Source organism: Podarcis gaigeae, assembly GCF_964106915.1.
Source record: "Podarcis gaigeae genome assembly, chromosome: 1".
Taxonomy (NCBI): domain Eukaryota; kingdom Metazoa; phylum Chordata; class Lepidosauria; order Squamata; family Lacertidae; genus Podarcis; species Podarcis gaigeae.
The window spans coordinates 117,731,086-117,861,049 of record NC_139678.1 but is presented as its reverse complement, the minus strand read 5'-3'; the positions used below and the strand labels follow the sequence as shown (position 1 = coordinate 117,861,049).

The following is a 129,964-nucleotide window of genomic DNA, read 5'->3' as shown; positions in this document are numbered from 1 at the left end:
ATGACCGAATGTTCTTTTTTTGGTACAAACTTAGACTCTAGGATAGGGGAGGTTCTAAAATGCTGTGAAAGTTAAGGAAAAGGAAGAGGACTGTGTTTTGATGGGTTGGTGTGCAAAATATAGGAGAAAACGGGACGTGACGTGAAGTCGGCGTGTCAGAACACGAAAGAAGGCTTTGCAGATAACAGAGGTGAAATGAAGGAATTCTGGTCTGGTAACATTTGTTATCTGGGTTCCAGTACATGCAAGCCAAACACTAGACAGGGCTATAAACAATGGGGATTTCCCTCAGGTCTCAGATTTGAATATCAGCCACATAACTGTATGTAGGCTGCACATATTCTTTAAAGCACATTCAAAGCACATTCCTACCCTCAAAGATTTCTGGGGACTGTAGTTTCCTCCTCACAGTTACAATGAACAAACTGTGCTTCGAATGTGCTTCAAAGGTATAGTTGCAGCCAATAATAATAATAATAATTAATAATACAGTGGTACCTCGGTTCTCAAATACAATCCATTCCGGAAGTTCGTTCAAGTTCCAAAATGTTCAAAAACCGAAAACTGAAAGCGAAAGCCTCAAAACCAAAGCCTCAATATGGAAAACTCAAAACAGAAGCCGCATTTCCTTTTCGACTTCCGAAGCACGTTCGAAATCCGAGCCATTTACTTCTGGATTTTCAGCGTTCGAGTTCCGAAACGTTTGCCTATGGAGGCATTTGAGAACCGGGGTACTACTGTAATTATTATTATTGAAAAGAGCATCCCTTTTTCATAGCAGAAACGTTGGAGGGTATGTTCCATTGTCTGTGCAGAACTCCATTCTTTCTTACAAGAGGTGATAATTATACTTTGCTAGTAACACAAGATTAGTACGCCGATCATTACAGCCCAACCCATTGCTGCCACTGCTGCAGCCGCAGAAGCAATCAGAGGCAGAGGCAGGGGTTCCAGGAACTTTCACGAGCTCTCACAGAGCTCTGTGTGAGATCTTGTTGCCGCTTTTCCTCACAACACCCTCATGTGTGCCTCCTTCCCACCTCACCACCAGAAAAGGTGTTGCATCATTGGCTTCCACATTCCGGCAAGATGTCACTGGTACTCAGAAGGCACTACAGTGGTACCTCGGGTTAAGAACGTAATTCGTTCTGGAGGTCTGTTCTTAACCTGAAACTGTTCTTAACCTGAAGCACCACTTTAGCTAATGGGGCCTCCTTCTGCCGCCACACAATTTCTGTTCTCATCCTGAAGCGAAGTTCTTAACCCGAGGTACTGTTTCTGGGTTAGCGGAGTCTGTAACCTGAAGCGTATGTAACCTGAAGTGTCTGTAACCTGAGGTACCACTGTACTGCTTCTCCCATGGTAGTGGGGGCACAGTCGGAACCTGGAAGCAAAGGTGGCAGCAGCCGGATGAGGCAGCACCTTTCCCTTCCGCCTCAGGCGGCAAAAGAGACCAGGCCACGCCTGCTTTTTAAATTTGGGAGTCCTTTATCTGGCAGTGAGGGTCAGACCATAGCTGTCTACCTTCCCTTTTTTTGCAGGAAATTCCCTTATTCCAGCGCTGCTTCCCGCTGCTACCCTGGATTCTTAGATATCCTGTAGACTGTCCCTGGGACATGTGAGGCTGCGGATCCCTTATTTTCAAATCTGAAAGTTGACAGCTATGGGTCAGACTCACACTTCTTGACTCGATGTTAGAAATTTTGTCATCTGTGATGAGAAAGGCAAGCCCACCTTGACATTTCAAAGCTGGTGCATGGCAGAAAATCCATCTCTCATCTTTCTGTCCATCCTTGACTATTAAAAAAGAAAGAAAGAAGCTCCTGCTCTTTTTGAGCAAGTAATATATATATATATATAATTATGATGGAGAACATATGTCATGAGCATGGATATCCCCGAGCTATTTGTAGACACAGAAGTTTTAATACAGTTGATGGGATCTGCGGAAGTGCAGAAAGTGCTTGGAAAGAGCTGGCGGCTTTTGGAACCAACGAAGGTATTTGTGGTGGACATCAGCACAGACATTGCGTGAAATATCTGCTGCTGCAAGGTGGATTCCATTTTTTACAAAAACTAGCTGGAGCCTTTTCTGTGCCTACAAGAGACTCCAGTTCTGTCCAAATGCTGTAAGTCCTTCCAGACAGTATCACGAATGGGCCACTCAGATCCAGTGAGCGACTGGCACATGACCTACCACAGGTTCATTTTCGACCATTAATATCTGTTGCTATTCCACCAATTGCCATCCAAACTAGTGGGCAGAGCTGGACAGAACCGGTCTCTTTTATGTACACAAAAGACTGTAGTAAGTAAAAATGTGGACCCCAAATGTGGATTTCCCTCATCCAGGAATACTGTAATCTGATTAAGTGGACACTATGCATCAGTTTTTTTGGGAGGTGGGGGTGGTGGAATGGATTAATAGAACACCATATCTTTTCCCCTCCCCACTCTCCCCAAGTCCCACTGTCATTCCTTTCGGCAAAATGCTTAATATTGTTGAAATCGCCAACTTGGGGGGTGGGGCCTGCTAAATGTTATTCTTTTTTTCCTTTATTGCTTTGTGCTAACTTCTGCCTACATGCTTCCACATCCAAGCCTTCATATATTCGCACTCTATTAGACACTAGGAGAAATGATAAAGTAGCAAAACAATTAACAGGATCACAATGAAAATAAATAATTATTAAATCATTCTGCCATTTCCCCTTGCTAGGGTGTTTTTGGTGTTTTTTTTAATGTGCGCACATGCTGGTAAAACTCGTGTCTTTGTGCATGCTCAGTTTGTACTCAAATGGTGGGAGTTAAAATATTTTCACCCAGGCTGCCATTTCACTTCTGTTTCCAATGCTCTTTACATTTTGCTGCTGTCCTTTGTCTTTGTTGTGTCCTCTGATGGTGGATTCATAGACAGTTCATTTGATGGTTTGCGGAACTGTAATGTGTATATATTTTGTTAATGTTTTAATTATTTGATCCCATTGTACTTCGTTGTATGTAATGCTTCAGGAGGCATTACCCCTGGGAAGCAGTTTAATAAAAAAATGAAATTAATAAAGAAACCTTCGCAACCCAGCAGGAATCTGACTGGACTGGTGTGGAAATGGGTGTTGGGAAGGTCGCTTTATACGATTTTTATGATGACACTTAAGCAGAGAGGAGCGAGGTTTGACAATTTCAAGGACTCTGTTTAATGAAATGATTGTATTGTTTAATTGTTGATATATCTATTAACGTATTCACAGTTGCTGGGAAGCGGAGTGCTAACGTCATAAACACGCTTGTCAATAGGGGGGCATTTTCAATTTCTCTAGGACTGCTCTTTTCAGCTAAATTTAAAGTGCTTTTCAACAAATACCAACAGCTAAAACATTGACTCTTTATTCTACAGCAATTCTCAAATTTAGGGGAAATCTCCACTGAACTGAGGTAGCCCTAGTCTCAGCTAACGATGTTGATCATACTAAAGAGCATTTTTGGTGGGCTCCAGTTTCTTCTTACAGCAATGACTCGATACAGACCTTTGGATCGGAGCAGGATGGTTTTGTAGTGATGTGTGTGTCAGAATTGGAGAGATTCATAGGAGCCAACTCCTAGGGGTAAAGGGGTCTCTGTTCTCCCAATAAAATATTTGAGGGGCCCGCCCCCCGTTAATGGGCATTGCCATTCAAATGGTATGTGTGTGCTGCAGCATGTGAACAATTATACGGGGTGGGCTTACCTGCCCCCCCAATATTTTATTCAAGTTGGCACTCCTGGGAACATTTGTCTCTCCAGATCATGCTAAACCACAACTCCCATCAGTCTTAGCAAGCATGACCAATGGTCAGGGATGATAGTTCAGCCAGATCTGGAGGGTCAAAGCTTCCCTACCTCGGGTTAAGAACTTAATTCGTTCTGGAGGTCTGTTCTTAACCTGAAGCACCACTTTAGCTAATGGGGCCTCCTGCTGCCGCTGTGCTGCCGCTGCACAATTTCTGTTCTCATTCTGAAGGAAAGTTCTTAACCCGAGGTACTATTTCTGGGTTAGCAAAGTCTGTAACCTGAAGCATATGTAACCTGAAGCATATGTAACCTGAAGCGTATGTAACCTGAAGCGTATGTAACCCGAGGTACCACTGTACCTGGGTTTAAGAACTCAAACTGCAGGTCTGCTCAGAGAATTGGGACCTGTATTGATGTTGTAGAGGAGGCAGTGCCCCTTGTCAACTTCATAGAGAATCAAGGGTCAAAAGAGAACTATTCATACAATATTTCATCTGATTAGTGAAGGGGTTCATTTACCTGTTCATTTTTTTCTTCTCACGTTGTCCTTGCCAGAACTTGGCTGTTTCCACTCGCAACTTGTACAACGCACATCAGGTCAGCTTACTCTGGCATTTTGCAAAAATGACGCAATTGGCTTCCATTCTCCAGGCTGGGCTGGGCGAACTCCATGTGTGATGGCGTTCACTGTATGCGGTCCTGCTACTGTTTTTGATAGTTGTCCACCACCACCAAGCGTCCATTTACATGTCCCCAATTTGCAATTTGTTTGTATTGTGATGTCTTTGTTCTCGGCTTAGTGCCATTCCAACAGAGCAATCCCATGCCCTTCAAATCACAAATATATATTTTTCTTACTATGGTCTCCAAACAAGCAATAAAATAGTAAAGAGGGAAGAGGTGGCTGAGTTTTTCTGTGATACTTACTTAGCAGTTGGTTTTTAAAAATGCAATCATGGTGGAATCCTAACTCGACTTACCTGAGAGTGAACACCATTAAATGGGACTTACTGCTGGTTAGAAATGGATTTCTGGCTAACCTGGTAATGTACAAAAATAGTATTATTTTTATTATCAGCTGTTAGAGAAAGCCATGGCAAAGGCATTTTGTACTGCATGGTGATCTATCTTTGTCTCTCTGCATGACTTTTATAAGAAAAGAAAAAAATGAACTACCCAATTAGTACCATTAAGCCTGACTACCTCTTCCACAAATTCAGGGTAGGAGATGGGATTAGAAACAAAAAATGACTATAATAATATTATAATAATTTATTCTTTATACCACGCCCATCTGGCTGGGTTTCCTCAGCCACTCTGGGCAGCTTCCAACAAAGATTAAAAATACATTAAAATGTCACACATTAAAAACTTCTCTGAACAGGGCTGCTTTCAGATGTCTTCTAAATGTCAGGTAGTTGTTTATCTCTTTGACATCTGGTGGGAGGACGTTCCACAGGGCGGGCGCCACTACTGACAAGGCTCTCTGCCTGGTTCCCTGTAGCTTTGCTTCTCACAATGAGGGAACCGCCAGAAGGCCCTTGGCACTGGACCTCAGCATCCGGGCAGAATGATGGGGGTGGAGACACTCCTTCAGGTATACTGGGCCGAGACAATGTTAATGTTAATGGCGATAGTCATCACCTCAATTAAAGAGAATACAGTGATACCTCGGGTTAAGTACTTAATTCGTTCTGGAGGTCCGTTCTTAACCAGAAACTGTTCTTAACCTGAATCACCACTTTAGCTAATGGGGCCTCCTGCTGCCACTGCGCCGCCAGAGCACGATTTCTGTTCTCATCCTGAAGCAAAGTTCTTAACCTGAGGTACTATTTCTGGGTTAGCAGAGTCTGTAACCTGAAGCATATGTAACCTGAAGTGTATGTAACCTGAGGTACCACTGTACACATTTCAGTAGCTCAACAGATCTGACTTTGAAACGGGTTGCACAGTTATAAAGGCCTGCTTCGATAACGCTTGCTGTTCAGTTCCTTATTTTGTTATGACGGAAGAAATTTGTGCTGCAGAATACCAACCGATTCTCACATGAAATTTGAGCGGCTGGCAACCAGCTCAGCTCCAGTGCAGTCTCAATTATTGCAAAAGTCATCACTATCTCTAATCTTGGTACCCAGCCAGTGGCTCTGCTGTAGGGAGGTCCATCCACTATGGGTGAAACCTGGAGTATTCAAGTGAAGCAGAGCAAACCACCAACTTAAGTCACAAAGCACCGAGGCGAGTCTGAAGCTTCAGACTGTCTTCAGAGTTTTGTAGTTATTGAGACGAACAGCCTGAGCTTCTGGAGCAGTCCCTGCTCTGGGGCCATGTCTGGGAGTAGCTGTCAAAGCCCTGATGCGCTGCCTCGGAGCAGCCCCTACATGACGTTGACACCAGCAGTCATCGCATAGCCATTCAATGGGGAGACATGCGAAGCTTTGAAAATCTGGCGCAAGGCTCCACCTCTAGCTGGAAGTGAAGCAGGTCTTGCCTGAAGCCGACTTGTGAAGCAGCCCAACCCAAAGCACTAAGTGATTTCCAAAAGAAATAAAAATGGTGACCACACCCTACAGTACTCTCCTGTCTCCATGTCTCAGTGCAAACACAGGCTTAATTCTCAATGAGGTGATGAAATTAATGCCTGGACTGTTACACCTTCACATGGCAGGTGAGGAATCCCACATCTGAATACAGTGGTACCTCGGGTTACAGACGCTTCAGGTTACAGACTCCGCTAACCCAGAACTTGGGTTAAGAACTTTGCTTCAGGATGAGAACAAAAATTGCATGGTGGCAGCATGGCGGCAGCGGGAGGCCCCATTAGCTAAAGTGGTACCTCAGGTTAAGAACAGTTTCAGGTTAAGAACGGACCTCCAGAATGAATTAAGTTCTTAACCCAAGGTACCACTGTATTTGTTCACAAATTAAAAGAGTCCTGCACAGAGAAAATTAAGGTACAAGGTAAAGGTAAAGGACCCCTGGACAGTTCAGTCCAGTCAAAGGCGACTATGGGATTGTGGCGCTCATCTTGCTTTCAGGCCGAGGGATCCAGCATTTGTCCACAGACAGCTTTCTGGGTCATGTGGCAGCATGACTAAACTGCTTCTGGCGCAACGGGGGGACATTATGACAGAAACCAGAGCACACGGAAATGTCATTTACCTTCCTGCCGCAGCGGTACCTATTTATCTACTTGCACTGGTGTGCTTTCGAACTGCTAGCTCGGCGAGAGCTGGGACAGAGCAACAGGAGCTCACTCCGTTGCGGGGATTTGAACCACCAACCTTCTGATTGGCAAGCTCAAGAGGCTCAGTGGTTTAGACCACAGTGCCACCCGCGTCCCCGACAAAGTATGAGCCCTTCTGTCCCTAGTCCAGTGTTTTCCAAACTTGGGTCTCCAACTGTTTTTGAACTACAGTTCCCGTCATTCCTGACAACTGGTCCTGCTAGCGAGGGATCATGGGAGTTGTAGTCCCAAAACAGTTGGAGACCCAATTTGGGAAACAAATAGAAGATAAAGTCCCTACCAGAGAAGAATGGAAGATCAAGTTGATGGATTATGCTGAAATGGCTAAAATGACCGGAAGAATCAGAAATAAGGAAGAGCAAAATTTTAGTAAGAAATGGGGGAAATTTACAATTTATCTTAAAAACCATTGTAAACAGTTACAATCGTTAGTAGGATTGGAATAACACTAGTTGTTCAATGGTGAATTTTGGACACAACGGAGAGGTAAAAGATTTGGATTATTATAAAGATGCAGGTGGAAATGATTAACAATAGGACCCACAAAGGGGAGGAGAGAAGTCAGGAGATTCTTTGGAATCTTGTTTCCATGTTGTATGTTACCTTCTCAATGAGGTGATGAAATTAATGCCTGGACTGTTACACCTTCACATGGCAGGTGAGGAATCCCACATCTGAATACAGTGGTACCTCGGGTTACAGACGCTTCAGGTTACAGACTCCACTAACCCAGAAATAGTACCTTGGGTTAAGAACTTTGCTTCAGGATGAGAACAAAAATTGCATGGTGGCGGTGTGGCGGCAGTGGGAGGCCCCATTAGCTAAAGTGGTACCTCAGGTTAAGAACAGTTTCAGGTTAAGAACGGACCTCCAGAATGAATTAAGTTCTTAACCCAAGGTACCACTGTATTTGTTCACAAATTAAAAGAGCCCTGCACAGAGAAAATTAAGGTAAAAGGTAAAGGACCCCTGGACAGTTAAGTCCAGGCAAGGTGCCTATAGGATTGTGGCGCTCATCTCGCTTTCAGGCCGAGGGATCCAGCATTTGTCCACAGACAGCTTTCTGGGTCATGTGGCCAGCATGACTAAACTGCTTCTGGCGCAACGGGACACCGTGACAGAAACCAGAGCACACGGAAATGCCGTTTACCTTCCTGCTGCTGCGGTACCTATTTATCTACTTGCACTTTGACGTGCTTTAGAACTGCTAGGTAGGCAGGAGCAGGGACTGAGCAACAGGAGCTCACCCCATTGCAGGGATTCGAACCGCCGACCTTCCGCTTGGCGTGCATATAGTACTGTGGGCCTAATTCCATCAAACTCCCTCCAAGCTGTGATCAATCAGGTCTTCTCCCTGTTGAACTGCAGGTGCTTGACAAAGACCCTTCTATTTTCAGTAGACATTGCAATGAAGTTTACTCTTTCAGCGATTAATTTTAATTGATTTTAGTCACTGTATGCTTTTTGAAATCTTGTCGCACACCACTTAGAAACTTTAGTGCTTAAACAGTATATATAGAGTTGAAATAATAAATACCTTGACACAAGGTTATGTTTCTGCATAGCTTTTGATTTCTTAAAATTCTAAGCAGTACTCTTCCAACTAAGTTTCCCCGAATCCTTCCTCTTTAATCAGTTCTTTGTCTTCCAGTCTTCCTTTCTAAATCATCATTATTTTCTACCTCTTGGTATCTAGAATTCATCACCTTTGGTAATATACTGAACTTAGGTGAAGCACTTTTTTTTATGTATATAGAGAATGGTTCAGTTTTGTAACTGCCATTCCCTACAGCAGGCATCCCCAAACTCGGCCCTTCAGATGTTTTGAGACTACAATTCCCATCATCCCTGACTACTGGTCCTGTTAGCTAGGGATGATGGGAGTTGTAGTCCCGAAACACCTGGAGGGCTGAGTTTGGGGATACATGCTCTGCAGTTTGACGTGGTAAAACTCAGGACTTCTCCATACTTACCTTTGCTCCCCATTGACCACGGGTCCTCATTTTAAAGCTCTGTGTCTGAGCTCTGTTTTTTGAGGTCAGTTTGGGTTTTCTGCAGATTGCCACTTGCTCCGATTCAGCTTTAAAGAGCGGGTTTTTCACGGGGAAAGCTCCAGAGCAGCAGCAGCAACAACAAAGAGTGCTCAGACATAGAATCACAGAATTGTAGAGTTGGAAGGGAACCTGAGGATCATCTAGTCCGACTTTTGGGAGTCAGGAGCAGGTCATCATTAAACACCCAGTGTGCTGGTTCCGGGGGAGAGGTTACCGTGGGGCGAGGTCCAGGACCTGAGTCGAGGGTCGGCAGACAGTCCTCCACGGGCGAAGCGGGGTCCAAAGCGAGGAGCCGGGCAAGGACAGGAACTCTGGGGGAACTCTGAGGCCAGGGGCGGTCCCAGCCCCCAGAAGACCCGCCTCTCCTGGCCTTAAGGCGAGCACTCCTCCTGGGAGAAACGAGTTCCCTCTGCCTCTCTGCCCTGAGCCTCTGCAGCTCAGGAGAGGCTGGAGGGTTACTGGACCCAGGGGGAGACTCACCTTCCCCTGACAGGGCTGCGAGAGGCGCACCTGTAGGCACTGTGTCCTCAACCCCCTCCGGAGCCAGAGTGGATTCACCTGGTGCAGTTCAGCGGCCCTGGAGGCAGGGACTCCTGTGCAGGCTGGGATTCCTCCGGTTCAGCCTCTGAATCAGATTCCCAGGCCATCACACCCAGTGCCAGTGAAGTTAACTCTTTATTCAAACAAACCACAACAGCTCAGGCCTAGTGACCACAGCAACTCTTCCCAGTAGGTCATGCCCAACAAGGTCTTCCCCATGGTCCTTCTCCATCAACCTGAGGCTCCTTTGTCTTCTTTCTCTCTGCTCCACCCTCTTCATTCCTCTTTGTGCTCTGGGAGACCAGGGGGGAGGGGAGCTGGTTGCAGCAGGCAGGGAACACCCCATAGATTCTTCAGCAGCCTGCTGACACTCTGTCTCTTGGCCCCACTCCTCCCCAGCCCCTGCTTCTGTCACAGCTTCTTCCTGCTCACTAAGCCCCGCTACCTCTGCAGCTCCCTCTTCTCCCTCTGACCACTCATCGTTGTCCCACTACCAACTTCTGGGCTCAAAGCCTTCTTCCGCTGGGGGTTCACTTCCTCTGCATCCAACCAGTCCATTGCAGTACAGTGGTACCTTGGGTTACATACGCTTCAGGTTACATACGCTTCAGGTTACAGACTCCGCTAACCCAGAAATAGTACTTCGGGTTAAGAACTTTGCTTCAGGATGAGAACAGAAATTGTGCTCCAGTGGCGCGGCGGCAGCAGGAGGCCCCATTAGCTAAAGTGGTGCTTCAGGTTAAGAACAGTTTCAGGTTAAGTACGGACCTCTGGAACGAATTAAGTACTTAACAGTGGTATCTTGTGTTACACACTTAATCCGTTCTGGAGGTCCGTTTGTAACAGGAAACCACTTGTAACATGAGGCATGCTTTCTCTAATGGTGCCTCTTGTTGCTGCCGTGCCGCCGGAGCGTGACTTCCGCTCGCATCCCAGGGCAAAGGTCGCAACGAGGGGCATCTACTTCCGCGTTAGCGGAGGGCGTAAGCTGCAGCATTCATAAGGGGGACAGTACGTAACACGAGGTACCATTGTAGTACTGAGCTAGATGGATCAATAGTCTGGCTCAGTATTAGGCAGCCTCTTATGGGAGTGGGAGGGGGGTCTGGGGTCCGTTTAAGGAAGCAACATGTCTTGCTCCAACACTGGACACCTCTCTAAATTCAGCACAAGATTGCCCTTCAAAGGTGAAGAATTGTAGATAGCAAGAGATGAACAAACGATGGCTACATAGGAAAGAAAAACCGGAACGGGGAAAATATATAATTTACCTTAAAAACCATTGCAAACAATTAAATTTATTAGTAGGATTGGAATAACACTTGTAGTTTAATGTTGGATATTAGTTATAACGGAGATTTAATAGATTTTGGATTAATAGACAAGATACAGGAGGAAAAGGTTAATATAAGGACCCACAAAGGGAGGAGGGAAGTCCAGGAGAGTCTCCAGAAATCTCTTTCTATGTTGGTTGTTTGATAATTGTAAATTTCAAAATCTGAAAAAACTAAACAATTTTTTAAAAAAGGAAAGAAGAACTGGAGGGCAGAGAGCTAGTTCAAAGTGGTGGATTCAGAAAATGGGGATTAGATACTGTTGTAAACAAAAATTGCCCTTTTCCCTTATGGGGTATCCAAGAGCCCATATAGCGTCCTTACATAGGTTCCCTATTGGTAGGAGAAAATAACAGAGGCCAACCAGAGAATATTGAGAAGCAAAGCAGCTAGTAAGCTTGATCTTTATTGATCTGTTGCAACAGGGTGCTCCCCTCACACGCAGGAAAGGAGGACCCAGAAAAATGGTGTGCAAGACCTTATAAAGACTTTTGAAATTGCCACCCTGTAGATCAAGACCACCCCCAGAATCATCATACATACATCACAGAAGGGGTGTAACCTAAGACCACCCCCAGATACATCATACCTACATCACAGAAAAGGCGGTCTAAACAGAAATTTAAATGTTGCTTTTCTCTTGTCCTTGTTTATCACCTGTCTGGCAGGTTACTTGATTGGATTGCCTGGGAGCCTGGCCATTCTTTTGTAGTGATAAATACTTAGTTCCTGGGCCAGGTCACAGGCTCACACCCTATTGAAACACAGACATACCCTTAAGACAGGATTTGTGAAGGAAAAGACAATGGTGAGGCTTTTCCACTTTGACCTTGCAGAGAAAACATTTGCTCAGTTTAGGAATCAAAATGGCTTCAGGTCGGTCTTCCTGTGCTGATCTATGTATGTGCGGTTATGAACATTACCATATATCTAAGACCTCAAAATTCCTATCACAGTACCACTGCTTAAATGTTTAAGGTTGTTTTCTTATATTGCCAGTGGTGCATACCTTAACACATCCATAGGTAAATGAATACTGGCGGCACTTCCCACCTGTTTCTTGTTGATCACATCCCTACTTGTAGTTATTTTCTGCATCCATGGGTGGCGATTAATACTTCAGTTCCCGTTGTGCGCAGAGATGCTCCCCGAAGGGAATAGCTAATAACTGGATTGATAATAAGTGTTCTGGCCCTTGTTCGCATAAACACACCTGTCAAGAGTTAATAACACCTGAGGTGTAATAACAGTGCTACGATGAAAGAATCACAAAAGCCCAAGAAGAAAAAACTGTCTTGCGGGTAAAATCATGTGAAGAGTTCAAAAATAAAACATTACTTCTACCATGTTCAGGGCCTTGTCACACAATGTGGTGCCCAACACAGACTTGCTACTTGGTGTCCACTCAACATAAGACCACAACCAATTCTATAGTAATTGTGCTTGTAGGATACACACATTAGGTATGCAAGGATATACACTTTACATAAACTATTTAAGTCTACCTTAGCTTTTTATCCAGGGCTTTTTTCTGCCAGAACTCACCAGAACTCAGCTCCGGCACCTCTCAGATGGGCACCATTGCCATTATAAAAGAACAAGAGAGGCGTTCCTCTTTTTCTAGAAAAATAGTCCTGTATTTATCTCTTTGTAAAATTTAAATATTTTACTTATACTAGTTAAAACATCTACATATCTGAAGAAGTAATGTACAAAGAAGTCCTTGGGGAAAATAATATTTATTATTTTGCTCTCATGATGCCAATTACATGCTATTCCATTGGCAAAAATCTCTGAAGACAAAGCATTTATTTATTTTTTGCCACTGAAAATGGTTATTCTTACTCTCCAGCAAACCTTTGAAACCTGTAATGCAAAACCTAAATGTAAACAGTTGCATCACATTTTATCTAAAGTTTTGATTACAGTCGTCAGCTTTCTGTGCCTTTGTTATTGCTCCAGCTATATCCACTCTGTGGGTGAATTTCTGGAGACATGCCAGGTTTTAAGCCTTTCTGGAAAGATGATAACATCAAAGGAGGATAAAGCTGTTATATATGGGGTGGGAATTTTCCATTTCAGACAGTGCCACTGTACCTGCCAAAATTCCCTCTTCTACACACTTCAATAAGTGTACAGAGCCAGTATGGTGTAATGGTTAAGAGCGGTAGACTCGTAATCTGGTGAACTGGGTTCGCGTCTCCGCTCCTCCACATGCAGCTGCTGGGTGACCTTGGGCTAGTCACACTTCTCTGAAGTCTCTCAGCCCCACTCACCTCACAGAGTGTTTGTTGTGGGGGAGGAAGGGAAAGGAGAATGTTAGCCGCTTTGAGATGCCTTCGGGTAGTGATAAAGCGGGATATCAAATCCAAACTCTTCTTCTTGTTGTTGTTTCTAAAGACAAAAGCCCTATGCAGACAATTCTAATGTACACATAGGATAGGGAGAAGAGAAATGTTGGCCAGCAACATAATGCCCATGATAAGCATCACATTTACACACTACTCCAGTTGTACAATCTCTGTCCTGCACAAATGGAATAAACATACCATTGAACATACCAGTGAGCAAGTGTCGGTACTTTAAAGCCTTAAATGGCCTCGGTCCAGTATACCTGAAGGAGTGTCTCCACCCCCATCATTCAGCCAGAACATTGAGGTCCAGCTCCGAGGGCCTTCTGGCTGTTCCCTCACTGCGAGAAGTGAGGTTACAGGGAACCAGGCAGAGGGCCTTCTTGGTAGTGGCACCCGCCCTGTGGAACACCCTCCCATCTGATGTCAAGGAAATAAACAACTATCTGACTTTTAGAAGACATCTGAAGGCAGCCCTGTATTGAGAGGTTTTTAAGGTTTGACATTCTGCTGGAAGCCATCCAGGGTGGCTGGGGAGACCCAGCCAGATGGGCGTAGTATTCTTAATCATCACCATCACCATCATATTACCACATAGTTCTAGCCTATGGGAGGGCTTCAATGTTGTGCTCTTCCATCTGTGCAAGAATTTCAGCTTACCAGAGGCAACGATCTGCCTGCTTCTCTCCCTGCACTTTGTTCTGGGGGTTCTCTTGACCCGCCAGAGCCAATTCTGAGGGTCCAGAGAGAGGGGCAAGCCCCACTGCACAAGCAGGTCAGTTGAATCCTGCCTTGTGTGCTTAGGCCTCTATGTGCAAATGTCATGTCCAAAATATGGATGGCATGCATATATTAAAACAGGGGTCAGCAAACTTTTTCAGCAGGGGGCTGGTCCACTGTTCCTCAGACCTTATGGGGGGCTGGACTATATTTTGAAAAATAGAATAAAAAATGAATGAATTCCTATGCCCCACAAATAACCCAGAGATGCATTTTAAATAAAAGCACACATTCTACTCATGTAAAAACACCAGGCAGGCCCCAGAGATGCATTTTAAATAAAAGGACACATTCTACTCATGCAAAAACATGCTGATTCCTGGACTGTCTGTGGGCCGAATTTAGAAGGCGATTTGGCCGGATCCAGCCCCCGGGCCTTAGTCTGCCTACCCATGTATTAAAAACTAGACTACACTAGGATAAAAGCACATGGATTAAAAAAGTGTGCATAGCATAGACTTGGCAACAAATGCCAAACTTGACAATCATGGGTTGTATCCAAAGTTAATCCTTCTCAGAGAATTTCAGGAGACCCACTGAAATGAATGCACCTCCATCACCCCTGTCTATTTCAATGGGTTTACTCTGAGTAGGACTTGCTGTGGCTCCCACCCAATGCTATCGCTAAACCACACAGAGATAACACAGATCTACCCAGTATAAATTATGGCCCAGAGCTGGTGTGGTGTAGTGTAGTATTAGTGAGAATGATGAAATCCATATTTCTTCTCATCCATAAACATTACTAGATGGCTCTAGACAAAGCATTATTTCTCTCAGTCCAAATCTGCAATATATGGGGATAACAGTATTCTCAGAACAAAGGACTGCAGTGCCAGAAAAGCTGGAAGGAAATAAGGAGGTAGACTGGAAAAAACAAACACAAAGCACCATGAAATCATTTTGTCTGAGAGAAGTGTATACATATTGACTCAACATTCTTCCTCTGGGCAAGTAGAGGGGAAAAGCTAATTGTACAACTTTATAATAGAACAATATGTCACATAACAAAGGCATCGTTTTAAAAATAGATCAGCCTCGATCCGAAATAGGAACGTGACAAAAGCATTAGCGCATGATCAACTGTTTATATGTGTATGTATGCATGCAAATGCTGTCTAATTTATCTGTCCTTCTACCCCCTTACAAAGGATGAATCATTTCTAAGATCAAGTGTTAAACTTCCTATTAGGTTTCTACTTGTTAAGCAGAAAAGATAGCCAAAATCGTTAGGTCAGTAAAAACGGGGGGGATGGCAGTAGTAGGAATCAAGGACTAAGCAGATAAACATCTGAGGTGTGGAGAGTTAGCTCTCAGTTTTTGTTGTGGGCCAAATAGCCCCAGAGGCAGTTTGTTGCGGACCATAAATTGGGTCCACAAATGGTTGCTGGTGCGAAATGGTTGTTCATTATAACCACAAATTTTCCCTGCCATTTTGCGAGACCCAAAATCATCAGCCTGAGGTGACCGCCTTACTCTGCCTAACATTATGGCGGATAGTTCTCCTAGGCTTGGCTTCCCAGGCTGAGTCTGAGCAAACCATATATGAGAGGAAGTGCTAAACTTTCTTGCCCCTCCCACCACTGGCATACACACAACTAGTTTTTGTTATTTTTTAAAAAAAAATTATTTACACATTTGAATCCTCTGTTCTGTTCCTAGGACCTCAGGTGCTCTTTCCATCTTAACTTTATTTCCCACTTTTATCTGCGAAACAACCCAATCCCTGGACAGCAGGTGAAGTTTGTGATCCAAATAGTGAGTGACTCAAGGGTTAAGCAGAGGTTTAACCCTTGTCTCCCTGTCCGAATAAAACACGGAAGCCTATACACTCGTATCCCATGAACCTGTTCTCCGCACCTAACTAATGCAGGCAGATTTATGCATCTTTACCACCGTGTCACATGAGACGTGGGTGGCACTGTGGGTTGAACCACAGAGCCTAGGACTTGCCGATCAGAAGGTCGGCGGTTCAAATCCCCGCAATGGGGTGAGCTCCTGTTGCTCGGTCCCTGCTCCTGCCCACCTAGCAGTTCGAAAGTTCAAGTAGATAAATAGGTACCGCTCCAGCGGGAAGGTAAACGGCGTTTCCGTGAGCTGCTGTGGTTCACCAGAAGCGGCTTAGTCATGCTGGCCACATGACCCGGAAGCTGTATACCAGCTCCCTTGGCCAATAAAGCGAGATGAGTGCCGCAACCCCAGAGTTGGTCACGACTGAACCTAATGGTCAGGGGTCCCTTTACCTTTACCGCCGTGTCACACACTTGTCAGCACACCAGTCTGGTATTATGGGGTGTGGCTTCCAACCAGGCTCCAGTTGTTGTCTAGAAATTGAGTACAGCGGAACCTTGGTTGTCAAAGACCATCCAACTTCCGGAATGTTCAACAACCGAGGCGCAATGGGTGGTTGGCAATTTCAATGGAGAAAATTGAGAAACGTGTCTCAGAAGCCGTTTGACTTCCAAGGCGCGTTCGAAAACAGAAGCAACTATTTCCGGGTTTTTGGGGTTCGAAAACCAAAACATCTGGCTTCCGAGACACTCGAAAACTGAAGTTCCACTGTACTGTTTCTAGGCTTTCCCATAACATGCTGAAACAGGCAAAGGCAAGCACTTCATATGTGAAGGGAATTATGGAATTCTTCCCCAAATTTGCTATCTTTATTTATTTCCCTTCCATTAAATTTTTTAAGGGCCGTTTACAGCAGGGTGTAAAACACACACAATTAAAGAGCAGCTGACAGCCTTAAAAGGTAACGCCAGAAACAATCGCAGCCGAAGCTGAAAGTCTGGAAATGCAAAAAAAACAAACAAACCCACACACCTTCATCTGGCCTGGTGCCTAAAAGCATTAGCAAAGGCACCAGACAAGCCTTAACTGGCCTTCCAGATGTTGTTGGACAACTCCCATTGTCCCAACCAGCGTGGTCCAACAGCATCTAGAAGCCGCAGGTTGAAGATTTTCTGGAAGGCCTCAAGCCATGTAGGCTCTACACTTTTGCATACCCTCCAACATTTCTCTGATGAAAATAGGGACGTCTTTTTCTATCATCATCATCAACCCCACCCATCTGACTGGGTTGTCCCATCCACTTTGGGTGGGTGGCTTCCAACATATATAAGAGCTGGACCATAAAGAAGGCTGATCGCCAAAGAATTGATGCTTTCGAATTATGGTGCTAGAGGAAACTCTTGAGAGTCCCATGGACTGCAAGAAGATCTCCATTCTTCTCCATTCAAACCTATCCATTCTTAAGGAAATCAGCCCTGAGTGCTCAATGGAAGGACAGATCCTGAAGCTGAGGCTCCAATACTTTGGCCACCTCATGAGAAGAGAAGACTCCCTGGAAAAGACCCTGATGTTGGGAAGGGGACAACAGAGGACGAGATGGTTGGACAGTGTTCTCGAAGCTACCAGCATGAGTTTGACCAAACTGTGGGAGGCAGTGGAAGACAGGAGTGCCTGGCGTGCTCTGGTCCATGGCGTCACAAAGAGTCGGACACGACTAAACCACTAAACAACAACAACAGTACGACATTAAACATTTTAAAGCTTCCCTATACAGGGCTGCCTTCAGATGTCTTCTAAAGGTTGTATGGTTACTTATCTCCTTGGCTAGGTATGTGTGTGTACCATTTTTCCCTCACAGATTGAGAGGGGGAGAAAACAGTAGCAGGTTTTAAAGAAACGTGTAGTTACAGCTCTGGACTGCACCAAGACGAAGACAGTCTCCGTTGCTTTTCACATTTCGGAGAAAGGAATTAAAAAAGAGCTCCTTTTTTTTTGCCACAGTCTGAATTTGCATCCGAGTGGGTCAGAGGGTGAGGCCAATTTTTCTGGCCCTTTACTCAGTCCTCGATTCTAAAGATGGTCCCAGTTAAAAATTAATTGCTGAGCAAGTGCCTTAATTACTTTATGAACACAAGATGAATGATGCTTCCCCTCACTTCTACAACTTCATTTCGCTGCGGAATTTGTAACGGCTCTTGTATTTTAAATGCCAAACAAACAAAGCCAGACCTCCTTCTCTTATCGTGACTGGAAATATATTAATATCTCAACAGAATTTCAAAAGCTGCCTGGTATATCCCAGGCAGGCTAGGCAGTCGTTTCAGCCGCTAGTGAATGACTAAGAAAATGTGTAGCATTCAGTTCAGAGTCCTGCACGACTATCCTATTATACGAAACAGAAATGTATTACATGCCAACTAGTTTCCAAGGGTTACTCTTTCATTGGGGGGGGGCGAGTACTGTGGATGCTCAATCCATGCAGCAGTCACAAGCATCTAAAATGGATTCAGCAAACCCAATTAAACAGAAAGGACCAGTCTCTCTAAATGCTAATTATTCAGGCACCGTTTGAGTTCCTATCAAATTAGTTTTTAGGCTTTCTCTCTTTTTTCTTTTTGCGCTCTAATCAATAGGACTATAGAAAAAGTACTGTTTTGGGGGGACTACTTTTTTATACCGTTCTCCTGTTGCTATATTATTCCTGACATTTATTAGCTGCAGTTTTGCAAGCGGTGAAGTGCTTTTCTTCAGGGATGTCTCATAATCAGAGACAGGATTTGGGGGGGGGGAGGGGAAAGGGAGAGGGAGAGGGAGAGAGAGAGAGAGAAGGCAGTCTGAAATGAAAGGCCAGTACAGTGGTACCTCGGGTTAAGTACTAAATTCATTCTGGAGGTCCGTTCTTAACCTGAAACTGTTCTTAAGCTGAAGCACCACGTTAGCTAATGGGGCCTCCTGCTGCTGCCGCGACAGCGGAGCACGTTTTCTGTTCTCATCCTGAAGCAAAGTTCTTAACCCGAGGTACTATTTCTGGGTTAGCAGAGTCTGTAACCTGAAGCGACTGTAACCTGAAGTGTATGTAACCCGAGGTACCACTGTACATCACCAATTACTATTTATTTATTTTACTTTCTAGTGGTTCTTGGAGCACTCTGCCACTACAGAGCTTGAGTCAGATTCTACAGGCCCCCACCTGCTTATAAGGCACTGAGGGCCAGATCTGCACTGATGACATGATCGGTGTGGACTTAACAACCTAAAGCTGCAATTAAGTCAAACTCCGTTTTTTCTTTTCTTTTCTTTTGTTTTTTTAGGCGACTGGTGTCATCTGGAAAATGAATCTTAAATTAAAATTAATTACAGATGAAAACTGGCAGTTTTTGCTTATCTCTAGAGGTTGCTATAAAATGCCATGTTTGTTACAGGCGATTTATATCAATCCATAAAGCCATGTACACGGTGCTTCATAAAAATAAATAAATGAGAGGATGGGTCCTTGCCTCCTAGACATTACAAGAAATAGAAAGAGAAGTGGACACTTCAGAGGCAGGATAGGGGTAGATGGGGGAAGATCATATAAATATCTTAGTTACATGTTCAGTTAGAGGATACACAAAAAGAATTCTGGGAGCTATAATTTCCCATTCACGCAGCTATAATCCCCAGCACCCTTAACAAACTGCAGTTCCCAGGATTATTAATAATAATTTTATTATTTATCTCCTACTCATCTGGCTAGGTTTCCCCAGCCACTCTCGGCGACTTGCAGCATATATAAAACATAGTAAAATATCAAACATTAAAAACTCCCTAAACAGTGCAGCCTTCAAATGTCCTCTAATAGTCAGTTGTTTATCTCCTTGACATCTGATGGGAGGGTGTTCCACAGGGCAGGCGCCACCACCGAGAAGGCCCTCTGCCTGGTTCCCTGTAACCTCACTTCTCGCAGGGAGGGAACCGCCAGAAGGCCCTCGGAGCTGGACCTCAGGCTGAACAATGGGGGTGAAGACGCTCCTTCAAGTATACTAGGCTGAAGCCGTTTATGGCTTTAAAGCTCAGCACCAACACTTTTTGGATTGTGCTTGGAGACATACTGGGAGCCAGTGAAGATCCTTTAGAACCGGTGTTATATGGTCTTTTGTGAAGGAAGTGCTTTAAACAAATGGTGCATACGCAGCCTCAGTTAAGGAAAGCAGAGAGATGCTTCCGGCAGCACCATGACGAGAGCAAAGATGGAGGCAGTAACTGGAGTGAAAATAATTTGTAAATATTAACCCTGGCACTGGGAGTCGGTTGGGGTGGCATTGGGCTTTTCTTCAAGTAGGATGCTGTCTTGGGCCAGCACTAGTTATGGAGATTTGGAAGTGGTGTCAGAGGTATCACAAAAAAGTTGGGTTTTGCAGAGGGTTTAGGAGGAAATGAATAATATTATAGTGTGCACATTAACCAGTTGTTCCCTCTTAAATGAAATCTCTAAAGAATCCTGCTGCACATGGAATATGATATGAGAGACCGTTTTTAATTAACGGTAAAATCAAGCTTCCATATAGTGTATCTGGCATGCTTACACACTTACATGGGAGTAAATCTCACTGATCTGAATGTTTGGACAACTCCAAAATATATGAACTCTTATCTATTTGCAAATATGTTTTAGTGTATGTTATACTATAATACCACATGTTTTATAATTTCCCTAATTCATTCACTGTTGAATACCTAATACATTAAGCCATCTACATTTGGAGTACTGAAAAATATACAATATAATATATATTAAACATGTATGCAGCCAGATATAGTTGGCATGTTTTGGAATTGTTCAGATATTATAAACTTGTAGTACTTGCCTTTCAATTTTGAAACATCTTGAAGATTTTATAGGTTTACCAGGAGAATGTCATGTTTGGATACCTGCATGAACTACCAGAAGATACCGAAATAATTAACTCCCCTTTTAATATAGCCAGAATGATTTACACTCAAGTACAAAATACGGATGTTTATTCAAAATATTGAACATTACCTCAGTGGTCAACTCAAGCAATTATGTATACATGCATAATGGAAGACAAATAGATGTTTGGAAATAGTGCTGTTTTTTATGTTTTGGGAGTTATAAAGCTCACCATCAAAGCAGCTTCATTTGCTATGTCCCAGTTGCTATAATGATGAGATTTTAGACTGTAGACTCATCAGGAATGCAGACCTCTTGCCCTTTCTAATGTGTCGTGTGCACTGATACCACCAATGACCGCTTGTCCTACACAATGAGCAGCTAAACATTCATGCATGTAGCTAAAGATGAAAGTTATCATATTACATAACTCCACTTGTCCCCACACAGTTCATTAATGACAATGACAAGCTGTGCACAATGAATGCAGATCAGCTTCTAAGCAGAAAATATGAATTCAAGCTACACCACGCACCCAGGGGTATTCCATGCAACTATAAGCGGGGAAGATTACTACATAGATTGTAACAGAGTTGCTATTGCCGATTTAATTTTACCACCGTAGTAAGAAAATGCTGTGTTTTTGTTTTGAAGCAAGCAGGACAGAGAATTTCCCTCTGGGAGCGTCAGTCCTAACTGAATAAACTGCCTCATTCTTATATAACCACCATTCATTAACTGCACTGCTTAACTGGCTGATGAAGTACATCATCAAAGGAGAGTAATTTGTGATTTATCGCCAACGAAGACGGAAAATAAGAGATTTATTGCCCACTTTGTAGGCTGTTTACACGCTTCTGTTTACTCTGCAACCCACTGCTGGTTTGTGAAGCAGCACACACACAACTCAGCCACAATCCATGCTATTCCTTAATCCATCCTGTTCTTTGATGCATTTTATGTGGATTAAACCACATAGCCTAGGACTTGCCAATCAGAAGGTCAGCACTTCGTATCCCCATGACGGGGTGAGCTCCCGTTGCTCGGTCCCTGCTCCTGCCAACCTAACAGTTCGAAAGCACGTCAAAGTGCAAGTAGATAAATAGGTACCATTTCAGCAGGAAGGTAAACGGCTTTTCCGTGCGCTGCTCTGGTTTGCCAGAAGGGCTTAGTCATGCTGGCCACATGACCCGGAAGCTGTACGCCAGCTCCCTTGGCCAATAAAGCGAGATGAACGCTGCAACCCCAGAATCGGTCATGACTGGACCTAATGGTCAGGGGTCCCTTTACCTTTTTACCCAGTGATTTTTAACATACTGCAACGGGGGGGGGGGGAGAGTGTGTGACTGTGGCTGCAAACTTGTACCTGCTTCCATGGGAGTAAGGCTCATTGAACTCAAGGGGACTTACTTCTGAGTAGGCATGCACAGGATTGGTCCCCTGACTGCCTATAGGAACAGAGAACTCTTTCGTCTGACACCGGCATACAACAACTATATTTCGCAAAGGCACATGTTAAGATCTTTTGTATCCTTCGTCTGATACCTGCATACAGCAGCTGTATACAACAACCATACTTTGCAAAGGCAGATGTGGAACATTACAAAGAAAAGTTCATCTTTTGCAAGTACTGCTCCTTAAAGTTGTTACATTTGACACTTGTATTCGCTAAGACATACGTGGAACACCAAAGCTTCTATTTCGACATTGTGCCGTATTTTTCGCTCTATAAGACGCACCAGACCATAAGACGCACCTAGTTTTTGGAGGAGGAAAACAAGAAAAAAAATATTCTGAATCTCAGAAGCCAGAACAGCAAGAGGGATCGCTGCGCAGTGAAAGCAGCAATCCCTCTTGCTGTTCTGGCTTCTGGGATAGCTGGGCAGCCTGCATTTGCTCCATAAGACGCACACACATTTCCCTTTACTTTTTAGGAGAGAAAACATGAGTCTTATAGAGCAAAAAATACGGTATATAAGAACTGATCTATTTGTATTTCCTGTTCTAAAGGTTGGTCCTTAATTGCTTCTACTCAGTTAGATAATGTGAAAAGAGTTGTGTTTATATGATGTATAAAGAATTTATATACAGTGGTACCTTGGGTTACAGACGCTTCAGGTTACAGACACTTCAGGTTACAGACTCTGCTAACCCAGAAATAGTACCTCAGGTTAAGAACTTTACCTCAGGATGAGAACAGGAATTGTGCGGCGGCAGCGGGAGGCCCCATTAGCTAAAGTGGTACCTCAGGTTAAAAACAGTTTCAGGTTAAAAACGGACCCTCAGAACAAATTAAGTTCTTAACCTGAGGTATCACTGTAGTTAAACATTTGCCATCATTACTCTAGCAACTCTGCAATGACACGTAATGTTAGGAAACAAGAAGCAAATAGCTGTCCACCCCAGGCCCTGGGTTCATGTGATAGAAAAGGCAGTAAATATAAATAAATAAAGGCAGGAAGGAAATGTGTAACTCCTCATGTGAAAAAATCTATTCTCTTTCCAGGAATCTGTCAATCTTGATGCACTATGGTTTGCACTATTGCAACATTTAAAGAAAAGGAAATACCGTATTTTTCGCACCATAGGACGCACTTTTTCCCCTCCAAAAATGAAGGGGAAATGTGTGTGCGTCCTATGGTGTGAATGCAGGCTTTCGCTGAAGCCTGGAGAGTGAGAGAGGTCGGTGCGCACCGACCCCTCACGCTCTCCAGGCTTCGCACACCTCTCCGCAAGCAGCGGGAGCCCAGCGCTGGGCTCCCACTGCTTGCAGAGAGTTGCCTGCATGCTGAAGCCTGCGCGTGCTGAGCTCAGCGCGTCCAGGCTTCGCGGACCTCTCAGCAAGCAGTGGGAGCGCTCCCATGGCTTGTGGAGACTTGCCTGTTTGGGGGCTGGGGTCGGGGTAAGCTCGAGCTTCCCCCGCCCCAGCCCCGCGCCTGGGGGAAAAATAATTCCCCCCCCAAAAAAATTGGGTGCGCCCTATGGTCCGGTGCGCCCTATGGTGCGAAAAATACGGTAGAAAGACTTTGTGAATAGCTTCTTCCCTTTAGATATCACCCACCCAATGCACACACAAAAAGCAGCAACAGACATACTTCAGGCTTGTGGGATCTACGTTGTTGTTGTTGTTGTTGTTACATGCATACATAATTTTATTTGTGTGCCACCTTTCCATAGTTCAAAGCATGCTCAAGGCATCTTGCAACATGAAAAAACACATTAACTACAACATAACAAAAGTTGTCATAAACAGTAAGTCATATACATTAAAAATTACACAACCAAGTTGGACAATCTCCACAAAAACCACAAGAAGATCTAAACTAAAGATACAGAAAACCAACAGCAACAAACAACGTCCCTGCCAACAGCACTCCGGCCCAAGAGTCTGTTCAGCAACCTCAGTTTTTATAGGCCAGATGAGATTCACAAACTGGAGCCAGGATTGGTGTTATATGCTCAAACCGCCTTGCCCCAGTGAGCAACTGGGCAGCCCAATTCCACACTAGCTGAAGTTTCAGGGGCAGCCCCATGTATGTGTTGCTGCACTAATCTAACCCAGAAGTTTCCAGAACCCAGAAAGCAGAAATTAGGCTATCCCTGTCCAGATAGGGGTGCAGCAGCTGGGCCACCAGCCAAAGTTGATGGGAGGCACTCTGAACCTCAAGCGACAAAAATGGATCTAGAAGTACAGTGGTACCTCGGTTTAAGAACAGTCCGGTTTAAGAATGGTTTGGTTTACAAACTCCGCAAGAACGGAATCCGAACGGTGGAAGGGCACCACCTCATTAGGGAAAGCGCACCTTGGTTTAAGAACAATTTTGGTTTAAGAACGGACTTCTGGAATGGATTAAGTTCGTAAACCAAGGTACCACTATACTCCCAAGCTACGTGTTATGTACTGAAGTTCTCACCCTAGGCCAGCAGGGAGATACTGTAGATAGTTTTTACTCAGGTCTACATATACAAATAAGGGATTGAAAGTGATGTTCAGTGATTGGATAGTTACAGAATGTTGTTACAGTTACGTTGTACTGGAGCTCTATATAAGCAGGCTGGCTGAACCCTTCAGTTCAGTTCTGTTCTGGCCTGTGAATAAACAAGAGCTGTTTGAAGAATTGCTGTGTCGTTTGATATGTTCACCCACAACTTAACACTACGTATCCACTGCTTCAGAGGGTGTGGAACCCCCTCAAATATACATGTTGGTCCACCTTGAACTGATCAGCCACTATAAATCCCTACATCTGTTTGATGCCCCACAAGTACTTAAGTTGCTGGCAAGCTTCCTTCCCTGGTTTTGCTGCATGGAGAGCGATTGTGCAAGTGTCTCTGGCGCCAACTGGCTGGTGTCCATTACTTCATTAACTAGGTCCATGGCTCCACATCTTAATTACATGCTTCCTGAAAACATAAGTGTTATCTGTGCTCTGGTAACTTCTGGGTTAGATTAGTGCAACACATACATGGGGCTGCCTCTGAAACCTATTATTTCCCTCAATGGTTAACAAGAACCATTTTCATCTCACTTCATCCTGTCAAATTTATAAACAAGGTCCCCAGCACCTCTCTCCTAGGCTCGATTAAGATGTGGCAAATTTGCACAGGAAAGGTATTGATTTAAAAATGTAACTTTCCATCAGTGACAGAACTCCACTTTCCTCCTTTAGCAACATATTAAGATAGGGGGTGTTTTAAAATAAAAGACACAGTGCTTGCCATTTCGATCTAAGGAATACTAGTGTTTTGCCCCTGCTTTTCACTGCACTGTAGGTTTCAAATGGCCCAAATTAGATCAGAATCTGTTCTAAAGCCTTTGGACCAATTCCTTTTCACAAGAGGCTGCCTTACATTTCATTGTTTCAAAGCAAAACAAATATTCACAGCATCCAATAGTCTTTCTCTAGGTAAGTCAACTAGCTGTTTGTTTTTTTAGTCTTTAAAACATGCTGCAATGCTGTTCATCATGGCTGCCTTTTTTGTTTTGGAACTGCTCCTATTTCCCCTTAAAGCTAGCAGAGGTAGAATAAAAACCAAAGTTTTAAGAAGGGGCTCCTGCCAAAAACACCTATTGATTTCTGTCAAACTCTTATAAATTCAATGTTGCTTGTGCGACTTGCTTTCCTTCCTCTATGTGTGTGTGAGAGAAAGAGAGCACTCTAGTTTAAAAATAAACACAATTTCACACTTTGAAAGCGGTAGCATGGTGTCCTTTTCAATCTACTAATTTGTGTTCACACATTATTAACAAGTATGGCTTGTTTATCTGGGATACAAAACTACCACTGGTTTATTTCTATGTAAAGTCAAGCCTGGATTATACCCAGCCATGGCTTCAGTTCTTCAGTTTTGACTGACCCAAAGTCCCTTTGCTGATTAAAAGTTAAGCTACAGAAAGGAAAGGAAATAAATTACAAGGGAAACCTGTTTTTTTTTCCAGTTGTTCTTCACTTTAGACCATCAACAAACCTGGCTGTAACCCCAGGAATCTTGCAGTGCTGCAAACTAGACCTCTGTACGATTACATAAGACAATGGTAGTTTTGTATAATAACTTGTATAGAATTGCAGAACAGAATCTTCAATAGTCCAAGTCCTCTTGTGCACCCCCTACAACAACACTCCCTTTTATTTGAGCGTCTGAATTTCCCCCCAAGATACAGCTGGAAAAAATGGGGTGCTGACTGTATCCAAAATTCTCCGTTATTTTAGTTTTATCGTTTAAGACACAAGGGACTCAATGTTCAGATAGGGTCCCCTCCCATCTTTAAAAATCCAGTGTTAATATTGATATTAATAGAAACATTTTACACAAAACATTCCGTTTCAGGGGTTAAAAGCATATGTTCATGCCAATCATTTTTTCTTGGCAAGAATGACAGCACTGAAAGATTTTGTGGATACGCAGAGTACAAATCGGTGTTTTAAGAAATATCTGTAGGTCCCTCCTAAAAGTCAAGAAGCAATGTCTCACGTTTAAGTATTTTGCATTCAGTGAGCACACTGAACTGGTGGAAGTCCATGTTTGTCCAGATATTAGCTTCAAGATCTATGAAGGAAGCCGTTTCCTTCAATCATGGCTGGAGTTAAACCCCATTTCCTCCAAAAAGAATGCCTGCTTCAGTGTGTTACACTAACCACATATTTACTGGGTACGCAGTCTACAATTCCCATCACGCCCAATCCTCTGGTGAGGAGCTGGAAGTCCAAACAGCATCTTCAGGTTCCACATTCCTGCTTTAAACTATTAATACGACTGTAAACTTGCTTTCTCTGAATGTGTATAGAACACACAACATTGCCGTGTTCCTTAGTTCATGCTGTCAGTTTCCATGAAACGAGACAATACATAGCCGATCAAATGCGAGAAAACCACACAGGATGTATGTCTTCACTTATGATTCAGCGGTTAAGACGACAGCTACATAATACAACTAGCATTTTGGGTCTACTCCTCAAAAACGCTCAAGACAATTTCTATTACCTATGGGCATTAAGCGGAACAGTACAGCAGAAAACTCCCGGCAGTAATAAAAACAGTTGAATATGAAGAAATATGAGTGTAATCCAGCACTCCAAGGCTGCACGCCTAACGTCACTTACCTGAGAGTAAACCCCACTGAATTCAACAGGATTTAACGTCTGAGTAGACGAGGATAGTGCTGCAAGATTTCAAACATGGGTGTCTAACGTTAAAAAATTAGCCTGAACCATGGACTCATTCAACTGGATCCAATCTTGCTCTTAGGGAAAGGAGCAGAGAGGTGATCTTTGCCAATTCCTCCTGCAGATCATTGTGCTCTTTCCACCCCCCTCCCCGCAAAAAAAGCTGTTATGGAGGACCAGGGTACCATCTGGGACAACACAAGAGGTAGTGCTGGGATCTGGAGGTAGGATGAACTGGCAAAAATCCCCCCTCTTCCTCAAGTGAGGAACTTCTCCAAGATCCTGCCATGAACTGAAGGAACCCTTCAGTTTGAGACGTGTGACATTTCCTAGGTCTCATATCTTTCATCCTCCGTTCACCAGTGGAATGGCTAGGGGCGAGTAAAAAGCTCAACATTATACAGCAGTCGGCAACTTTTCTGCAGGGCTCTAAAATGCTGAATGCTTAGTACAGGCTGATGACTAATTTTCCAAGTGCAGCCAAATAATGAAAGCTCACCAAGACACAGTTACATAACCACGTAACACTTCCATGGCGTTTGTAAAAGCAGAGATAGAGGGTATAGATGAGATCTCTCATAGCTCTGTCCAAGGGCACGTATGGTAATCGAGTAAATGATCCCCACTTCCGCCTTTTCTTCTCCCCTTAGAGCAGAGACCTATTTTTTGTTACTGTCAAAGTACCATGCGAATGGCGCTGCATAAACAGTAATTAACACACTACAACATTTTTGTTTTTTATTAATTCCAAAGGATTGCATACCAGATACATTGTTCCATATGCATGTACAGTTCATACTATTATATCCATTCACCTTATGCTTCATATAGCTCACCAAACAAGTGTAAAAAAAATATATGCTTTGATTAAAACAGGTGTTCCAAAAGCTCACAAACCAATTCCAGTTTGCTAAAGAAAACCCCAACAACCTCAAACGTCCTTTCCTTTCTTTCAGGATGTTTAACCACATGTGTCAACCTTGCAAACGGCCCAACTGCACTGGCTGCCAATTAGTTTCTGGGCTCAATTCAAAGGGCTGGTTTTCCCCATAGGAACCTATCCAGGCCCTGAGTTCATCTTCTGAGGCTCCTCTTTGTGTGCCTTTGTGTCCAGAGGGTGGCAACATGAGAACGGGGCCTTCTCTGCAGTGGCTTCCCATTTGTCGAATGCTCTCCCTGGGAAGGATTGCCAGACGCCTTCATTATACACCTTTAAGGCACCAGGCAAAACGTTCGTCTTCAACCTGGCCTTCGGCTGATTAACTTCCTTTATCTGTTTAAATGTATTTGTGGGAATGGGTGGGGTTAGGGTTTTGCTTTCTTCTTCCCCCCACAATAATGCTCTTACTTACCTCCTACCAACCTGTTGGCCAATCCAAAGGGCAGGAGAGCTGAGCTCAACTTTCTCTTTCCCGTAATTGTTTTGGTCTCCTCCACTTCCTCCTTCCCTTCTTTTAGTTTCATTTTCCCTTTGGTCTCTTTTTCTCCACTTTTAGTCTTCAGCTTTCCCCACCCCACCTTCACTGTCAAAATCCTGACCCAAACCTTTGGCCCTCCAGCGATCTTTTGAATCTCCTGGTCGGGACAGTAATTAAAAAGCAATTGCTTTCCACCAATGAACGGAACACAAAAGTAGCCGAAACAGTTTCATTCATAGAATCACAGAATTGTAGAGTTGGAAGGGACTATAAGGCTTAACTAGCCCCTGCAATGTAGAAATTCCTTCCCAATGTGTGTGCAAAAGGCAAGTCACAAACACACACACACTTCTGGGTTGTGTCCAATTCACATCGACATATGCGGAAATGGTAAATAAAGTGTTTCTGCTCAAATGCGTTCCTGGTTTATCAGGACGTTTGAGGGGAAATGTCTTCTCAGGCTAAGAGTTGTGTTTAACTGCAGCATTTTCTTGCCTACTCTTGAGTCAGCTCCCCTTGTTTTTGGAACTTGCCTTGAATCCAGACCCTATGGATCTTCACCTTCTTCTTCCTGTTTACTTGCAGACGTCGATCGAGCAGGTTCTGCACTTCGGTTAAGCCCGCCGAAGAGAAAATGCTGTGTATTTCATCTGTGTTTTGTAAAATAAATAGCCAAGTTACACTCATTTAAAACAGTGCAATAATAATAATAATAATAATAATAATAATAATAATAATAATAATAAAAGATCTATGTAGGATGCTGCTAACAAAGTCACGGATTACAGCAGGAGTAAAATTGCACCCTCAGGATCTCCTGGCACTGCAGGATTTCCTTACGTTCCATGTCTTGTGCTGCAGTGGATCAACTTTGCGTTAATAATAATAACAATTTATTACTTATACCCCACCCATCTGGCGGAGTTTTCTCAGCCACTCTGGGTGGCTCCCTACAGAATAATAATAATAATAATAATAATAATAATAATGTGATAAAACATCAAGCATTAAAAGCTTCCCTAAACAGGGCTGCTTTCAGATGTCTTCTAAAAGTCAGATACAGTGGTGCCTCACAAGATGAAATTAATTCGTTCCGCAAGTTTTTTCTTCTTGCGAGTTTTTCGTCTTGCAAAGCACGGTTTCCCATAGGAATGCATTGAAAATCAATCAATGCGTTCCTATGGAGACCGTCCGGGGACAGAGGGGAAGCGCCGCGCGCCTTCCCCTCTGTCCCCGGACCTGTTTTAAAGCAAGGGGCAGCGGGGAGAAGATTGCTTCTCCCCATTGCCTGCCCCACGATCTCCGGGGACAGAGGGGAAGGCGCGCTTTCCGGACCTGTTTAAAGCAAGGGAAGGGGCAGCGGGGAGAATTGCTTCTCCCCGTTGCCGCCCCTTGGTTCAAAAGGGGTCCGGGGACAGAGGGGAAGGCGCGCAGGGCTGGCAACGGGGAGAAGCGATCTTCTCCCCGCCACCCCTTGCTTCAAAAGAGGTCCGGGGACAGCGGGGAAGACGCGCTGCGCTTCCCCGCTATCCCCGGAGCTTGCGGGGCAAGCTTCATTTTGCGAAGCAAGCCCATAGGGAAATGCGTCTTGCGAAGCGGCTAAGAAAACGAAAAACTCCTTCGTCTAGCGAGTTTTTCGTCTTCCGAGGCGTTCGTCTTGCGGGGTACCACTGTAGTTGTTTATTTCCTTGACATCCAGTGGGAGGGTGTTCTACAGCGCGGGAGCCACTACCGAGAAGGCCATCGGCCTGGTTCCTTGTTTCATTATCATTTCACACACCCAGCAGCCAAAGGAAGAGCAGGAGACACTCTTCAGTCCTTGACAATTCTGGCATGGAAAACGCCAGGTCCACACCAAATGTGCGTCTACAGGCCCAGAGTCATGTTGCAGCATTTGAGTGAGCACCTGCCAAAGTTCCTTTACTTTCAGAAGCTTGGGGTCTAGGTTTCCAGAGTATACAGAGGTTACAGGAAAGCAGGCAGAGGGCCTTCTCGATAGTGGCGCCCGCCCTGTGGAACGCCCTCCCATTAGATGTCAAGGAAATAAGCAACTATCTGATTTTTAGATGACAACTGAAGGCAGCCGTGTTTAGGGAAGTTTTTAATGTTTGATGTTTTATCATGTTTTAAATATTCTGTTAGGAGCCGCCCAGAGTGCCTGGGGAAGCCCAGCCAGGTGGGTGGGGTATAAGTAAAAAGTAGTAATAATAATCATCATCCTTTATCCATTATCATCATCCTTCTTGAGCTTTCCAAGTTTCTGGAAACAACTAGGGCTGGGTGTGGCAATCACACAGGCTCCCTGGACGTTTCACTGTCTATTGATCCCTGTGTCACCACTTTATTTCTCGCTGCCACCACCCAGGCCCTACCTGGTACAATACCGAGTCCAGTCAGGGTTAAATTGGAACATAAACTTATGTTTATTTATTGCAGTTTAACAACCGTGTGGTTTCATAAATGGTCTCTGTCAATTACAATCATGGGGTGCCTATCCAGTCCTATAACCTCCGCTCCCTGCTCTCACTCACTAAACCACCTCTCAGATTTTTACTTGTCTTCCTAGCTCCTAACTGTTCCTGACTCAGCTTATTTCACTACACTAACTCAACCTACCCACAGACTCAATCTCAATTCACTCCCACTCCAACCAACCACCCAACTCCCAACAAACTCCCTCTTCGCCCCTCCCAGAGCTGGTTTTATAGTTCCTCTGACTCCACCCCCCGGGTTCTGATTGGGTAACCTGTTTAACTATTTCACCTCCAGCACTCTCATATGTTAACGTCGCACTAGGTGATACCAACTTTTCAACATCGTGATGTATCACCAGCTAAACATCACGATATAGCGATACATTGTGATGTTGAAAATGAGCATCATTTGGCACTGGGGGGAAGCCAAACCGCCTCAGAGGCAGCTTCCTCCTCCACCAGTGGCTGGCACAGGGAGGAATTAGGCAGCCAGAGAAGGTAAGGCAAGCTCCACCTGTGATATATCTCTGGGGGAAGGCGCCATCTTGCTCTGGCCCTCAAACTGGTCTAGGACAATGTATTGATCTATGGCCCAGGCGTAGAAATTACACTGTTCCCCTGGCTCCTTGTACAGCATGCCTGCTCCTGATCCAAGTACTCCCTTGTTGCTGTGTTGTACCTTGCCTGAACCCTCTGTCGCCTGACCTCGTCTCTGGATCGTGTTTCGGACCTGGACTTGTTATCTGTGCTTGACCTTGCACTGCACTGCACTGCACCTCCAACCCTGCTCCCCTTAAGTGAGCATTTTGCTAAGAGGCTTATACTTCCTGGGACTGCGACCCAAGCATCTGAGGGCACCCCCTGGAGGGCAATGGGCTGGGAGGGAGGGCAATGCCGTCACCTGCCTTATCTGCGGCAGCCACAGCTTCAACTGCGCACAAACGCCAGTGAAAGGGTTTGCAGGCAAATGTTTGCATTAGAGCATGGCCTTGTCAGGTATGCAAGCAACAAGGTAATCAAAGATGTCTAGTTCTGCCTAGAAGAGCATGCCACTTCCTGGATTTGATCTCTCACAAAGCAGGAAGCGATACCTACTCAGGCTACCTGGCAAGCTCTGAAATTCCTAATTCAAGAGGAGTAGGTTGAAGCAGCCATTTCTATCCTCCCAGCTATATGATAGTTATTCAGTTTAAGTGAAGAGTAGACCTGGTTGGGCACAAAAATGGAAGCAAGATGAATTACCGACGAAAGAAGAATGGCGGACGAAATTAATGGACTATGCAGAATTAGATAAATTAAGAGGAAGGATTCAAAACCTGCAGGACCAGAGATTCTTAGAAGACTGGAGTAAATATATGAACTATTTGAAAAGCCACTGTAATGAACAGATTATGCTAGTAGGACTGCAAGAGGGTCTGAAAGGAGGATTATATGAAATATTGCCAGAAAGACTATGAGGAGAATTATTAGTTAATGATAATTAAGAGTAATAGAGGAATTAAGAAATGCAGAATAAGTGATAAAGAATGGAAAATTATCAGAGGTTGTTGACGGAAGTCTAAAATGTTGTGTAAGATAAGAAGTTATGTTAAATGACTGTTGGAAATGATATGTTAAAAAAAGAGTAGACCTGGTTGATATTACAATTAACTGTCTGGAACCGGTATGAGATTCAAACCGCGATACCCGTTTCAGACATTTTGAGCTGGCGATATATATTTCTTTTTTTAATTTTTATTTATGATTTTCAGTGTTAGACATTTCAATAATTTTACAGTCATTTTAACATTTCAAAACTCAACTTCCCCTTTTCCTGTGATTCCTTAAATTTATTTTTTATATTTTCCGTATACAGTCGTACCATGGAAGTCGAACGGAATCCATTCTGGAAGTCCATTTGACTTCCGAAACGTTTGGAAACCAAAGCACGGCTTCTGATTTGCTGCAGGTAGCTCCTGCAGCCAATCTGAAGCCGCGGAAGCCCCATCAGAAGCAAAAATCGTTTGTAAATCAGAACAGTCACTCTGGCATTTGGGAACCAAAACGTTTGAGAACTGAGTTGTTCCAAAACCAAGGTACGACTGTATACCAAATTAACTTAATCATTAATTCATCTACTTTAAATGTATACTCATATAAAACTGCAGGTTATTACAATAATCCTGCCAATGTTCTTTACTGTTTACAGATTGTCTGTAAATATTCAGTAGATCATTTCCATTTTTTAAATAAAAATTTTGTTAACTTGATTTCTTTTTTTTTCTGGTGAGTTTCACCATTTCTGGTAAGTTTCACCCAAAAGGAAGCTGGGATATATCATGGCTCAGTGGCTTTCACCAGCATCATAATAGTAATAGTAATAATAATAATAATAATAATAATGATGATGATGATGATGATGATGAAGAATTTATACCCCACCCATCTGGCTAGGTTTCCCCAACCACTCTGGGTGGCTCCCAACAGAATATTTAAAGCACGAAAAAACATCAAACCTTAAAAACTTCCCTAAACAGGGCTGCCTTTAGATGTCTTCTAAAAGTCAGATAGTTGTTTATTTTCTTGACATCTGATGGGAGAGCATTTCACAGGGCAGGCACCACTCCCGAGAAGGCCCTTTGCCTGGTTCCCTGTAACCTCACTTCTCACAGTGAGGGAACCGCCAGAAGGCTCTCAGCGCTGGACCTCAGTGTCTGTGCTGAACATTGGGGGTGGAGATGCTCCTTCGGGGATACTGGGCCTTCAGGTATACACACCTCACTCGTGTCTGCCTGCCTGCACTGCCACTGGCAACTGGGAAGCCGTGACGTATCGCCAGCTCCTCAGCTGATATATCACGATCTTGAAAGCCAGATATCGCCCAGCCCTAGTTAAGAGTATGTCAGGGATGGAATATCTCTTTCTTGCTGTTCTGAAAGCCAAGCAGTGGACGCTAACCCTACAAGGCGGGGGAAGGAGACGCATTTCATGGCGCCACATGAATTTCATTACAGAATCTCATGCCCGGTGGTGTACGAAAACTCATCAGTCACACCAAAGTTGAAAGCCCTCTTTGCAGGCGCCCGTTCTCCTCTCCCCTCCCCAAGCTTTCACAGTTAATAGAAAATATTATGGGAAGCAAATGTGACTTTGGTCACATCTCATAATCCAGAAGAGAAAGACCTCTGTGGGACTGATTTAAAAGCACACACACGCCAAAACGCCAGCTAATTCAGAGTTAATTAAGCATGACAGACAGGGGCCTAGGACAGGACTCCACAGAAAGAAAAGGGATCTCGTGCCAAGTTGAAGCCTCTTCCCCTGTCGATGCAGACATCTGTGTGTGCCCCACAGTGTGTGCCCCACACTGCTGTAAGACCCCCCCCCCAGCACAACCAGACAAACCACCACATGGAATTAAAATACTGCTCTCAACAATGTGCTGTGCTGCAACTTCTACTCTCCTCCCAAACTGTTATTTTGAATGCAATAGTTGTATCCTACTGGAAGAATCCCATTATTATATATAGTGTTTCTCTCAAAATGGTTCATGCAATAATACAACATTTTAAGTGCAAATTATCAACTGGCTTTCAGGATCACACCTGAGCTGTTGTGAGGAAAAGGTTTCCACAAACAGCCCACATTTGGCTGAGCCTTCTCCTCATGTTCAACCGAAATCCACCCACCTGTAATTGATTATTTTATTTTATTGAGCCTAATTTAACTGAGTCTGCATACACGCCATACATTTAAGCACGTGGCTTCCCCTAAAAAAAATTCTGGGACTTGTGATTGACACCCTCACAGAGCTATAATTCCCAAATGAGAGTTCCCAGGATTCTTTGGAATGATGTGTGTGTTTTAAATGTATGGCATGAACACAGCCCTGATACCATTGGAGAATAAGGTTTTGCCCTTTGTCCTGAAGCAGCAAATGTTCCTAAACCAAAGTGGGGCTGGGAATAAATCCATGAGGAGAGGTTATCCCTTTGAGGTAAACTGACACTGCTCAACCCTGGTGCTGGCGCAAATACCTTTTGTGAAGAAATAAGCTCTGGTGCCGTCGCCTCTTACGTAGAAGTTCTCCGACAAGCAGCGGCCTAATAGGAGAAAAGGAAGGCTAGATTACTGTATCCCTACTGAGGACTCACAACAAGTAGACAAACAAAGCAACTGTCTCTTTGAGAAGCACCTTTTTTGAAACGAAGCTGAGAAGCGTCGTATCTTCCGTAGTCCCGAAAGAGAATCATTCCTCCAGGTTTCAATAATCTGGCCAGCCTGTTTATAACTCCTTGGATCCTGTGAAAATATAATAGCCAGACACACACACACACACACACACACACACACACACACACACACCATCAGGGTGTAATTCAAAAACACAAAACACTAGCCTGGCCCTGACAAGACATACCTCTAAGTGGCAAGGCTGCCTTATTAATATATAGCTTTTCCTTCCAAAAGGTGCCTTTATATAATTTTATTTTGATATATCTACAAAACCTACTTCTGCTTATTTTATTCTAATTCCAATAACGTGACCCACAAAGTTTTTGTTCTTTTTTGTTTGTTTGTCTTGTTTGCATGTTGTATACCCTCAACATTTCTTCGGTGAAAATAAGGACATCTTATCCCATAGTACTAGTAGTAATAATATTAATATTAATAATAATCTGCTAATAATAATAAGAATACTCCGCCCATCTGACTGAGTTGCCCCAGCCACTCTGGGCAGCTTCCAACATATATAAAAACGTAACAAAACATTAAACATTTAAAAACTTCCCTATACAGGGCTGCCTTCAAATGTCTTCTAAAGATTGTATAGTTACTTATCTCCTTGGCTCGGCAGTTGCATAACCCCATACCCTCTTAACATTTCTCCAATGAAACCTAGGGACATCCTAAGGAAAAATGGGGCATTCCAGGATCAAATCAGAAAATTGTACGGCTTCTCTAAATCCAGGGCTGTCCCTGGAAAATAGGGACACTGAGGGTCTAATGATTTGGTTTTTGAAAACTCAATAAAAAAAGCATTCATCTTGATTCGTTTGCACAAAGTTTGTAGGGAGATTACAGGGCATTGTGTCCAGCAATTGTCACCCCATACTTCAGAATGCCATTTCCTGACACTTTCCTTATCACAGAAAGTTCAATGTGGGGTGAACTCAAGAGAACCAAAGCATTTTGAATTCCACAACCTGAATTTGCCAGGGCGTGACTGAACCCCACCCATAAAATAATGACAGGCTGTAAGTGCCCTAAAAACTAATCAGGTGATAATTTAAATGCTGAATGAAGGTTCGTACATGATAAGAACCCTCGTGGCCTTTTGCACGTTGCCCGCTAAAACAATTATTTGTCTCTTCCTCAGCCCCACCCCAAACCAAGATCAGTATTTTTTATTAACAGGCGCTTGTTCAGGGAATTTCTTTAAATATTTAGGAAGATTAGAACAAACAGCTATCTTTTAGTGCTTTAACCTTTGTAATTAGGATAATACTATGATAAGGTGAGTGGCGAGAGAAAGAACAACAGTGATTTTAGGATACAAACTGCAGCTCGGACCTAATTTTGGCATACTTATTCGGCAACCAGTTTCACTGATTTCAGTGGAACATCCATGTTTATTTAAAACACTTAAATACAGCCTTTTGCAGTATTAGAATTGAGGGATATTAATCACAGCAACCTTTGTCAGATTACCTGATGGTGGGGGAACAAAACAGGAAGATCTACACAGGCTAATGGTGGAAATTTGCACAGAAAACCTGAAGCTTTGCGGCTTAAGAGTTAGCAAAAGGTGCAGGGAAGAGATATTTCTTCCCTTTCCCCACCCGGGCTTGGCAAAGTATTCTTTTGCCTATGACTCATCACCCGCTTGCCTCCCAAACAAACAGGAAGAAATGAGGGAAATGCGATTTTCTCTGAAAGCAAATCAGAAAGCTCAGCTGTTTGGAGAACAAAGCTGGGAATATCTTTGGTGCATAAAGGTGGCCATTTGGATTTCGCTGGTTTCATTTCATTTTTTTTTTCCAAGGGGAAAAGAAGAAGTCATCTGTAATATTTTGGAAAGAGCCGCCATCTTTAATAGGCATTCATTTTGCCAAAGAAGCCTCTTCTGAGGGAGACAAGAAGCCTCATTAGCGAGGCGCTCTTTCGACCGGCTCTCGCTCTGAACGGGAGAGGATTGGGATTTTCAATGCCCAGCGTGCAAGTGAACCGGAGGACTCTTCAGTAATAAATTCACCCTCTCTCTAAAGATAGCCCTGAAAGCCACTCCAGATGAAGAGAGACATTTACTGCGTTTGGCTCTGTCCCCCACCTTTCCCAGCCCTCATTTACCTGTCAGGGTGAACGGAAGATAGCACAAAGATGAGGAGAATGACATCCAGGCTGTCATCTGGGAAAGGGTAGGGCGAGGCATCATCACACACGTCGTGAACAAAGGCAAAACACCGGGAGGAATCGATGAGTGGATGCGACTGTTAACAAGCCCCCCCCCAATCCGAAAGAACAAACAGAGAGACTCTCAAACTACTTAGAATCTGTTTCCTGTAACGCAGAAACGCTCCCCTCAAAATCCCTCCTCCTCAACAATTCAGATTTTGGAAAAGGGAAAAAAAAACAACCCACCCCATTTCTAAGGACCAGTTTATACAAAAACCAGATATAAAGCTCTCACCAAATTACCACACTGTTCCGTGTACAGTCATACCTAGGGTTACAGATGTTGCAGGTTGTGTTTTTTCAGGTTACGGATGTGCGGAAAACCGGAAGTACTGGAATGGGTTACTTCCGGGTTCCGGCGGTCGCGCATGTGCAGAAGCGCTAAATCGCAACCTGCGTGTGCGCAGATGCGCTGCAGCAGGTTGCGAATGCTGCAGGTTGCAAACGTGCATCCTGTACGGATCATGTTTGCAACCCGAGCACCCACTGTATAACACTCTCCCATGTATAAGACACCCCCTATTTTGGGGGACTAAAAATTTAGAAAATGGGGGAAGACTGCCCTGAGCTTTTTTAATATCACTCTCCTGCGTGGCCGACGCTAACACTCGTGTTATAATCTCGTGGTATAATCTTAATATTTACAACCAGATGAAGGATTCATTTTTGGAATAATAAATTTTCAGAGTAGTTTTTACAATTATATCAAAAATTACTGATTTGGTTATACTATTAGAAATACATTATGAAATGTATTTCATAATTATGAAATTATTGTGCGGTTTAATAAGTTAACTGTTTATATTTGGACAACTTTTCCGCTGTACTTTATCGGAAAGAGTAAAATAATCCTTTCCTTAACAATTTAAACAATTTGTTCAACTAAAACAATAACATTATAGCATGCTTGTTAACTGATGTGGTTAAACATTTTTATTTTTATAAAAAACTTAGACTGAGTTTTAGCACACATGAAAAACTTAAAACAAACCTTTATTTCCTGACGAATAGCCTTTGCATTATAATGTAACTTAAACAGAAAACTATCTTTAGAAAGATTTTTCCTCTAAAAGCAGTTTATTTTAAAAATCCAGTTTAAATTTAAAAAATCTGTTTTTTAAATTTTCGTTATGTGAATGGTGCTGCCATACGCTCCAACAGGTACCAGCCCAAAACCCGGACGTGCATCTTCCGGGCCGCACTAGTCACAAAAATGGGATGTCCCAGACAGTTGGCAGGTATGTGCCATGTAACCACCTCTAGAGCAGGGGTCAGCAACCTTTTTCAGCCGTGAGCCGGTCCACGGTCCCTCAGACCATGTGGTGGGCCGGACTATTTGGGGGGGGGGAGTGAACGAATTCCTATGCCCCACAAATAACCCAGAGATGCATTTTAAATAGAAGAACACATTCTACTCATGTAAAAACACCAGGCAGACCCCACAAATAACCCAGAGATGCATTTTAAATAAAAGGGCACATTTTACTCAAGATAAAAACATGCTAATTCCCGGACCATCCGCAAGCTGGATTGAGAAGGCGATTGGGCCGCATCCGGCCCCCGGGCCTTAGGTTGCCTGCCCCTGATCTAGAGGTTAGCACCACACCTGAGAAGACCCTGCTCCACACTACCACACCAGTCAGGAGAAGCAGATGGGGAAAGCCCTCTGATTTTGAATGATGCAAGTATGGAATAATATCTGGGAGGAAGCACACCTCTAGGAACCAAGCTCTCAAATCCTCTCTAGGCATCATCTGGAAGCACCCACTAGCCAGGAAAGCATATGAACCAGTTCCACATGCACTACTTCATTGGAAAAGGAACTATAATTCCAAGCTGTTGCAGTCTTTGAGCTCTATACTGATGCCTATTTCACTGGCTGGCGAACCCAAGGATTGAAGGATGCTCTCGCAAACGAATTGCCACGTTTTAAATACCTTGATGAGCTCCACCGCTTCTGAAGCAAAATCGCAGCAATACAGAAAGACTGCGGGATGGTGGCTGGAGAAAGAAACAAGGGAAATATCAGCCCCCCTAATTGCTTTTGTGAAGCGATTTCCGCCGGGGATCCATCTACAGGCATAATCAGATCACCTAAACCCAGTTCTTGGGAGATGTGGAAAGGGCAAAGGCAGAGGGAAGCGAACGGGAAAGTTGAGGGTGGAGGTGGTTAAACGTCTTGTTGGGAAATGAGCGAAACGCTTACTTCTCCAGGACTCCATCCCTACTAGGCCATTGCTTTGTCTGTGGCGAAGCTGCATTTGGTAGCCGTTGCACAATATTATAAAAGGTAAAGGGACCCCTGACCATTAGGTCCAGTTGTGACCGACTCAAGGGTTGCGGCGCTCATCTCGCTTTATTGGCCAAGGGAGCCGGCGTACAGCTTCCGGGTCATGTGGCCAGCATGACTAAGCCGCTTCTGGTGAACCACAGCAGCGCACGGAAACGCCGTTTACCTTCCCACTGGAGTGGTACCTATTTATCTACTTGCACTTTGACGTGCTTTCGAACTGCTAGGTTGGCAGGAGCAGGGACCGAGCAATGGGAGCTCACCCCGTCGCGGGGATTCGAACCGCCATCCTTCTGATCGGCAAGTCCTAGGCTCTGTGGTTTAACCCACAGCGCCACCTGCGTCCCTGCGCAATATTATAGAACTGAGCAAAAAGGAAAGGGATGCAGCTACAAGAGACCTTTCGATCCCACTTGCTAGTATCACAAGGGAATGTGGTCCTCCAACAGCAGTCCCAGCGCAAACTGTCTCTATTCAGTTTCTGACTGAATGAAAAACGCAGGCTGGCTCCGATACAGGGGTAGCTTCTTCCCCCGCCTCCATCCGCTACAGAGCCAGCTCCAAACTCCCTTGTGTATTTAAGATTATCAGACACCAAGGACATAAGGCAGCATTCCCCAGTACAGTTGTACCTTGGATCTCAAACGCCTTGGCTCCTGAACAATCAAAAGCCAGAAGTGAGTGGTCCAGTTTTCTAACATTCTTTTGGAAGCCGAATGTCCAATGGGGCTTCTGCAGCTTCCGATTGGTTGCAGGAGCTTCCTGCAGCCAATCAGAAGCCGCGCTTTGGTTTCCAAACGTTTTGTAAGTCAAACATACAAGGTACGACTGTACCAAGAACAATTGCCAGTACAGTGCAGTGTTTCACTTTTGCTCTTAAGAACCAGCAGCAATGTCAATCACAACTTTTTAATTTTCACTGATTACTCTGAAGCGTAACTACAATGGAACAACCACAAATAGCTGGAAATACTGCTGACCAAGAGATTTTCCGCACATGCAGATTTTACAAATTATGAACACATTACACTGGTTGTTTCTTGCCTGTGCCGGCATCTGATTCATTTGGAGTCCAATTCATGATACAGTGGTACCTCGGGTTAAGAACCTAATTCGTTCTGGAGGTCAGTTCTTAACCTGAAACTGTTCTTAACCTGAAGCACCACTTTAGCTAATGGGGCTTCCTGCTGCCGCTGCGCGATTTCTGTTCTCATCCTGAAGCAAAGTTCTTAACCAGAGGTACTATTTCTGGGTTAGAGGAGTCTGTAACCTGAAGCGTCTGTAACCCGAGGTACCAATGTACAGCTTTGGACCTATGAAGGCCAACGAAACTTCGTACCCAATGGAACATCTCATGCTACAAGTGACCTGTGGCCCTCCAGATGTTGTGGGAAGCCACGAGAGGTCCGGAGGGTGGCAACACGAGGACGGGCCTTTTCTGCGGTGGCGCCCCATTTGTGGAATGCTCTCCTGGAGGAGGCCCGCCTGACACCTTCATTGCATATCTTTAAGCGCCAGGTGTAAATGTTTCTCTATAACCAGCCTTGGAATGATTAAATATTATATGGCCTTTTAAACGTGGTTTGTTTGTTTTTTGGAGGGGGGTTTGTGACATTAACATATGAGAGTGCTGGAGATGAGATAGTTAAACAGGTTACCCAATCAGAACCCAGGGGGTGGAGTCAGAGGGACTATAAAACCAGCTCTGGGAGGGGCGAAGGAAGGAGTTCGTTGGGAGTTGGGTGGTTGGAGTAGGATAGAGTCTGTGGGTAGGTTGAGTCAGTGTAGCGAAATAAGCTGAGTCAGGAACAGTTAGGAGCTAGGAAGACAAGTAAATATCTGAGAGGTGGTTTAGTGAGCGAGAGCAGGTAGCGGAAGTTATAGGTCAGGATAGGCACCCCGTGATTGTAATGGACCGATACTGTTTATGAAACCACACGCTTGTTAAACTGCAATAAATAAACAGAAGTTTATGTTCCAATTTAACCCTGACTGGACTCAGTATTGTACCAGGTAGGGCCTGGGTGGTGGCAGCGAGAAATAAAGTGGTGGCACAGGGATCAATAGACGGTGAAATTTTGGGGGCCCCTGTGTGATCGCCACAGGGTTATTGGGGTTTTTTTGGTTTCTTTTTATGTACTTTGTGTTCTCCTATTGTATTTTTATGTTGTGAAGTGGGTTGTGATCCTCGGATGAAGGCCAGTATGCAAATTTAATAAATTATAATAAAAACAACACCCATCAGAGCTGGCCAGCATGATCAAAGGTCAAGGATAATAGATAGGAGTTCTGGGGCAAAAAACTTCGGGAGGGCCAGAGGCTCCTCATTCTTGAACAATAGTGAAAATTCTTAGTGGGAGTTACAGCAAAGCAGCTGTTCCCTCCTCATTACTGTAGCATGAAACTTTTTATCTTTTTAGCTTACCGAATCACTTCCAAAATAGGGAAAACACTGTTACCAGCACCACAGCCAACCTGGTAGTAAAGAGAAAAGCAAAATATTAAGCTGATCACATTTATAAAAAAAATATTTTCCAACATTTAGGGGGGGCAGGGCGAGAACAGACTAAGAATTAAACTTTAAAATATCTTCAGGGAATAGTTCTGTGTGTGTCCTCCTTTTTTCACAAGGAAGGGTTTCATCTTGTTTGATGCACCAAGAAATTACTTTACTCTGGTAGCCACACACAAAATACTGATTTGTTCCAAAATGCAGCTGGTATTTTCTCTCTCTCTTAAAATGCATTAGAGTGGCTATGCGTGCAAAAGGATATAGAAAAGCTGCAACCAGCTCCTAACCTCAACAGAGTATCATGAAATAAGTTAGAAGAGAAGACATATTTAAAGAAACTTGAGCAATTGCCTTTAAATGCTTCTTAAAAACTTTAAGCTGACCGAAGTTTTCCCAGACTTTGTTTTGTAGACTGCTCAGTTCTGTCTGTCGTATATGGTTGTTGGGGGGGCAGCGAGAAGGGGGTTGGTTCATTCTTCTGGAAAGTCCAAATGCTTGCCCCGGCGGAACGACTGCAATATTGAACTCCCCCCCCCCCCAAGTTTCCATATTGTTTTCATTCAGTTTTTAAGGCACAATTTGGTTGAACGTTGCTTGCCTTTTTGCAGTTACTCCATTCCTAAACCATTCATTGATTTTTTTACTATTTTAAACCGCCTAAACATTTTATAAATGAGTAAGACTGTGCTACCTATCAGATCCCAAGGACTTATTCAAAACAATACTGTATGGGAAACCCGAGAGGTTTAAAAAACCAATGAAATTTTAATATCACCATCATAATTTATTAACAACAGCAACAACAATTTATTACTTATATCCCGCCCATCTGGCCGGGCCACTCCAGCCACTCTGGGCGGCTCCCAACAGAATATTAAAAGCACGATAAAACATCAAACCTTAAAAATTTCCCTAAACAGGGCTGCCTTCAGATGTCTTGTAAAAGTCAGATAGTTGTTTATTTCCTTGAAATCTGGTGGGAGGGCGTTCCACAGGGCGGGTGCCACCACTGAGAAGGCCCTCTGCTTTAACTCACAGCAGGTGAGTTAAGAAAGAGGTAACTATTCACAAGGCTGCATATGGGTTGGATCCACAGAAACACATGTGGAAGAGGGTAGAAGGAAAAGCATAGGTTGACCCCCCCCAAAAAAAATAAGCCTCTCCCAATGATCAGGAGGCCTTGCTCTATGGGTTGGACTGAAGGGGAAAGGAGGATTGCCAAAACAAGGCAGAATAAAAGTCTCAGGATCAATCCAATTTTTGCACTTCTGCATAAGCATCAAAAACCCCAGAGTAATATGGTGTTGGACACAGAATAGAAAAGTCTACCGTACCTCTAATATTCGGTAAGAAGAATCACCGCCAGGGAATTGTTTTCCAGTGCTCTTGACAATTTGCTCATCAGCTGCAGAGTTATCATAACATGCGCTCAAAACGGGAGAAACTTTTGCAGCAGAATTATCCTCACAAAGATTGTTGTCTTCAAGGAAACCAGTACATCTCAAGTTTTCTGTAGCCACTTTTCTACAAAGGTCAGATTTTCCTTCTGGGAGAATTTCTGGAAATTCCACGAACAACCACTTGCGATCTTTGAAAAAATGGTTCTTGTGGATCTTGTAAAATTCATTCCAATATCTACTGGCTTCTCTCTCATACTTTGCTAAATTTAAAACCAAAACCAAAAAGAAACCAAGAAACCATAAGCATAAAGAATCGCTGGCATAAACGAGTGGTGGTGGGGATAATTAAAACTAAACATTACTGATAATGAAAGGTAAGGATGGAGATTTCAAATAATGGTAGGCAACTTGAATATTACTAAGACCTGCACTGGTATAAGGACAGCAGCTAATTTGAGTTTCCTGCAATAAATGATTTGCATCAAGGTTACAGATCAATAGGATTTTGAAAAATAAACATAGCCTTAGTCAACTTTGTTTAGTCAACAAAATTTACACACTGTACAATTGCAATAAAACTTCTAAATGGTTTACAAAACCCAAAACATCAAAATTATCGAAGACAGTTAAAAACAGCATATAAAAGATAATTAAAATCAACAATAAGCTAAACGAAGATTAAAACACGTGTGAACGTTCTACATGTAAATAGGTGAATTTTGACCCAAAGCCGTATTTTCACTAAATCCACGAATAAGCATTGCTAGAAGACAAAACAGAAGAGATGCAAAAGTATTCTGGATCCCATAACTTGAGTTCTCACCAACATGATTCCCACACCTCTCCCTTTTCTTTGTAGTGGACAGAACACAAGGGAAGCATCCAGTATATCTGAAGGAGCGTCTCCACCCCCATCGTTCTACCCGGACACTGAGGTCCAGCGCCAAGGGCCTTCTGGTGATTCCCTCACTGTGAGAAGCCAAGTTACAGGGAACCAGGCAGAAGGCCTTCTTGGTAGTGGCGCCCTCCCTGTGGAATGCCCTCCCACCAGATGTCAAAGAGAACAACAACTACCAGACTTTTAGAAGACATCTGAAGGCAGCCCTGTTTAGGGAAGCTTTTAATGTTTGATGTATTACAGTAAAGTGGTACCTCGGGTTAAGTACTTAATTCGTTCCGGAGGTCCGCTCTTAACCTGAAACTGTTCTTAACCTGAAGCACTACTTTAGCTAATGGGGCCTACTGCTGCTGCTGCTGCGCCACCGGAGCCCGATTTCTGTTCTTATCCTGAAGCAAAGTTCTTAACCTGAAGCACTATTTCTGGGTTAGCGGAGTGTGTAACCTGAAGCGTATGTAACGTGAGGTACCACTGTATTTTAATATTTTGTTGGAAGCCGCCCAGAGTGGCTGGGGAAGCCCAGCCAGATGGGCGGGGTATAAATATTTATTTATTTATTTATTTATTTATTTATTTATTTATTTATTTATTTATTTATTTTAACACGCATGCATAAATCCTAATTTACACTGCTCTACCAACCCAAAGCACATGCCACCGGCTTGCTATTTATAGAACACACATAACTGGGCTGTGGGAAAATGGGTTCTTTTCCATGAAAAGCGGAGAAAACAGCACCGCCGCTATCCCTTTCAGAATAGATGTGCATCTTTGGAACAGGACTGAAATTGGTTACAATGGAAAACCAGTGCTGTTTCAAACAGATTTAATAATCAAGTTATCAAGACTGGTCCTATGAACCATGAACTCAAGAGAGTTTATATATTTTATGCACATGTTTTACAGCCATCAACACACTCTTACAGAAAGGGGAGATACAAATGCTGGCAGTTTATTAATTAATAATCCCAGTTCCCCAAGAAAGAGAATTCAAAAGGAGTGCTTGATGAACTTAAATGGAAGCACAGTCATACCTTGGAATCCGAACGCCTTGCAAGTGGAACCTTTTGGCTCCCGAACGCTGCAAGCCCAGAAGTGAGTGTTTCGGTTTGCGGACGTTCTTTGGAACCCGAAAGTCCGATGCGGCCTACGCAGCTTCTGATTAGCTGCAGGAGCTTCCTGCAGCCAATCAGAGGACGGCTTTTGTTTCCAAACGTTTTGGAAGTCGAATGGACTTCCGGAACGGATCCAACTTCCAAGGTACGACTGTAATAATTATTCCTTATGTTTTGGTTGTATATCAAGCCAGACCACTGGTCCATATAACTGGTCCATATAACTCAGCACTGTCTGAATCAGAAATGGGGAACCTGCAGGCAGGGATGTGGGGCAAAGCACGTCAATTCAAATTCTTTCGGGAAAGGCCACCTCACTCCCTGCGACCCTCCAGAAGATGCTGTACTACAATTCTTTTGTCCCTGACCATTAACCACATTGACGGCAGCTGATGGAATCCAAGGTCCACCACTCCTGGTCAGGAGATTCAGATGCAATCTTTCTCAAGTCCTGGGGACTGATGCTGAGGACTGAACAGAGACCTTCTGCATGTAAAACAAGCACTTGACCCATGGCAGCCAGGGTGGAGTTGATTTATATGAAATCAATTTAAATCACTAGTCAGTAAGACTTGATTTAAATCATATTTTTTACAGAAAGACTCATTCTTGCTGGTATAATCTTAATATTTGCAACCAGATGAAGGTTTCATTTTTGGAATAATACATTTTCAGAGTAGTTTTTACAATTATATCAAAAATTACTGGTTTGGTTATACTATTAGAAATGCATAGTGAGAGAATTATGAAGTTGTTGTGAAGTTTAATAAGCTTACTGTTTATATTTGGGCAACTCTTCCGCTATACTTTATTGGAAGGAGAAAAATAATCCTTTCCTTAATAACAATATAAACAATTTATTTAACTAAAACAATAACATTATAGCATATGTATCCATGTTTGTTAACTGATGTGATGAAACATTTTTTTTAAAAAAAAACTTACACTGAGTTTTAGCACACATGATAAACTTAAATCCTTATTTCCTGATGAATAGTCTTTGGTAAACACAAAACTGTGTAGAAAGTTTTTTCCTCCAAACGCCGTTTATTTTATAAATCCAATTTAAATTTTAAAAATCTGATTTAAATTTTAAAAATCATTTAAAATGTAAAAATCTGATTTAAGTTTTAAAATATCTAATTTAAATTTTAAAAATCCAATTATTATTTTTTTCTAGCACTGATTTGTATTCACCCTGAGGGCAGCCCCACCTATGAGGCAAGGTGAGGCAACTACCTCAGGCGGCAGGGTCCACTGGGGCAGCCAATCTTGATGTCAATCTCTCTTCCCTCCTTGCTCCTGATTTAAGTCTTCCCCAGGGGGGTTTTACAGCTGGAACTCAGTTCCGGCACCTCTCAGGTGAGCGTCATTGCCATTGTAAAAGAACAAAGGACATATTCATGGTGAGTTCCGGCACCTCTTTTTCTAGAAAAATAGCACTGATGTCTTCCCTCACCGCTCCTACCTGTTAGGATTTTATGTAGCCGATGCTGGCTGGTGTGGTTGGTGTAAATCACATGAGATGTCTGAGAAGAGCGTGGGAACGGAAGACTGTCTTATCTTTTCCGTCTGAGAATGTTATTAGACTGTACTTTCGCTTTTGCTGTATGCTTTCTGTTTCTGCCAGAGTTTGGAGAACACAGACGTGATTATGGATTCTCTGTATATATTGTGAATAAAACGTAGTTTAGATCTACAGATGTCTCTATCTTCTTGCTGTGTGATGCCAGAAGACTTGTGTGCACTTTTCATATGAGAAATGTCGCATATGGGCACTCTGGAGTGAAGGGACATGCCATTTCAGAGGCCCCTTCGCAACATGAAAAGAGCTCAACCTGAAGCGCCGTATCGGCGCAGGTGTGCAACGCGATTTGGTGCTTGTGCACATGCGTGAAGTGCGATTTAGCACTTCTGCGCATGCACGAGTGGCGAACCCCGGAAGTAACCCTTTCCGGTACTTCTGGGTCGCCTTGTGACGTAACCTGAAAGAACATAACGTGAAGCAAGCATAACATGAGGTATGACTGTACTGAAGAAACTAACAGACAACAATGCATTACATTAGGCGAAATTGCTTTGCAAAAAAAAAAAATGTATGAGGTAAAATTGCATATAAACGTGTGTGTATTGGGAGCAACTCACACAAAAATGCAGTTGTTAATTTTTTTATGAGAACTTTTTTTTAATGGCAAACTGATGTGGAAATGTGGCAAACTGAAGAGTGGAAAAATGAAAAACTGGGAGAAACAAGAGTCGGACGGATTGGCCATCTCTAGCGAGGAATAACAATCCCACAATTAACACCCATCTGGAAGCACTGCTGATCAGACATGGCTGCCGGCTTTCGGTTGCTACTCGCTTGGCATTGTTTGCCTTTTTGCAGCATCCTTCAAAAGAGAGGAAATCAGAACAGAGCAGCGTGTAAAGTCGCTAAACAAACACCACATTCTTCTTCTTCCTTTTAGACGCAATAGCCTCCTCTTTGCCTAATAAGCATGCTTGAAAAGCAGCTGACCATGTTAATAAGCAAAGAAAGTGCTCGAAAGTCTATCAGTTTATTCATTCTCGCTCTTCCTTTTTGTACCAAGGTCCTTCACAATGATCCTTTTTGGCAATGCTGCAGTATGTTGGAGGAACACTGCCGTTTATTTATTGCTTCTTCTTCTTCTTCTTCTTCTTTACAGTGATTTCCAATGACCTAAAATAACCTACTCATTAGTTTCAGCTCGGCTCATTGTTAACAATAAATAGGTCAAAATGTGCTGCCACATGCAGAAAGAAGATGAAGCTTTGAGAGGAAGCATTATTGGCAATGCTCACCTAGTCCCATTTTAAGCATGCAGGCATTCATAAGAGAAAGAATGGCTTCCTGAGTCCAATATATCTCAGCCATAAGCTACTGCCTGCGCTCTACTTATTTAATTTCCAGCGAATGCTAACCATGCTTCAATTAATCTTTAAAAGAGTAGGAAGAATGTCAAACGAAGCAAATTTGCAAGTCTGCACTTATTTCAGAATTGAAGCCAAAAAGATTATACGAAGAGTAAACTCTGAAGACCAAGAGGAACTTCATTGGCCAGGTGGAAATGGAGAGAAAGGATGGATGCATATATATATATATGGAGAGAAAGGATGAACTACAACTCTAGCAATGGAGAGAAAGGATGGATGTGTGTGTGTGTGTGTGTGTGTGTGTGTGTATATGTATATATATATATATATATGTATATATATATACACACAGAGAGAGAGAGAGAGAAAAAAACACAAAACAGGGTTTTCCACAATGAAGAGAAGCAGCAAGATTCACCGCGGTTGCGGCAGTTTTGCAATGCAAAGCAACACATCACAGCCCTTATTCATCCTTGCAAGAACCTTTCGTTCCAGGTCTCCAGGTAAATGTAAACATCAGCCGAAGTGATACCGGTTGGCTCTCAAGGAGTGGCTACAGCATGGTGTCAAGGATCCATGAGGGGAAATGCACAAGTACGCCACACAATGCAGTCAGGGAATGCACTGAAATGTGTGACTTCCCGCGGTCATCCTGGTACTGCATTTGCCCTGCACCAACCTCACCACTAAAACCGAAAACTAAGATCATGGCCACCGGGGAAGAAATGGAGGCAGTGAGAGATTTTACTTTCTTGGGCTCCATGATCACTGCAGATTGGGAGAAAAGCGAGGACAAACCTAGACAGCATCTTAAAAAGCAGAGACATCACCTTGCCAACAATGGTCCGTATAGTTAAAGCTATAGTTTTCCCAGTAGTGATGTATGGAAGTGAGAGCTGGATCATAAAGAAGGCTAATCGCCGAAGAATTGATGCTTTTGAATTATGGTGTTGGAGGAGACCATAGACTGCAGGAAGATCAAACCTATCCATTCTGAAGGAAATCAACCCTGAGTGCCCGCTGGAAGGACAGATCCTGAAGCTAAGGCTCCAATACTTTGGCCACCTCATGAGAAGAGAAGACTCCCTGGAAAAGACCCTGCTGTTGGGAAAGATGGAGGGCACAAGGAGAAGGGGACGACAGAGGACGAGATGGTTGGACAGTGTTCTCGAAGCTGCCAACATGAGTTTGACCAAACTGCAGGAGGCAGTGGAAGACAGGAGTGCCTGGCGTGCTCTGGTCCATGGGGTCACGAAGAGTAGGGCACGACTAAATGACTAAACAACAACATGGCAAAGTGTGCATATAAATGCATATACAGTGGTACCTCTGGTTGCGAACGGGATCCCTTCCGGAGGCCCCTTCGCAACATGAAAAGAGCTCAACCTGAAGCGCCATATCTGCGCGGGTGCACGGCGTGATTTGGTGTCTGTGCGCATGTGCGAAGCACGATTTTGTGCTTCTGCGCATGCACGAGTGGCGAAACCCGGAAGTAACCCTTTCTGGTACTTCCGGGTCGCCGTGGGACGTAACCTGAAAGAGCGTAACCTTGCCACTGCCTTGCCCTTCTTCTTATACTTTCCATTAAGCAGGGACAACGAGACTGATTGGAGGTCAGGTGGGCACTCTTGTCTGTTCCTGCATCAGCAACATCTGAAGAGGTGAGCAAATGACTATAAGACTAATCAAATTCAGAACATCTATTTCTGGCTTAAGATTTCTCCCTCCATTTGCAAAGGGCAGCAAGTGTGTAGCCTCACATTTGAGCTTCTCAACGGACCATGCACATACCTCTGGTGACACCCACTCCAACACTCATACAGACTTTTCCATCTTTTATGGGGTTTTTCCAAGTATTCCCAGTTCACATATTAGATAAACAAGGCCGAGATTGCCATGAGCCCTCACACTTTTAATGACTTGAAACAAATATTCTTGATCAGCCAGACTACTACCTGGTCTGAATAGCAGGGGCAAGAGCATTTCAGTGTTTACAACTATGGGCATAATCAGAAAACAGCAGCCATGTGTTGAACTATCTCTGCCACCTCCTCCTTCATAACTTCCAGGATGGCTTCACCAAGCCCTGACCTAATGATGAGGTGCTTTCTTCCCAAACAACGTGGAACAGGGGAAGCAAGAAAAAACCGTTTGCATATGCACACAGCACTAGTTTTTCGCCTCCAGAGTAGTATACAAGAATTATATTAAAATAGTTCACATTAAAACCATAACATTATCAAACCCTCAAATCTCAAATTCCAGAAGTACATGATTCACAACAAACAGGCCAACCATCTCAACAGTACCTTGAAGGCCAAATTTAGCAACATCTTCCACCGATGTTGAAAAGACATCAGCACAGGGGGCAAAAACACAACCAGTGGGAGGAAGTTTAATAACTACTACTACTACTACTCTTGCATTTTAAACCAGTACTTTATGGGATGATTTTTTAAAATTGTTGTAAGCTGCTCCTTCAAATCACATTTTGCCTGAAACACAGGTTAAAAATATACAGGGATTTTAAATAAACACAGTCTCAATATCTTGCACATGTTTTTCCTCCCCAGCTTGTCAAACTCTGGAGGTCCTCCTAAAAGCTCATCTGCCTAACATGCACAGAAACACCAAAGAGGACTGTACCACATGGTATTTCTGCCTGTTCCCCATTAACCTAGATTCCACTACTGTGGTTACCCCCAAACAACAGCATGACTAGGCGAACTGTCCTGCAAAAATTGCCTGAAGAGAGGATCAAGTTTTTTTTGTTGGAAAAATAATTAAACGGGTTCATTTCAGATCTACAGATTCCCATATCAAGCTGAGGTTTATTAATTCTGGAAAAAGATACATCGACAGATCTTTTAGAAAACCGAACACTGACATTAAATTCATGTAGTGACCATGTACATGCTGTTATCACCCTGATGGTCAACCAGCTGTAGAAAGCGGGAGAGTAACACCAGATGTGCTTGGGAGGTCAGAGCTGAGTTAGATGTCAATATTTCGTGAGCCAGGAGGGAGCAACGTTAATATATGTCACAGTCAACACAGTCGCACTTTGGATCTCAAACGTCTTGGGTCCCGAACAAATCAGCTCCCGAACGATCGAAACCTGGAAGTGAGTGTTTCGGTTTCCGAACGATTTTCAGAAGCCGAATGTCCGGCGCAGCTTCTGATTGGCTGCAGGAAGGAGCCTCCATAGGCGCGCGTCACCTCTCCAGCTGGGAGAGCACGCACGGGGCTAAAGCGCGACCGTCTCCCGGCTGGAGACGCGGGGCTGGGGCGAGCTTCCCCCTCCCCCAGAACGGGACCCAGAGCTCTGGGAGCTTGCGGGGCTGGGGGAGGAGGAAGCCCTCCGCCAGCCTCCAAACCATGTCGGGAGACAGCGGAACGCCGCCATCCCGCTGTCCCCCGACTTGGCTAGAAGGCTGGCGGGGGGAGAAGCCTGCTCCTCCCCGTCGCCAGCCCCGCAAACTCGGGAGACAGCGGGAGAGGCGTAGCGCGCCCACCCGCTGTCTCCCGACATGGTTTGGAGGCTGGCGGAGGGCTTCCTCCTCCCCCAGCCCCGCAAGCTCCCAGAGCTCTGGGTCCCGTTCTGGGGGAGGGGGAAGCTCGGGCTTCCCCCGCCCCAGCCCCGCGTCTCCAGCCGGGAGACGGTCGCGCTTTAGCCCCGTGCGTGCTCTCCCAGCTGGAGAGGTGACGCGCGCCTATGGAGGCTCCTGCCATAGGCGCGCGTCACCTCTCCAGCCGGGAGAGGGTCGCGGGGGGCTGCTTTAGCCCCGTGCGTGCTCTCCCAGCTGGAGAGGTGACGCGCGCCTATGGAGGCTCCTGCCATAGGCGCGCGTCACCTCTCCAGCGGGGAGAGGGTCGCGGGGGGCTGCTTTAGCCCCATGCGTGCTCTCCCAGCTGGAGAGGTGACGCGCGCCTATGGAGGCTCCTGCCATAGGCACGCGTCACCTCTCCAGCGGGGAGAGGGTCGCGGGGGGCTGCTTTAGCCCCGTGCGTGCTCTCCCAGCTGGAGAGGTGACGCGCGCCTATGGAGGCTCCTGCCATAAGCGCGTGTCACCTCTCCAGCGGGGAGAGGGTTGCGGTGGGCTGCTTTAGCCCCGTGCGTGCTAAAGCAGCCCCCCGCGACCCTCTCCCCGCTGGAGAGGTGACGCGCGCCTATGGCAGGAGCCTCCATAGGCGCGCGTCACCTCTCCAGCTGGGAGAGCACGCACGGGGCTAAAGCAGCCCGACTCGCCCGCCTCCCTCCCACGGCACACCCGGCAACTTCTCGCGGCACACTAGTGTGCCGCGGAACACCGGTTGGGAAACACTGCCCTATGGGCTTTCGTCTTGCGAAGCAAGCCCATAGGGAAATTCGTCTTGCGAAGCCGCTAAAAAATCGGAAAACCCTTTCGTCTTGCGGGTTTTTCGTTTAGCGAGGCATTCGTCTTGCGGGGCACCACTGTATTTTACCTTGCAGCTCAGGTTGGACTCTGATGAGTGAATTCTTTGTGGCTTTTTCCTTGGCTGTTTCTTCTTCTTCCTGTGACCACTGCATGTGGTCCCTGCAAAGGGGAGGGGGATTGCAAGGAAAGGGGGAAAAAAGGATGCCTTTTATTTTTAAAAGCTTCCAGAGTCTTTTCCTTTCTCCCCTTAAGCACCACATGTAATCAAATGCATTGTATATTCTAGATTCCATTAGCTGCTCTCCACCTCACCCCCTGCTTCACTCTCCTGGGTCTTTAATGTAAGCCTTGATGCCCTCTGGAGCTCCTGCCATTCTTATGCTCCATTATTTTGCTTTGTGGAGCGTTCCAGAAGGCTCTGCGCTGACAAACTCCTTGTACTGCCCTCTCCTCACGGTTCACGGCAGCATTCGAACACCTTTGTGGTGTGTGTTGCCTTTTCATTGCAGGACATTCCGCAGCCTTCTCCCTCTGCCCGTTCTGGAGCGAGCGCCGGCGGAAAGTTTGTCCTTTCGGAAACAAGCCATCTCTCCAAAACGCAAGCCTGTGCGCTCGTGATAGGGTCTGTGCTGTTTGATTCCCGTGTAATAAGGGCTCATTATCTCCTAAAATGACACACGTTGCATGTCATGTGGCAGCTGCGCTATGCGGCCGCCATTCTGCCACAGATCTGTAGTTATCAAAACATGGTCGCCCGGCGAGTCAAAGCATGACATACAGATAAGTACAGAAATATACTTAGTAAAGGTGTGGGTAATCCGATAGAGGAATGTTGCAGCTGGTTTTGTTTCTGAAGAAATACTTGTAATTGCTCCCATGTGTTGCCAGACCACTAAACACAACCCAAAACAGCAACCAGAGGTGAGCTGCAGGGAGCTTTTAATTATAGAGCGCAACAGATGGATTTGAGTGGGATAAAGATTTAAATCTGTCTATGTCAAATAATGGTGTTCTAATGTTAGCCAGGCCTCAGTAAAGGATTGGAGCTGCGGCCATGCCACAGTATTGCGCCAAAACAAGAGTGGAAAAACGCTGAGCAACGCGAACTATTCCCTAGGAATTTCAGTGCCAAAAATTCAAAAGGGGCTGATGACTTAATGGCTAGGTCCTAAGGCATGCCACAGAAGCAAGTAAGAAATATAAACAACCTCAGATATGCAGATGACACAACCTTGATGGCAGAAAGTGAGGAGGAATTAAAGAACCTTTTAATGAGGGTGAAAGAGGAGAGCGCAAAATATGGTCTGAAGCTCAACATAAAAAAAACGGAGATCATGGCCACTGGTCCCATCACCTCCTGGCAAATAGAAAGGGAAGAAATGGAGGCAGTGAGAGATTTCACTTTCTTGGGCTCCATGATCACTGCAGATGGTGACAGCAGCCACGAAATTAAGAGACGCCTGCTTCTTGGGAGAAAAGCCATGACAAACCTAGACACCATCTTAAAAAGCAGAGACATCACCTTGCCATCAAAGGTCCGTATAGTTAAAGCTATAGTTTTCCCAGCAGTGATGTATGGAAGTGAGAGCAGGGGCTGATGGGAGTTGAAGTCCGACGGAATCTGGAGGTCTGCAACCTGCCCACCCCTGACTTAGAAGGAGCACAGAGCCAAACTGCTTGCCTGGAAGTAGGGAAATGAGTCCCATACAACTTGCTTCACTCATCCCAACCTAACAAGAGCATCAAGGTCTTCCACAAGGTAGAAAGAAGGAAGTAAGGGCTCATCTCCTATTATGGTATGGATACGCCCCTATCTGGACAGGGATAGCCTAACTACTGTTGTCTATGCTCTGGTAACCTCAAGGTTAGATTACTGCAATGGGTTATACGCAGGGCCGGATTTAGGTTTGATGAGGCCCTAAGCTACTGAAGGTAATGGGGCCCTTTATATGTCCAGATGTCCTTTATATGTTCAATTGTCACTGTTTTTTGTATTGAATATATGCTATACGGTAATTTATGGACCTAATAGGTATCTAAAGCCATTAGCACATAACAAAATATGTTATTTTATCAAAGTAATTGTTGAAGTGAAATACAATTAAGAAGTATATAAATAGTGAAATACAATTAAGAAATATATTATTAAGCTCTAACGTAAAATGATTTTTTTATTCATAACAAACTTAATAATGCAAGCACAGTGGCATTTGGCAATAACAAAAGATCCTTTAGAAACACAATTTACAAAGATTCATAATTTGGGGGGGGCAAAGGTTGGTATATAAATTCAATTAATAATAACAATCTCAACCTCCTGCTACTAGTACATCCATCATTTATTTCATAACATGGCTCTACTTCATGTTCTATTTTTAAAAGTTAATAGAACATGGATGATAGCCATTCTTGTGATGGTGAAACAAGTGCCCACTCAAATTTCCTGGAATTGGTAAACAGATATATATCACATATGAGGGCAGGGCAGATATCCAAGGTATCCAATTAATCTCTGAAAACATTGAGATAATTATTTTGACCGACCACTGGATATCAGTTGGTCTGTCTCTCTAAATTAACAGACAAAGATTAAAACACTTTCCATTTGCATGTAAGGTTTCTCTCTTCTGCTGGCTATGGATTCTGGACTCTGAATGGCAGGAAAGCATTCAGCCTCTGTGTTTAGATTCTCAATAAAATTAAATAAATAAATAAATAAATAAATAAATCCCTACCTATATTTAAAAGACAAACTGATAACACAGTAGCAAATTGCATTAATCATACCACATGTTGTGATCAAAAACTTTATCTGGATCCAACAAAACTCGTGACCCAAGGGGAGCAACTGGTCGTTTGTTACTCTGGAACCGATGGGGGATCTTGCTGGTCTTCAGATGTGAAGCAAAGAATCTTTTAACAAATAGCATTTCAGCGCAGCAGCAGCAGCAGCAGCAGCAGCAGCAGCAGCAGCAGCAGCAGCAGCAGCAAAACACCCTGAAAGCAAAATTAAACAGGAGTATAGATTTCTTGCAAACTTAATTATTTCAGTTAACCTTAAGAATTCCTGTCTCTTCCGTAGCAACACAAATGTAGGTTGGTTTTCTCTATCTTTTCCTTTTTCAGTTGTTGTTTAGAAGGAGCTAACCACTGAAATGCTAATGCATGTTTTGAGTTTGTTCTCTTTCCATCAAGCAGCTAGATACTGTTGGAAAACCCAAGTAAAAAAACAGAAAGTTTAAAAAATGGTTAAATTCCATTAAAGGGCGATTTCTCACAATTTAACCATGTCCTGAGAATGGCAGCTGAGCTGAGCACCTCAACATGTCTAACGGGAGGGGGGGGGGAGGATCCAAAAAGAGACTCTCCAGAGCGTCTGGTAATCAACTGTATGGTGTTTCAGAGAAATCACCTTCGTCGGGAGCTATGTACAAAACCCAATTAAAGGTAAAGGTAAAGGGACCCCTGACCGTTAATGGAAGGGAAATAAATAAAGATAGCAAATTTGGGGAAGAATTCCATAATTCCCTTCGCATATGAAGTGCTTGCCTTTGCCTGTTTCAGCATGTTATGGGAAAGTCTAGAAACAGTACAGTGGAACTTCGGTTTCGAGTATCTTGGAAGCCAGATGTTTCGGTTTTCGAACCCCCAAAACCCGGAAATAGTTGCTTCTGCTTTCGAACGTGCCTTGGAAGTCAAACGGCTTCCGAGACGCGTTTCTCAATTTTCTCCATTAAAATTGCCAACCACCCATTGCGCCTCGGTTCTTGAACATTCCGGAAGTTGGATGGTCTTTGACAACCAAGGTTCCGCTGTACTCAATTTCTAGAAAACAACTGGAGCCTGGTTGGAAGCCACACCCCATAATACCAGACTGGTGTGCTGACAAGTGTGTGACACGGCGGTAAAGGTAAAGGTAAAGGGACCCCTGACCATTAGGTCCAGTAGTGACCAACTCTGGGGTTGCGGCGCTCATCTTGCTTTATTGGCTGAGGGAGCCGGCGTACAGCTTCCGGGTCATGTGGCCAGCATGACTAAGCCGCTTCTAGCAAACCAGAGCAGCACACGGAAACGCCGTTTACCTTCCCGCCAGAGAGGTACCTATTTATCTACTTGCACTTTGACATGCTTTCAAACTGCTAGGTTGGCAGGAGCAGGGAGCGAGCAACAGGAGCAGACAATATCATGATCAACATGGAAATAATATAGATGATTTTCTCACCTTGCACTAGGTAAAGGTAAAAAAAGGTAAAGGACCCCTGGACGGTTAAATCCAGTCAAAGGCGACTATGGGGTGCGGCACTCATCTCGCTTTCAGGCCCAGAGAAACGGCATTTGTCCAGAGACAGCTTTCTGGGTCATGCGGCCAGCATGACTAAATCGCTTCTGGCGCAACGGAACACCGTGACAGAAACCAGGGCGCACAAAAACGTCCTTTAGCTTCCCGCTGCAGTGGTACCTATTTATCTACTTGCACTTTGACGTGCTTTCAAACTGCTAGGTTGGCAGGAGCTGGAACGGAGCAACGGAAGCTCACCCCGTTGTGGGGATTCGAACCGCCAACCTTCCAGTTGGCAAGCCCAAGAGGCTCAGTGGTTTAGGCCACGGTGCCACCCGCAATCCTTTAACTTGCACTACTCCATGGGTAAAATCCAATGCTACTTTTCTTTTCTAGAAATGCTTTTGATCCAGTGAAGGCAACTTTTAAGGAGACAGGAGGGAATGGGGAATTTTCTCCCCATTTCATTTTCCTACTCCTGTCTCCAAAGCAACCTTCCATGCTGTTCTGGAGGGCTCTCAAATCCTATGGAACAGATGGGGGGGGGGGGAGGCACAGAGGATTGCAAGAGGATAGGGGAATTGCAGAAAAATAGCCTCCCTTTATGTCATCAGAGGTTGGCTCAAAAGCCGTTTTGCAAGTGTGACAGTGGCATTAGACTTCAGCCTGTGTATTTTCCTAGGGTTGTGGTCAATTGTTCAGTGATGTTTCAACAAACCTCCCCTAACCATTGGTGGGTTGGCATCCGTCTGGTCTCAAGAGACAATGGAGTGCGCCTGCAGGGGGCGGAAGAAAACCATGAATATCCATGAATGCTGCATCAGAGAAGGATTTGAGCCATGCAACTCAAACTGGGTCTACAAACCCCTCCAAAAAATTAAGCAAAGGGGCCCTCCAGGATTAGAAACCCTGAATCTTAAGCTACATTAGCTTCATCGTACATTTACCCCTGTTTCTGGCACAATTTACCTACTGCTTTATTGTATAATTATACAGGCTTCCTCAACCTCGGCCCTCCAGATGCTTTTGGCCTACAACTCCCATGATCCCCAGCTAGCAGGACCAGTGGTCAGGGATGATGGGAACTGTAGTCTCAAAAACGTCTGGAGGGCCGAGGTTGAGGAAGCCTGGTACAATATGATTACTCAATATGATACCTGTGTTTCTGGAGTATGAATTCAGATAGATCCTACCTTTGGTGCCCAATGGTTTTTAAAATACAAACACAGTAGGTAGCCAATAACCATCTCTGCACTCCTATCAACAATTTTTAATAAAACGACGTATAATAGTCAGTGCTTAGGAGAGTAGGTTCATACATACCTGCTACAAAACTGAGTGGCGCTGAGTTACAGAGTCACATTCTCTCAGCCTAACCAACTAACCACAGGATTCTTGTGAGAATAATGTGGTTTTTTTTTGGGGGGGGGGGCATGTATGCTACTTTGAGCTCCATGGAAGAAAGCTGGAGTATACACACAGATTTCTGCATTACACCGAAGCTATTTGCCAAATGTAACTCAATGTTTACAGTGGTACCTCAGGTTAAGAACTTAATTTGTTCCAGGTCTGTTCTTAACCTGAAACCGTTCATAACCTGAGGTACCACTTTAGCTAATGGGGCCTCCCACTGCCACCGCAGCGCGATTTCTGTTCTCATCCTGAAGCAAAGTTCTTAACCCAAGGTACTATTTCTGGGTTAGTGGAGTCTGTAACCTGAAGCGTCTGTAACCCGAGGTACCACTGTATTTTTAAAAACCTGACTGGTTTTTGGTTTGGTAAAATACTTCCGCTTCCCACCTCCCTCTACCCCACCAGCACGACGCAAGAGCGTTAAGTGACCTTATGGAGATCCAGTCATGCCTCTGCAATTAATTGCCTTTCTATAACAAATGTCTCAGTTACAATAGTGACTAATGATAAATTTGCCTGGGAAGAAACAAAATGTGCATTACTAAGCATTTGCCAGAGACAAAGAGACATACTGTGCATTCAAATTATTGTGCTTGTTTACTTTAATAAGAAGGTTTGGGGGGGGGGAGTGGGAGGGGGTTATGTTTCAATTGTTGCACCTTTAAAAAAATAATAATATCAAAACACTCATCGCTGGAGAAACATTCTGTTCCTGTGGCAATGCGTTGTTCCTCTGCTTGACTTTTCTTCTCCCACTCCAAAGGTTAAGTTTCTTCAAAGAATTTCTTTCACTGCTCTTTTTATGGTTCCAAACACTCAAGCAAAGTGGGCACAGCGGAAATGGCGTCTGTGCACACACAGAGCCTGCAAAATTATATCGTGGATTTGTAAAAACGAAACAAAAGAAGGCTCAGTGCTTGGAAAGCACATGCCTGAAATAATGTACAGCATTACCATAAAACTTCCACAACTTACATTCTTTAATGCTGTCCCACCAAAGTTGCCTCCTATGAAGTCGGCAGAGCTTTCGCATGTCATGGAACTGGAAATCTAGAGACTCTCTTCCCACCAAAAATCTCTGTGCTGTGACCATGATAATCTCCTCCCCTCTCAGTACCTGATGAACAAGTTTCATTTCTAACAACTGCCTACAGCCACAGTGTTCGAAATTAGGCAGGCGCCAGGCGCGTTTTGTGACTACTGTGGGTCCAATTGCAACCACATGGTGATCTCTGGATGCTAGGTTGGCAACTGGGGAAAGCAAAATATCACTCAGAGAAGGATCTGAAATATTTTCCTTACAACTTGAATTATTTTTATTCTGCATTATTTGATTGTTTTTATGTGTTGTAAACTGCTATGAGATTTGTTCTTTAAAATATAAAGCAGCATAGAATTTGAATTAATAATAATAGCAATGATGAAGATGGTGGTGGTGATGATGATGATGATGATGATGATGATGATATTCCACCAGAGGGGGGACGGAGCCTAGACATTCCATTGTGGCGACCTGAGCCCAGGTTTAAGGTGCCATTTGGTGATTAGAATATAGATAGATAGATAGATCCATACACATACACATACACACACACACACACACACACACACACATATATATATAATCACACACACACACACACACACACATATATATATATGCACCCCCACCCCCACACGACATTTAGAAAACATCTGAAGGCAGCCCTGTTCAGGGAAGTTTGTAATGTGTGAGATTTTGATGTATTTTTAATCTTTGTTGGATGCTGCCCAGAGTGGCTGGCGAAACCCAGCCAGATGGGCGGGGTACAAATAATAAATTATTATTATTATTATTATTATTATTATTATTATTATTATTGAATTTCTAACACTGCAATTTCAGGGAAGTGTCAGTGTATCATAACCATGGCCTGTTTAGAAATACTTGACTGGTCAACAAATATGCCAATTCTTCATGCGGCCTATCGACAAGCAACCAAGCAAAAGGGACAGAACTCAATGAATAAGTACCATTTGTGTATGCAGAAGATCTCGGGCGCAATCTCTGTTAGGATTTCATGTAGCCGATGCTGGCTGGTGTGGTTGGTGTAAATCACATGAGATGTCTGAGAAGAGTGTGGAAAAGGAAGACTGTCTTATCTCTTCTGTCTGAGAATGTTATTGCACTGTACTTTCGCTTTCGCTGTATGCTTTCTGTTTCTGCCAGAGTTTGGAGAACACAGACGTGATTATGGATTCTCTGTCTATATTGTGAATAAAACGTAGTTTAGATCTACGGATGTCTCTATCTTCTTGCTGTGTGGTGCCAGAAGACTTGTGTGCACTTTTCATATGAGAAGTGTCGCAGATGGGCACTCTGAGTGAAGGGACATGCCATTCCAGAGACGTGCCTACTGGGAGATGTTCAGAGGAACTGGGGGTCTGCTGTCCCACCAGGAGCTTTTGCAAACAATATCTGGCATCTCAGCTGATGCGGAAGACTTCCAGCCTAAACCCTGGGGAGCCACTAGCACCCAACAGTAGAGTAGACCATACCCCTGATGCGCTGATCAACCAGCTTTTGAGAGCCTCCGTTCTATTGTATCGCCACCAATGGCTTCCAAACATGAGCCAGATTTTTGTCTCTCCCTACCCCCCTCTGCTACAGGCACACGGGTGGCGCTGTGGGTTAAACCACAGAGCCTCCGATCAGAAGGTCGCGGTTTGAATCCCCGTGACGGGGTGGGCTCCCGTTGCTCGGTCCCTGCTCCTGCCCACCTAGCAGTTCGAAAGCACGTCCAAGTGCAAGAAGATAAATAGGTACTGCTCTGGCGGGAAGGTAAACGGCGTTTCCGTGCGCTGCTCTGGTTCGCCAGAAGCGGCTTAGTCATGCTGGCCCAGAAGCTGTACACCGGCTCCGTCGGCCAATAAAGTGAGATGAGCGCTGCAACCCCAGAGTCAGTCACGACTGGACCCAATGGTCAGGGGTCCCTTTACCTTTACTTTACCCCCCTCTGCCACTTTCCACTCTCCCCCACATCCCACCCATTCCAGAATAAGACAGTGCCACCATGTTAGGTGGCAACTCTGACAGTGGAGGAATTAGCAGCAAAGCTGCCTGATGTGTATGTGGAGCCTTCAAATACACGGAGACTCAAGTCCAACAAAAGTTGCATTCCTGCTAAGAGCAATACAGTACTTGGAATAGCCCGGAAATATACTAACATGGAAACAAGCCCAGAGGAGATAATTAGACAGATGGTCAAAATATCTGGCAGAAATAAGAGGAGGAAAATAGAGATTTTTCTGCTGGCTTGTAGCTTTACATGGGACATGCTTATCTAATAATTGTTAAAGCACAGCCATTTCGGAAGACTTCAAAAGACGGAGGAGTAACCAGTCTCACTGACATTTGAAGGAAGGCTGTGGATTGGTTTTTTAAAAAACAAAAACAAAAAACCCTGATCTTGAACATCAATGGAAAGTTGAATTATGCCAGAGTTGTACAAATAATGCAGTCAAGATTATCTGTACTGCTTTGAACCTTGTTGACTCAAGCCAGACTCATTGGAACAAAATATTTGTTGCTACCTGCCTCTCATTCAATCTTTTTAATGTGTCAGCCCAGCCTACTATGATACAGCTTAATTGCTAAAGAAATGACAGATGACTTGACTTTCAACAACATATTGCAAAACAGGCTCATGTAGCCCTTTAATAGTAGGCCCAATAGCACCATCCTGAATAATCTACTGCTGAAGAAACTCCCAGGAAAGATTTGCCTGACACCTACTTTATTGACGTTTTGATGCCATTTTGACACCTTTATTTCCCCCAAGCAATTGAGGTCTTTTTTGCAGCCTTTTAAATTTATTACAGATTTTCAATACCTATTTTATGTGTGTCATAGATTCATCGAGTTTGAACAGCCTTTGAGAATCATCATGCTGGAAGGTGTTTCAGAGGCTCAATGCGAGATCTGCAACTGCAGCATTGCCTGGTCTCTGCTCAAATACTTAACACAAGAACCTAGGAAGAGCTCTGCTGAATTAGGCCAATGGTCCATCCCTTTCTCACGGCGGAGAACCAGTTGCCTGTGTGAAACCCGTAAGTAGAACCTGAGCATAACAGAACTCTGCCCACCAGCAATCCCCAGAAACTGGCGTTCAGAAGTGCCTTTGACAGTGGAGGTAGAATACAGTCACTGTGACTAGTAGCCATTACAAGTAGCTTCCAGTGATGGAGAGCTTAGCACATCCTGAGGGCATCTGCTCCATAGTCAAAGCTCTTACCAAAATGAATGTTAACCTAATGCTTAGCCAAGATGTGCTTTCCTTCAATTTCCACCTGCTGGCCGTCGTCTTGTCCCCTGGAGCAACAGGGAACAAGTCTTCTCCATCTTTTACATGAGAGCAGTTCAGATATTTGACCGCAATGCAATACGTGCCCTTCCTTAATCTTCTCTTCTCCTAGCTAAACATTCCCCATCACTTTCAGTTGTTCCTCAAAGGATTCCAAAACCTTCACTATTCTGGGGAGAGGTGTAGCATATAGTTACCCTGGATTTACAGATTTTTCCCTGGACAAAATTCCGTTCCAGGAATGTCCCCGGATTCATTTAATGTCCCCGGATTTATATTTTAAGTGTTGTAGATTTATTAGTAAGGAATGAATGTTGCGTGATTGGTTCAACGGCACAAGACACATCATATGGGGAGGCAAAATGGCGGGCATCACAGCAGCGAGCAGCTCCTGAAGCCAGCCAGAGCCAACTGCGCTACCAGGCTGGCTCCGGGCTGCTGAGACTGCCGCTGCCACTGTCGAGGGGGAACCGGGGTTGCCTGGCACGTCAACTGGGGGAACCGTTGACACACACGCACTGTGACCTAAATCGAGCCGGGAGCGAGAGCACCAGGCCACCTGCCCAGCGGTGCTCCAGGGCCAGGAAAACCCTGGAGCCGATGCAGGGAGAAGGAGGAGAGAAGGAGAAGGTGGAAGGAGAAAAAAAAGGGGAGCCCTGACCTTGCTGCACTACTGAGAAGGAGAGGTTGGAGAGCACCAGGAGTGCAAGGACACATGGCTGAGCCCAGGCCCAGCCTGAGCCTACTCCATTGTGGCTAGCATCCGAAGAGAGCAGGCCATGGCCCAGAGGAAGGCCATGCGACAGAGGAGACCACAGAAGAGAAGATATTAATTCTTAATTTTTTAAAAAAAAAACTAAAAGAACTTTCTCTCTCTCTCTTTTTTAAAGGGTCCCTGGATTCTTTGAAAAAAATCTGGTAACCTTAGTGTGGCATGTCAACCCTATATAGCTAATAGAACTCAAATATTTCATGGCACCAAAAACACCACTGGTTTCGTGACAGTTTCCTTCTTTGAATTTCATTACGGCATCATTTTTAAAGCAAAGGCAGGAGGAAGGGCTGTTTTCGGTGGCCTTACTGGCAAAGCCAAAAAGTGTAGTCAACAGCCCCACTCCTCTCATGTAACACTTTCCTGAGGGAAAAGCCATGTGTGCACTTTGTGCTCTGTGCACTTTTGGGAAGGAGCCCAAGACGGCGCATGCTTTCCTGGCTAATAAGGCAGACTTCCTTGATGTCTCTAGAATATACAGTAGTAACAGAGCCTTTCAGATACCCAGGTTCCAAGAGTTTAGGACTTATAATCAGAACCTTGCACCGAACCAGGAAATAAACTAGAAAGCAGCATAGACTCAGAAGAATTGGAGAGAGATGCAAATCCAGCTTAAAAATCTAATTGCTGCATTCTGACCCAGCTGAAGTTTCTAAACATTTTGAAGACCCAGCGCCACACAAATCAAAAAGTTAGCCACAGCTAAAGGCATTCACTCATTAGACTGTGTGAGAGCAACTTTTGTCCCACCAGATATTTTTTGCTGAACTACAGCTCCCATCATCCCTTGCCACTGACTACACCTGCTGGGGGCATGGGAGTTGTAGTTCGCAACCATCTGGAGCAGCCTTTCTCAACCTGTGGGTCCCCAGATGTTGTTGAACTACAACTCCCATCACACCTAGCTAGCAAGGCCAGAGCTCAGGGATGATGGGAACTGTAGTCCAACAACATCTGGGGACCCACAGACAAAGGTTCCCACAACTGACTTAGACATATCAAACTTGGCAGAAGTTCCTCACATCAGGCACAGGGCCTCCACCACCATTTTTCAACTAGCGTTTCCACTGAACCAGAGAGACTCCCATATCCCTTTTGGCAAGTTAAGAAAGTTCAAGATGTAGCCCAGAAGGAGGCTCCACTCATTGAGTCTCTTCCTCCTAAGGGAGCGAGCACACGTGGGAGCCTTTCAGTCTCAAGTAGCTTTCCTTGCATCTGCATAAGTAAACCCAGATGCTTCTATTTAACGCATCTTTCACGCACTGCAAATGCCGACGCCAGTATTGTCAATTTTCCTTTTCTTTTTGAAATTAATTTTTATTTGATTTTACTAATATAGAATTATAACAATACAGCCATACACATCCACAATTAAATATTCCTCCGAATCTCGGGCTTCCCACCTTCCCCTCCGTAGGTCCTATCTTAAACCTTTTCTACTGCATCTTTTTCAATAGTCCATTGCGTCTTTTTCAATAGTCCACCAGACGCGGGGTTACGACTGCTCGACTAACTTAAGACATTCGGGCATTTAATTTTAGGGTTTTAATGTTTGTTTTTTTCTCTGCCGGGTCAGCAGTTTTAACCAAAACGGTTTTTTTTTAGAACAAGGTAATATCTAATGCAACCTTGATTCCCACGAGGAGAAAAGAACTCACCTTCAGGGCGCTATATGCCATGCAGTGCCAAAAAAACAACAACACTTTTCGAATATCCTTATCCACGTGCTTCCTCGCGTCCAGTCGTTAACAGTTATCAAAGGTAATGGTATTCCAAAAAAAGAAGCAGAAGTGTGCAGTGCGTGGGTATTAATAATGATAATGATGCAAGGTGCTGCCCTAAACACTTGCACGGCTCCTTCGTGCAACCTTCTCAAGCCTCCGCTCCCGCGCTGCAAACCAGCAGCCAGTTAAGCCGGGGAAACCCGAACCAGCGCGCGGCCTCCCGCACTTGCGCGCGCAGAGGGTTTCGGGAGCCGTAGTCCCCGAGACTCTCGCCCTCCGCTCCCCTCGGAGGAAGTTGATGGCGGGGGGAACTACGTTTCCCGTCGTGCATTGCGAAGAGGGCGGAGATGAGGAAACGAAAGTGTCCCTGCAGAAGAAACAGGCCCGGTTTTGGAGGCGCGCGCGGTTTTAACTCCTGCGCCGGTCCTGAGAGGTTTGTTGTTGTTCTGCGCGCGCGCTGAGTAGTCGGAGGCGCGCGAGAGCATAAAAGAGACAATATTATATATCTATATATTGTTTTAAAGTTGCTTTGTGCGAAACGGCAGCCTTTCCCGCTTGGAAGATTTGTAATGGAGTCCTGGGCTTGTTGAGCCGATCAGTAAGCCCCGCCTCGTGTGCCATCGGGCTTACTCCCGAGTAAGTTCCTGCTGGGCGGATCTTGATCTGGACGGTTGTCGGGCGGCATATTCCACACCGCTAATGTAGAGATCCAGCGCCTGCGGTTACATCCCTGACCCCCTTTGCTTGCATTCGCAGAGAAGCCCCAATGCGTTCCAGTGAGTCTTGACTCCCAAGTAAGTTTGCGCGCGAGGATTGCACCTTCAGAACCGTAAACCGGGTCCCTCAGCGATTGCCTCAAGTCGGGGATTTAAAAGATGTCCCCCTCCCCTTCTCTATCCCGGGAATGTACGGAGAGAGAAGTGTTGGGGGCGAAATGCCACGTGAACTCGCATTGCAATCGCTGGTGATGGGCAGACAAGTGTAAACTATGGTTACCAGGTTTTTTTCAATGAGCCCCCCCCCTTTTTTTTTTTTTGGAAGATGAGTAGCAACAGGGAGGGTCGCGGGTGGCACAGAGCCTAGGACTTGCTGATCAGAAGGTCGGCGGTTCAAATCCCTGTGACGGGGCGGGGTGGATTCCTGTTGCTCCCTCCCAGCTCCTGCCAACCTAGCAGTTTGAAAGCACATCAAAGTGCAAGTAGATAAATAGGTACCACTCTGGCAGGAAAGTAAACGGCATTTCCATGCACTGCTCTGGTTCACCAGAAGCAGCTTAGTCATGCTGGCCACATGACCCGGAAGATGTACGCCGGCTCCCTCGGCCAGTAAAGCAAGATGAGCGCCACAATCCCAGAGTCGGTCATGACTGGACCTAATGGTCAGGGGTCCCTTTACCTTTACCTAGCAACAGGGAGTCAGTAGTGGGGATGGTGAGGCTGCCGCTGTCACGTTTCCCGGGGATAGCTTTGCAAATCTGGGGGCATTCCGGGGATGGAATTTGTCTGGGGACAGATTTGCAAATCTGGGGTCTGGAACTGGGAACCGGACACGTCTGGTAACCCTAGTGTAAACTGTCTTGAACAGGAAATAGATTCCCGTGCATTTCCTCTTAACGCCGGAGTTTTAGAAGGAGCTGTTGACTCCTGCGTGTCTCCCTGACTGTGGGGAACTGGGACCCTATGCACGCTGCCAGTTTGCATACGGTTAGCAAAATTTTTTCAAAGAATCCGGGACACTTTTTTTTTTAAGAGAAAAAAGTTATTTTTATTTTTTTTAAAAAATTAAGAAGTAATATCTTCTCTTCTGGGGTCTCCTCTTTCGCATGGCCTTCCTCTGGGCCCCGGCCTGCTATCTTCGAGTGCTAGCTGCCATGGAGTGGGCTCAGGCTGGGCCTGGGCTCAGCCACGTGTCCTTGCATTCCTGGTGCTCTCCTTCTCAGCGGCAGCGGCAGTGGTGCGGCAAGGTCGGGGCTCCCCTTTTCCCCCTCCTTCCTCTTCCTCTTCCTTCTCCTTCTCCTTTCCTCCTTCTCCCTGCATCGGCTTCGGGGTTTTCCTGGCCCCGGACCACCGCTGGGCAGGTGGCCAGGTCTCTTGGTCCCGGCTCAATTTGGGTTGCAGGGGGGTGGGGTGTCAGCGGTTCCCCCAGTTGATGTGCTGGACGTCCCCAATTCCCCAGCAGCAGCAGTCTCAGCAGCCCAGAGCCAGCCTGGTAGCACAGTTGGCTCTGGCTGGCTTCAGGAGCTGCTCGCTGCCGTGGCGCCCGCCATTTTGCCTCGCCGGAAGTCCCATATGATGTGTCTTGTGCCGTTGAACCAATCACGCAACATTAATTCCCTACTAATAAATCTACAACACTTAAAATATAAATCTGGGTACATTAAATGAAATCCGGGGACATTCCTGGGATGAACTTTGTCCAGGGACGAATTTGTAAATCCGGGGACTGTCCCCAGGAAACAGGGGTGTCTGGTAACCATAAGTTTGCAGTGCTGAGCATGTTTGACTGAGAAGGAAGCCTCTTTTAAGTTCCTTGGGGTTTATCCCAAGGTAGAGAAAGAAAGCCCCATTGAACACAGGGAGACTTGCCTTTGAGTAAACTTGCACAGGCTTAACACCCTAAGGCTGTAATCCTATGCACACTTGAAAATCTGGTGGGACTTTGGGTAGGGATGTATATAGGATTGCATGGCTATTTATGCATGGATGTCCATAGTAGGGTGATCAGGAAAAATAGGATGGGGCTCTCATGGGCATAGCCAGGATTTATGTTGGGGGGGGGGAGAACCGAGCTATATGCAATGCGATTGGTCAGCTAATTAATTATTTTTATTTATTTGCTTGATGGGGGGGGGGCTGCTCCTCCCAGTTATGCTCATGAGTGTTTCTAATCTTCTGTTGGAAGCTGCCTAGAGTGACTGGGAAAACCCAGCCAGATGGGCAGGGTTATAAATAATAAATGATGATGATGAGAATTGTTGATTAAAATTAAAATATTGTTTCAATATTTTAATTGTTGTATTTTAATATTGTTTTTAAGTTGTGTTCAGTCAACTTGTTTTTATTATTGCTTGTTAGCCGCCCTGAGCCCGGCCTTGGCTGGGGAGGGTGGGGTATAAAAAAAATTCTTCTTCTTCTTCTTCTTCTTCTTATTATTATTATTATTATTTATTCCAGGCAACTCGTAAAGGTGCAGGAGCCTTGCCCCCTTTTTCCAAACTGCAAATCTAGCACATAGGATTGTACAGACGAGTTTTAGTTTTTGCTGTGGTTTATTTCCATATTTGGCTGACTGAACAACTTTTTTCTCCCTCCCCCATTTTGTTTAGACTACTGGAGCTGAAGCAAGTGGAAGTTTGACATTCCACCAACATGCTTTCCAGTTTGTCTGCCTTATCTGCCACAAGCAGATTACCCTCCGCTGATGCATTCGAAAATCGAAATATTTGCTTCGCACTCACCAGACGGTCACAGGGATTTCACACAAAAGATGCTGGTGTGGTCTATAGAAAAAACATGGGGATTCTGAGGAAGCTGGTATGCCAGGTAAATAGGTACTGAAAACCCATTAGCCCTGTGTTGCAGCTGAATTCGTTACATCTTGTGAAGAAAGTACTTCTGTGTAGAATATGTCAATCATAAATTGTGATAATCCCTGATAGGTTTCTCATGCAGAAAATTTGTAGTGTGTGAAGCAGTACTAACGGGGTAAATTTTCAGGGATTGTTAATGCAGGCAAGATTAAGGGGACTTTAATTTGATACACGGGACGCGGGTGGCGCTGTGGGTTAAACCACAGAGCCTAGGACTTGCCGATCAGAAGGTCGGCGGTTCGAATCCCCGCGACGGGGTGAGCTTCCGTTGCTCGGTCCCTGCTACTGCCAATCTAGCAGTTCGAAAGCATGTCAAAGTGCAAGTAGATAAATAGGTTCCACTCTGGTGGGAAGGTAAACAGCATTTCCGTGTGCTGCTCTGGTTCGCCAGAAGTGGCTTAGTCACAACCCCAGAGTCTGTCACGACTGGACCTAATGGTCAGGGGTCCCTTTACCTTTAATTTGATACATAGAAGATCAATGAGTTTCATGCACAGTATTACTGACTCTTTTGGTTCTATCATTGGTGCAATCCAATAAGTATCTACTCAGAAGTACCGTATTTTTTGCACCATAACACTCACTTTTTTCCTCCTAAAAAGTAAGGGGAAATGTCTGTGCGTGTTATGGAGGGAATGCCTACGGGTGGCATGCCTACAGATTTTCCTCCTCTAAAAACTACGTGCGTGTTATGGTCGGGTGCGTGTTATAGAGCGAAAAATACGGGTAAGTCCCATATTTGTTCATTGGGCTTACTCCTGAATGTTTATATTGTCTATTAAAAAAAATAAAGATCCTGACCTGCAGATGCCTGTGCTCCACTCAGGGTGACCAAGAAAGAAAATCAAATTTAAAAAAACAAAACAAAAACCATGCTGTATAATCCAATATGATTTCAAAGCCCCCTATTTTGCTAGAAGTTGTTGATGTAAGGTCAGTTCAGGGGCTAATCACTCAGGGTAACTGATAGACTATGAGAAATTGTAGAAACTTTTTGGATTCTATACTTAAGACTTTGTAATTGAAGATGGAAAAGGGCTGCCACTCTTTATCACCTCAGCCCAAAATATTTGTAATGTAGACATGCTACTTCTACTTCTTAATTTATGTTTTCTTTTCACCTTAATTAAGACATTACTGAAACCTATGCATGCCCACACATAGGCACACGATTGCAGCCATAGACGTCAGATTCCTGTTGTACAGGCTTTGTATCTGTAATGGAAGCCAGTGAAAATGTATTTAATTGATACAAAAAAATGTAATAATGCCATGCACAGTTCACATTTTATTAAACCAAGGAAGTATAATGTTCTTTCTTACATGCAAAAATGTGTTTTTATTCACAAAAGCCCTGTTTTTCTGATCTTTTACAATAGTATATAATCATTAAAAACAAACCAGTTTGCTAGAGTTCCTTTCCTAGGATCCCTTTGCCTAATATGGAAAACAGGCTTTGCATTCACTACAAAATGAATACAAATGATTAATGTAGGGCCATTTCAGGTACGTATCCTAAACCACATTTTTTATAACAGATCACTGTGATTTATTTCAGGAAAGTACAACATTCAGGAACGTTTGGACAACACATTCCACGTCTCCAATTGCTTATCAAAGTGGGAGGATTTATTTCGACAATTATCGGTGCTGTGTGAGCAGGTATTTTATTTCAAAAACACACATTTAGAAGTGATTTTTCTCCTACATCTTGCGACTCTATTTCCTGCATAAATATTTGTAAAACGGAGGATTGCAATGTGGCACGGAATATCTCATTTTAAGAACTTATATGTGTGTGTGTGTTTGTGTGTGTGTGTAAGTCACTTTAAGACAAAATATTTTTTGTTTGTAAGTGACAAATAAATGCAATAAATAAGACCTCTTTATTTTTGCATTCGCATCCGAGGTCAAAATTGTTTTTCAAACAGGAGAGGATTTATGTTAAGAAAATAAATGCATGTGGTTGTTTAGAAATCCTAAGCATATGGATTTTTAAATAACTTCATGAATACATATGCCTGCACACTGCTATATGCATACAGGCGGCGACCATTTTGAGCGGGGGTTCCATTCCTGCCCCCCGCCATCAGTGGAGCGTGTCACTTGGCCACACCTAAAAGGGTTGCTGCCTGTAGTTCAGTGAATGTATTAGTCGTGCTGCCACGCAAGCTGAGAGAAAAGAACAAACGGAGTTGTCGCTGTTTCCATTTGTAGTGGAAAGTTTGTTTTATTGCTGTGCAATTTATGCATCCCAAATCACTTTGATACTGCTTCGTCCGTCGTTTTACAATTGAACAAGAATTTGAGTAATTGTTGGTGTAATTGTGGTCGTGCGTTTTATGTCGTTTTTTTAATCTTGCTCTGTGGCTGTTTGCTGAAGTGCTTTGGTTAAATCTGTAAATAAAGACTTTGGTAAAATGTAACCGGGAAGAATATCCTGTCTAGTAAAGTGGGATATTTGTCCCCTGAACTCCCAGTTCAGCTCTAGGGTGGCCATTTATGTTTTGATTTTAAAAAGAGGGCAACCAAGGAGATAGATTTTCATAATATTTGCATATGTGCACAAATATCCATAGTTACAAATTTGGAATTCAAATACAAATGCAGTGCACCTCTTCATAGTGGGAAAGATCATGAGCGGTGACCTGTGAACCTGCTCAGTCTGTTACTCAAGTTTTTTATTGTCGAAGGCCATCTTAAAGGCTCCTTCACTGCTGTTTCTGGTTCTTTAACTTTTCATCGGACTTAGGCCGGAGAGACCTTCAAACTGAAGACTCCTTCAGGCATAGGATTGTCCTCAGCAAAGTAGGACACATGGCCATTGTGCTACTGTTGTTGCTGCTCTCAGGAGTCACAACCCTTTTTTAAGCTGGCGCCACCCCGAGAGACAAAAAGAAAAAAATGGGTGTAAAAGTGAAATCCAGTTGAATTAATCTGAACATTGAAGGGCTCATGGAGCTGAAAGAGGAACCCGGAAAGAGCGTCGCTCTTGGAACTTCCTCCTCCAGCGCAGGTGGCACTGTGATCTAAACCGCTGAGCTTCTTGAGCTCGCCGATCAGAAGGTGGGTGGTTCGAATCCCCACAACAGATTGAGTTCCCATTGCTCTGTCCCAGCTCCTGCCAACCTAGCAGTTCGAAAGCACGCCAGTGCAAGCAGATAAATAGGTACCACTGCAGCGGGAAGGTAAACGGCATTTCTGTGCGCTCTGGTTTCCGTCACAGTGTCCTGTTGCGCCAGAAGCAGTTTAGTCATGCTGGCCACGTGGCCTAGGGAGCTGTCTGTGCACAAACACCGGCTCCCTCGGCCTGAAAGCGAGATGAGTGCCACAACCCCATAGTCGCCTTTGACTGGACTTAACCATCCAGGGGTCCATTACCTTTTACCTTACTCTTAAGGGGAGAAAATAAGGGCTCAGACATTTTGTGCATGCCATGGCCAGACCTCAAGGGGGATAAGGCGCCTGTGGGTGACTGTCTTAGTTGTTTTTAAGTTGTAGACTGCCCTACCATTGTATTTGCAGCATCTATGGGCACTTACAGTAGGTTTAAAAAATAGCATCCAACAGAAATCAAATAATCTTGGTTATGGTATTTGGAGAAGATAGAAGTGGTCAGATAGAAGTTCACAGCAGCCATATGTCAGAAGGTCGGCGGTTCGAATCCCCGCGACGGGGTGAGCTCCTGTTGCTCGGTCCCTGCTCTTGACAACCTAGCAGTTCGAAAGCACGTCAAAGTGCAAGTAGATAAATAGGTACCACTCTGGCGGAAAGGTAAACAGCATTTCCGTGTGCACATGACCCAGAAGCTGTACACTGGCTCCCTCGGCCAATAAAGCGAGATGAGCACCGCAACCCCAGAGTCATCCGTGACTGGACCTAATGGTCAGGGGTCCCTTTACCTTTACCCTAAGGGGTGAACTACAGTTCTCAGGATTCTGGGGTCATGCACTTATATGTATGGTGTGTATAAAGTATTGATCGTTATTTATTATAATAATAGATAAAAAGCCTTTTTGAATCATGGAAAATAATATACTCTAATTCCTCCCCCGCTTTCTCAGCACCACACCGGAGCCGAGGATAATTTATCAAATGCCAAGGCGGCCTAGATCGGAAAAAATAGAAGATGCTTTGTTATTGGAATGCCCAGTGGTAAGATTTCTTCTCTCCCCCCCCCCCCCCATGAAACAACTTTACTGAGAAAAACAAGAACCAGACTCCCTTGTGTCATCTTTAGCATATTATTATTTTCCTTCCTTCTTTCCTTTTAACTAGAAGTCCAACACATGAAATAATCTTTGGGGAGCTGCCTTTTGGGACCAAAGTAATCAGCATCTTTTAAAGGGTGGGCCGCTCCTGTCTGTTCAGGCATTTACATGTGTACAGTCATCTTCTGGTAATCAGGTTCAAATACGCTATGGGTGTGGACAAAACTCATCATTTTGTAAGCTTCCTTACAAGATTGTGAAGCCTCAATACACTGTATAAGAAATCCTTTAAAGCAAGCAGCTGGTGGGTTTGCAAGTCATAATAGGGTGCACGTTCTGAAATTCCACACCCCAGGCTGCTGTAACTAGCAAGTGCTTGTGTTATGCTATGTTGCAGTTGCATTATTCCATATTGGAAACAGTGTTAGAAACAGAGATATGAAAGCTAGGAGCTAAAAGGCACCTTAAACCTAGGTTATGGGCGCAACAATGGAATGTCTAGGCGCACTTTTTAATAACAAGAATTCAAAGCTGAAAATGAATGAACTGCAGCTAAAATATTAGGTTCATTTTTTACATGGTCTATTCCTTCCCCTCCCCACTCCCCTAATATCCTTCTCCAGTCTTCAGAGGGTAGCTGGCAGTGGGGAGGCAGAAAAAGCTCTTCCTTTCCTCCCACTCTACAGTTTTAATCTGAAATCTTAGGCGCAGTACTGCGCCCAGAGCTCAGGAACTGCTCGTGCTACTGAAACTCCCTGTCGCAAAATGCGCCAGGAACAAGGGGAGTTTCAAACACTGATTGAAAGGATGGCAAAATATCCATTCGCATAACAGCTGGAGGGTGAAGGGGCTCATATGTTACAAGTCCAGAAGTGAGTGTAATGTGTTGCTTGTGTGTTCTGTCCACAGGGACACATTGCACAGCCCATTGGGATCCCTATCAGAGGTCAACCAAGTCTCCAAATTGTGTAGAGCAAATGTTCAGAGGTGCCTTAAGTTCAGCGCTTCGCATTTTCTCCGTAGGAGAGCCAGTGTGGTGTAGTGGTTAAGAGCGGTGGACTCGTAATCTGGTGAACCGGGTTCGCTTCCCCGCTCCTCCACATGCAGCTGCTGGGTGACCTTGGACTAGTCACACTTCTCTGAAGTCTCTCAGCCCCACTCACGTCACAGAGTGTTTGTTGTGGGGGGAGGAAGGGAAAGGAGATTGTTAGCCGCTTTGAGACTCCTTAAAGGGAGTGAAAGGTGGGATATCAAGTGCAAACTCCTCCTCCTCCTCCTCCTCTTCTTCTTCTTCTTCTGGTATTCACACAGGTTCACTATTTGGGGTTGGGACGTGAACCCATTGTCGTGGTTGATAATCACTTCACAGATAAGGAGTTGAGACTCCAACAAAGAGATGGGGGGAGAGCTGCCCGTGGTTGTAGTTACAGTGGTACCTCAGGTTAAGTACTTAATTCATTCTGGAGGTCCGTTCTTAACCTGAAACTGTTCTTAACCTAAAGCACCACTTTAGCTAATGGGGCCTCCTGCTGCCGCCGCGCTGCAGGAGCACAATTTCTTTTCTTATCCTGAAGCAAAGTTCTTAACCTGAAGCACTATTTCTGGGTTAGCGGAGTCTGTAACCTGAAGCGTATGTAACCCGAGGTACCACTGTGTTATCATTACTATTCTTAATAATGATTTAATTTCTATACCACCCTTCCTCCAAGAATCACAGGTCGGTTTACAAAATAAAAACACAAAAATACACAACATAGGAACATTCTCTACTTCTTAACACAGGGTGATGTGCTGCCGACTCCATCAGACTACAAACCTTCCTTGTTGGTTCTGACAGCAAACAACTGGCTCTTTCGCCTTTCTGCAAGTACGGGAGAAATACTTGAAAAAGTGTACCTTACTTCCCACTGCAAATTCAGGTAAAGAAGGTAGGCTTTAGTGTAAGATGGCTTGAGGGTTACTTCTCAGCACAGAGTGAAATCCTATCAATGCTTACTTGAAAGCAAGTCCCTCCTAGTGGGGCATTCTACTCTAGGCCACTATCCTGTGTCCACTTACTAGTGAGTAAGAGCCATTGAACTCAGCAGGACTTCACTTCAGCACAATCCAAAGTACATTGCCTCACAAGTAGGGATAGATGAATATACCGCTTGGTATATCATTTTTCCAGCTTTAAATTTAGTTCTCCACATTTCTGCAGCAATTTGCATTAAAAAAAAAATCCCATGAAAATTTGCCAGCGTTTTAATATTAATTTCTCATTAAAAAGACAATTTGTTTGCTGTAGATTTGACTAATATACAGAACTGCACACAAAATCATGCTTGTTTATGATGCATTTTTGTAAGCAGTCTTCCCTTGCGTGCTTTTTTTGTCTGTTATTTTTGCTAATATATGCATTTTAAGACATATTTGCCCCTAATATAATGCAAATCTTTACGTATTGTTTGGTTGGAGAACTGCATTTGTACATTCTGGAGAGGTGCGAATTTCAGAAGTTGGCTGCCTTTCGATTTGCAGGTTAGTGCAGATTAGCTAGTTTCTTATTGAAATGCAAACAGAGCCAAATTTCCCTCCCAACTCAAAAGTACCTCTCCCTGGAATTGATAATTGTCTGTATTTCTGAGTCATGCACTCAGGACGGAAGCGCCAACCTTTATCAGATTATGACTGGCCTTTGCCTTAATCACAGCCTTTTCGTGGAAGCTGGAAGAGGTCCCAAGGAAGATTGATTCCAAAATGATTTTAATATCGCTTTCTTACTGGGGAGAGAATGCTTCCGCTTCTTCACGGTTTGCTTATTACCAACAGAGCCTCTTAAATAATAGGTGTTGCTTACTCTTAAATAATAGGTGTTGCAATGGCAGGTGACTGCCATTGCTTACTTCCCTTTTTCCAAATAGGTCAATCCTTTTTCTTGGCAGCTCCAGAATGGGAAAAGGGCAGCAGGGAATGGCTTGATGGGGTGGTAGCTCTCACCCTACCTCTAGTCAGCTGCTGCCTTCCAGGAGGGGTGAGGAGGTGGCGAGGTCAGTGTGGTGGAAAGGCATGAACCTCAGGGTAAGGGTAAAGGGACCCCTGACCATTAGGTCCAGTCGTGACCGACTCTGGGCTGCGGCGCTCATCTTGCTTTATTGGCCGAGGGAGCCAGCGTACAGCTTCTGGGTCATGTGGCCAGCATGACTAAGCTGCTTCTGGTGAACCAAAGCAGCCCACGGAAACACCGTTTACCTTCCCACCAGAGCGGTACCTATTTATCTACTTGCACTTTGACATGCTTTCAAACTGCTAGGTTGTCAGGAGCAGGGACCGAGCAACAGGAGCTCACCCTGTCGCAGGGATTCAAACCACCGACCTTCTGATTGGCAAGCCCTAGGCTCTGTGGTTTAACCCACAGCGCCACCCACGTCCCTGTAAATAAAGTAGATTAGCCAAAATGCTGAGTTGCTGAGGTCTGTCATGCGAACTGCGCAGACTCTGTGGATCCCTAAGTGTGCCGATGTCTGTTAGCATCAGTCGCTGTGATGTTCGGGCAGAAGAAAGCTTTTAAAGCTCCTGAACGATCGACTAGGAGGGAGGGAACATGCCAGTTGGGCATGTGTCTCTGCCAGGGTCCTACTCGAGTGTAGGCTGAGCTCCTGACAAACACAACCCATCAGAGATCAGCAGAGAGCCACTGAGGGCCTAAGAGAGTGAAGTATTCAAAGCATCTCAGTGAGGGATTTGCCATGGGCCCCATATTGTAAAGGACGTTGAAAACAAAGCAATTCACTTTCCCAGAAATAAATGGCATTTCATTTTGGTGTGTTTTGGTCCGTTTACCTTTTATTTGGTCTGTTTACCTTTTACCGCTAGATATCTAAGTTGGGATGTTCCTCAAGAGGTCATGGTTGTCAAGTCAGCTCAGCTGAAGCTCCCTGCGGCCGCACGGCAGGTACGTTGGCTTGAAAGTATTTGCTTTCAATAGGAGACCTTTTGGGCTGCTTCTCATGTCACGCTATATAGGAAACTTTAGGAACTGTTTCTCCCTGATTTTGCTTATGGGATTACTGTGTCTTTAAAGGACAAGGATACTTGGGGCTTCTGAGTCTATAAACTATCTCAGAATTTTGGGAGTCCCTGATCTGACTCGAGATGCCTTGTGAACAGCGTTCGAAGCTCCCATTGTTCCAGGCACGTTTTGCGACAAGGAATTTCTTTAGCGCAAGCCGTTTCTGAGCTCTGGGCGCAGTACTGCGCCTAAGATTTCAGATTAAACCTGCAGAGTGGAAGGAAAGGAAAAGCTTTTTCTGCCTCCGCACTTCCAGCCACTCTCTGAAGACCGGAGAAAAGACCCTCTTAATAATATTAAGGGGGTTGGCAGGGAAAGGACTAGACCATGTGAAAAATGAACCTAATATTTTTGCTGCAGTTCTTTCATTTTCAGCTTTGTATCCTTGTTATAAAAAAAGTGCGCCTAGACATTCTTTGTTGAGCACATAACTTAGGTTTAAGGTGCCCTTTAGCTCCTAGCTTTCATATCTCAGTTTCTATCACTGCTTGTTAATGGCTCGATCCAACTTGGGCAATCTTATCCAGATCACCCCACTCACCTCTTAATTCGGGAAGTACAGAAAGCCAATCCACACCCCTAGTGCATCTGTTTTCAGAGCGGTAGCCCTCTTGCTCTCTCCCGAGAGATTATACCATCATAAGTGCATACCTTTATATGTGCTTGAGGAAGAAGATGATCATTCGTATCTACCTCTGTCCTATCATGCCCAAGCTGAAGTGTGATAACTGTATCCGGCATGTTCCTTCCTAGCCTGGCATCCAGCAGTCTGTGCTTTTCTTCCTTGCCGTGTTCAGAGTTCTTCCGCTTTCGTTCATCGGGATGCTAGAACTTAACAAAAAAGTAAGTCTGCTATCCTAGGGGTTAGCTGGCCTCTTTTCTCTTTTCAGAAAGTAAAGCCATCGATCGGTACAAATTGCTTGTTTTAGAAACCCTGAGAAGCCATTATTATTATTGAATTTACTGTATTTCCCCATGTATAACACGCCCCCATGTTTAAGACACTCCCTATTTTGAGGGACTCAAAATTAAGATGGGGGCAATTGCCCCCGGCGCTGTGGGTGAAGATTGGAAGAAATTTAAAGGCTACCTACAGAAATATTGCAAAATTAATGAATGTTAGAATGATGTTGGATAGAAATTAAGTGGTTTCCAGCTGTAATGCTTTAAGGGAATATGAGAGAGAGAAAAAAAGGCTTAGAAACAGGTTAAAATTTAATGGTAAGGATTTGCTGAACTAACAAATTGAATTGGAATACAAAAAAGGGAGGTATGAGGAGGTCCGGGAAACATGTTAAAGGAAAATAAGTAATGGAAAATCTGCATTTTTTTTTTAATTATTTTTATTTTTGTTATTATTTTTTCTTTTTCTTTTTATCTTTATTGTATTATTATTAAAAACCTTAATAAATATTCTATTAAAAAAAAAAACCCACAGAGCCTAGGACTTGCAGATCAGAAGGTCGGCGGTTCGAATCCCCGCGACGGGGTGAGCTCCCGTTGCTGGGTGCCCGCTCCTGCCAACCTAGCAGTTTGAAAGCACGTCAAAGTGCAAGTAGATAAATAGGTACCACTCCAGCGGGAAGGTAAACGGCGTTTCCATGCACTGCTCTGGTTCGCCAGAAGCGGCTTAGTCCTGCTGGCCACATGACCCCGAAGCTGTACGCCGGCTCCCTCGGCCAATAAAGTGAGATGAGCGCCGCAACCCCAGAGTTGTCCGCAACTGGACCTAATGGTCAGGGGTCCCTTTACCCTTTACCTTTATAAGACTACCCCCCCCCCTTTTAACATTATTTTTTGGTAAAAAAACTAGTCTTGTACACAGAAAAGTACGGTATATACCACCCTGTATGGCTCCAGGTCCTAATTTCTAACCAATGCTGGTGATTTTTGTCAAGTGTAGGAGGCCTCTACTGATCTCTTCATTTATTTTCTTTCCGCTCAATCCAGATCTTTGGAAACAGCATGACAGACGCCACGCTGTCTCATAACATGCTGGTTGTGACACACAGCTCTGGCCTTGTCAGGCTGTACAGCTTCCAGGCTATCACTGAGCAGGTAAAGGACCACGAGCAAAATCAGTACCGCGCCGTCGATGCAGAAGTTGTTTTAGAGTAACGTAGCTTACATGCTTAAGGTTGGGGAGAAGCAGCAGAAGGAGGGGAGAAGCAAAGGTTAAAAAGGCATTGATATGAGTCAGTAACAAATATCCCCTGTTGCACATAAGCATAAACTTGGTTCCTGAATCATACAGAGAGGGGGAATTTGCTCTGCACGGAACTCCAAAAGAAGCGTATGGGAAAAGAACAACAACGGAAACAAAATGAGGTCAACTTATTTTTTGTGGGTGGCAGAGATGTGCCCTTCAGAGATTGCTGGGGTGTAGCTTCTGCCATCCCTGACAACTGGTCATGTGGCTAATGGCATTTGGTGTTCAACGGGGCGTTTGCAGGGCACCTGGCTGGAGAAGGCCATTGTTCCAAAAAGCAAGCGAGCAAAAATAAAAATAAAAATATGGAACGCTTCACGAATTTGCATTGCCAAATTATAGGAGTACTACAATATATCCAAAACAATGGGAGAAATTGGAAGGATCTCAAAAGAGAAGATAGACAGGGACTGGAAGGTGTTTAAAGGATACTTGCAAAACCATATTGAAAAATCAGAACTCCTATTAGAATAAACAAGTTCCGTTTTAAATACTGGAATACTAAATAAGATGGATAACAATGTGTAATAGAAAAAGAAGCATGAAATTAGGTTAAAGGTGTGTGAAAGAAAGTAAAAGAAGTGGAAAGAAATTGCAATTGAGTAGATTGGAAGTCACACACAAAGGTGGGGTGAGGGGTGGTGGATGGTGATGGGAAAAGGAATTATCTGTGGGATTGAGTGTAGGTATGTTTGAACATTTTTAAGGATTGTATGAAATGTATGTTTGGATATTTCAAAAAACAAATAGCGAGCGAGCAGTATCATCCTAGCCATAACATTTTGCAGTGCCTCAGAACGTTTGTCAGCCACATTCCCTTCTGTGAGCAACCTTCCTCATGCTGGTAGGTGGACAGGACCCTGAGGCAAAACCAGCCAGACTAGAATGGTCCTTCCTCCAGACTAGGGTGGTCCAATGCACAGCCCAAGGCCTGCATGTGGCCCTCAAGGCAATATTTGACTCTCTCCACCCCCCAGCCTACCCCCAAGCCAGGTAAGTGAGGCACTGGGCTTGGGGAAGTAGGTGTGAGGGCCCTGACAGTGTCCTGGAGTCCTTCTGCCTACTTCCCAAAGCCTAGTTAGTGCTTTCCCTGCATTGGGAAGGAGGTGGAAGGGCTCTAGGACCCTACCAGAGCCTTGCAACTCCTTCCCAAAGGCCAGGGGCTCCCTTACACAGCTTTGGGAAGGCAGCACAAAGGATGGGGAGGTGGGGTGTCAAATTTTGGCTTTGCTCGCCTCTGCCCCTGTCCAACAAGGCAGTGTGCATCTTGTGGGTTCCCTGCCAAAGTACAGTGGTACCTTGGGTTACATACGCTTCAGGTTACATACGCTTCAGGTTACAGACTCCGCGAACCCAGAAATAGTGCTTCAGGTTAAGAACTTTGCTTCAGGATGAGAACAGAAATCGTGCTCCGGTGGCGCAGCAGCAGCAGGAGGCCCCATTAACTAAAGTGGTGCTTCAGGATAAGAACAGTTTCAGGTTAAGTACGGACCTCCGGAACGAATTAAGTACTTAACCCGAGGTACCACTGTATGGCCCACATGGTCTGAAAAGTTGGACTGCCCTGATTCAGGCAAGCGAGAGGCATCAAGAGTTCAAGATCACATTCCAGAACGCTGTGGGTGCAAAGGAAGGGCCAGTGAGGGGCAAGGCCTGGGAGAGTTCTGAGGACCAAACAGAGAGGCCCTTCTAGGCTTCAGGTTCTTGCTCCTTTTTCCTTTGTGTATGCTTCCAGAGATAAATGTTGAAGCTCAGATTTAGAAACAAGGAATAACTTAAAAACAAGCAGACTTAAAACTTCCTTAGATGAGAAAACAGTGCAGCAACTTTCTTTAGAATAGAACAATCATTTGTTGTTGTTGTTTAGTGGTTTAGTCATGTCCGACTCTTCGTGACCCCATGGACCAGAGCACACCAGGCACTCCTGTCTTCCACTGCCTCCCACAGTTTGGTCAGACTCATGTTAGTAGCTTCAAGAACACTGTCCAACCATCTCGTCCTCTGTCGTCCCCTTCCCAACATCAGGGTCTTTTGCAGGGAGTCTTCTCTTCTCATGAGGTGGCCAAAGTATTGGAGCCTCAGCTTCACAATCTGTCCTTCCAGTGAGCACTCAGGGCTGATTTCCTTAAGAATGGATAGGTTTGATCTTCTTGCAGTCCATGGGACTCTCAAGAGTCTCCTCCAGCACCATAATTCTTTGGTGATCAGCCTTCTTTATGGTACATAACAATCATGTGTCAAAAGAATTAAGCAGGTTTCTTTTGTTTTCTTTTAGTTCACAGTGTGCCAGGTGGATCTGGGACAAAAGTACTGGAACGGCAGAGGTGGGATTGTGGGAAAATACCCCTTTGGCCTTCCCTGCAATATTAAAATAACAGGTATTTCTACAGGGTTATAGTTTCATTACCACAAGTGGTCAGTTTCATGTTTTAGAAAAAGCCCTAGCGCTGCCAGTAACTGCTGCTTTTATGTGCATTGGTATAGTAATTGTTTTAGAATTTGTATTAATACTGTTAATGCAGTCCTTTGCGTGTCTCCTCAGAAGTAAGCACCACTGCATTTGTTTGGGCTTACTCCCAGGAAAGGATATATAGGATTGCAGCCTTTCTCTCTCTCTCTCTCTCTCTCTCTCTCTCTCTCTAGCTTTGGACTGTTATCCTGTCCCCTGTGGCTTTGGAGAGCATAAAACCTAGTACATTCGTACCTTGGAAGTCAAATGGAATCCATTTCTGGAAGTCTGGTTGATTTCCAAAACATTCTGGAAGTCTGGTTGACTTCCAAAACATTCAGAAACCAAAGTGCAGCTTCTGATTGGCTGCAGGAAGCTCCTGCAGCCAATCGGAAGCCCCGTCAGACATTCAGCTTCTAATAACAGTTTGCAAACCAGAACGGTCACTCCCAGTTTTGCGGCGTTGCAGAGCCAAAACATTCGAGAACTAAGCTATTCGAAAACCAAGGTACGACTGTACTGTGCAATTTGCAACGTACAATGCAATGTAACAGCTTCAGCTGGTAAGACAGTTAATGTCCATTCCTGGATCAGGCACTAGCTTGAACACTACTGTCCATGCAAGATTGGATAACTGCAATGTCCTCCACATGGGTTCTGAATGCAGCTAGGCTGCTTTGGGGAGCAAAGTCCCGCCAGCATATTGCTTGCAACCAATCCGTTACCAGGCAATCTTCAAGGTTTTGGTGCTAACATACAAGGCGCTGTGCAGCTCAGGACCAGGTTACTTAGGAGACCACATTATCCCTTATGTATGAAATAGGTCACTGTATTATCCGGGAGACTTCTTCCTTGAAGTTCCTAAAATACTAGAAGCCCATTCCACAGTAGCTCTGAGCGACTGGGCTTTCAGCATGTCTTATGAGAGTTGGCAGGCACCTAAGATGTGTACTTTGTGGAAACAATTGAAGATATTTTTGTTCCGGCAAGCTATCCTTAGTGGTTATTTTGTACTGTTTTGTAAACTGTTTTTGACTATTTATATACTATACTTGTGAACTGCCCTGAGACACACATGAAAGGCGATTCACAAATTAATAAAATAAGCACAATCCGTAAAGGGAAAATGTGATTTCTTGTGGCCTTTATTACCGTATTTTTCACTCCATAGGGCGCACTGGACCATAGGGCGCACCTAGTTTTTAGGGGGGGAAATCAAGAAAAAAAATCTTATTTTCCCCCCAGCCCCAAAGAGCAGCGTACAGGCTGCGCACAACCTCTCCCTTCCGGAGGCGTAAGCCAAGGCCACCAGCGGGATGGATCCCGCTCGCTGTTTTGGCTTTCTCTGTCTTGCCGGTAGAGGCTGCGCAGGGCTAAAGAGGAAGCCCTAGCCCTGTGTAGCCTCTTCCTACCGGAGGGGCTGCGTGCAGCTATCCCTGAAGCCTGGAGAGCGAGAGGGGTCGGTGCGCACTGATGCCTCTCGCTCTCCAGGCTTCAGCGAAAGCAACGCGAAGCCTTTGGAGCGTGGAGGGAGTGCTCCCTCTGCGCTCCAAAGGCTTCGCGTTGCTTTCGCTGAAGCCAAGGAGCCTGCATTCGCTCCAAACGACGCAAGCACATTTCCCCTCAATTTTTGGAGGGGGGAAAAGTGTGTCCTATAGAACGAAAAATACGGTATATTGTCCAGGTGTCTGTTTTGTGTGCTGCTAATTGAATGCAAGGTTGCAGGGTTCTGCATAATCATTGTTGCACTATAAACGTTCGGTGTTTAGTGGCCGTAAACTCTTGTGTGTCCGATCTTTAAAGCTTTACCGAAGAACAAATGGAACTATGAAGCTGTTCATGTTAACATTCTCAGGTACCCCAGATCTGCTTTTTGAAGTGTCTTCCCTGGAGAACACATTTGAAATTGGAGGATACCCTTGGCATTACATCATCACTCCTAACAAGAAAAAACAGAGAGGAATCTTCCATATTTGTTCATTGAAAGACCACATTTTGGTAAATCTGTTCAAGTGTCACATATCAATCAGAAAATCGTGGGTGTGTAAAATAGGAAAATAACCATTCAGCATTATTTCCTGATAGCTCAGTCGGTAGAGCATGAGACTTTTAATCTCAAGGTTGCAGATTCCTGGATTTGCAAGGGGCTGGACTAGATAATTCCGTTCCAGCTCTACAATTCTATGTTTCCATGATTCATTTCTCATTTTTTACTTGTGTTTGCCTGATTGCCCCATTTCAAGATAGAGTCACGTATGTAGAATCACGTTCAACATTAGGACCCTATTTTGTGTTTGTATACAGTGGTACCTCAGGTTAAGTACTTAATTCGTTCCGGAGGTCTGTTCTCAACCTGAAACTGTTCTTAACCTGAGGTACCACTTTAGCTAATGGGGCCTCCTGCTGCCGCCGTGCTGCTGCCACGCGATTTCTGTTCTCATCCTGAAGCAAAATTCTTAACCCAAGGTACTATTTCTGGGTTAGCGGAGTCTGTAACCTGAAGCGTATGTAACCCGAGGCACTACTATATAAGGAAACATCCTTGTATTGTTGGATTAAGCACAGACATGAATACAAATTCTAGGGATAAGATCCCACAATGTGAGCAAGACGCATGCCACATACTTTTGAGTGGCTGTTTTCCTGTTGCAAAGATGCGCATCTTCTGCCCATCTTGCTTGCAACCTTACAGTAATATTTGGAGGCAGCAGGGTGAAAATAGTGGGTTCAGTATTTAAAGCAGCTTTCCCCAACATGGTGCCCACTTTGTACTGCAACTTACATTGCAGCTCTGTGCTTGTTGGGGCTGATGCATAGCTGTCAACTTTTCCCTTTCCTTGCGAGGAATCCTATCCGGAATAAGGGAGTTTCCCTTTAAAGAAGGGAAACGTTGACAGCTATGGGCTGATGCGATATGGAGCATGACAATATCTGGAGGGCCACAGGTTCCCCACCTCTGATTTTTTAAAATAAATAAATAAATAAATAAATAAATATTCAGGGAATGTGTCGTATCCAGTTAGTTTATACAGGCAAGCATTAAATTGTGTTTCAGTCTAATTGCTTTGGCATCAAAATCTGAAGGGCTCATACCTGTCGTAGCTCATCCATTTTTAAAATTACTTTGGTAAAGTACCCTTGTAATAAATTAGATGGAAAATTGCATGTTTTATTTCAAATTTTACACTCTTTGTGCCCCCACCCCCAGGAATAGATTTCTTAGTGGTCAATATGGGTTGAAAACAGAACTGCAAGGTTGGCCAAATGGATTGTATTCTGGGATGAGATATTGAACAACATTCTGTGAGAGGTGGGGCAAATTTGGACTGTGGAAACCAATGTTAAGATGCCTAAAATTGAACAACACCCCATACTCCCTTCTAGGAAGATCAGAATACAAATGCGTGCTGTAACTTCTCAGTGTACATTAGATAGAGGAGTCTCTTCTGTGTTTGTTCGAGATAACTTACATGTTTTGTTTCACCATTCCAGGCAAAGAACGGTATGCAGGATATGGAATGTTCCTCGTTGGAACCTGACTGGATATCTTTTCACCCAGACACGTCTGGAAGAGTGCTGCATGTGGGACCAAGTTTGATTAAGTAAGTCTTGCTGTGAAAGTAGCCTGTGCCTACCTGTGACTCCGTCGTTCTTTAGTCTTCATTGAGGGATTTACTGTCCAAGCTCGCAGGTGGCGCTGTGGTCTAAACCACTGAGCCTCTTGGCTTGCCGATCAGAAGGTCGGCGGTTTGAATCCCCATAACGGGGTGAGCTCCCATTCCTCTGTCTCAGCTCCTGCCAACCTAGCAGTTCGAAAGCACACCAGTGCGAGTAGATAAATACGTACCGCTCTGGCGGGAAGGTAAAGAGTGTTTCCATGCGCTCTGGTTTCCCTAATGGTGTCCCGTTGTGCCAGAAGTGGTTTAGTTATGCTGGCCACATGACCCAGAAAGCTGTCTGCAGACAAACACAGACTCCCTCGGCCTGAAAGCGAGATGAGCTCCACAACCCCATGGTTGCCTTTGACTGGACTTAACCGTCCAGGGGTCCTTTACCTTTTATATTTAGCTGTCCAAGCTGAACTTCTGATTGACCAAGGTCTCCGTGTCCTTATAGATGCGTTTGGAAAGGGTTAGGCAAATTCATAGCCGTGATAGCTAAATGGAACCTATATGTTGAGAGGCAGAGGCATGTATCAATGGTGGGTTGTTGCCTTCAAGCTTATTGGAGGCATCCTGTTTATCATCTTTATTTATTTATTGGAGGTTCATTGTTTATCATGATCTTGAATCACCCAACATGAATTTATAGCAATATCATGTAGCTAGATCTTCCAGTTTATATTTTCAAAGGTGATTAATTTCTGGATTCTCAGAATGAAAGAATTAAAGTAGAAATGTTTTACCTGTGTGTGCACTCGCATGTATGCAACAGAGTCCTGGATCATGCCCTTTGATACCACCATTACACACAGGAACACAAGAAGCAGCTTTGTACGGTCTGACATATGGCAAGTTCTGATGCTGCCACCCAAAAGATGCCAGATATGTGCTTATTAAAAATGTGCTGGTTCCTGACTTCATCGCTCCATCTCAGAATGCGTAGTGGCTATGAAATTAGTGTTTTATTTCCCCGTCACACCTTCCTATGAATGTGACTCTCTTGGTTTCATTTTTCTCAACCAGAGTTTTGAAGCTGAAGGAATCGGAAAAGAACGCAGAACAGCAGGAAGTTACGGAAGACTTTGTCATACAGGCCAACAGGAGAAATAATGTGAGAATGTAACAACAAACCTGGATTGTTGTTGTTATTATTATTAAACTTTTTTATTTGTGCAATTTGTATATTGTAGAGACCATTCTTCTCATTTCAGCTCTAGCTCAGATGGGGAAAAATTAAGTCTCATTTAGGGCTGGTTCACACATGCAGCTTCCTCACTCATTCACAGTCATAACTTCTCTGTTCACCTGTGTCAGTACCTTTCAGTGGAGACAACTTTGAGCTGGATGCATGAATGGTTATCAGGTGATGAAGATTCATGAGTGTGAATCAATCCTTTGTGGCCATTGTGTAGCAAGAGGCAGGCTTGGTCCTATGCTGAAGCTTTTAACTGTTTAGGGATGTGCGGCTTTAAAATGTTTCCATTGCATCTGAAAGTAGTTGCATGGAAGCAGGTCACAAAAACGTACCATTGAAAAGACCTAGAAACTCACCATGAGTTATTCATGACTTGCACCTGAAGACCTGAAGTTAAGGTGCGGCTCACAAGCCGACATATAGGGCAATTTTTTCAGATAAGGGGTCAGGCAGCTTTGAAATTACAGCGGTGCTACATTCGAAAATCCTCCTTGAGGAGAAAATGCGTGCTGTCAAAGCCTATCAAGGAAACGTTGCTAACATCAGAGAAAGATGGGATTTGCCCCTTGTTTGTAAGTTGCTAAATGGTTTAGTCTCTGAGCTAAAAATAACTATTGTTATTACAGTCGTACCTTGGATCCCAAACGCCTTGCGAGTCGAATGTTTTGGCTCCAGAACATCGCAAACCCGGAAGTGAGTGTTCTGGTTTGCAAACGTTCTTTGGAACCCAAAGGTCTTCTGTGGCTTCCGATTGGCTGCAGGAGCTTCCTGCAGCCAATCGGAAGCTGCGCCTTGGTTTCCAAACGTATTGGAAGTCGAATGGATTCCATTCGTTTTCAGAGGTACTACTGTATTGTTTATTTTCTAAGAACTAGATTTTGTTTTGGAAACAAACAAAGCTTGGAAACGTGAAGGCAGGGTATTCAAACAGGGTTTTTAAGCTATTTAAAAAGAAGAAATGTTTTCTAGTTTGGGCGCTCTCATCAGCCCCAGCCCTCCATGTTCAGTGGTCAGAGAAGATGGGAGCAGGAGCCCAGCAACATATGACAGGCCACAGGTTCCCCACTCATGCTTAGAACCTGGATTTCCATGGCTCTTACTTCCTGTACGCTATTTACCTCCTGATTTATAGCAGGAATGGGGGAAGAGCTGTGAGATGTTGGAGAAACATTAATTACCAAACCACAGTCCCCACGTGAGAGGTGCTTAGATCTAAACACTGAGCAGTTAGCGACATAATATGATGCTGTTGTTTGAACGTCTGCGTTGCGTGTTGCAGTAAGCCATAAGCAATTTGCATCATCTTAGCTCTTGTGCGTTGGTGGGAGGGGGATGGGACACAATAACTGGCTTACCATTCTGTCCGAAAACAGGGATTATGGTTTGTTTCCACTCCTAGCAAACCACAGCCTATAGCCAAGGTTTGTTCTTGGTTTTCTGATCATGGTTTGTTTGGAGCAAAATGGGCAGACTACCTCAGAAAGTAGTGGATTCATTTGAGGTTTTTATAGAGAGCTTGGGTGGCCCTCTGTCAGGGATTCTCAAGCCGTGATTCCTGTATTCAGGGGGTTGGACTAAATGTCCCTTAGGATCCCTTCTAACTTGTATGATTCTGTGGAACAAATCTTAATCCCTGGTTCAGACATAACGCTAAGCAGGGAGGAAACAAACAGCTTAGATCGGCACATTCACAACAAACCATTAAATGTTGTTTACTGTGACATTGAATTGTATTGTTTTTAATGAGCTAGGACATAGTTATGAGAGAGAAATAACATAGCTAATAAAGGGAGGATGAGAAACAGCTCAAACAGTATTTTGAATGTGGTTTTGAATAAACAACAGTAAAGAATCTTTATCTAGCTTTTCTGTGCTATAAATAAATACCCAGCAAGCTTAAAAGCTGTTTCTCTGGAGTGCAGTGACTATTAGTCTGTATTTCTGCTGCAGCGGTTGAGAATGTGCTGTTGACTTCATTATTCTCCTGAATGCTTTGTAATTATCCTTTAAATCTTTTCAGCAAAGACGCCCAAGAAGACGGTGTCTGTGTTTTTTCTAGATGCAGTGCGCATTTTTCAAATCGTTTTGAAACTTTAACCAACCTGTCCTTAAGTAGAAACCTGCTGAAAATCCATATTTAACAAACAAAAAAGTAAATGAAAACTTCAGTTAGCGTTGTCCTTAATTTTACTGTTTGTCTCATTTCTCTTTCTCTCTCTCTCTCTCTCTCTCTCGTGTCTCCATATTTTAACCTCAAAGGTTAAGAACTCTGTAACGGTAACAGCGTCTGGCCGAGTTGTGAAGAAACGTATGACACTATTGGATGATGACCCTGGGCAAGAGGTAACAAAAAAATTCTGTGATCTTGAATAAGGCAGCTCGTGAAATGAGCCTCGTTGGCTTTGTAGAACTTGCGTTGTATCTGATGCTAGGTCTGCTCAGAGTAGAACCATTGAGGTCAATGGGCATAACTGATTTAGGTGCGTTGATTTCAGTGGGTCTTCTCTGAGTACAACATAGTTTTATGCAAACGTTTGTGTGTGCATATAAAATATAACTTACTCGTGTGTACAACCACACAAACACCCACCCACCCACACCCTGCTAATTTAAATGTTGTCAAATGTATCTGAGTTCAAGCTGGGAATGACAGGAACTCTGCTATACAGTGGTACCTCGGGTTAAGTACTTAATTCGTTCTGGAGGTCCATTCTTAACCTGAAACTGTTCTTAACCTGAAGCACCACTTTAGCTAATGGGGCCTCCTGCTGCCGCCGTGCCGCCAGAGCCCAATTTCTGTTCTTATCCTGAAGCAAAGTTCTTAACCTGAAGCAATATTTCTGGGTTAGCAGAGTATGTAACCTGAAGCGTCTGTAACCCGAGGTACCACTGTATACCAATTCCTTTTGCTTTTGCTTTCCCCCCATTTTGATATCTTTGTTTTCTAGTCCACCACTGGTCAGCTAGGAATCTGCCAGCACACACCTGGGAAACTAACTTTCCGCTAAAAATACAGCTTTTTGTGTTCCCTGTTCGCAGGGGAGGGATGACACATGGGGCATACTAGTCGAGCGAAATGTCAGGCTAGCACTGTCCTAGATATTGAGAAATGTACAGGGAATCTAATTGGCCGGTGAGCATTTTGGTTATCTGACTGTCCGGTTTGACTGCACACTGCAATGCCTGCGACCGATTTTCTGCTATTTGCAAGCCTAAGGTTCATGGAAAAGGACGGTAAACAACCTAGGCAAAACACTACAGATCTGAACAGTGTGCCCCCAGGATCATTAGAAACTATTTTTGGAACCCATTTTTCACCCTCCCATCAGGAACTGGAGCTGAGATGACACAGCCACAAGAATTCTAATTCCTTCGCTTCTGGAAACTATCTGCAGCCTTGTTTCCATGGAAATGAATACCGTCTGGGTGAAAAACATGGCAAGGGTTCCTCCATGGCCTTTAAAACCTGTAGTTCATTTATATTCAGTTACCAAATTTAGAAAGAGAGAGAAAACACGCAAGCAGGCGGAATTTTACCCATTGTATGCCTGCTGTTGGGATTTATGGTTTAAATTATTACCATTAGTATAGTTTATAGGATTTATCTACCGCCCTAGACCCAAAGGTCTCAGGGCGGTTCACAGAACAAAATCAAAATATAAAACCACAAAATATATAATTGGAATAAAAACAACCACCCAATAACCCCTCCCCCAAAAAACACATTTTAAAAGGGCATAGGATGTCAATCAAATCAACCAAAGGCCTGGTTAAAAAGGAGACATTTCTGCCTGGCACCTAAAGGTGTGTAATGAAAGCGCCAGGCAAACTTCCCTGGGGAGAGCATTCCATAGACAGGGAGCCACTGCAGAGAAGGCCCCGTTCTCGTGTTGCCACCTACCGGACCTCTGGAGGAGGAGGCACACAAAGGAGGGCCGAGGAAGATGATCTCAGGGTCCGGGTAGCTTCATATGGGAAGAGGCGGTCCTTGAGGTATTGCGGACCTGAGCCGTTTAAGGCTTTATAGGTCAAAACCAGCACTTTGAATTGGGCCCGTTTCACCGTGAAACACTTTAAAATATTTTCCTGGATTTGGGGACTGCACCCCAACTAAGACACACAGAGAGATCATGCTTCTAGAGGCTCCAAGTGAAAAGTATCAAAAACTCAAATGGCTGGAAAGCAAGAGGCAGCAATTGTTGACAGGACCATTTATAGATTACAGCCATTTCTCTAATGATGATGATGATGATAAATATTTGTTTATTTATGTATTTATATATACCCCGCCCATCTGGCTGGGTTTCCCCAGCCACTCTGGGCGGCTTCCAACAAAATATTAAAATACAGTAGTCTATTAAACATTAAAAGCTTCACGAAACTTATTTTAGACTTAATAATAATAAGAATAATAAGAATAATTTATTTATACCCCGCCCATCTGGCTGGGCTTCCCCAGCCACTCTGGGCGGTTTCCAAATTTTTTAAAAAATACCTCAAACATTAAAGCTTCCCTAAACAGGGCTGCCTTCAGATGTCTTCTAAAAGTTTGGTAGTTATTTTCCTCTTTGACATCTGGTGGGAGGGCGTTCCACAGGGCGGGTGCCACTAGCGAGAAGGCCCTCTGCCTGGTTCCCTGTCTTCCGTCTGTTTGTTTTTACCCGTGCAATAGCTAGGAGATGTTTTTAAAAAACTGTGGCTAAACAACTTAACTTTCTGAGTAACCCGAGCTCCTGTTTTTAATAAGACTTTCAAAATTGTGGACTATGAAGATGAACTGAATTTACTGTCCGTTGTGGCAGTTACTCAGATAGGAGCAGATGGGGACGCCCACCTTGACTTCCACTGCAACGAGTACGGGACTCGACTTAAGAGCATTCCATTTGCGGAATCTTGGGATGTGGTGAGTATAATCCCACTTAACGTATCGTACTTTTCCGTGTATAAGACATATGTTATTTTCTTTTCTCTGTTATTATTATTATTATTATTATTATTATTATTATTTATTTATTTATACCCCGCCCATCTGGCTAGGTTTCCCCAGCCACTCTGGGCAGCTTCCAACACAATATAAAAATAAAGTAATGCATCAAACATTAAAAGCTTCCCTAAACAGGGCTGCCTTCAGATGTCGTCTAAAAGTCTGGTAGTTGTTGTTCTCTTTGACATCTGGTGGGAGGGCGTTCCACAGGGCAGGCGCCACTACCGAGAAGGCCCTTTGCCTGGTTCCCTGTAACTTGGCTTCCCGCAGCGAGGGAACCGCCAGAAGGCCCTCGAAGCTGGACCTCAGTGTCTGGGTAGAACGTTGGGGGTGGAAACGCTCCTTCAGATATACTGGACTGAGGCCATTTAGGGCTTTAAAGGTCAGCTCTATAAAACACTGAACAATACAACATAAAACACCGAACCTTCTCTAATATCGGGGTTGAGTAACTTGTTCATCACTGCTACGAAGGCTCCATCAGCAATACTTGGTGTTTTAGTTTTCAGGTTTACCTAGAGACGACAATATTTTGAGAACGGGGGGGGGGGGGATTCTCCCCCTCTCTGCGCAGCACCCCTTCAGTGAAGCCGCAGGAGAAATCGAGCCCCTTCCATTTCTCCTCCCGCTTCGCTGAAGGGGCGCTGCACAGAGAGCGAAAGCTGCGCAGCACCTCTCCAGCGAAGCAAAGCCAGGAGAGCAAGAGGGATTGGTGTGCACCAACCCCTCTCTCGCTCTCCAGGCTTCAGCGAAAGCAACGTGAAGCCTCCGGAGCACGGAGGGAGCGCTCCCTCTGCACTTCGGAGGCTTTGCGTTGCTATCGCTGAAGCCAAGGAGCCTGCATTCGCTCCATAGGACGCACACACATTTCCCCTTAATTTTTGGAGGGGGAAAAGTATATGTCCTATAGAGCGAAAAATATGGTACTTTTTTTATTAAGGAAGTGAAGGCTGGGATTCTCTGAGATCTGGTTAGAGTAGTAGTCCCCCCCCCCCCAATGTGGGTCTCCAGCTGTTTTTGGACTACAGCTCCCATCATCTCTATCTTTTAGGACCAGTGGTCAGGGATGATAGGTAAAAAGAAAAGAAAAAGATTTATCAAGTATGCATCAGTGATGTTCCAAAAAAATAGTTGATATACGTGCTCAATATTATACGCTTCTGAGTGCAGTAGACTTATTGAAAGAAAAATCCAACCGCAGCCCTACTTTGCTGGCCAACTTCTGGCCAATTTCTGCCAGAATTCCCCCTTCCAAGCAGGCCAGCAGGTGGAAGTGCCACTCACAGCATCCCTGCTGTAGTGATGGCACTGCGCCCGATGTGGACCCGATTGCTGGATCTGGTGCAGTAATTTGCCGCCCCTCCCACCACCTGCCCCATCTCCTGTTGGGCATGGCTGCAAATGTGACAGTTGTCCCACTGTTCCATAAAGACCCAGAGGGCTGATTGGGGGCAGGAAGCTTGATTTGCTCCTCTAGCTATTCCTGGGACGTGGGGGGCACTGTGGCCTAAACCACTGAGCCTCTTAAGCATGGGTAGGCAAACTACAGCCCTGGAGACTGGATCCGGCCCAATCGCCTTCTAAATCCAGCCCACAGACTGGGTGTTTTTACATGAGTAGAATGTGCCCTTTTATTTAAAATGCATCTCTGGGTTATTTGTGGGGCATAGGAATTTGTTCATTTCCCCCACACCAAAAAAAAAAAAAAAATAGTCTGGCCCCCCACAAGGTCTGAGGGACAGTGGACCGGCCCCCTGCTGAAAAGGTTTGCTGACCCCTGCTCTTGGGCTCACTGATCGGAAGGTCGCAGTTCGAATCCCCGCGATGGGGTGAGCTCCCATTGCTCTGTCCCAGCTCCTGCCAACCTAGCAGTTTGAAAGCATGCCAGTGCAAGTAGATAAACAGGTACCTCTGTGGCGGGAATGTAAATGGTGTTTCCGTGCGCTCTGGTTTCCCTCACGGTGTCCGTTGCGCCAGAAGCAGTTTAGTCATGCTGGCCACATGACCCAGAAAGCTGCCTGTGGACAAATGCCGGCTCCCTCGGCCTGAAAGCGAGATGAGCGCCGCAACCCCAGTCGCCTTTGACTGGACTTAACCGCCATGGGGTCCTTTACCTGTTGACAATGAGCGCTTTGCTGGTGGATTGAACAAAACGCCCCCAACGGGCTGCTGCCTCCATCCAGCCGCTTTTTGCCTTCAGCAGCTGCCAGTTCTGTTGCATCACAGGAGGAGCAGACTCCTCCCTCTGTCTCTGCTCTCCTGCCTCTCATTCTCTCCTCCCTGCCCTGTCAGCTGAGCATAGCTGTCAACCGTCCCTTATTTGATGGGAAAGTCCCTTATCCCAGTGCCATGTCCCGCTGCTGTCCCTTATTGATGATGTCCCTTAAATTTCCGGGTTTCAAAGGAAGCAGCTCCTCTCCCTCCCTCCCTTCCGGCCAGGGAGGAGGTAGGCTCCAACTGTGTTGTTTGGCTGCGTTGCTCACCCAATAAGGAGTCTAAGAACAACTGGGGGGTGGAGCTTCCATGCCTTGTGCCAATCAAATCGGCCACGTTGCCTGGGGACTCGCCTTTGCTCAGCGCTTCCCAGCGGAGAGGTGACGATGGTTTTCCTTGCTGCATCCCCTTTGCTGGGTTGCTGCGCTGTGGGAACCACCGCTTGAGGCTTCGTTTGGCTGCTGGTTGACTAAAATCCCTTATTTTGGCTGCTGGTCCCTTATTTTCAAATCTGTAAGTTGACAGCTGTGCAGCTGAGGCTCCACCTAATCCCCAAGTCCCAATCAGCCCCTGCCATGGCCAATGGTCTGGGATGATGGAAGGAGTTCTCCGACAACATCTGGGGGGCCATGGGTTCCCCATCACTCTGGAGTAGAGCTTATATTCACTGGTTAGCCCAAGCTTCATGTAATAACTTGCTTGATGCAGAGGGATGTCATATCTGAGGTGTTGTTCACCGCAAAGCCCTGTGTGTCCTAGGAGTACCTTCCCCACCCTGCCTACCTGAAATGAAAATTACTGTTTTCTTTGTTCTCTCCATGCAGACCTACAACCATGAAGTCTACTTTGACAGAAATATAGTTGTGCACATAGAACAGAAGCCCAGCAGGATCTACAGCTGTTATGTTTACCAAATGACCTGCAGTAGTTCTAAGGAAGATGAAGACATAAAGAAGGGGAAAGGAGAACGACTGTTTTGTGAAAAAATGGGGAAAACCTTTGAGGTTTTTTTGTAGTTCTAACCATTTTAGAGACTTTGCACCGAGGAGTTGTAAACCTCTTTGAGCTGGATAATAGTTGTTGCTCAGCTTCCTCTGTGTAAATATACATCCTTTTGTAATGAAAAAAAAAAAATTCCACTACATATTTATTCCCACTACATATTTATTTTGAAGTTGTCTTACACGTAATGAAATGCGAATTGCGTTTATTTGCAATGTTTTCAGGAGGCGGAAGGGGTCGCTACCCATTTGGCTGAAGAGCAGGATACCTTTTGATGGACTGGTTTCTATGACACACAGACTTTCAATAGCTCAAAACTACGTTTGTAATACTTATTTTATTATTTATATGCCGCCCATGTGACTGGGTTGCCCCAGCCACTCTGGACGACTCCCGACAAAATATGAAAAACACAACAAAACATCAACCATTAAAAACTTCCCTGAACAAGATGTCTTCTAAAAATCTGGTGGGAGGATGTTCCACAGGGTGGGTGCCACTACCGAGAAGGCCCTCTGCCTGGTTCGCTGTAGCTTCATGTCTCGTGGTGAGGGAACCACCAGAAGGCCCTCAGAGCTGGACCTCAGTATCCGGGCTGGACGATGGAGGTAGAGACGCTCCTTCATTTATCTCCGTTTTCTTTAAAATGTTTATCTTCTTTAAGTGAGACCACAAATAGAATTGCAGTACAGCCATCTTCAGATTCCATAAAACAGTAGACTCTGTACAGAGCAAGTTCATGCTCAGTTGACCTAATGCTAGAGCGTTCATGAGCAAATGCTGGATGACATAGTCCTATCAGTATAGTGGTACCTCAGGATGCGAACAGGATCCGTTCTGGAGCCCCGTTCACATCCTGAAGTGAACACAACAAGCGCGTGCACGGTTTGCGTTTTGCCACTTCAGTGCATGCGCTTGACTTCATTTTGAGCATCTGCGCATGCGTGAGCGGCGAAACCCGCTCTCCGTTACTTCCGGGTTGCCGCAGAACACAACTCGAACGCGCTCAACCTGAAGCACATTCAACCCAAGGTATGACTGTAATGAGAAGGGCGAGCAGGGGCTGGACTGAGCTCTTCCCTCAAACAGATGATTGACTTATCGCCAATTACCGTATTGGCCTGAATATAAGCCTCACTTCCCCCCAAATTCCGACCGTGAAAAGTTTAGTGTGGCTTATATTCGCAACCTTAGGTTTTCAGCCAGGATTGCAGGACAAACAGCGCCAGGAGCACGGCAAAGCGGCGCCCACCCCGCATGTAGTCCCCCCTCCCCTCCCCCAAGGCTGGGAAGGGAGAGAGCGAGGAAGGAAAAAGTCCGTCGGTGTCAGGACTGCGGGCAGGAGCCAGGCCCTGTGACCAGTAGGGCTTCGCAGGACTGGGGCCTTCCTAAGTTTGTTCTGGAAAGGCAAGGCGCGGCCGCACAGGTGAGGCCGCTTGGTAACTCGCTGCACCTGGTGGCAAGAGCTGGGAAGGGATATAAGGTCAGCATTTCCCTTCGGCTTTTTGCCACAGCAACATGTTTCCTGCCTTGCTGCGTTTGGCTTCTTGCTTCCTGATCCTCGGACCTTGGCTTCGTGACTCCTTGCTTCTCGACCCTCGGACCCTTGACTTCATGACTCCCTGCATTCTGACCCTTGGCTTCTGGACTCTCGTTCCTGCTCCCACCCCGCCATCTTGCCCCCAGTCCCAACGTCCTCAGCCAGGACTTCAATCGCCTGTAGACTGGACCACGACAGTCAGCAACTCAGCACAGCTCCCCCTCCCAGTATGCAGCCAGGAGCAGCGAGGATGGAAACGGCTTATATTCAGGTATTTTTTCTTTCCAATTTTCTTTTCCAATTTTAAAGGCGTGGCTTATATTTGAGTACGGTATCTCAGTAAAGTTACCAAGCAGGACTTGTAAGTGGTGTTAACAGAGTGTGCAGCAGTCCACTTCTAGACGCACATATAATTGGGCCAGGGCCCCTGTGGTTAAAACTTCATATGTTTTACAGAAGTAGGGATAGGAGAAGGGATTCAGTTCAGTTCGGGTTCGAAGCCGCACCAATCCAGTTCTGAAACAATATGAGAGCCAAAACACAACCATCGTTCGAAATTCATGCTTGCCAAGGTTTTTAAACAACCACATATACGTGAGGAACCTGTGCGTTAACATATTCTTGAAAACATACAAAAATGCTATATTGAAATTACATTGCTTGAAAAAGTGTGTACATGTCAAAACTGCATAGAAAAATAATTTTATCAGGAGAATTTGCACTAAAATGCTGAAGAACCTTCATGAGGATTTTTGTTTTTTAATCACAAACTGCTGCAGAAATATGGAGAGCCGAGTTTAATATTGGGGAAATGAGGAGCTGTGAGAACTGAAATTGACAGATCTTTCCATCCCTATCTAGCGGTGGACTGGATATCAGAGGCTAATGACCCCAAAGAGTCAACTTGGCTGTTCCATACTATTGTTTGTCCTGAATTTGGCAAGATTGTATGTTTTCATTCTCAGATATGTTTGTACTGGCTTGGTGCAAGCTTCCTTTTAGAGCTTTCCTTTTTAGCCAAAACATTTCCCAAATTCCACTCAGGGCAAGGTCTGAGGGGGACTGTCTTTAAAATGAAACTGGAAATTCATATGTTGAGTCGTCGTTTCTTTTATTCTTACAGCATGTTTATCAAAAGTCATGCATTTGCTTTAGATTTACAAAACTTTCTTCATTCTTCCTACCTCCGCATTTTCATCAGATATCCTGGCCACTCGATGGTGAAAATATATCATTACTAATCTGCACGCATACACCTGAAATTGAAAGAAGTGCAAGTAGATAAATAGGTACCACTCCGGTGGGAAGGTAAACGGCGTTTCCGTGCGCCGCTGTGGTTCACCAGAAGCGGCTTCGTCCTGCTGGCCATATGACCCGGAAGCTGTACGCCGGCTCCCTCAGCCAATAAAGCGAGATGAGTGCCGCAGCCCCAGAGTCGTCCGCGACTGGACCAAATAGTCAGGGGTCCCTTTTTATCAACAACAACATACGGTCAAACCTTGATTCCTGAATGGCTCCGTTTTGGAATGTTTTGGCTCCTGAAAGGCAAAAACCTGGAAGTAAATGCTCCGGTTTTCAAACGTTTTTCGGAAGCCAAACTGCTTCTGGGGAGTTTTTTTCCTTTTTTCTTCATTGACTTTGCAGACCACCCTTTGATCCTTGGTTGTTGAACGTTTTGGAAGTCGAACAGTCTTCCGGAATGGATTACATTTGACAACCAAGGTTTAACTGCCATGATAATAATAATGATTTATTATTTATATCCTGCACATCTGGCTGAGTTTCCCCAGCCACTCTGGGTGGCTCCCAACAGCATATTAAAAACACTATAAAACATCAAACATTAAAAACTTCCCTAAACAGGGTTGCCTTCAGATGTCTTCTGAAAGTCAGATAGTTGTTTATGAAGCCACAGGCGGCCTCTGAGACTATAGGTTTGAGTATTTCTGTGGTGGCTGTCACGATTGGGATACATTTACCTTCCCACCTAGCCAATGCTAATGAGATATGACTTGGGAAATCATACCCTCTGAATTAATTCGGTCTGCTCAACAGTTAAGTAATACGAGAGGAATGGAGAAATACTAAAAGCTTCCATATGATCCCTGTGGGAAGACAGCTTTCTCAACGTTAAAGTGAACTCCTGGCTTAGGAAAGAATTGAGGAAATCATGCTTTTGAAAATGTGCATAAGCGCAGAATGACATCTGCAGTAAGTAAAGGAGGTTCACTGCCCTGCCACCGATTTAATCTCTGTTCAGGAATGGACCGTAGGGACATTTTTGAAGCAGGAAGTCTCAGGACTTGAAAGCAGGAAGTTAAGAGTTTGTTTGTTTGATTAGATTTATGTACCGCCCTTCATCCCAAGATCTCAAGACGGTTCATAGAATAAAATATGGGAGAAAAACATGTAAATAAGTAAAACAAAACAGCAAAAGAATAACCCCCTCTCCTTTCCTCCTCTACATAAAATTCCCATGATCCCTGACCAAAGGGGTCCTGTTAGCTAGGGATTATGGGAGATGTAGTCCAAAAACATCTGGAGAGACCCAAGTTTAGGAAACACCGGTGCAGGTGCCCATTTATGCCAGCTCTTGACAGCTTCTGTGGATCGGATGGAGAGAAGGCAGAAAATGTGGGTCAGAAAAATGTTTTTCTGAAAGGTGTTTTTTTAGGAGGTATTTTAAGATAAATATAGTGGAAAGGTTGATTCACAGGCGAATGAACATATTCTGAACATAAGAGTAGAAAAGCTTTACAGTAGTACCTCAGTTTACATACACTAAAGGTTACAGACTCCGCTAACCCAGAAATAGTACCTTGGGTTAAGAACTTTGCTTCAGGATGAGAACAGAAATTGCACGACCGTGACAGCGTGACAGCAGCAGGAGGCCCCATTAGCTAAAGTGGTACCTCAGGTTAAGCTCAGTTTCAGGTTAAGAACGGACCTCCAGAACGAATTAAGTTCTTAACTTGAGGTACCACTGTACAGTGTTACCTCGGTTTACGAACTTAACCCATTCCGGTAGTCCGTTCTTAAACCGAAATTATTCTTAAACTGAGGCGCACTTTCCCTAATGAGGCCTCCTGCTGCCAGTGCCCTTCCACCATTTGGATTCCATTCTTAGACCAAGGTAAATTTCGCAAACTGGGACACTGCTTCCAGTTTTGCAGAGTTCTTAAACCGAATCGTTCTTAAACAGGACTGTTCTTAAACCGAGGTACCACTGTATGGGGTTGCGGCGCTCATCTCGCTTTCAGGCCGAGGGGGCCGACATTTGTCCACAGACAGCTTTCTGGGTCATGTAGCCAGCATGACTAAACAGCAGTGGGAGGCCCCATTAGCTAAAGTGGTGCTTCAGGGTAAGAACAGTTTCAGGTTAAGAATGGACCTCCGGAACGAATTAAGTACTTAACCCGAGGTACCACTGTACAACTTTGGTTTCTTATTTTCCTGGACTCACTGTGACGGGGTAAACAAGGAGGATAATTCATGCTTTCCAAGGTCTTATAGAAGAACCTCTTCTTAGAAATACTTTATACTTTATTCTTTATATAAAGAACAGCTTCTATGTGTGGACTGTTAGGCTGCTGAATGAAAAGATAACAACAGGGCAACTGACTTTCGGGTTTGGTGGGTTTGTGTCAGTAAATGAGGGGAATTAAGACTAAGAGAGCTGAGTGGGAGGTGCTCGTGTAATCTCACTGTATACAAGTTGTACAAGTGACAATAAAGTATTTCAATTTCAATTTTAGAAGATACCTCTCATTGAAATCCAGATATAATTCAATCACCAGCAGAACAAAAGTCTCGCTCCTGTGTGTGTTTACAATATTATTCATCGGTTTTAGGAGGAGCAATATTTATGCTGAGAGAATTCCACATTGCTAAGCTTTCTCCCATGAATAATGGTTTTTCCTTGCCTCATTTCAACCTGGACATGTTTGCCTGACAGTTCATGGGATGGTGAATCTTAAAATTGACACTGGACCCAGATCCAACAAGCATAATGGGTGCTTGTTTCAGCGCTCTTATTTATATCAAATCGATACTTGGATAGAGCATTGTTTTCTGTTCAATAGTATTTAAACGGCATTTGTCTGAAGCTATTAGTTAAAAGTGATGTATTATGATTCTTTCAATAACGGGCAGAGAAAAGACAAGATTGTTAAACGTGCGAATTAATGTGCTACATGCATTGATGGTGATCCTGGAAGCACAAGTGATAAATTATTAATGGTGGCGCACAGTCTAATGCACTGTAGCGCCTTTTTTTTTTAATGTCATCATTTTGCATAGTCTCAGGGCTGTAAAAGTATCACCATTGTCTTCACGAACAGAGTGGAATAAAGCTTTTTACGGACTCACTCTCTCTCTCTGCATTTGACACATTAAAACACACACAGAGAGACACACAGCCTAGGGTTGCCATATTTCAAGAAGTAAAAATCCAGACAGAGTTGCTGAGCTGTTTTGGGGCGAGGCCAGCAAAACACCTCAGATAAACAAGTAGCGCATGCCACCGGCAGGGCCATTCTGCCACCCAAGATATGCGGGGCGGGTGGAATAGGAGCAGGATTGGTCCAAGATATTTTGCCACCTGAGGCAGACCCCAAAATGGGACCTCCCTCCCTGCTATGGAAGAAAGGGTGGGGGAAGGTCTGCACTAGGAACAAGGGACAAAGATTGACAGGGGGATCTGCTTCCCTGTGGATCCTGCTGCCTGAGGCAGTCGCTTTGCCTTGCCTTATGGGTGGGCCGGCACTGAGGAGGATGTCACAGGTGGACTGTGAGCAGCAGAAGAGAAGAGCACACTTGCATCATGTTCCAGCCGGTAAATCCATGACCACATCCTCTTCAAAGATCCCACATTGTATCAGCCTCAAACCTGGCACAAATAATTTCCTTCCTATTTAGTTGCCCCCCCATCAATAAAAAATAATTAACTGAGATTCTGCCCCCCTCAACAAAAGCCTGTTGCCCCTAACAGAAATCCATGCTTCATCATGGTTTCTGTGTATAACTCATTTTATTTGGCTGCAACTTTTGACAGAATGAACATAACACAGTTTGTTGCTTGTATATTCTGAGTTAAAGGATCTTTCCGATGGTTTCATGGTATGACCTAATTCTGATGTTATGAGCCACCAAACCTCAGAAACACAACTTTTCGGTTGGTGGTTTCTGAAAGAGAGGATGGCGGCCGGGGAAGCCAATTCCATTTTATTTGTTTGCCTAGGGAACATTTGCCGTTCTCCCATAGCCTAAGGCATTTTGAGGAAACTTGTGGCTGAGGAAAACATTGAAAACAAGTGGGTGATAGGCAGCGGTGCTGTTTCTGACTGGAATGTGGGACGCTGCCCAGATGCAAGGGCTTTAAGTTGTCTAAGAAATCATGTCATTCAGATGGGCTATAATGCACCACAGGTTATACAACAAGATGATTTCCTAACATATGATTATATGCTTTGCATGGATGAAAGGAATTTACGAGATCTGAAAAGAAAAAAGCAAGAGTTTTCAATCTTTGGGATTGAGCTATGATCCACAAAACCAGCTTATTATGGAAGATCTATACTACGGGACTGATGAAGATTTGGAAACTGTTTTATCAACAGTGTCTTAGGCGCTGTAAAGCAGTGGTTCCCAAACTTTTTTGGCCATGTCCCACTTAAACATCTATAAAATCCTGGTGCCCGCCCCCCGTGACATATAATTCTTATTATTCAAAGAGTGAACTCCTATTCAGTGGAAGAAGTAAAAAAAAAAAATCACTCTTAATAACTCATTCTCGAATCGCCCCCCCCCAATCAAATTGCCTCCCCTTGTGGGGCGTGTGCGTGCCCCAGGTTGGTAACCACGGCTTTGAAGCATTTTTTGAGGGGGGGGAATGGGGGCAAGCGTTTCTGAAAGCAAGTAATATTGAGCTGTTCTGAAAAATTATTCTCAATTGATATACAATTGTAAAGATTCTTTAAAAAAAAAGAAAATAAAAGAAACACAACTTCTCCTAAATTGTTTCCACAAGTTTGACCACTGGGGTATAGCGGATTGCCCGAGGGAGGCGCAGAAAAAGCCCCGGGGGGAACAGACTTCCCCCTCCGCCATCCTCCCGGGAGGAATTCCGCTTCTCTCGCTTCCCCTCCAGGGGGAGGAAATCAGGAGGTCCCGCCTGCCTTTCCTGCCTGCCTGCCTGGAGCTGCCTCGGCGCAGCTCCGCCCCGTCTGTGGCGTTTGTTTGGGTCTATAAGAAGCCCGTGGTGCTGCGTAACGGCGTCGGGGGGAGGGAAAGATGGAGGGCTACTGGTGTTTTCTGGTGCTGCTGGCGTCGGCGCTGCTGCTAGGCTTCTGCTCCGTCGTCTTCGCCCTCGTCTGGGTTCTGCACTACCGCGAGGGGCTCGCCTGGGACGGGGGGGACGCCGAGTTCAACTGGCACCCGGTGCTCCTCATCACGGGCTTCGTCTTCGTGCAAGGGATCGGTGCGTAAAAGCGCGCAAGCGGCGCGGTGCCCGGAGGCAGAGCTTTGCGCGCCTCTTGGAGAGGCATCGAGGGGGTGGGAAAGCGCAGGGGGAGAGGGGGCTCGAATCTGCGTTGGGGGGGGTCGAGAAAGCGGGAGGGGGTGCTTCTCTAAACTTATTTGGAAAGTGTTTATTTGAATATGGTGGGGGAATTGTGTACCCTTGAAAACGTTGGCAGCGTTGAGATAAAGTCAACAGTGTAAAAGAAGTTTGGACGGATGTAAGAATGGAATACTGAATGGTTTAGTAAAATACGCAGGGATTTATGATACGGAAAAGGAACCACGGAAAGAGAAGAAGGGAAGTCACGGATATTTCAAGGATGTCTAAAGGAACATTCTAAGTTGTAAAACAGAAAATTTAATAAGAATTATACATGGAGAGAAACGGGGCTGCTTGCATCTCAGCTGCCCCAAACTTCTGCGGCTGGTTAGAAAGCATTGAAAGTTGTTTAGGTGTGTAGCGACAGCAGCAAGGTTTCTTTTTTGGGTAAAGAAGAACTTCCCGCGAAGGAAAAATGGCTAAGTCAGACGGCTATGGCTATGCAGAACTGGTGAAATTAACAGCAAAATCAAGAGCGATGACAAATAGCAACAACAGCAATAATGTTGTTTTTTGGAACTTCTGGCTTTGGAACTCTGGGCGGCTTCCAACAGAGATCACCTCTAACGATGAGTGTTTTATGGAAGAATAGATGCCCTTTTTTTGGACTATTAGGTGTATGATGAACTCGCGAGCAGGATTTGAGCTATGAACAACACAAGGGATTCGATTATAGAGGCTATAATTTAATAAACAGAAGAAGGTAAAGTTCCGCAGAAGGGGAGAATCGAAAACTCCGTGGAGGACGGGATGGGAAATTGACAAAAATAAGAAAAAAGACGAACTTGCATTTTCAGTGAATGTGTTAAAAATGGGGGGGGGGGGAGAGAAAGAAAGCGAGTGTGCACTCGCTAAGACTGCGTGGCGACTTGAGAGTAAACCAAAGAAGAAGAAGTTCCATTGAACTGAATGGGGATTGCTGAGTTTCCTTGCGGCTGCAGAAGGCTATGTTTTATAACTTTTCAGTTTTGCTGCGTTCGGTTGGCCAGGATTGCAGCCTAAATTCCTTAAGCAAAATTAAGATCGCAGCTGCCACTACTTCTGCTTTTTCTGCAACAAGTTGAAGCTCTTGAAAGCCGGCTCTGTTGCACGCAACCAGAATTGTTAACACACAGATCAGTCCCAGAGCTCAGGGCTCTTTAAGTATTTCATGTTGCTGAATTCTTGGCTCTCCCCCCCCCCCAGGGGGGGGGGTTAGGGAGAATGCAGAACGCATTCATTGTCCAGAGAACTGTGCAGTGCCAAACATACTTGACTTATTTCTGAGTAAATGTGATCCAGCAGTGTGCTCCAAAAATGCATTCTCCTGAGGCGTAGTCCACTTATTTAATTACACAATCAGTTTCTCATACAACATGCAGCAAAGAAGAAGAAGAAGAAGAAGAAGAAGCCTTCTAGCCCCCACTCCCTCCCATGACTGCATTTTTTGTGGCAGGGTCACAACCACATCTGGATTCCGTCAAGCCAGGAAGGCTTAACATATCTGTGCTTCCTGTTTACCGATGTTTGACTCATTTGATGTGAACTGAAAAGTGGACTGTTTGAGCCTCCTTTCTTTTCTTTTCATTTGGGGATTGATTTGATTTTGCTTAAGTTGTTTCATCGTGTTGTAAATTGGGGGGGGGGATTTTATCTACCATGACTGAGCTGGATAGTGCATGAGCAAGAAAAATAATGTCATGAACCTTTAAGGTGGGAAACTGGTACATGTATACCCAGAGACTTAATCTGAGTAGATTTCTCTTAAGATTTTAGCCCAAGGCTGTAGATGATAATAGCTGCCTTAGGAGCATTGTGCTGTTGGTAGAAAATTAACACACTCGAGCCTTGACCAGCGCATTCGCAATCCAGCACGCTTGCAAGGATTGCAGTGGAAGGCCCTCTGTGGCTACTAGCCATGATTATTATGCTCTCAATAGCAGTTGGAGGCAGTAATACTTAACAATGGCTGTTGCTGAAGACCACAGGAGGGGAGGTTACTCTTGGGGTTGTATCCTGCTTGCAGTTGTATCCTGGTTGGCCACTGTGAGAGGAGGATACTGGTCTAGATGGGCAGCCATTGGCCTGATCCAGCAGGCTCTTCTTAAGTATTTAAGTTTTTTTTATCTCCCCTGCCCAGCCAAAATTTGTGGCCAAAAACAGGCTGTCCTCATGCAGCACGCTATCAGTAACGCTGCATGTCTACTCGAGAAGACGTATCAGGCTCAATAGGGCTTACTCCCAAATAACTGGATAAGATTACAACCTTGAACGTATGTTTTGCATCCATATTGTCTTATTTCTTCGTGCTTCTGTTTTGACTAAGGCTGCAGTCCTACAAAGTTTTATACAGTTACCTTGGAATATGCTCCATTGAAAACACTGAGACTTTTGAATAGACGTGAACAGTGGTACCTCGGTTTTCGAGCGTCTCGGAAGCCAAACGCAGAGCTGTCTTTCCCATGGGGCTTAGTGGTGCGTCACGCCAGGGCATCGGCCTCTCAGGGGCGCCCCAACAAGTGGGGGAGCTGTGCGGCTTTGCCAGTGGCCTCCCCTTTTTCTGCACGCCCGCCATAATGATGGCGGGCGCGGAACTTCCCTCCGAAGCCTCTGTGGGGATCACTCTCCTCCCGAGGAGACTTGGGAGAGAAGCTGCGCTCTCCTCCCAAGGAGGCTTGGGAGGGGCGCAACTTCACTCCCAAGCCTCTGCGGGGATCGCTCTCCTGCAGCGGCATGGGGGAGAGTTGCGGGGCCCCCCGGATGGCTGGCAGTGTGCACTACAGCTACCCCAACACTATCTGTGGTAATTGGGGGGCGCTGGGCGGATATTTGCACCCTGGCGCCGCATCTGCTAAAGATGGCCCTAGCCAAACGTTTTGGTTTTCGAATGCCGAAAACCAGGAAGTAAATGCTTCCATTTTCAAACGCACCTCAGAAGTTGAATGGCTTCAGCTACATTTTTTTCAATTTTCTCCATTTACTTTGCAGACCGCCCTTTGCGCCTGGGTTGTCGAACGTTTCGGAAGTCGAACGGTCTTCCGGAATGGATTACGTTCGACAACCGAGGTACCACTGTATATGGTATTGCACTGTAAGTGCAGTTAAAGTGCTGGGTTGGTTTCATGTAATTCTCAAAGCAATTAGTTTTAATAGCATCTGGTAATAAGAGGCACTAAAGCTGGAGAATAAAGACAATATTACAATTCGGCTTTAAAAACAATGGTATTTGTTATGATAGAAAATTGGAAAAAGAAGACATCTACAGTTCAGTCCTATAGAGAAGTCCCACTGAGTTAAATGAGTTTGGTTGATTGTTTATTTAATTTCTATACCACGTAATATATTAAAAATATTTTAAGCGATGTTCAGAGAACTGAAGCAACATCAAACAACTTAAACAAAATATTACAAAAATACACAGTTACATATAAAATTTTGCGTATATGTATATCTATATCAATTCATTTTCCTTCTGACATTTTCCAGTATAGAATTTTATAATTTATATTAACATATAAATTATAAAATGTACCACAAAACTTATCACTTATACAATCTTTTTAGACTTCCATCAGCAGCTCTGATGATCCACCATTTTAACCACCACTTATGTATTTCTTAACTTTATATTGCCTTTACATCTCTTAACAAATCATCCTCCCCCTTGTCCATTTTTACAATACTTCTAATAATACTCCTCACAAAACTTCTTGCAACCCTACAAACGTCTGTTCTTCACAATTACTTTTCAATTAGTCCATAAATTTACTCCAGTCTTCTGTGAATTTCTGGTCTCGCCGGTTTCGAATCCTTCCTGTTAGTTTATCTAATTCTGCATAGTCCATTAGCTTCATCCTCCATTCTTCAATCGTCGGTAACTCTTCTTGCTTCCATTTTTGGGCCAATAATATTCTTGCTGCTGTTATTGCATATAAAAAGAGCTTACATTCCTTTCTGTTTATGTCCCTCCCCACAATGCCCAATAGAAATGCTTCTGGTTTCTTTATAAATGTATATTTCAACATTTTTTTCAACTCATTATATATCATCTCCCAGAAGCATTTCACCTTTTTACATTCCCACCTTTTTACATGGTCCCCCACTTTTTGAGGGAGCAACACTTGGCTTCCTAATGTTGATTTCAAATTTCTTATTTGGGTACCCATCGCTGCATTGTATGTGTCAATAAAACGGTGTTGAGGTGCAGAGGGGAGTTGGGTAAGCAAACTGACAAGATGCGACATAAAGAAGGTATAACTTGGGTACGAGAGGACAGGGTGACGGAAGTGGAGTAAATACTTAACGTAAAGGGAGAGAAGTCTTTGCACAGCCTAACAAGACTAAGAATGAGAGAAGACAAAGGGAGTATTGAGTTGTAGAAAAGCAGAAGGGTATGTGGAAAATGAAATAACTTAACTATGTGCATTCTTTGGCAACAGTCTGTTTTCAGTTTAGCCAGCTTGCTGCAGTTAGATCACATTATTCTTCAGCTTTAGCAATTGCATTCACCTGAATTACCTGTCGCGTTAGACGCACAGTAATGCGAAACAGCTCACACAACGTAGCTTTTTACGAACGCATATAAAATATTATACGTGTGCTCGTAAAATTGCAACGTGCAAATCCATTTGTGTGGTTTGTAAGTGGATGTGCCAGGAACAAAAGAATGTGTCACAGGACTAGGTTTTTATTAGCATTTGATGCTCTTATTAGAGGAAGCCAAAATGCTTCTAAGAAAGGGGGGGGGGAGCTACATGAACAGAATTGTGTGCAGCCTTCTTCCTGCCCCAAAATAAAATTATGATACACTTTTTAAGCATCTCTGTGCCTGCTTGCCAAAGGCTTATTAAGCCCCTTTGGGCTCAACAGGACTTGTTGGCATACAAACATTCCTATGAGAAGCTGCATGTAAGCACTTAATAGCTGAATTTTCTTTGTTCTTCTGTGTTTAAACTGGTGCTCTTTCCCTCAACCTGTTGAAAACAAGGCTACCATATTTCCAGTCTGAATGTGCTTTTCTTCAACTCCTTGGAGAGGTGGAAGAAAAAGCTGTGAAATTGCAGAAAGGTTGTGTACAGTTAACTTGAAAAGACGACGTCTTCAAATGTCAATATTGTGCTTCCTATAGCATAGGGAAATATACATTGGTTCCAGTTCCAGGACATTCCATTTAGGAACAGAGTTTTCTTTATGACTTATATAGTGGATGTGTAGACCTTGGCATGCACTGTACATAAATTAGAATGTTTTATAAGGCTATAGAGCCTTAAAGGTGATGTTGTTCATAGCAAGCAACTGCTGTGTTCATCCCTTCTTCCTGAACTGGCTTTTTCCTGGCCAGGTGACTGGAGAAGGGGGGGGGGGGGGAAATGGATTGGGTTTGGTCTTTCTACACTTGACATGCCACTTCAGGAAATCTCAGTTGCCTATGCCTCCAAGGAACGGCTCACAATAATTACTTTTTAGGAGGGGAAACGTGAGTCTTATAGAGCAAAGAATATGGTAATCTGCTTCACGCTTATAGCACGTCAGTGGGGAGGAGGGTGGAAATCATGTGGCAGGGCAAAGGCGTATTTGCAGACATCTGTAATCTCTGCGTCAAATTGTGCAAACGTGAAATTTAAGAATAGAGGAAGGGAAGCTAGCCTAGAACCCTGGAAAAAGGAGGGACAAGCAAAGGGAACAAGTTGTTTCTGAAAATAGGTCCATGTGCTGTTTAATATCTTCAGTATACCTGAAGGAGTGTCTCCATCCCCATCGTTCTGCCCGGACGCTGAGGTCCAGCTCCGAAGGCCTTTTGGCGGTTCCCTCACTGCGAGAAGCCAAGTTACAGGGAACCAGGCAGAGGGCCTTCTCAGTAGTAGCATCCGCCCTGTGGAACGCCCTCCCATCAGATGTCAAGGAAATAATCAACTACCAGATTTAAGGAGACATCTGAAGGCAGCCCTGTTTAGGGACTATTGTATTTTAATATTTTGTTGGAAGCCGCCCAGAGTGGCTGGGGAAACCCAGCCAGATGGGCAGGGGTATAAATTATTATTATTATTATTATTATTATTATTATTATTATTATTATTATTATTATGTAATGCACAGGGAAACAAGAAAAACAAATCAAAATCAGGTTTCTGAGGAAACGTGATGTAAGCCATCATGTATATAAATCGACTCACCTTGGCAATGTTCAGAATCATGTGGGGGGAATTATTAACGATTGCTCTGGTAAACTAGGTGCAAATGCATGTTTGGGAGAAGTGTCCTGAGGGAAGATGGTAGGGAAAAACAGCTTTAAAAAAAAAAGTTTCCCAACATAGGTGTTCCCTGAAAGAGTGTAAAGCAGGTATGGGGAGCTTCTCTGATGTTGCTGGACGCCCAGCTTCTTTCAGCCTTGGCCAGTGTGGCCTAATGATCAGGGAATTTCCCATTTTTGGAGTTAAAAGAGTTAGTGGCATCATGGAAGGAATGGGCCAAAGTTAAGGAGAAGTGACGTCTCAGCTTGGCATGTTCCATTGCTGCATAACATGGCTTATTTAGCAGGAAGCATCACAGGAATGTTGGGACGTGGGTGGCGCTGTGGGTTAAACCACAGAGCTAGGACTTGCTGATCAGAAGGTCGGCGGTTCGAATCCCCGCGATGGGGTGAGCTCCCGTTGCTCGGTCCCTGCTCCTGCCAACCTAGCAGTTCAAAAGCACATCAAAGTGCAAGTAGAAAAATAGGTGCCGCTCCGGCGGGAAGGTAAACGGCGTTTCTGTGCGCTGCTCTGGTTCGCCAGAAGTGGCTTAGTCATGCTGACCACATGACCCGGAAGCTGAACGCCGGCTCCCTCGGCCAGTAAAGCAAGATGAGCGCCGCAACCCCAGAGTCAGCCACGACTGGACCTAGTGGTCAAGGGTCCCTTTACCTTTATCACAGGAATCTCATACTGTGCCACGTGAAAATCTGGTACTCCTCTTGAGCAAGTTTTTGGCTTTCGAAGAGGGAGCGACTTCTTGAGCCAGGCTTCCCTAGCTAAATCCTCAAAAGCTGATAGGTATAATTTGAATAACACGTGAACGGCCTTTAACATTCTGGGCAGAGAAAATAGTTTTCTAAAAATTCTGAACTCTTCCCTTTCTTTCTCCACCTCTAGCAATCATTGTGTACCGGTTACCGTGGACCTGGAAATGCAGCAAATTCCTGATGAAATTAATCCATGCTGGGTTAAATACCATCGCTCTGGTGCTTGCAGTTATTGCTCTGGTCGCTGTTTGGGATTTCCACAATGCCAAGAGTATTCCCAACATGTACAGTCTGCACAGTTGGATTGGACTGACTGCTGTCATTTGTTACGCTCTGCAGGTTAGACACCGTTTATAAACGGCACTTAAAGAGGTGGAATAAGTTGTTCTGTCTTATCTTTATTAATGGTATGTTTGCACAACTGAACGGCCTCTGTTTGAATCGCTTTAATTGGGCACTTTGTATTTACCACAAAAATGCAATAGTTTGTAGGCAGGTAAGCCAAACTCTGTGTGTTCATTGTAAGCAGAATAGATTGTGTAAAAATGTGCAAGTTTTCTTTACCCAGGCTAGATTCTCAGTATACAAGTTCATTCATTTCAAGCACTTTTTTAAAAGATGCTTTCCCCCTGGTAATCAAGCAACACCTGGGCTGGGGGGCGGGAGGGAAGAAAGAAAGAAAGAAAGAAAGAAAGAAAGAAAGAAAGAAAGAAAGAAAGAGTTTGCTGGCATCTTGGAATTGACACCACAGGACGCCAGTGAATAGGAAAAACAAGATAAAAAAATCTATCCATTTCAGTCTTTTCATGGGAGGGGGGTATCGAAATGATTTCCAAGTACTAAGCCACCATGCTAAAGAGGAAACAGCATTCTGTATGCAGGATAAAAATAGATTTTATGCAAAGTCATTGTGTGGGTTCCTGTTCAAAGGTTCGCGATTCCTTTGCCTTTCAAAAGTAAAAATCTGCCCTGGGTTCAGACAGTTTCCCCTTCCTCCACCTCATAGTGGATGGCACCAGGTGTATTTCATATAAGCCCGTACCTGAGGTGGTTTAGAATGTGAAATATACTCGGAGTCGAGAGTGGATTTCATGCAATTTATTCAGCTCATAGTGGTGAGGAGGAATCAAAGTTCCCCCAGAATGTCTGCTTTATATACATTATTTACACAATGGGCCCCACATGATTGGCTAATTCTGGGATTCTCCTGTAGGCCAATCAGGTCGCGGATTCACTTCCACCTGGAGCTGGATTGGGTGGCTCCTGTGGACCAATCAGACTGCTGCATTCTGAATCCTATTGTTCTAGGACCAATCAGACTGCTGCATTTTGGATCCTATTCAACTCAGTACATAACAGAATGGTTCTTTAAAATGGTAAACGAAGGAAGAGAAATGTTTGATTCAGTGTGAAGCTCTGCAGCAGGAACAGGGAGCCTGTGGCTCTCTAGTCGGTGTTGGGCTACAGATTCCTTCAGCCTCGGCCAGCATTTTCAGGGATAATAGGAGATGCCCTGCCGATCTACCAGAGGACCCCCACCCCTATCCTTAAAGCTCCCATATAATAGAATTTTTTCGGGAACACTTGAAAGGTGAGAAGGGAAACCCAACAGTAGGAGCTTAAAAAGCAGTGGGAGCCTGGACACAAGATAGCCACTGAGATTCTGAAGTAAGCCTCAAATATCGATGGGGCCTGAATCAATTCCAGCTATTGGGATTTCTGGTAAAGTTGCCTGACGCCGCTGTTCGCAAAAGATAAGAGCTCACCAGCGCTGCGTTTCCTCATCCTTTGGAACTCCCTTCTTAGAGGAGCAAGACTGGCTCCTTTTCCTTCCACCTGCAGGTGAAGACTCTTTTATTCCTGCCGGGTATTGGGAACTGGCTGCTTTTAAGGAAAGGGCTTTTAAGAGTGCTGTGCTGTTTTTATCCGTATTGTAATGGGTTTGTTTTTATATCCGTTTAACTTTGCTATATTTTAAATGCTTTCTAAGCATCAGCTTTTATATATGTTGTTAGCTTTCTGCGTTTTATTCATGTTTGCTTTAATTATTGTAAGCCGCCTTGAGACCTGGTTCTGGGAGAAAGGCGGGATATAAATATAATAATAATAACAATAATAATAATAATAAATAATAATAATAATAAAATAAATTTATTATTCATACCCCGCCCATCTGGCCACTCAGGGCGGCTTCCAACAAAACACTAAAATACAATAACCTATTAAACATTAAAAGCTTCCCTAAACAGGGCTGCCTTCAGATGTCTACTAAAAGTTTGGTAGTTATTTTTGTCTTTGACATCTGGTGGAAGGGCATTCCACAGGGCGGGCACCACTACCGAGAAGGCCCTCTGCCTGGTTCCCTGTTACTTGGCTTCTCGCAGCGAGGGAACTGCCAGAAGGCCCTTGGCACTGGACCTCAGTGTCCAGGCAGAACGATGGAGATGGAGACGCTCCTTCAGGTATACTGGGCCGAGGCCGTTTAGGGCTTTAAAGGTCAGCACCAACACTTTGAATTGTGCTTGGAAATCTGCTGGGAGCCAGTGTAGGTCTTTCAAGACAGGGGTAATATGGTCTCGGCGGCCGCTCCCAGTCACCAGTCTAACTGCCACATTCTGGATTAGTTGTAGTTTCCGTCTCACCTTCAAAGGTAGCCCCACATAGAGCGCATTGCAGTAGTCCAAGCGAGAGATAACTAGAGCATGCACCACTCTGGCGAGACAGTCTGCAGGCAGGTAGGGTCTCAGCCTAATCCACAGAGTGAATGCAACACAGCGAGTAGCACCGTTTTGTGTGTTTTCCCCCCCACGTTGTTCGCCAGAGCACCTGTGTGGTGGGACCTACTTTGAGGATGAAAGCGCTCGTTCTTTGTGCCCACTCAAAACTGGTCTGTCCGCTCCATGGATGAGTGCCCAGCTTGCATGTGTTGCGGCCGGCTCTTTGGTTTGGAGGTGCACACAAGGAATGTGCCGGCTTGGATTTTAGCTGACGAGGGCTTCGTTTATTTGCTTAGGGAGACGTTTCAAGACAGTTGGGACGAGCGAAGTAACCCATCGACAAATAACATGCCCTCATTTCATGCTTGCTAAACAACGTATCAGAATAATAAGCAACAGAGCAGTTGGTTCTTAGGCAGACAATCCTTATTTTAAACCCTTTTAAAAAATAAATAGGTTTTTGTTTTCTTTAATATCTTGAAATGACCTCATCTTCTCTGTTGTGTAAGATGATGAGCATTTAAAGTGAACATGTAGCATTTTCAGAAATATGCAACCTTAGCTCCATGCACAATGGCGATATTTTGCTAACAAATTAAGAGCTCTGGTTTTAAACGATATAGTTTTAATGAGCTTAAGCATTACTGTCACCTTTCTTTAATCACTATTTAGATAAGTAGAATCTGTTTCTGTAAATCGTCACTGTTTGGTCTAGAGGTTTTCAGTGCCTTCCACATAAAAGTACAGCTAAGAAAACTACATTAAATATTTCCTCCCTATCGTCCTTTACATCAGATGTCAAGGAAATAAACAACTACCTGACTTTTAGAAGACATCTGAAGGCAGCCCTGTTTAGGGAAGTTTTTAATGTTTGATGTTTTAGCGTGTTTTTAATATTCTGCTGGGAGCCGCCCAGAGTGGCTGGGGAAACCCAGCCAGATGGGTGGGTATAAATAATAAATTATAATTGTAATTAATACCCCTATTTTTGCCTGCCCATTTGTGGAGCAGCAGCCTTGTTGAGATACAGCAGGTCTCTGCTACTAGCAATTTCCAGAAACAACTTAAATGTTTGGTTTTTTTAAAGAAACAAACATGCTTTTTTGGCCGGGTTGGGAATTGGGTCTCTTTCTTGCTTGGATGATGGTTTGTATTGTGTTTAAATCTACTTTTAGGTGTGTGTGTTTCTATTGCATGATTGTAAATATTGTCAAAACATATATGAAAGGTGATTCATAAACCATAATAGTAATAATAAATCCCTTTAATATAATTATGGGGAACATTATATTTCCATTACAGCTTCCAAAACATACTCCAGTAGTTGTTGGGCAATGTACAACCTGTGTACAATGAAATTAACCGAGCCTCCCCCCCCCAACACTCAATCTCATTGCACTCTGTGTGCTTGTCGCACAACACGCCAACCCCGAAAGTCAGTTGCACTATATTATTTTCCGTTCAGCAGCCTAACAGCCCACGGATAAAAACTGTTTTTTAGCCTGTTGGTATGACTAATGATACTTCTATATCTCCTGCCCAAGGGTAGAAGATTAAAGAGGTGCTGGCCGGGGTGTGAATCGTCCCTGAGAATTTTTCTCACTCTCCTAAGGCAACAATCCCTTGCGATGTCATCTAGCGAGCTCAGGGGACAGCCCATGATATCATGTGCTGTGTTCACCACCCTCTGTAAAGACTTTCTGTCCGTGGCTGTCAAGCCAACGTACCACACTGTGATACAATATGAGAGGACACTTTCTATTGTGGACCGGTAGAAGGAGACCATCGGTTGTTGTTTTAACATTGTTCTTTCGCAAGACCCTGAGGAAATGGAGTCTCTGTTGGGCCTTCCTAACCACCTGAATTATATTGTTTTTCCAAGTGAGGTCTTCACTAAGGTAAACTCCCAGGAATTTAAAGGAAGAGACTCTCTCCACACACACACACCCATATACAACGGGGCTAGTTCCCCTCTCTTCCAATTGAAAGTTCAACACCATCTTTTTCTTGCTAATATTTAGGTGCAAGTTATTCTCTAGGCACCATGTACCGTATTTTTCGCCCCATAGGATGCACGTTTCCCCCTCCAAAAATGAAGGGGAAATGTGTGTGCGTTCTAAGGGGTGAATCCAGGCTTCAGGAAGCTATCCGCAAACCTGCGGAGCCCCGCGGGAGTTCCCGCCGGGCTCCACAGGTTTGCGGATAGCTACCCGAAGCCCGGGGAGCGCAGCGGGCTACAGCGCCGCGCTCCCCGGGCTTTGGATAGCAGCAAGCTCTGGGAGCGATGGCAAGGTTGAGCGCAACCTCGCCTTCGTTCCTTGGACCCCCAGCCCCGAGGCTAAAAACGAAGCCAAGACAGCGAGCGGGATCCATCCTGCTCGCTGTCATGGCTTCTTCGCTCTTTGGGGCTCGGGTTCCGTTTTACCGTATGTCTGTTTCAGCAGCAATATCGTTAAAGCCAATTTTTGTAAGGTCACAAATTTAAGCCACACTTTCAACTTTTCACAGTCAGAATCTGGGAAAAAAAAGAGGCATAAATGAGGTACATCATTTCCCATTCTTGTACAGTAGTTATTTTAGTCCTTGTGTTTGTGTTTAAACAACATATACCAGTAAAATAACTTGCTCTTTCTGTGTAGCTTGTTCTAGGTGTTGCTGTCTTCCTGCTTCCGTTTGCTCCTGGTTCTCTTCGGGCAACCCTGATGCCAATTCATGCTTATTTTGGCCTTCTAATCTTCGGAACGGTGATTGCGACAGCCCTCATGGGATTCACAGAAAAACTTATTTTTGCTTTGTAAGTATTTTTTATTTACGTCGCCGTAAATAAAAAAAAGTTCTTGGTGTTTTTCTTGTTTGGTCTCGAGCGCTGCTCTTATAACAGCTTTCTTTTTCCAGATCGAGCCCTGGATATAAATATAAAGATTCTCCCCCAGAGGCCATCTTTGTCAACGTTCTTGGTGTTCTGATCTTGGTCTTTGGTGCTGTTGTTTTGTGGATGGCAACAAGGCCCCACTGGAAGCGCCCGCAGGAGCCGGATTTGAAAATCTCTCACCGAAACGGAGGAACGCTTGACAAAGAGGGATCGACTATGATGGACTGCAGCAACGCGGAGAAGTCTGACGTGGAGTTCAACAGCGAGGCAGCCAGGAAACGCAACCTGAAAGTGGACGAAGCTGGTCAGAGGTCAACCATGTGAAGGTGTTGGATACTACAACCGTACATCTCTCAATACCAAAAGGGCTATTTTTCTCCCTCGCCCCTTTAGCTGTGCAACAACACAATATATATTGCTTGCTTAGTGTTACTGGGATATTCATTGATGACGAGGCGGCAAGGACTTTGATTCTAGAAGAACTCGTGTTTATTGGTCAGTTGTTCTGAATGTAACTTTTCATCGACATGGGGCTGGAATGAAGCATGTCAGTTTTCGGCTGGTACAAGGCCTGTTGTCTTGAGCTGCTGGCAGATCTCTTTGAGGAGCAGTTTGCTAGTGTGGTGCTCCATTCCTTCCCATATTTTGGGGGTGAGCAGATCCTAAAACCATCGCCATGACAATGTTATCACTAAAACAAATAAAAGGTTAGGGTGTTTGTAACGGAAGGGTCTCCAGAAAAATGGCTATAAACCAATTAGGAGAAAAATAGCACAGGTATTGAAAGAGAGGAAAGGTTTTGGTGGGCAGACATTGCATAAAGATTTGCCAAAATGATTACAATCTTCCTATGAGTGTTGCTCATATCAGCCCTTATAGTCTCAAAGGTGCAATCAGAGATCTGTTTGTGCCATTCTAGGTTATCTTACACAACTGGCATGGCAACATCTAACTCCTCCATCCCTTGATTTCACACAAGCTTTAGTGTTTAGGTTTTTTTTTTTTTTACATTGCACACTTCATCTCACGTGAAACCACATAATTGGCACCCTAACAGTATTGGAGGGCATAGCCCACCAAGCACGGCTACCAAGAGTGTTTCTGCACAACAGTGTGAAATTGATATAGGCTGCTCAGCCACTGTGTTTGGATTAAAATGGTCCCCTTGTTTCTGTGACTCCAGTGGGACAAAAATCCAATATAAGTGGAAGGATGTTTCCTTAAGAGCTTGGTGGATTGCATCCTAAAGCAGTCCTCTTCAAAACACTTTGGAATATTGACCTCTTAAAGGCACTGGTAGAAATGTTCAATAACTGTAAGAAGAATGATGGCATTCTTTGCACACTTTTCGCTATAGGAAAACTTTATGCAAAGGCATTTTACCTTTAGTTTACAGCCTGCACTTTGTAACTTTACAAAAAAAACAAAGCCCTCGCCACGGTCATGTTATTACAGTCGATATTCTAATTCTCCAGAATAAATTCATTTAGCACAGCGCACAGACGAGTAACTACTTTCCGTTTATATGCCAAATAGCAATCTGACGATACGGTACCCTCATTCAGCTAAACAAACCATAATGCTATTTATTTAAGGAGCTGGCTGCTATTTATAGTTGCATCGTTTGTTAAAGGGTCTTCTTTATTAGAGCTGCAGTTTCAAAGAGATCCAGGGAGGGAAGGAGGTTACAGTACAAAGAAAAGGCATTGGAATTGAAATCGGAACCTTTATCGTGGACACATTAGGGAATGTTACATAATTTTGTAAAATGTAAGGATGCCAGCTTGACTCTAGGTAATGCTAAGCAGTATATTCAGCAGTTGTTTTTAAGATCTCGGGCTAGCTTCAATTCTGAAAGCACTATGCTGAGATTTTTCCAAAAGGAGTAGTGATTCTGGAATGATTTCTTAGGGCATTGGGATATAACCGGAAATCTATGGAAGTTTGTTGACTGTTGTACATATATGTTGTAAATTGTCAGTACAGTCATACCTCGGGTTAAAGACGCTTCAGGTTAAATCTTTTCAGGTTGTGTCCCGCGGCGACCCGGAAGTAATGGAACGGGTTACTTCCGCGTTTTGCCACTCGTGCATGTGCAGACGCTCAAAATGACATCACGTGCATGCGCAGAAGCGACGAATCGCAACCCTGCTCAGGTTGCGAACGGGACTCCAGAATGGATCCTGTTCACAACCAGAGGTACCACTGCTGATGTGATTTTACAGAAAACTGCAACCGGACCTTCAGGGCCAAATCTGCTGTTTGTGTCTCTTCGTTATAAAAATTCTCTGGTATTGTTTGACCCCCTTTCTGGCTCAAAACTGAAACATGCTGGTTTTCATTGTGTAAAAAAAAAGGCTTTTATACTTTGTACTGCCCTGTTCTACTGAATTCTAATGAAAATCAGCACTTGTCTGTGAATGAAGAGAGCTGATCGGAAGCTAAGCTGGATACGTGCATGCCAATCTTCTGACCAGGCCTACTGGGGGAAAGAGTGGACAACCTCTGTAAATGGCCTGTTCTAGAAGCCCTTCTTCAGGCCTTGGCAACAATGCAGTGGGAAGCGAGCCTGAGAGAAGTCTTAGCATACATTAACAATCACTTTGCCCCCATGGCATGTGACAGTGGTTGGATGTCATGTGATAGAGGGTGTGGCCATATTCTTTCTCACACTCTCATTTCCTTTGGTTCTCCTGCCTTATATGTAAGCCCAGGTCATCTATCATGATGAGCTTCCGTATAATCAACTTTTGAAAAGTGAACTTCTTGAACAGATCAGTCTCATGGCTGTTCAGCAAGCTGTGCAATAGTTTGGTAAGCTCTGGCAGTGTCAAAAAATGTTGAAAGTTGTATTGTGCTAGCCCTCGTTATTTTGAAAAACGTATATGGCTGCAATATTGTATCAATGGCTGCCTTATTTCATAAAATCAGTAGCTGAAGGTATGCTTCTCATTAAGTATATTTAAGAAGATACATAGAGTATTGTAAATCAGAATAAGCAGTGTATATTGGTAATGATAACCCGGCTCTTTATAGAAGGAAATGGAAATATTTTGTAATTTCCTAATTACCAAAGATGTTGCGTTTTTTAAAAAATCCATTTGAATATATTCCATTTGCAGAGCTTATTTTGCAGAGCAAAAGGGGGGCAAATGTTTTGTTACGTTCCTTTTTTTATATTGCAATAAAAGTTATGAAGCCTTAAGTTCGGTGTATTATGTAGTCCCATTATGTCGGGGGTATGGATCGCCAAGCTTTTAAATATAGCATGCAAGTAACATGGCTTGGTGTGATGTGTATGAACTGCAGCAGGTCTCCGGCACACACACTCCGCTCCTTCCACACAATGGGAAAAGTAACTGGTGTTTTTACTTTATTTTTTGCTAGCTACAGTTGCTCCTGGCACCTACTGTGACCAGTTGCTGTTAACACTGTGGTCAGTTAACAGCAGTTCAAGCAGTGGTTTGAAGCTGGTTTGTTCAAAACAATTACCGGTAACCACAGGCAAACTGTGGTAGACTAAAACTGAAATGAAAAGCTTTCTAAATCATTCTCCATGCTGCCTGGGGGGTGGCGGCGTGAGGTTCATCTTTCCTACATGTTTATTTCCAAAGATTTCTCTTGAAAATCTTCTGCAACAGGCTTGCTTGTCCCGTTCCGCTAGTGGAATATGGCAACAGGCACCTATTTCAAAACCAGCCCACATCTAGAAATAGATTTCCATAGGTGGATCAACACTCCAACCAGCACAGTGATTGATGGGCTGTGAAAAATCAAACATGTGGTCCCACGGAGGACCTTACGGTCTTCAGACAAAAACATTATAGAGGCCCCGGGCCACAGGGAGGTTAGGCTGGCCTCAACCAGAGCCAGGGGTGTAAAGGGAATTGGGGTTGCTTGTGCGTAAGTGGCCGCTGCTTTTGGCAACGTTCCCTGGCTAAACTTTTCCCTATCTGAACAGCACTTTCTCTGTGGCTGTGTCAGTCACTGGCAGAATCCGTCAGTGGGCGTTTCCTGAACTTCTTCCAGCATAAAAGCTCTTTGACACCAAGTCGTCGCCTAGCTTCCCTGCGCGGAAGTTTTCTGCGCAGAGTGGGTGTGGCCAGCGGAGGTCCTGGGCTCTCCCCGCTGGTCTTTGTTGAAGAGTCTTGGAGCCATCTCTCCGACGTCCCTTCCGGCTCTCTATTCTTCCTGGTGTCACGCTGATCTCCTTCCTCCGAGGAAGTGTTCCCTCTGTCCCGGCTGGGCCCTTCTCCTGCATCGCTAGGGAGCCTCACCTCCACTCTTGGCTCCGATGGCAGTTCCCTGACAAGGGCTTTTTCGGCTGTGGCTCCGATCTGGTGGAATGCTCTGTCACAAGAGACTAGGGCTCTGCGGGACTTGACATCTTTCGCAGGGCCTGCAAGACAGAGCTGTTCCACCAGGCCTTTGGCCAGGGCACAGCCTGACTCCCTCCTTTCGTAATCCTCACAGAACTCTAGCCCAATGGTTGCCATCAATTTGATTTGAACTGATTTTACAATGAATTTATTTTAGAATGCTGTACTGTATTATTTTACTGTTGTTAACCACTCTGAGCCTGGCTTTGGCTGGGGAGGGCGGGATATAAATTTTTAAAAAAATTATTACTATTATTATATAGGCTTGGGAGCCATAAGTGCATATTGCCAATTGGTGACTGCTCTTGGCTCTAATGCCACAGGGAAGCAGGGCAAGAGAGAAAGTGTGCTGGATTCAGTCAGACACGCAGCCCAAAGCGATGCCCATACTGCTGTATTTGAAATTTGAAATACTTTATTGTCACTTGTACAACTTGTATACAGTGAGATTACATGAGCACCCCCCGTTCAGCTCTCTTAGTCTTAATTCCCCTCGTTTACTGATGCACACCCACCAAACCCGAAAGTTAATTGCCCTGTTGTTATCTTTTCATTCAGCAGCCTAACAGCCCACGGATAGAAGCTGTTCTTTACCCTGTTGGTACAACTAATCATGCTTCTATATCTTCTGCCCGAGCGCAGGAGATCAAGAAAGTGCCGGCCAGGGTGTGAATCATCCCTGAGAATTTTCCTTACTTTCCTGAGGTAACATTCTTCCGCTATGTCATCCAGCGGATTCACGGGACAGCCCATAATATATTGTGCTGTATTCACCACCCTCTGTAGGCACTTCCTATCAGTTGATGTCAAACCAGCGTATCACACCGTGATGCAGTATGAAAGGACACTTTTTATTGTGGACCAGTAGAAGGAGATCATCAAATGTTGATTGACACCGTTCTTTCGCAATACTCTGAGGAGATGGAGGTTTTTTTGCAGGTTCTTGGGTAATGACGAGGGGAAGCTTGCTTTGATATCCCTCAGAGCTACCTCTGCACAAAGTACATAAGCACTCAAGCAAATGGATGTAAGGACTGCAAATGTTAAATCCCGATTGAATAGCTCAGCTGGCGTATTCCTTCTGGACACAATGTCCAAAGGCAGAGTTTGAAGTAGGACAACTTTCTGTACCTGCCTCCCTCCCTGAGATTGCGTGGCCTAGAGAGGCATGGGAATGCCGGCACTCTTGACCCATAGAGAGCCCCAGTAAATAGCAGGTAAACTATGGCTCAGTTACCGTATTTCTCGCTCTATAAGACACACCAGACCATAAGACGCACCTAGTTTTTGGAGGAGGAAAACAATAAAAAAAAATATTCTGAATCCCAGAAGCCAGAACAGCAAGAGGGATCGCTGCGCAGCTATCCCTTTTGCTGTTCTGGCTTAGCCACGCGAAGCCTCTTCAGGGCAGCGGGATGAAGGCTCCCTGGGCCCGGAAGAGGCTTCGTGCGGCTAAGCCAGAAGCTAGAACAGCGAGGGAGTGCTGCGCAGTGATCCCTCTTGCTGTTCTGGCTTCTGGGATAGCTGCGCAGCCTGCATTCGCTCCATAAGACACACAGACATTACCCCTTACTTTTTAGGAGGGGAAAAGTGAGTCTTACAGAGCAAAAAATACGGTATGTAAGATGTTCATTGCATGCCTTTAGGGTCCACCAGCAACTAAGACAGGGTAGATAAAGGTTTTGGATATCTAGAGGCACGCAGGTGCTTCAAAATTCCCATAGGTATTTATTTACAGTACATATGACACATCTGTACAAATATCAGGATAATTGATTTGTTGCTGGTGGTTGGAAAATTTGTTCTTTCGTTGTTTTTGTAATATGGAAAATAAGTCAAAACATTAAAAAAAATAAATCCCTGAGATAGTGTAGAACTTGAGCAAATACAGTCAAACCTCGGTTCCCGAACGGCTCCATTTTGGAACATTTCAGCTCCTGAACGCCAAAAACCCAGAAGTAAATGCTCTGGTTTTCGAACGCTTTTTGGAAGCCAAACGTCTGACACGGGTTCCACTTGAGTGCAGGAAGCTCTTGCAACCAATCAGAAGCTGCACTTCGGTTGTCAAACATTTCGGAAGCCGAACGGGCTTCCAGAATGGATTACGTTCAACAACTGAGGTTTGACAGTAGCGGAGAGCCCTGACCTTAAGCCAGATAGGTCAATTCATCTTGCATAGCTCCTCCAAGACTTCTTCCTTTATATCAGGGTCAGCAAACTTTTTAAGGAGGGGGCCGGTTCACCACCCTTCAGACCTTGTGGCGAGCCAGACGGCATGCAAACACGCGCATGGCGGAGGGGGGTGTCTTCTCACCCCAGCCCCTCCCCTCCCCCTGATTTCCTACCTTCTCCATCGCTCTGCCAATGTTGGGAGCCCGCGGTGGTGGTGCCGCCTCTCCTTTCCAGGCCAGCTTTCCTGGGCACCAGGCGCAGTGCCAGCAGGCGCGCCAAGCTCCAGCCGAAGCCCCGCAACACGATGCCCATAGCGCAGCCATGGATGGAGAGGCTGGTGGGCAGGTGGCGAGGTTTCAGATTGGCTAGCACCAATCAAAGCCCAGCTCCCTTACACCAAAGGGCAGGGAGAAGCCAAGAGGGAGGAGGTGCTGCCATGGTGTGGGGGGGAGGCCCCCCCAAATAGGGGGGGAAATGGTGCAGCCCGAACGATCACACCAATTCAAGCAGTGATTCCAGGACTATCTGTGGGCCGGATCCAGAGGGCAATTGGGCCTGATCCGGCCCACGGACCTTAGTTTGCAGACCCATGCTTTATATGTAAAGGTAAAGGGACCCCTGACCATTAGGTCCAGTCGTGGCTAACTGGGGTTGCAGTGCTCATCTCACTTTATTGGCCGAGGGAGCCGGCGTACAGCTTCCGGGTCATGTGGCCAGCATGACTAAGCCACTTCTGGCAAACCAGAACAGCGCACGGAAACACCATTTACCTCCCTGCCAGAGCGGTACCTATTTATCGACTTGCACTGGTGTGCTTTCGAACTGCTAGCTTGGCAGGAGCAGGGACCGAACAATGGGAGCTCACCCCGTCGCGGGGATTCAAACCGCCGACCTTCTGATTGGCAAGTCCTAGGCTCTGCAGTTTAACCCACAGCGCCGCCCGCGTCCCATGCTTTATATGTATATAACTTATATAACTGCATTCTGATATTGGCAACTTCCTAATGATCCCCAACGTGGAATTAGACTCCCCTCACTGTAATTGAACACTGGGTCAAAGTTTTTATTGGGCTATGCACCCCAGGCCCAAGATCTGTGTGCCAAAGCTTAACGTTAACTTCAAACATCTTTGAGTGTTGTTTTGTAATTAATGAGAATGAACTATGAAAGGCAATGCACCAATGTTATGATCCTCTTATCAGCTGAAGAACTCATTAGCTTGCTTTTCAGCATAAGAGAGCAAAGTGAGGCTTTGGGGATGCTGTACTGTGTAATAGTTTTCTTATTGATTGCTTTTCCTGCAACGCTCTACCTTGTCTGTGATCCGCATTCTGGATTATTTCCATACACTGAAATGAATGTTCGCCATCACACAGCAAGAAATAAAAAGAAAAGGAAATACAACAATTCAACTCGGCAGTGAGCAAGCAGTACAGATTTTCATTCCAGCAGCAGTATTTGGCATCTGTACACCACGCAAACATAATTAAACTGCCAGTAGAAAAGTTATTAAACATGCTGTTTTCCACCAGTTCCCTGTATTTATCTTCTCAGTCGCAATTCGAACAGGTTAAAATGCTACTCTAAGTCTTTGTAATATAGCAGAAATTAACCGGGGATTGTATATTACCAGAGAAATTGGGTTTATTTTGCACTGAGTATATTTAATCTTCCAGATGGTCAAAAGATGGATTTGTGCTTCCTACCAACCAAAATGAAGTAAGATTAGGGTAATAACCATTACTGATCGCACTATACACTACAAAAAGCAGAATGTTAACCTGGTGTAATAGCCAAATTTCAATATGGAGAACATCAGTTCAATTTTTTGAATTCCCACTGCAATACCACTGCTTGCTAAATATTTAATGAAAGTGTTTTGTTTTTGTTTTTTGCATTGGCCCCTGCTGTTAGCAATTTCTGGTAGGTTAGCAGCAGGTAATGTCCTTCTATTTATGGTCCATTTTAAGGAATAAGTATGACACAAAGGAAAGAAATCTATGTTGGTAAAGTCCAATACAATGGCTGGAATCACCAGCGGTATGTGTATGATTGGACAAAATGGGCTGTATCCAATAGTCTCTTTGCTGCAGTGGAAATCACCTGAGTTTTGCTCATCTTTCCTACCTACTACCTTGGCCATTCTGTTCTGTAGGATGCCCCAGATGGGACTCGTCCACCTGGGAAGGTAGCCCACGTAGGAGAAGGAAAACTCTGGTCCTAAACCTCTGCTACCTTGCAGGATATCTTCAGGAGAAGAAAAGGCTAAGGAATATATCCTACACAAATCCAGAGTGGAGTCCCTAAGATGGTTGGATGGCGTCCTTGCATGCCTCCTTCTGGCGGCAACTCCTGCAGCCAAGCTGGTGCCAAATGTATTGCTCTGCTTTCCTTTGGACCACATCAGTGAGGCTGAGAGGGGGGTCTTTTTGTATGGGCAGCCCAGGACCTCCATGCTGCCAGGCTGCAAGGAATTGGCTTCTTCCCCTGCGGCAGTGCGGCAGTAAACAAAGGATCAAACGAAAGGATCCTCTTACCAGTTAGAATCCTTAATAACCACAGAGAGAAAACAAATAACAAATCTCCTAGAAATGGCGGTGCTCCCAATTAAGGCTTACACACCCTCCATCCCTATTAATTTACATCACTCCTATGTCTTGTAATCTGAGCTTGTACCCTTTATGCTTTCTGTTCTGCCACTTAATGAAGAAGAAGAAGAAGAGTTTGGATTTGATATCCCGCCTTTCACTCCCTTTAAAGAGTCTCAAAGCGGCTCACATTCTCCTTTCCCTTCCTCCCCCACAACAAACACTCTGTGAGGTGAGTGGGGCTGAGAGACTTCAAAGAAGTGTGACTGGCCCAAGGTCACCCAGCAGCTGCATGTGGAGGAGCGGAGACACAAACCCGGTTCCCCAGATTAGGAGACTACCGCTCTTAACCACTACACCACACTGGCTCTCCTCGACCTTGGGAAGGGTGGAGGAATGCTGTCCAACAACTGTGAATCTGTTAACCCTCTGTCTCCCAGGTTTCTTCTCCTAGCTGTTCCCCATCCAGTATTTCCTAGCTTCTGCCTTCTGAACTATGCCCCTCGGCAAACCACTGTTCCAAATCTATTCTGTCTCACTGCTCCTGGGGAGATTCAGGATCAGGATCAGGGGGAGGGGGTGGCTCCCACCATTCCTCCTCAGTGCAGCCCTCCTCAGCACAGTCCCTGACACATACGCACTGCCCAGGCTTCGCTGCTGTGGTTTGACTTCATCCCTGGAAGTCTCTTGAGACAGACAGCTACCAACAACAAGCTTGACCAAATCCCTTCCCTTCAAGCCCCTTAAAGCAGTGTTTTTCAACCACTGTTCCGCGGCACACTAGTGTGCCGCGAGATGTTGTCTGGTGTGCCATGGGAAAAATTGAAAAATTCGAAAGATTTAAAAATAAAGTATTTTATAATTTTTCATATTTCTGTTTACTTACTATTTCATAATAAAGTAATTATAAAATACTTTCTTTGTGTTTATTTGATTCCTATTCAAGAGAATTACTTTATATATAGTCAATATAGGCACAGAGTTAAATTTTTTAACATTTTCTAATGGTGGTGTGCCTCGTGATTTTTTTCATGAAACAAGTGTGCCTTTGCCCAAAAAAGGTTGAAAAACACTGCCTTACAGGTCTTTTTTTATTTAATTCCTGGAGGCAGGAATAAAGCACATTAAATGTAGCTGAACAAATATCTATCCATGTTGGCAGATACTGATTAGAAAACACTGAGCTAAGAAGAAACGGCAGGTTGAAGGGAGGACAGGTTGAAAAAGGCAAAGATGAAAGGTTAACCATATCCAACTGAATTGTGACAGTGAATATAAATTGTTTTTCCATCCTCTCTCTTAATATTTCTACAAGATAATAGGCAACAATCCAATCATTAAACAAAGGTGCCCAAGCAGGTTATTCAAGCAGCAAAAATGTACAAAGTTCATTTCAACTAAATGAAATAATACATTGGGCACTAGTGTAGAGACTTCTGGGATCACATTATCTCTAATACCTGTCACAACTGGACTTAAACTCTGTGCTTAAGTCTTATTACCCAGACTCACTTTTTTCTGCTTGTCTAGGCAGCAGTCCATTGTCATTTAATATTAACTGTAATTTATATATAAAATACTATTTTCATTACGTGTGCATATGAGCAGCATCCACTAGATGGCAAGCATCACCAAAGTTGCTTGTCAGCAATTTCCAGTTCTCTGAATCTGTGATTGCCAGACGGACAGTGATGCATCTTACAGTTCAAAGATCGTTCTTGTGCTTATGTTGAACAGCTAAAAATGTGTAGATTTAGTCAACACGTCCCATTAGAAGTAGCTTCCTGGATACTGCTTTTGTGCAATTGCTTTACCTGTCATTTCTGAGGCTACCTGATTTACCAACCTTTTATCTCTGATTGAGCTACGGGAATACAAATTTGGTTGCAAAACTACATACAAACCCAGAGCTTCCTGATAGCAAATGACACTGAGAAAATAAAGCGGTTCCCATATGTAGCGCCATACAGTCCTACGTTGCCAACAGACAATCATTATGGGGTCTTCTATTCCACTGAGCCTAGGGCTTGCTGATCAGAAGGTTGGCGGTTCGAATCCCCACAACGGGGTGAGCTCCCGTTGCTTGGTCCCAGCTCCTGCCCACCTAGCAGTTCAAAAGCACGTCAAAGTGTAAGTAGATAAATAGGTACTGCTCCAGCGGGAAGGTAAACAGCGTTTCCATACGCTGCTCTGGTTTCGCCAGAAGTGGCTTAGTCATGCTGGCCACATGACCCGGAAGCTGTACGCCGGCTCCCTCGGCCAATAAAGCGAGATGAGCGCCGCAACCCCAGAGTCGCCCGTGACTGGACCTAATGGTCAGGGGTACCTTTACCTTTATTTAGCTCCATAGAGCTTTTATGCTAAATACAAATTGAAATACTACCAGCCAGTGCTTTTTTCTTAAAAAATGTTTAGGGGTCCTCTCTTTTTCTTACTCATATTGAAATACTGCTCCTCAATGAGGCCAAACTTAGATTCACAAAATGTTTAGGGGGTACGTGTACCCCTGCGTACCCCCAGAAAAAAACCCTCTGCTACCAACTATCTACAATGCAAAAAAAATTTGGACATATTTTAAAAGGGTTTAAACAGTTGCAAGCACCATGTACAAAAATACTAGCATTTAAGCACACCGTTTTAGTGACGGAAACGTACCAGTATGTTCTAGAAAAATTTGGGGTTTGCTTATGCAGCCCAACTCCCCAAGGGCCTCGGTGTGCCCCAAGTTCATGTTTGGTCAGAGAAGAATGGATGGAGGCAAGATCCGGCATAAGCAAGGAAGATCTTTATTTTTCTGTTGCAGCAGAGTCGTCCCCCCACCCCCACTTGCAAGGAGGTGAGAGACCAAGAACAAAGCTGTGCAAGAACTTTTAAAGACTTGAAATTGCTTTACTGCTTAACCAAAGACCACCCAAAAGGCATCATGCATTGGGGAATATTTCCTAAATTTTGAAGGGTGAAGGTTTGGTTTTCTGCGGAGTATGTGTCTATGTGTGTGCACCCTAAAATGTTATAACACATTAAAAAAACCAGAGAAGTGGTAGCCATGATGTTGACACAGATCTTCCTTTACATTTTTCATATTTGTCCCCTCTGCCACTACCCCCCCCCCCAATGCAAAACTTAATGTACAAAACTGTAATGGCCCCTATGCATTACAACCTGGTCAACTTTTAAGTCAAAAGCAACATGCTTGCAGAACAGAACAGCCGCTTTTACAAATGGGTTTCTGCTGAAATTGAAATTGTTCCCTTGTTAATCTCAGCCTTCCATTCCAGGCCAACAGGCTATTCTGGCTTTTATTAGATGCAGTAGAATCCAAAATAGAGGCTGAATAAAGTAATTGAATAGGAAGATAGTATAGTTTAGCCACCTCTCTCTCCCCCCTTTGCTTTTATTCTCTCCCTGGGGGAAAAGCTCTTATTATTCTTTATTCTCAATCCAGTTGTTCCTTTTGGCAATCATGTAAATCCTGGCAACCGTCTCACAGCAGAAGGAGAAGTCAAATCAGCAGGAAGTTTCTTATGAGAGCAACAGGCAGCTGCGGAAGACGAAAACCCCCAAACAATCGCTCTCAAAAGTGTTGCATTTATTTATTTTTTTAACTCCTTAAGAGATAAAAGGGGCCCTTATTCACTGAAAACACTTAGATACTCTTGAGAATAGAGTGCCCTTGATAATTGGTTTCAGGAAAGCCGGTGCCTCTGGGGGAAAAAAAGCCATCTCTTCATTTGAAGTTGCTCCATTTCAGATCTGCAAATAGAAGGAAATGTTTCTCCCTAGCGTCCTTTGTATTATTCACACAAACGTTGACACCAGATTATGGGCAGGGATGACAATTAGGGTCCCTGGGTCAGCAGCATCCAAAAGCAGGACGAGACACCTGCTGATGGCACAGGGTTGCCAACACCTGGCAGACAAAAGAAGTCTGGGACCTGGAGAAAAGCTTGCAGGAAGAGGGCAGAACCAAATGAGCGAAATGCTCCAGAAAGGGGCAAGGTGGGGAAGGAGATGGGGGGCAGGGGGGGAGAGACTGGGAAGAGAAAGTGTGTAGACCATCAAGTAACTGGGAGACCATATCCCAAACCTAAAGCACCTGGGCACATCCTAAACGTAAAGGGACCCCTGACCACTAGGTCCAGTCGTGACTCTGGGGTTGCGGCGCTCATCTCGCTTTACTGGCAGAGGGAGCCGGCGTTCAGCTTCCGGGTCATGTGGCCAGCATGACTAAGCTGCTTCTGGCGAACCAGAGCAGCGCACGGAAACGTCGTTTACCTGCCCACCGGAGCGGTACCTATTTATCTACTTGCACTTTGACGTGCTTTTGAACTGCTAGGTTGGCAGGAGCAGGGACCGAGCAACGGGAGCTCACCCTGTCACGGGGATTCGAACCGCCAACCTTCTGATCAGCAAGTCCTTGGCTCTGTGGTTTAACCCACAGTGCCTAGAGTGGCAAAATTCTGTGTCCAGGTCTGGTGTCTGCCAGCTCCATCTGGTACGAAGGCTGAGACCCTACCTGCCCGCGGACTGTCTCGCCAGAGTGGTGCATGCTCTGGTTATCTCCCACTTGGACTACTGCAATGCACTCTACGCTAACAAGCAATGCGCTCTACGGCTAACAACCAATAATAAAAACAAGTCGATTAAAATACAATTTAAAAAACAAGATTAAAATACACCATTAAAACATTAAGATGCAGCCTCTTCACAGGAGGAGAAAGGAAAAAAGAAAGAGGGTGAGGG

At 44.5% G+C, this 129,964-nt stretch overlaps 3 protein-coding genes and 1 long non-coding RNA gene across 6 annotated transcripts in view; 2 read left to right on the top strand and 2 right to left on the bottom strand.

Moving 5' to 3' along the window:
* Nucleotides 1-29,055: 29,055 nt before the first annotated feature.
* Nucleotides 29,056-61,078, bottom strand: METTL8 (methyltransferase 8, tRNA N3-cytidine). The gene is given in 11 exon segments (XM_083714663.1): nt 29,056-29,339; nt 29,341-29,489; nt 35,330-35,395; nt 35,488-35,594; nt 37,644-37,783; nt 39,686-39,749; nt 42,464-42,513; nt 43,885-44,210; nt 53,326-53,417; nt 56,046-56,255; nt 60,964-61,078. Coding segments are annotated over 10 exon segments (1,176 nt in total). The 5' UTR covers nt 56,189-56,255; nt 60,964-61,078; the 3' UTR covers nt 29,056-29,300.
* Nucleotides 61,079-66,121: 5,043 nt separating this feature from the next.
* On the top strand, nt 66,122-95,792 carry DCAF17 (DDB1 and CUL4 associated factor 17). Of its 3 annotated transcripts, none has more exons than XM_083709540.1 (15): nt 66,122-66,222; nt 69,115-69,331; nt 70,937-71,040; nt 73,443-73,533; nt 75,372-75,508; nt 77,445-77,523; nt 78,394-78,483; nt 79,591-79,698; nt 82,125-82,227; nt 84,154-84,296; nt 85,791-85,900; nt 86,984-87,071; nt 89,415-89,498; nt 91,903-92,058; nt 95,178-95,792. In XM_083709540.1, the coding sequence occupies exons 2-15, from the start codon at nt 69,158-69,160 to the stop codon at nt 95,367-95,369; spliced, it is 1,659 nt and encodes a 552-aa protein (XP_083565666.1). In that variant the 5' UTR covers nt 66,122-66,222; nt 69,115-69,157; the 3' UTR covers nt 95,370-95,792. The 3 variants fall into 3 exon arrangements, with proteins under 3 accessions (XP_083565666.1, XP_083565667.1, XP_083565668.1); XM_083709541.1 differs by having other exon boundaries at nt 66,152-66,583; XM_083709542.1 differs by lacking the exons at nt 66,122-66,222; nt 69,115-69,331 and adding an exon at nt 66,229-66,583.
* Nucleotides 95,793-102,912: 7,120 nt separating this feature from the next.
* CYBRD1 (cytochrome b reductase 1) lies at nt 102,913-119,287 on the top strand. Its single transcript, XM_083714414.1, has 4 exons — nt 102,913-103,373; nt 110,624-110,832; nt 115,850-116,004; nt 116,106-119,287. Exons 1-4 carry the CDS (start codon nt 103,187-103,189, stop codon nt 116,404-116,406), a joined length of 852 nt encoding a protein of 283 aa, XP_083570540.1. The 5' UTR covers nt 102,913-103,186; the 3' UTR covers nt 116,407-119,287.
* A 9,502-nt stretch (nt 119,288-128,789) lies between these two features.
* Nucleotides 128,790-129,964, bottom strand: part of LOC310833593 — a 14,376-nt gene continuing 13,201 nt past the window's right edge. The window contains exon 3 of the long non-coding RNA XR_014558827.1: nt 128,790-128,974. This is a non-coding gene — a long non-coding RNA (uncharacterized lncRNA). The remainder of the gene's footprint in view (nt 128,975-129,964) is intronic.

Bases quoted from the DNA above. Each gene is read 5' to 3' on its own strand.
- DCAF17 (XM_083709540.1), top strand. From the start codon at position 69,158: ATGCTTTCCAGTTTGTCTGCCTTATCTGCCACAAGCAGATTACCCTCC. The intron at 78,484-79,590 runs GTAAGTCTGCTA...CGCTCAATCCAG, and splicing joins TGCTAGAACTTAACAAAAAA to ATCTTTGGAAACAGCATGAC. The intron at 82,228-84,153 runs GTATTTCTACAG...TAACATTCTCAG, and splicing joins CTGCAATATTAAAATAACAG to GTACCCCAGATCTGCTTTTT.
- CYBRD1 (XM_083714414.1), top strand. From the start codon at position 103,187: ATGGAGGGCTACTGGTGTTTTCTGGTGCTGCTGGCGTCGGCGCTGCTG. The intron at 103,374-110,623 runs GTGCGTAAAAGC...CTCCACCTCTAG, and splicing joins CGTCTTCGTGCAAGGGATCG to CAATCATTGTGTACCGGTTA. The intron at 116,005-116,105 runs GTAAGTATTTTT...TTCTTTTTCCAG, and splicing joins GAAAAACTTATTTTTGCTTT to ATCGAGCCCTGGATATAAAT.